This window comes from Manduca sexta, chromosome 21 (assembly GCF_014839805.1).
Source record: "Manduca sexta isolate Smith_Timp_Sample1 chromosome 21, JHU_Msex_v1.0, whole genome shotgun sequence".
NCBI lineage: Eukaryota > Metazoa > Arthropoda > Insecta > Lepidoptera > Sphingidae > Manduca > Manduca sexta.
In genome coordinates, this window is record NC_051135.1 from 6,758,626 (window position 1) to 6,902,804 (window position 144,179).

General features: G+C 33.7%; 4 protein-coding genes across 4 annotated transcripts; all 4 read left to right on the forward strand.

Annotated features, from left to right (window-relative positions):
• The first annotated feature begins 11,216 nt into the window (after window positions 1–11,216).
• LOC115444297 lies at window positions 11,217–30,538 on the forward strand. The gene is made up of 9 exons (XM_037441010.1): window positions 11,217–11,733; window positions 18,163–18,275; window positions 19,084–19,177; window positions 21,631–22,975; window positions 24,235–24,341; window positions 26,771–26,896; window positions 26,972–27,046; window positions 28,234–28,381; window positions 28,787–30,538. The coding sequence occupies exons 6-9, from the start codon at window positions 26,834–26,836 to the stop codon at window positions 28,966–28,968; spliced, it is 468 nt and encodes a 155-aa protein (XP_037296907.1). The 5' UTR covers window positions 11,217–11,733; window positions 18,163–18,275; window positions 19,084–19,177; window positions 21,631–22,975; window positions 24,235–24,341; window positions 26,771–26,833; the 3' UTR covers window positions 28,969–30,538.
• A 14,806-nt stretch (window positions 30,539–45,344) lies between these two features.
• LOC115444296 (plasma serine protease inhibitor) lies at window positions 45,345–48,175 on the forward strand. The gene is made up of 2 exons (XM_030170022.2): window positions 45,345–46,490; window positions 47,865–48,175. Exons 1-2 carry the CDS (start codon window positions 45,430–45,432, stop codon window positions 48,109–48,111), a joined length of 1,308 nt encoding a protein of 435 aa, XP_030025882.2. The 5' UTR covers window positions 45,345–45,429; the 3' UTR covers window positions 48,112–48,175.
• A 1,248-nt stretch (window positions 48,176–49,423) lies between these two features.
• On the forward strand, window positions 49,424–51,427 carry LOC115444295 (plasminogen activator inhibitor 2, macrophage). Its single transcript, XM_030170021.2, has 2 exons — window positions 49,424–50,493; window positions 51,082–51,427. The coding sequence occupies exons 1-2, from the start codon at window positions 49,487–49,489 to the stop codon at window positions 51,335–51,337; spliced, it is 1,263 nt and encodes a 420-aa protein (XP_030025881.2). The 5' UTR covers window positions 49,424–49,486; the 3' UTR covers window positions 51,338–51,427.
• Window positions 51,428–124,117: 72,690 nt separating this feature from the next.
• LOC115444300 (protein toll) lies at window positions 124,118–141,685 on the forward strand. The gene is made up of 6 exons (XM_037441181.1): window positions 124,118–124,314; window positions 138,202–138,444; window positions 138,641–139,682; window positions 139,769–140,084; window positions 140,276–140,416; window positions 140,493–141,685. The coding sequence occupies exons 2-6, from the start codon at window positions 138,306–138,308 to the stop codon at window positions 141,255–141,257; spliced, it is 2,403 nt and encodes an 800-aa protein (XP_037297078.1). The 5' UTR covers window positions 124,118–124,314; window positions 138,202–138,305; the 3' UTR covers window positions 141,258–141,685.
• Window positions 141,686–144,179: the final 2,494 nt, after the last annotated feature.

The following is a 144,179-nucleotide window of genomic DNA, read 5'->3' on the forward strand; positions in this document are numbered from 1 at the left end:
GCAATCGACGTTATGTTTGGATTTTTCATTTACAATATTTTTTTTATTTGCCAGCTCGCGCAGGCTTATAAAGATCCATATTGTTGTTTTTTCAAATTTAACCTCATCATGCCCAGGGATATAAATAAATTAATTTATTAATATAATTTTATTTTTATAATTAAAAAATTTAAATACGTTTTGCCAAATTGTACTATTTATCTAATCTTTGTAAATATTAAATGTCGTTTGTAATCAATTTATATTTTTTATCGTTTTTAATCTGTTGATTATGAAAAGTGAACAGATTGCTATCCACGTATTTAAGTAATAATACTCTATTTTTTGTTAAATAATTGAATGAATAAATTAACACATTCTTGATGAGTGGGAGTTGGCATTACTGCCTATACATAATAACTTTGGTATTAAATGGAATTGGTAGGGTATAATTCAAAATTACTAAAGTTGTATTCACAAACAGTAATCTTCTATCTATATCTTCTTCTTCTTCTTCTATATCTATTCTATACTTATAATAAATCTGTAGAGAGGTCAATTCTGTACATGAAATATATTTCCAAAATAACTATCAGGGGGTGATTAGGGATCGATACTGATGCCAAAAATGCAATTAGTAAAATTTTTGTCTGTCTGTCTGTATAACCGTTATAGAAACAAAAACTACTCGACGGATTTTAACGAAACTTGGTACAATTATTTGTCATACTCCTGTGCTGGTTATAGTATACTTTTCATCACGCTACAATTAGGAGGAGAATAGGAGCAGAGCAGTGAAGGGAAATGTTGGGAAAACGGGAGAAGTTACTTCATTTTTTAAGCTTCCGCAGCGTGTGCAACCTTAATGGTTAAAGCTACACAGAAATCATGTATGACGGAAATGTTCGCCTTAAAATTATATAAAAAATATCCCACGACAGCATATGTCTATCTTTTATGGTTGACTCACAATAACACGTGTAGCTCCCGATAGCATAGCAGTTCGAAGCTTTCTCATTATATTTGTCTACTCTTACGTTTATAACACTCTCAGTCAGCCCCGGATCTAGGGGGGGGGGGGGTCAAGCCAGGGCCCGTGCCCCGGGCGGCGAAAGCCCTTTGTTCGTGGCGTGCTATAGGTTATATATCATCACGCTATACCCAATAGGAGCGGAGCAGTAATGGCTAATTTCAGGAACTACCGGTTCGAACTGAAAAAATATTTTTGTGTTGGATAGTCCTTTGTTTGTGGAGTGCTGTATATCATCACGCTATACCCAATAGGAGCGGTTCAGTAATGGCTAATCTCAGAAAGTATCGGTTCGAACTGAAAAAATATTTTTATGTTGGATAGCCCTTTGTTCCTGGAGTGCTATAGGCTATATATCATCACGATATGACCAATAAGAGCAGAGCAGTAACAGTTTCAACATGTTGCAAAAACGGGGAAAATATATTATTTTTGAGAACTTCTGTTGCGTGCGCTGCGTAAACGGTTAAAGTAATGCAACAATGATGTATGACGGGATTGTTCCTCTTAAAAAGTTATACAAAAATTTATTATAACACAAAGTCCCCCGCTGAATTTGTCTGCCTGAACGTGTTAAACTCAAAAACTACCCAACGTATTAGGATAAAATTTGGTATGGAGACAGTTTGAGACCCTGGGAAGAACACAGGCTTCCGGGAAAATATATAGCGTGACTTTTATAACGGAAAACTTTAGCCTGAAAAACTTTATAACGCGGGCGGAGCCGCGGGCGAAAGCTAGACCAGTATATAACACACATAAATTATATAAATTATTTCCCGCGGAGCGCGAAATGATGATGATGATGACAAAAGTAAAAATATAGGTGGTTAGGGGCGGCATTATCCAGATTTTGCCCCGCCTTGAAAAAATTCAAGATCCGGGGCTGCTCTCAGTCATCCCTAATTAAAAAAGTTAACATTATTTAATATTCCATAAAAAAGAATCACAGAAATCGGTATAGAAACACCAAAGTGAAATACGCTAATAATAAGCCATCACGCGTGAATACTGAATCATGCTATATGCTTCCTTCGATTTCACCAGGATCCCATCATCAGACCCTGACCGGACAATCAGACCACCTGCATACCACCATACATTAAAAAAACATCCCGACAAATTTAGCACCTTCTCCATTTTTGAAGTCCGAAATCCACGCGGGCGAAGCTGCGGGCGGAAGCTAGTTCATAATATGAGGTTTCTATTAACATAATCCATTTTAGGTTTCTTACGTCAAAAGGAACCCTTTTGGATCACTTTTGTCCGTCTGTCTCGCAATTTTTTTTTTTCAGTACCAGCTTCGTTCGCGTTCTTCTGCTTTTAAGTTGAAATTTATATTAAATACTTGGGACTATGGTTTTTTAACCGATTTCAAAAAAAGGAGGAGGGTCTCAATTCGACTATTTTTCAGTTGCGAAAAAATGTAACATATTAGTTAACGCGATCAAATAAATTGACCACTTATGAAGTGTTATATTTTGCGATTTCACAATGGAATCAAAACCTATAGGGTACTTTCTGTTCCACTAGAATCATGAAATTGGGTAAAAAGCAGAGATTTACAACACAAACACATACTTGAAAAACAATATATTATATATACTTGCATAAAAAAGCGAATTTACTATTATCAACTTATTTGGAAGTTAATGCCATAATTTTTCTTTTATAATTTAAATAAATGTTATATAATTTTTTATTTTAAAGAAATATCTTGAATTATTTGTCAGCTATAGTTACCACTGTGGCACAGGCCTAAATTCGTGGTAATTTTCTTTGCGAATGAAACTGGCAAATGTCGTTTATAATAAAAATTTCCAAAAATTACAAATGACGAATTTTAATGATTCATGCTATAATCATATGACAAGTAAAAAAAATATATTTATAACTATCATATAAATTAATCGATAAGATTTCTGTTGATATTATTTGGGGATCTTATAACATTTTGTGAATGTTATTTATTTTTATCAAGTATGGATTTCTAGTTTTACGGTATAGGTAAATCCATAAAATGTATTTAATTAAATCTAAAAGTGATCATTAGATGTTGAAATAAAATCCGTAAAACAGTTCTATTTCAATGTCGAACATTCGCATAAACATAAGAAATCATTATATTAGATGTTTATTTGATATACGTAACTCCAAGTTATAACCTCTCTTTTTATATAAGTGACCCCTTTGCACGACTTTTGACTGACTGAGACGTTTATCCTTCGACAGTCGACTCAATTCTGCCAGCCTCTGTAACCATATAGTTAGCCTCACCTAGCCGAATTTCTAGCAGAAATTCGGCTAGGTGAGGCTAACTATATGGTTGGCCACGGTGGCCAATTACAACGGAGATCAGCCAAGTACGCAGGAGATATAGCGCACAAGTGTGCAATACACAGATGCACTCTCTGTCCCTTCACGCTCATAGTTCGGTGAGACGGATATACACAGACTGTTCCTGGAACCCGACAGTTACGAGTGTCACTATGTTAAATTTACACTTGTACGGTGGTCGCTGTTCGGTCAGATGTAAATATACTACCAACAGTTTTGATGCCAAGTGACCCATCTGCTCATTGCGCTTATACTATAAAAATATTTTTGTTATCTATGAATGTAGCTTCAGTATTTGGTAAAGCCCTAATCTTGCTTCCTTGACCGAACTTATGCGAATTGAACGTCTAACTATACTTTAGAATATGTTGCCATATGCTATCAATATCTTGCCCTTATACTATAGTATTAGGAAACTGCTTCGATTTTAATTAAAATAAAAAGAAATATCTTTAACTACCGAAATACTTTCACGAATCAACCGACCGGTACGACTATCAACAATCAACTGAACTGGGCTGTTTTTTTTTTTTTTTATCCCTGACATACGTTTGTTAGCCTGGCAGGGCCGGCTTATACAAACACACCGATCTTGCGGGTGAGTGCTTTAGACACTACGAGCCCTTATTAACTGGGCTGTGAAACGCTCAGCGTTTTTATAGCAAAAAGTGTTACAAATACCCTTATTAAAATTTCCACGCTAACAATAGGATAATTATAAATAGTATAATTAAATAACATGCCTTATTTTCTATTAAACAAATAAACAACTTCAAGTATCCTGAGTAACAAATAAACATTAACCGGAAATTAGTAATTATACTCTGTGTATTTATTTAGACGTTCTGCGCTCGTGTCTCCGTAGTTTGAAACTTGGAATTGCATCAAGTTTTGCAGACTGGCAAAGTACCTTCAGCAAATATCGGTTGGAACTTTAAGCAGTATATTCGTAGTACCATTCAAAGACAAATACCTACCTACTGCGAACAGATGGTAGTTTGAGTTTAGAGGTATTAGCATTAGAGATGTGGCGTTAAATACCTTGGGGGATATTATGGAGTTCCACTTGGTTCGGTCACAATTGACATGCGATAAATGCTGCCGTGGTTAGTAAGCGAGGCTGTGTACCGTGTAAAGAGTTATTAGTTTACTAAAGCTGTGTTGCTTTCAGTGTTTGCTATATATCATATGCAAGAGTCCATCTGATTAGAACAAAATTATTTAAAAGCAATGTCTAGGTACTGTTATAGGGGCGATAACATCGATATAATATGTACTGCGTACTAGATTTGGTGTTCCAAACATTCACTGTGTTCAACTGATTTGAACTGATATCCATTCAAACTGACTTTAGTATGGTGCTAGTGGTTGTGTAATGAGTGGCGCTCATGATATAAAAACTCGAGTCTAAGTGTAAACCTTAATCTGAATAAAAATATTAGTCAAATAAGTAAAATTATTTGTTGTTCAAGTGAATAAATAGGTTATAACAGTGACGTTTTGGTTGCCATTTTGGTTCAGATTTTGAACAAATAGTTTATATGGACGTTCGTGTCTATAGAATATACGTCAATGGGGCGATAACAAATTTAACATTCTTAGGAACGTCATTTATTTATTATCAATGTTAAGCAGTGCTATGTGATACAAATTTCTGGTAGGATTTATAATAACCGCATTTAAATATCAAGGGTTGATTGTTCCTCTCATCATTCCATTGTATAAAAACGCTGGATTTACTATCCCATGTGTTATTCAATAGGCTTCATATTCACATGCAGAATATGCGATTACACTACGCGGGGTGACGTGATGTCGCATAGGTTTAAAGGCTGATTGGGAAACATGTTTGTTAGGCACTAAAAAGGGCTGTATTTATTTTTAAAAATATTTAGATGTCCTGAATCAAGAAATATATTATATTTGTTCGATTGGATATCAATAATATTGCGTCTCAACAATATTTTTTGGTAGAGGTAAAGATATTTCACAAGAAGAAGCCGTTATACACGAATACTTTTTCCTTCGATGAATTATCTCGATTGAAACCGTTGGTCAAGTTTCATATCGAAATATATTTCATTTAAAAACTCATCCGCGATTTTTGAACTTTCCCTTCATGAAGTCCGGACTGAAATTTTCAAGAGAGAGTGCAATCAAGAACTGTTCGATAGTTGCAAGTTCCAACTTGAATGTGAATCCAACTTGTGACCCGTGGAGAGCTTTTCCCCATTTCAAGACTTTGATGAAATTTTGAAACTTTTCACCGCCTGATTTTTATGTATTTACGAGCATTTTAATATTACAAAACGGCGACACCTTATTTTATGTCAATTAAAATTTCTAGTTTTCAAGTTGTATACTTATATTCTTGGAGGGAATGTTTGGTTAAGGTTTTTGTAGATGGAATCAGGATAATTACAATATAATGATTTCTTATGTTTACGCGAATGTTAGACATTAAAATTAAATATTTTTTCGGATTTTATCGTGGTTATTATAATTTAATTTTTTTCCAACATTTCGAAGACTTTTCAGCTTTCGTGGTCACGGGGCGGAATGAGGTGTTGGTCATCCGCGTACATCATGAGATAATATTTATTAGATCAAAAAATAATGTTGAATATTTGAGGTCTTAAGTAATGACAGGGAATAGATATACTTCTTAATCCTTATCAAGCAAACAAGTGGCCGAATTATTGAATTCTTTAGTTTACATGGGCGAATATAGTTACTTACCCAAAAAAATAATAAAATACAAAAATAATCTTTCTATATTTATTTTAAACTAGACTTTTTTACTCGATTGCAAAAAGCGTTTAAAAATGCGAACTTCACATAAAAAATTTTGGTTAACAAACAGGCATAGCCGTCGATCCAATCTCCGATGTGTACGCCAGTGTTTTTTATCCAATAAAGGCGCGTTTTCATTGGTGTAGCCGAACGGACAAATGGTCTGAATAATATTTGCTCGCACAGCCTAGTAATACTGTATACCCTGTAACCCGCCAACGGAGCAAATTGCTTCCGATAGAAAATAAGAGCCGTGACAGTCGGCTTAGTGTCTGTCGACAAAGTTTTTTCAACGACAAAATGCAAATAACCGTACAAAAAGTATGAAGCGAGGCTAGATACTCGGTCAGTCACAAGTCGATGGTTTAAAAGATGTTTTTTTTACAATGACTGCTTGTTCCCCAAACCTCCTGTACTAACATTTGTTATTTGATTTATACAAGTTTGGACAGAATTTGCCTTTTAGATTTTTGTTGTTCTCGTTGATGGTTATGCAATTCAACGTTGGTAGTGTTTATACAACTAACAACAGCGCAAAACATTCACAGGTAATATGTGCAAACAATTATCGTCTTAATCGATTTTTTCCCCCTAAACCAGATTTCCCACAATTTGTATTCAGACGTACTAGTCTATAAGACTTGAAAATGCACTTAACAAAACAAAAACTGCCATCGCTGGCAAGGTAAAGGAAATCGTCGCCGGAAAGAGGACGCTCAGGTGCAACTGACTTAACACAATTGAGTTCGTTATTCCGACGGCATTGTTCGGGCAATAGAGACTTTGGAGTCGATCTGCAATCACACTGATTTATAGACTTGAGAAGGCGACTTATGTAGGTGACCGTTTCTTGTAATCTTGTGAAAATCAGCTGCGTTGTATTTTAGTATTATCTTCTTTTCTCGGTGAAGTCGTAAACATTTGATTTCTGACTTCATTAATTTCTTCATCAGTAAGTGGACCGCACTTCTTATGAAAAGCCTAATAGAGACTATTCTTTTTAGTGCTTTATATTCACCTATACTAAGTAAAGATTGGCTAATTCAATCAAATTATAAAATTTAAATCTACCTTCATGTCCACTGAAAATAAAATAATAATACGTGACCTTCCCGAAGTTATCGCTAAAAATTATAACTTAGGATTTCCATGTAAATTCAGTGCAAAAAAATTGTATCGTTGTCGTATATTCCCACGTATACATTATATATCGAAGACTTGTATAATGAAAAATCCATGGTGGAGCATTAAATTATTTCCAGCGCCATCACACACTTTGTTCTTATTTTCAATTTCATGTAAAGCGATTCTATAAATTTTAAAATCGCTGCCCAGACAGGAAGTCAGATCGAAATCGCGGCGGTTGGGAGGAAATTGCTCATTCTCACGCGAACCGCCTCACTCCGGGGAATCCGCTCTAATGGAAAAAGTTAAAAAAATATACAAAACTTTTTTATTACAAAGCTTCATCCAACTTACACCAGATACGCGGATGGCTTAGTATGAAAGAATTGTGCAGGGCTTCTGTATAACGCTTGCTGTAAATATGCCTTTTAAGGTTACTTATTCGGAATAGGCAATTTTGTGTTATAAGTCTTGACTTAAAACTTGGTGTAATTACATGGATATATAGAGAAGTTTCACTTGCACTAAATTTACCTTATATTAATAGCATTCTTCGTGAATAAAATATATATTGATAGATAGACAGGGTTGTCAATTTAAATACGCCCTAATTATGTAATCTAAAGGTAGACTGGTAGAAAATACTTTAAGCATTAACTTCTTCTTATTCAACACTTTATATACACGTACATGTAATAAAATAACAGAACATCGAGTGTTTGTACATTACGGAAGAAAAGTAAGTGGTGATTAAGAAGAGTAATAGAACACAAATCTGTGATTTTTATTATTCTTCTCCGTCCGTCTTTCTGTTTTTCTATTTCTTGCACAAACTTTTAACTATTGAAGATATTTCCATGCAGTTTTCGCATATAAAGGGAAAATAATTAAAATTAGAAACAGATTTTTTTTGTTGTTTCTTTAAAATCGAACAAAACGTGTGCGAAGTGGACACCACTAGAAACTATCGTTAGTATAATATAATGTTTTAGAAAAATTTAACCATAATGTGAAAATATGTATTTTCTACAATGATTATTGATAAGACAAGGTCTTTTCGTATCTTTACAGATAGCAATTTATCTTAGTTAGCAAGTATAAACTGGTTATTATTCTCAATTCCGCGAATATTTTTCTCAACAGTATTTTATGTTCAAAATGGCTAAAAACCGATTCGGTCCCATTACGAAGCCATAACAAATAATGAGCCGAAGATAAAGTGAAATATAAAGAGTATATAATAATTAATAACTAATAATAATTCATTATTACTGCTATAAGGTTCAAACACAAAAATTAAAGAATTAGAGAATATACGTAATAATATGAAAACAAAGTCTTTATGAAATGCGGTATCTACAAAGATTTAACTTATGTTAAAGATACCGTTGCTAACATCTTACAAGGTTGAACTAGGTACGGCACAATTAGTCATAGATATACCTATATTTTTTATACATATAATAGTATTCGAGTTATAGGTATATGGGTGTGTTTGACCTAAAGATTACTTTAAAATAAAGTTAAGGCTTAATATAATATATTGGTAAATTAAGATAAAAATTGAAGATGTCTTGAGTCTGTAGTGTTTTTAGAACTAAAAGTAGAAACCTCTTTGCCGATTTGGACGAAATTTGACCCACTAATATACCCTATTCTAGATTACCATGAAGCACTTTAGCTATATTATACTTTTTATTTCGAAATATACAGCAAGAGTGTTATTAGTGAAAAAGGGTTTCTCAGATAAAGCTGAGCAAAACTTAGTTAGCGTTAAATCTATATAATATTAACTTTGAAGGTATTCAAACGAGATCTCCACGAAATTCAATGCAGAATGATTTAAATTAAAACAGACTCAGAGGATGCAATAAAAAAGAAACGCGTTAATTAAATTTCTCAAAGTTTCGTATAATTCTGCTTTCTTTGTATAATATTATTATCATTCGCTCTTTTATAGTTTCCTGAAGTTCATTTAATGATACTCGAGGATTGCTTACTTGCTATATTTTTGTTTTTATGTTCGTTTTCCTTTTAATCCCAACATTTGGGAAGCCTGTGTAATCTCGGAAGCCCGATATTAAAAATGCGAGAGCTAGATTCCCGACGGCAATATTTTGTTTGGAAGTTTTGGATCTGAGCGTTGAATCACCAAAAAGACGGATAAAAATGATTGCCTCGAATTGAAGGGGGATAAACTGGGAACTTAAGAATAAGATGGCATGTAAATGCTGGATAGTGGTAAAATCTTGGGTGAACAAGTTATAGGGATTAATGATGTACAGCAACCATGAACGTTGCTAAGGTGTTACTAAGAGGTAAATCAATATGGTAGAAAAATGGTGAAGATAAGAGAATAGCATGAATTAAACACCTGGCTGGATGCCGATTATCGAACACAATAATATGGTGAGAAACTCGGAATAGTGACTCGTTTGGAAGTCAACTGAAGCACACCCGTATCATGTTAACATGATTCTGGCGACATACCAGTTATAGACATGTTGCTATATACGGCAAAAAAAAGAAAAAAAAAACATTTTTTGTTATTTATAATGATAACTGATAATAATTAATCTAAATTACACTAATACATAGTCAGACTCCAAATAGAAGTGTATACAACTTATAAAAATTGGGTGGCACGTACAAGTTTATTTACAAGAATTAAAAATTAAAAACGAAATAACAACAATTGTTATTTACTATTATTTAGATGCAGCTTTTTATGTAGGCGGGCATGGCACAGTGACCTCGCTGCACCTGATGGTAAGTGGACTTGGGTTTAATAGAATGTTGACTGACGAGAGATGATTACCCCTCATCAGTTGACACAATTATGCCGGCCTGTTGGAACCGAGTATACACAAGCTGATCCCGGAACGCGACACACTTACGTGGGCAACTATAGCGGGCTTTAACACCTAGTGTACGGTGGTCGCTATCCGGGACGTAAAATATAACCTACCACCAGCGAAAATACAATTAAGACACCATTAAACAATGCTCTTGTACGTGCTAAGCCTGCAAAATTTTATACGTACGAACTACAAGGCATGTGGCGAATTCGTTTTAATCAAGTTATCAATACGTATAAAGATAATATAAGATAATATGCGATTACTGTATTAATAATTCCTAAAATCGGTATATTAATTTCGAGGCTTCGTCACTAAAATATATTACGTAATGGTTTTTTTGTTGTTACGGTTAGGTATATTATTAAAAATAATCTTTTTCTAAAATCTAATGTAACTAAAAACAGAATACAGATATGGCCAAATTAATGGTTTACTTCTTCTTTTAATATCATGGATACGATTGTTAACTGATCAATTTCAAGCACTGATTTCAAGCCACCCATTTCTTTTCAAAGTTACGTAGGCAAGAATTGTTTATATCGCTTATGATCAAAGAAAGTCAACAAACATCTTCTGTCTACTAACTCGTATAAAAATGACGTAAAAGAAAGTCCTTACTCTTTTTAAATTATATCAAATTTGAGGTCGATCCCTGGTTATTAAGAGCAGATTATTATTTTATCACACCTAGTTGTTCTCCAGTGCTCGAAATTTGAAGGTCGAATTTTACATAATATTATTTGTTACACACTATAGTACATTTTATTGTACTGAATGGTTATACGAACTTCAAATATGCAAAATTTCACACTCCTCTATGCGCGCAATGTAGGTACTTAAAAAGAGGTACAAGGTTTTTCCTTTGCGTATTAATATATTATAGTTATTGTTATTACATAATAAATGCGCGTTCGTCCAAATAGTATAATATCAAAATAAATACTACTAGACCATTGTTTATAGGCCAGCCCTTACTCACGCTTCGAGTACTTTGTATTAACACGCGACGCGAAACTCAAACAAGAATACTTTCAAATCCAATGCTAATATAACCTCAATTCTTGCAGACACGTCGCTAGTAACATTTTAGTGTATTTTAGTCGGTATACACGCGTTACCGCGTAATTTGTTGAGAATTCTACGATCTGTTTTTTAGAGAGTTTACGAGGCTAATTTGTCGTCTTCTCTCATAATTATACCATAGGGATTGCTACGGTTATACTACCAATTTAAAAAGCCTTCAAAATAATGAGTTTTAACAGTGAAAACAACTTATTTAATTTAAACACGTAATAGTAAATAGTAGTGTCACGTGTGTTTCGCGGTCACGAGAAAACAAGTCAATTGACGTAAAGAAACCGAGTGGGCTCTAATTAAAAACATTGCAAAATAATTTTCGATGTGAGTGCCAGTGACCTTATTACGTAAATAAACGTGCCAACTGCACGACTGATCGATGGGACGTACACAAAATTATCGATATACAAGATAAGTTGATAAAGTTAAATAGATACGTGATAGTTTAATACGTGGGTATCGTTGTTCGACAGTCAGTGGTGTTTCGATTGTTGTCTTAGTTTTACGGAGGAAAGATAATAGCAAAATGTGGTAAATATTTATTTTTAATTAATAGGCTTTGGTGTTAATTATTTATAAGTTTGTCGGTTAGTTTTTGGATTTGGAATTGTTTTTTTGTTTTATTTTTAGTTTTATTTTACTACAGCAAATTAGCGCAACCATGTAACTAATCTAAGAACGAAATCATGAATCAATTATTGGTAGAATGTTCATAGTTGTATTCATGTCATTCAATATATTTAATATTTTTAATTTTAGTATGAAAACCTAATATATATGTACAACAAATAATAACTGTAAACCACTTATTGAGTTTAAATCACGTATAAAACTTGTTTATAATAAGCGTGTAAACATGATTCCAAACAAAAAAGGCAATTATTTATAAAACAGTGGATTGATGTCTACTCGCAAAAATAAGTGATCTTATTCATCACAATATAAAATATATTCTTTTATAATATAAAAGAGATTGTAAACATGTTTCCGTGTTTGTTGATTTAAAAGAAAATAAAAATACTTCACACCTTTATTCATGAAGGTGCAACCAGGGCACGCGCTTTTCATCTGTGCATTTGTGTGTTACGTCCCATGATGTCATAGGAGGCCTATCGTCATATCGGGAATAAATTGCTGACTCCGGGCTGATATGGAACAAAAAAAAACTCATTACTTTGCTCGGACTGGGATTGAAACCCGTGACTTCGGAACCTTGTCGTACTGCGCACGCAATATAGCTGAGCCACCAAATCTATCATTGAATTGATTGAAATTATATAAATAAAAGTTGGCACATTGATAGACTAAATCCTGAATTAACCATTAACATATTATAGGATACTTTTATCACTGTATACAGGACATTTATTCAGGGAAAGAAATTTTTTAAACCAATAATTATGTAAATAATAAGTTTGCATTAAAATTCACCATAATATTATCATAATATCCTTAATTTATTGATAAAAAGGCTACTAATTATAATTTGTTTATAAGTAGTCTTTAGATTAAATTCGGTACAAATTTCGTACATGATAAAACTTCGATAATCTATATTTTTTGGTATTGAACGAAAATAATCTTATCTAGAATGAGTCAGGATACCGCGAAAATATTCCTTATATCAAGGCGCGGTGCAGCAGCGACCAAGATTTTTAGGGCTAAATATTAACATAGCCCTTTTACCTAGTCTTCATTCTATTTTTGTTTTATGTTTATCTATCAGACTAAAATCTTTACTAGACGGAGCAATTTTCTTGTCTCGCACGTGCGTTTCTTAATAGGGCATAAGTTACCCCATCTGAACAAAACGACGAGGCAATTATTGCCTTAATTGAAAGGCGTGACTCGCCTCAAGAACTTGCAGTAAGAAAATTGGTCTATCTAATTGAGACTTTAGCAATAGGACAATAAACTGTAAATAGGACACCTGATATTTAGGAATACCACTGCAAAACCTTCCCAAAGTCAAAGGAATAAGGATGTCGGCATCATAGGATCGGTTTAGGGAAAGTGAACGTTTTGGCCTTTAGGATTCTCATTAACCATACGAAAATCAACTGAAAGCTGCCACTTTATGGTTTTCTATAAGATAGCGGTACTAACTCAGCCGAAGTGGACCCATTCATGCTGTATATATGTAATATGTAGAGTGTAAAACTATAAACCCTCCAACTAAAGTATATTTTCTTATTTGAGTAAAAAATCATGACTGTAGAGTTAATAACTTAGACTAAATTACGAATTTTAATGGTAAAGTTGATTTTCACTAAAAAAAATTACGTAAATCCAAAGTATCCCGTCCATTGTGTTACACCCTTTACCACTCTAAAGTTATCTGTACATAGAAATAGCTATATTTAATCATGTTTTATAATGAATAGTTATAGGTAGCGGCCTAAAATATTCACATAATATCTATTATTATAGTGCATATCTTTACATATTATAATATAGGAAAAAATGTGTTGGGGTACGCGAGTTCGATACGAACTTGGCTGTTTTGTTTTGTATGCAGAACACCGCAGTGGCACCGCGTCGTCTGCATCGCGCCGCACGTGGGTTCAATCTAAATTCTTCTTTATACCTCCATACATAAAATATATAATAGTTTTTGTTTACGTTTAGTTCAGGTATATACCGATATCTTAAGATACCCTTACTTATAAACGATGTACATATATCTATGATAGACAATGATACGACTCTCTTCCTCTGACGTTATATATTATTTACAGTATGTAAGACAAAACACTGAATAACTATTACAAAATACTTACAGAACATAAAAACCAACAGTAGTTATTTTAACTTATGCATACGTGACAATGAACAAGAAAGATACAGACTCTCCATTTGCATCTAAAATAAAAAAAAAACAGCCTAATCATTTACATAATTTTCCAGTTTCTATGAAGTTATAACCTATCTTAAGATAATATTTCATTAGCTGATAAACATCGCTGTAGCAATGCATTAAAATCATAGTAATTCTTAGACCAACCTCGTAGTTATTACCTAATGTTTTCCCGGCAAGATAAAAGCCGATAACCTTGTAAAGAGAACAATGACTGAGTTATCAACTATTGGCATTGTTTAGTGCGCGGTTTTATCCACGTGGTAGTGTTTGAAGGATTAAAATAGCCTGTAGTACTCAGCAATAAAGTAGCTTTCTATAAGTAAAAGAATTATATAAATGCAGTATTTTCATAGTTTAGAACGTTATCTCAAGAATATATTCAGGTTTAAGCTGGGTGGCACAATAGTATCTATTGAGGAATAAAAATTTGTCATTAGTTAACATTATATCGACCCCACTCTAACCAACAGGGAATCAAATTTGTCACGCCATTTAATATAGGCTCAACCTCTACAGATTTATAAATAATAATATTATACAATATGAATGCTTTTCCATTTTTTCGTGAATAACAACAGTTCGTACTTCATTGTAATAATGTTATCCAGGAAATCATTTTTTATTTATAATCTTTAGTTCCTAGTTACACAAGGCATAACATATCTAAAATACGATAAGACAATCAAAGATTTGATTTAACAAGCAGTCAATACGATAACTTTACGGAGAAATACAGGCTTATGTATTATCTCTCATTTGGTAAAGATAAAAATATATGATACATATTATTATATTGTGTTATAACTACATAATTATATATGTAAGGATACAAGAATTTACTTACAAATATTACACCTATTCATCAAGAAGAAGCCTTTCCCAACCTTATTTACAGCTCCGTTAAGAACATAATTATCTGGAGCCAGGACTGCATGCGTGCCCCATCATCAAAATTGACAAAGTCGTAGTTGATAGATAAGACTCCTTTTACTTTTTGAATCGTTAACGATAATGTTCTGTATGATAATGACATATTCTAATTCTAGACTTATTGCTACGGTATGTAATTACCATTCATTTTTTCTGTTTTCTTTAAGCATTAAATATTGTAGGTAGGCATCTGGGCTTGGTTCCAGGTAGCCGAACGATCAAACTAAAGCAGTCTTTACTATAATTGGCAAAGTGTATTTTATGTACAAAATAAATATGACATAAATATTTATTGAGCCTGAATATGAAAATGAAAACCCTCGCCATATTGTAGTAAAATATGTAAAATACTTGTCAACAAAAGTGACGCCCCAAAGCAGAGTTTGCTTATCAGGCTACATATTATTTAATCAAATATAAAACGATGCAGTGCTTGCTACCACTCCATCGTGAAAAAAATGAGTGCGTTATGTTTAATGCACTCATTTTTTTTTCTCTACCACTTGTATCATCAAGTCTGTCTTTAGCCTATGAAGTTTTAACATTTACTTCTTTGATCAAATAAATATTTCTACTTAAAAATACAATATTTTAGTAAAGATTTACATTACCTAAAAAGTTCCATATTGGTATTCGACAATGATTTCAACAAGATACTTCAATTTATTTCTAAGAAAAACGCCTTTACATTCTATTAGACAGATAGACAGACGTTGGATGATAAGGGTACCTTTTTATCCTGAGATATGAGACCTAAAAAATCCAATATTGATGGCAAGTGTAGTAGTGGCGAAAGATACATGTAACCGCCTTCCAGCCGGCTTTCCTTTCGTAATTTATTATAAATCTAATTATCATTAGAACGATTTGTAGACAGTATTTATGCACATTATTAGAACCTATAAATTGCGTCGAGTTACCTTTCGCAAAATATCCTTTACCACTGAATTGTAGAGATAGTAACGCACTAGGGGATTGAATTCTTATCAAATTATAATCAATAACAAGTTTTCTTTTAAATACGAAAAGGATGGAAACACTTTTTGAGAATAGTTTATTCGAGTGATAACTGACAGGGTACACACACTACTAATTTGAAGTTAAAGGTAACCTTTTTGAGCTTGCGACCTTCGTCTCGGAGCCTGTCCCATTCTTGCTAGTCTATCCCCGTTTACATATGATAGTGAGCTATATATTATACCTAGTCTTGCCATAAATATTGTAATAAAGAAAAAAGAAAATTGTTAACTGCAAATAACATTTATTACTTTTACAGTGTGTCAGTTTAATACATAAATATAAAACAATTAAAAATATAAAAGCTTATTCGAAGTGGTCTCCATTGGCTGCAATACAGTCCTTTAAACGATGAGGCCAGTTATCAATAGAAGCACGCACTCTTTCCATGGGAAAATTCTTCACTGCCAATCGTATAGATTGTTTTAGGGACTCCAAATTATCATGGCGTTTAGAGCAAGCTGTACTCTCTAAAACTGACCACAAATCATAATCCAGCGGATTAAGATCGGGACTAGACGACGGCCAGTCTTCAGCTCTGATGAAGTCCGAAACGTTCGATTCCAACCAAGACTGCGTGGACCGAGCTTTATGACCCGGCGCCGAGTCTTGCTGGAAGGACCATACTTGGTTATTGAACATGGTGATGTTAAGGGGCTTAACTACCTTCTCAAGAATGGTATCTTGATACACTTGTGCCGATGTTTTGATACCTTTTTCACAAAAATATGGCTCAGTCACTCCTTCATAGCTAACACCCCACCAAACCATCACTGAAGTCGGATAATGTCCACGTTGCACTCTGTCGACTAATTGGGAAGCTTCCTTAGAGCTTTGAGCATAAATACGGTCATTTTGTTTGTTAAAATGTTGCTCAATTGTAAAAATTTTCTCATCCGTAAACAAAATTTTTCTGTGACCTCCCTTTGCGTACCGCTTCAGTAGTTGTTTCGATTTTACCACCCTATTCTTCTTTAAATTATCAGTTAAGAAATGGCCAGTGCGTCTCTTATAGGCTGCAAGTCCTAAGTCATCTTTTAAAATACGCGACATGGTTCTAGGTGCTATCTTCATTTCCCGAGATAAAATCTTTTGCTTTCGGACAGGATTTCTTCGAATTCTTTCCCTTACTGCTTTGACCACCTTTTTCGTACGAACACTACGTGGACGGCCAGATCTTTTTCTGTCACAAACAGAGGAGGTCTCATTGTACCTATTAATAGCCCGGTACACAAACATTTTACTAATACCAAGTGTATGGAGAGTTTTAAAAATTGCATTTGGCTCCATACCTACTTTGTGTAATGCTATCACAGCGATTCGGTTCTCTTTATCACCCCACACCATTTTAATATCGCAAAATATTTTACAATGTATTGGCGCCAAAATGAGAAAACACAATGAACAATCGTATAAAAATGACAGATTCGAAATTCAAATGTAATATTTTTTTATAATTAAGTGTAACAGTATTTATGGCCAGACTAAGTATATAACACAATATAGTAATAGAGTATGTGATGGAATTTGTGCCCGATATGGCGATAGGCTCGCCCCCTGTCACATCATGGGACGGAACATACTTGGCGAAAAGTGGGTGCCCTAGTTCCGCCTCTGCATACCCTTTCGGGGATAAATGCGTAATGTTATGTATGTATGTAGTAATAGAGTAGTAAGATTGTATTTATTAGACTACAGTGAAGGAATCTGGGCTATTGTATATCACAATTTTTTATTATTTTTAAATAAAAGTTTAATTTTATACGAGCACTGCAAAGTGACTCTTCTGTACTTGACGGTAAGTGGAGTGAGGTCCTATAGAATGTCGACTGACGAGAAATGATTACCTGTCGACAGTCGACACAATTATGCCGGCCTGTTGGAACCAGATATACACAGGCTGATCTCGGAATGCGACACATTGACGTGGGCTACTATGGCGAGTTTTAACACATTGTGTATGATGATTGCTATCGAGGCAGATATAAAATATATTCTATCACTAGCAAATAAGTACTAAGATGTGTAAATTCATTTCTTTCCTAACATTACACAATTGCCTTGGTGACAGATTGCTGAGTCGATGCTGCTGTGTACTATATAATAGGGCTGGTACTATTACTTATTATTAATGAGATATTTATTAATTCCAGTTGCGGGTGTATATGCAGTCTCCTGTGCAAAGTTATCAGTGCGATAATAACGCTACTCTTCGTTGTCGCTATCATATTGTTGATATTGTGGGCAGTTGGAGTTGTATTTGTATGTAAGTATTTTTTATACTTTACAATATTAATAGTTAAATTATGAGCTATTAGAAGTAAACGAATCGCTGAAGATGTGTGAATAATGCCACAAACCTAAACAATGTCCTGGATGAGTTTATTGATTTTTATAATGAAAAAGTATACAATGGAAATTCGATTCCGAGGAACATCATTAATATTGGCAAGGCCGTGACTAACATCTATAATATTACAAGCGCAATATATTCAAAAATATAATCTGATTGCTAGTAGTATAACCCTGCTAATTAATATATACCGTTTAAATTATGCTAAGAAGGTTCTAAACGACATAACCTCGGTGGAAAGGTCATGTTGCCCACTGAAACTGTTTTGATCATTTTCTAAGAGACTGAACAAAGCTTACGTATGCTTTGAGGTTCAACTATACAGTTATTGAAGCCAAATTTAGCCAGACCAAGATCATTTTGAAGTTAGACGTAAAATAAAGCTTTTCTATAAAGGAATTATGTTATGTACAACGATAATATTTGGAATCGTAAAAATACTGAAACAACTTATTGTCAATCTAATGTATAATAACAATAAAATATAAACTATTATTTTTGTTATTACTAATGAATCTTCAATCCATTAGAATGAACACGGTGCGCCGTATTTCTTGGTTTATCCCAAAGACTTTAAACAGTTATCTTAGAACACTTTAGTTTGTCCTATATTCATTATTATCTTATACGTAGCCTACGAAGCAACCACGGAGAATACCAATCAGTTATATTGTTACATAATTGTATTAAAAAACTAAACTATCGATGTTTTCTATTACAGCCGACAGTGATAAGTCCCGTGAAGAAGTGACACGCTTGTTCGGCGGCGGTGCCTATCGTCCTGTATGATACTTCAACTTCTCAGAATAATGTAGGTGAGCATCGATATATATGTACTACTAGCTGACCCGACAGACGTTGTCCCGTCTTAACAATCGCTGAAATTTACTTTTCTTAAATTTCTAACGTTTCGCTCAACTTCCTTAATTTTTTCTTTCATAAGAACCTTCTCCTGACGATAACAAACACAACAAAAAATAGTGAAATCGGTCCAGCCGTTCACGCGCGATGGCGTGACCAAGGGAATAGGGATTAATCTATACTATTATATAAAGCTGAAGAGTTTGTTTGTTTGTTTGTTTTTTTGTTTGTTTGTTTGTTTGTTTGTTTGTTTGTTTGAACGCGCTAATCTCAGGAACTACCGGTCCAAACTGAAAAATTCTTTTTGCGTTGGATAGCCCTTTGTTCGTGGAGTGCTATAGGCTATATATCATCACGCTATACCCAATAGGAGCGGAGCAGTAATGTCTAATCTCAGGAACTACCGGTCCGAACTGAAAAATTCTTTTTGCGTTGGATAGCCCTTTGTTCGTGGAGTGCTATAGGCTATATATCATCACGCTATACCCAATAGGAGCGGAGCAGTAATGTCTAATCTCAGGAACTACCGGTCCGAACTGAAAAAATCTTTTTGCGTTGGATAGCCTTTTGTTCGTGGAGTGCTATAGGCTATATATCATCACGCTATACCCAATAGGAGCAGAGCAGTAATGGCTAATCTCAGGAAGTACCGGTCCAAACTGAAAAAATATTTTTGCGTTGGACAGCCTTTTGTTTGTGGAGTGCTCTAAGTTATATATCATCACGCTATACTCAATAGGAGCGGAGCAGTAATGGCTAATCTCAGGAACTACCGATTCGAACTGAAAAAATTTTTTTGTGTTGGATGGCCCTTTATTTGTGGGGTGCAGCCTATAGGCTGTATATCATCACGCTATGACCAATAGGAGCGGAGCAGTAATGAAACATGATGCAAAAACGGGGACAATTTATTAGTTTTGAGAGCTTCTGTTGCGTGCGCTGCGTAAACGGTTAAAGTTATGCAACAATAATGTATGACGGGATTGTTCCTCTTAAAAAGTTCTACAAAAATATATCACAAAACAAAGTCCCCCGCTGCATCGGTCTGCCCGAACGTGTTAAACTCAAAAACTACCCAACGTATTAGGATAAAATTTGGTATGGAGACAGTTTGAGACCCTGGGAAGAACATAGGCTCCCGGGAAAATATATAGCGTGACTTTTATAACGGAAAACTTTAGCCCGAAAAACTTTATAACGCGGGCGGAGCCGCGGGCAAAAGCTATTTTTATATATATAGATATAGATTTTGCGTCCCGAACATTCACTGTGTTCAACTGAATTGACCTACAATCCATTCAAACTTTCTAGTGGTCAGTATTGACAGCTTGTGGTTGTGTACGGAGCGGCGCTCATGATGTAAGACTTCGAGTCTAAAAATTGTATGTGAATAAAAAATAATAGTCAAATAAGTAAAATTATGTATTCAAGTGAATAAATAAGTTATATAAATGACTTTCTGATTGCCATTTTAGTTCAGATTTTGAATAAATAGTTTATATGGACGTTCGTGTCTATAGAATATACGTCAATGTAAGTGAGTTACTAATCTTTGATGCTAATCTCTAGCTGAAGGAAAATTATCCTTTGCTATAATGTTCGTAACCAATTCATTAGAATAAAAGATACCAATTGGTAACCTGTCATCGGACAGTCAGCCACAAAATTAGCTGAACCTAAAATTTCAAATGGCCTTCAAACTGTTTTCTCCGTATCAAGAAACATTTTTACTTCACTAAAATTTACTTCAGACGGTTCACTGTATTTTAGATAACGAAAAATTAATTGGATTGAAGTTAATGTGTAGCAAAGTTATAAAGTTTTTATATTGTTCAGCTACTTTTGTATCTGATAGTACATAAGGCGTCAAATCACAAGGATTCGTAATTCCGGGATCAGTTTCCATATGTTCGGTTTCGATTTGTTTCGACTCGTGTGGGAAAATTATCCATCGAATCTAGACGCTACTACCCTTACCAATAGAGGCGATGGAATAACTTAATCGTGTCCGTATACAAAACACCTAGTACAATCATATGACAAATACGTTATACTAGCTTTTGCCCTGGCCTCCGCCCGCGTGGAAAATGTTTTTCCGAGAGAAAACTTCTTACTTACACCCACATTGTCTCATCTCTGCATTACCCAAAGGTTGACTGTTAGAAAATGCCTCAGGCATAAAGTCCACCTGTATACATTTACTGTATATAAAGTTTAAATAAATAAATAAAAGTTCCGCTATATATTTTCCCGGGATATAAAGGTAGCCTATGTGCTGTCCAGTGTCCACATAATTATTTTATTCTATGCCAAATTTAATCCAGAATAACAGACACCTAAACTGACGCATTTATAATATTGTATATACGAAAATCATATCTCTTATCAGGAATTGTTTATCTTTCAGATCGATAACAACGTGCGGAATCTACTATTTTATGGAGGGGTGCTTATTTATATAATTATTTTATGATTATCACTAGTATTGCTATTTTATAATGAATAACATCTGCAGGTATTATTTTTACTTTGCTTGTATATATAAGTAAGAAAAGACTATTTTATATTTAAAAACTATTGTTATTTCAAGAAGATGGTTATTGTAATTGTATACAAATTAAGTATTTCTCTTCTGTTAAAATAATAATACGTAGAAAAAATATTATTTAAGGTATATACATTGTTGAATTCCGAACCCACAATCTCTAAAGATCTTATTGTATATTTACGAAAATATATTCATGAGATGCTATTGTAAGCAAGTAACCCACACAGGCTTTCGATTGTTCGAAGAATACGCTGATGTTGAGTTCTATTGCTGTTCTCTTCTTCGTCCATTAACTTCTTCGGACACCTTCACATTCCTCGTCTTTCAATATACTATGATAGTTTCTTTTAGATTCTTCTACTTTGGAGATTGGGTTCCTGGTATGTCATCTACCATCAACCAAATCATATAGTAATAACACAAAGTTATACGGATGAAATATTTCATTCTTCTATGTATACGTTAACAGCGCTGGACTATTGTGATTAGTTCGATGTGCCCTAAGAGGCTTAACAGACGGCATATATTATATACGCCGATGACGCGATTCAATTGCGTGTAAAACACACAGTAAATATCGAGAACTGTCTACAAAAGTACGTAATAATAGCACGCACACCTATCAAAATTCTTTACCCTCCTTCAGGGGCCTTATTCTCTATCCCGCACGTTATTTTAACAGTGCATAACAAGCACGTAACACAACGCGTCATGTTTAGGACTATAGAAATTCGACTTACAGAATACCATTCCACGCACATTTCTCGAAGATAACATGACACGGCCGCGTTACGCGTTTACACTATCATATAGAATAAGGGCCCAGCAGGGTAAGACGCGCGTTGTCAGCGCGTCTAAAATACGCCGTCTGTATAAACCCTAAAGAGAAAAGAAACTTGTGATTCTGTAATAAAAATTTAAAACAAATGTCTTTGGTGTGTTGTTTTCTTTTTGTCTTTGTCAGTGTGACTTTGTCATAACGTAGAAATAAGTAGCTAAGAAGTGAATTATCCATTTTCTGATGTAATTCCATAATCCTCTAGTTTAATGGTGTGTGACCCAATAAAAAGTTGGCAAGAATCTACCCCACTGTAATCAATGCCGGCTTAGAGGCTTAAGCTGTATTTCTTTCAATGTGCCAACTTTTGATAGTATTTCCTAATCGTAAGTTTACGAAACTCAATTGGAGTGTAATTAAAATGTGGTAAGTGTTGATTACGGTCAGAATGCGAACAGCTTTATATGACGAGGCAATCATATATGATTATGAGTAAGTTGAAACTTGTAAGTAACTCCGAACGTAGTGTTTACTTAGTTCAGGTGTACTTATTTGTACAGTAATCGTCATGCTGTAACTAAAACGTCAACGATAACTTCATTCCAGTTACTCATAATTCGTAGAAAATTTTCTCTGTAGCATGAATCAGTCGACTGAAGCAATCTCACAGTGTTTAAAAGAAAACCTATACCTATATTGCTGTCACCTTTCACACAATCATAATATCGAGCCTTACATATTATACGTTCTTCCCAATTCCTAAAAATCTTCAAATTCTGGCAACGCGCCTAACATTCCTCTGGTGGCGGAAATATTGATGGGCAGTTGCAATTACTACTTATAATCAGGTGATCCACTTTATTGTTTGCATACCATCTGAATCCAAAATCCAAAAATAATTATTCTAACTGTTGAAACAATATAATAATATTAGACTTGTATTATATATTGTCCTACTGCTCCGCGCGGGCATTCTCTACTACTGAGAGGGATAAGGCCTTAGTCCACCACGCTGGCCTAGTCCGGATTGGTAGACTTCACACACCCTCGAAATCCCTATAGAGAACTTCTCAGGTATGCAGGTTTCCTCACAATGTTTTCCTTCACCGTTAAAGCAAGCGATAATTCGCAAAGAAAAAACAGCAACAACATACATCTAGTAGTTATTACATTAAGTCGAAGTAGTATCGTTTGATTTCCAAGTGGTATAAAGTAAGCAAGAGAATGCAGTCTTATTATTACAAGTTTTTGGCTGTTTGCCACTGTTCAACCAATGCGGGCGATAAAGTTTGCATTAGTCTTTTATTTTCCAGATTATTAAATCGTCAATAACTGATAAAAATCCTTTTTTGGCAGTTTTATATTATGTATAAAACAAAAAAGCGGAATTAATATTAAAAAGACAGTCGTATTGGCTAGTTTTCTCATTATTAGCCCGGAATCCGGAAAATTGATATTATGAAGTGTCATTCCCATACAGAACGTTAACTATGGTAGAAAGACATCTTGGCTATGATCCATTTTCATCCTTTTATTAGCGCCTTATTATATATATATTTATGCATAACTAGGTTGCTATATCTACTTCAAAATAAATTCCACGTACAAATACTAAACAAAAGCTATTCATATTCTGAAATAATTTAATTAAGCTGATTTATTTAGTACAATATTTTACATTACAGTTGCGTGGTGGGCCTTGTTTGGCAACTAATTACACTAATATTCAGCTTAGCCGTGGCAATCCTGTTAGTTTACGGCGTAATATATTTAATTAGAACAATGGCGTAAGGTAAGTAAAATCATTTTTATACTTAACTAGCGACCCACAGTTTTGGAGAGCAAAGCGTAGGTAATAATATAATAATAATAATATCAGCCCTGCATAATATACAGCCCCATTGCTGGGCCCGGGCCTCCTCTGCTACTGAGAGGGATTAGGCCTTAGTTCACCACGCTAGCCTAGTGCGGAATGGTAGACTTCAAATACCTTCAAAATTCCTATACATAATTTCTCAGATATATGCAGGTTTCCTCACGACGTTATCCTTCGCCATTAAAGCAACCGATAATTCACAAAGAACACACATATTTTTTTTAGAAAAGTCACAGGTTTGTGCCCTCGGTTTCTCAACCTGCGAACATTCGTCTCGGCAGTCCGTTCCACACCCAACTAGCCCATTGTCGCTTGAGTAGGATTTAGGATACTATATTTTATTAATATGCACGAGTTAACCATATTCTTTAAAAAAAATAGGATTGTAACTGATTTAGTGATTATTACAGAGTTCGATCAACCAAATTGTTATTTAAAGCTTTATAGTTGAAAAAAAAATACAATATGTTATTTATCAAAATGGGAGTAAATTTATTTTTATTTTGTGTGATTTTTTCAACATAATCGTTGCTGGATGAATAGGAATTCATCCTTCTATTTTTGATGTTTTTTGTGTAATTGAAATCAAATATTTTTTTTTTATTAACCATGTAAATAATACTACTTATGGAAAAAAATGTAATTTATAGCTTATTGATTACCTATAAAACTTCGAAACGCGACAGCCAAAACAAAAACCATTGCTTTGATATTGTTTGACAAGAGTTCTGCTATTGAAGCACTCAACATCGTCGCCTTGATTAAAATTAATGGTTGAGCAGTGAAGTGACAGTGACAAAGGCCCGACCTTGGGCGAAGACCGTTAATTGCCAAATTCGTATTTGTATATACCACTGAGTTTGTTTAGTGCTAACTGAGTATGAATTTCAATGCTAGGGTAATTAACTAAGATGATTAGTCTTATAACTCGCCAACTTAGTAGGAATAATGGTGTTTTTTTCATTGGAGTTGGGATATTATTTTGATATTAATAAGTTATTGCACACTCGTTTCGTGTATGTGAAAGTCGTGGTACAAAATTCCGGGTTTGTTAGTAAAATCAATTACTTCCAATTATACAAATATCTTCAGAATATTGTGAAATAAGATAGGTTGCCAGAATAAGCGGGATGGAATTGGTTTTGATTTGGTGAATTCAAAACAAAAATATACATCTGGCAAAAGATTGTAAATAATGTACGTATTTAAGATGAAATTATGAGTTATACAAAGAGTTTTGTTTAATAGCTAAATAACATTGACGCATACTCATCGATATACTATATAAATATTCGTTACTAAAAGTATATAAAATAGATCGAATGTTTTCAAAGTTACAATCATACCACAATCAAAATAGAGTCCTAAATGAAAAATCATTTTAATCGAGCAATATCAATTACGGCTATCCGACGCATTGAACCACAATTGATATGGAAAATTCATGTTCCGATCGTATCTCCGCTTTATAGTTAATTTTCAATACACTAAAATCACTGTCAGTATTACACATCACTTAGGCGAAGTAACAATGCTCCTAAACGATTTTAAACATGTGAAGTCATCCAACCGAAGAATAAATAACATCAATCAGAATCAAAGTTTATTCACAGTGATATTACCTAAAAGAAGAAAAACAATCAATTCTAAATACTCTTCAGCAAACGCGTCCAAGCCATTAATATTCTGCGCGTCTTTATTTAGTGTAAAAATTATAAGATACATCCACAATGGCATTGTGAAGGTGAAATGTCCTGAGAAAGCGTATTGCTTGGCATTTATATCTGGTTTGGCAGCGCTCATGGCGTTTGTCACGCCTGCAAGTTGGCAAGACACTCAACCAGATGTACCGCTTAACATTTTGACAAAAACCTTTGGGCTTCATCACATTATAGAAGTTTTTGTTTCTTTATTTATGGCGTCTTTTGGCAACAGCGGATCGTATGTGAAACTGTTCAAGAAACTCGATAGCATTGATAACCACTTTGATATATCGAAGATATTGTACAAAAGACGAGTTGCTATGGCTATTGTACTAACAGTATTGCCCTTCGTTCAAACGTCATTTACCTTTTGGTTGCGACAATTTCGAATACAAAATATGTCGGCTCATATATCGTTCTATCTAATAGCGTTACAAGGATCAATCATTTGTTTTTTCATCTTTGAAATTTACACCAAATGTTTGGTTCTCAATATGTTGCTTAGAAGAAAAATGAAAACAATAGATCACAGCAAAGAGCTTGTGTTAAAGGACTCCCGCTTTGACTGTCTTTGTAAAGTTAGTATTTTGAACGTTGAATTTTTTAATATAACCAGATTTGTATTTAAATTTTAAATTTCAGAAGTTAAGCGCAGAGCCGGCAATTATAGCCAGTATTGATAACGAACACAGTTGGTTTGAATTAATGCAAATATATGACAAAATATGCGACTGTGTCGATCTGTTCAACAATATTTACCCGGGACAGGTAATGTATTTAATTAATTTACAGCGAACGAGACATTTCACACCGTGCTGCGGTTTTATATTGTTTGTATTTCAGGTGTTCATAATGTTCAATTCGTGGTTGTTGTGCACATTGTTGATTATATGCCGGTCGCTATCACCCACTGTAAAGGTAATTGGAATTCCGAAATTAATATCATTATATTAACAAATGATTTCATAAATATAGCTGTATATATATAAACAGATACTACACGATTTATTTTTATATGATTGAGATTCTTTCAAATCGTTTTTTCCAAATCGAAACCTTACATTTGATTGATTTGTTTCTGTTAATTAAATGAAATTGTGAACAATCAGATTAAGTCCCTGTAGGACATCGTTTCGTCTTTGTTATGTATAGGTATTTAGTTATAGCAATAATAATGGAATGACAACTACGAAATAAAAGACATTATAGCTAAGCTGGCAATAAAATGTTTCGAAATAATTATGATTACGTTACGACGTAATAAAATGTTTTATGAGAAGAAACATCACCGTAAAATACTTCTAGTTTCTACAAATGACGCGAATGACAAAGATTAGGGTGCTGAGAAGAGTAAGGTTGTTATCGGTTTCTGACAAATAATTGTTCTTTTTGAAGATAATCCAAACATAATATAATTCGGATATATTATTAAAAGGTAGTGTTAATCACCTCATGGTTAATGTTTACATATCCTCACAAATTAGAAAAATCTTTGAGGTATTTTTTATTGTTGTCGAACAACTGCCAGTTTTCTGTAAATTATATTCTGACTTTGTAGAGAGAGATATAAATGTGATTACGCCTTCCTAAAATAATAGTTGTTCTAATATACTATGATTCAGGTAAATCGAAGAAACAATTTGAGCATTGTGGGTAATTTATTACATTGCAAGTACTAGCTAAATCGTTTATGATGACTTTTTATGCGGGCACGGGAGGCCCACTGCACCTGATGCTTAGTAGAGTGCAGTCCAAGAGTCAACTGTCCAGAGATATTTATCTCTTGCCAGTGGACACAATAGGGGACCGGCCTATGCTTGATTTTGTACATTATTCTATATTTAATGTTTAATAATACGAAAAATAATATTCTATGTTATAATTTATATTATGTAAATATTTGATAATAGTAAAGAACAAAAAAGAGTCCGGTACCCTATTATCCCGGCCTGTTTGATCAGGACATAACACATGCTGATTGAGAAACGTGATACATACATCTGCTACTATGACGGTTTTACACGTTATGTTCGCTGGTCGCTATCCAAGAGTAAATAATGTTACCACCGCTACCACCATTTGATAATATAAAAATTACATTTCAGTACTCTGATATTATTTTAAGCGATATATTCGTATATACTAACTTAAACATACGTCCGTTGATGTTGGCGAAAATGAGTGAACTTTTTATGGAACAAAGAAAGAGAACTCTTAAAATACTCCTGAATATTATAACATACAACGATTTAGGTAACAAAAATGAACATTTATTAATATATTTTTTAGTAATTTGTTCATTAAAGTCTTAAATTATATTATTTAAGTGCTAAATTAGATGAAATATACGAAATCTAAACGCTATTGAATCGATCGAAGAAAGCATATTATACTTGTGACCAAAGTCCGTATTTTGATTCCATATTTTTATTGAATTTATACATGATATGTTTTTATTATAACCTGGTTATATATATAAACTTGCTATAGGGGCGTCACCTTGACTTATCCATTTTAAAGTTAACATGGTCAAAAGAAACATTTATATTTTTCCCCAACATGGCGAGGTTTTATATCTTTCTGATGAGGCTGTAAATGGTAACACAATTAAACCCACAGTTCATTAAACGCAGTTTAATCATATTTGTACGTTTTCAGAATATGTAGAATATACACAGCAGCTGGAGACCATGTTAGACCTGGTAGAGACTAGGAAATGGGAAATATCGGCCAACGTGTTCACAGTGGATGTATCAACCGTCCTCAACTTCGCGGGACGCATAATCTCTTACACAGTACTTATGATACAATATTTTTATATACATGTGTTTGTAAAATAAATCGTAATACATGAATGTTATTAATGCTACAATGCAGTATATACTCAACTATTAAATAGGTATAAATATTTCATTTTTATCTGTATACACGAAATAATTGTTAAAGGTGAGAAATATTTCAATATACTTTATTTTTGGATTTTGAACGCAGCTACATATCATCTGCAATACGCAATATGTATTTCCCGTTTATAACAAAATATCCAACAAAAGTGAAATCCAAAAATTGTTTGAAACTGTATTTTGCTGGGGGCTTCGCCCACGTGGAATAGTTTTTCCGGGTTTAAAAAAGAGCTTATGTCCCTCCCAGATCTCAAAATATATCCATACTAAATTTCATTGAAATCCGTTAGGTAGTTTTTGAGTTTATAGCATGAAAACAGATAAACGCAGCAGGGGACTTTGTTTTATATGTAAAAATTAATATGTATAATAAAAACTAAACAATACGTTTAAATGACGTTTGTGCATAAAACAACAGTAATCTCAGCATACGACAATTTCATTCGCATTTAAATTTATGTACAAGTGAGAGTGTTCCAGCATATTTCCTCTGGGAGTCATGAAACTCGGGACAAAAATATGAAGTTCTCTCCCTAGTTGGGCACGGTGTACATTGTCCATACCAGATTACAATTGTGTTATTGTTTGTGTTCCAGCTTTAAATATTTCATCTTCTGAACAAGATTTTTCATACGTAATCGTGGTAGGTATACAATATACAGGGTGGATTTAAACAAGCCAGTAAGGGCAGCTACCTTAACTGCCGTAGTTACAAAACAACTTTCTTAGGACACTGTCTATTTTTAAAGAGATTAATATCTGCGTTAATAGATTTCGAAAATATCTAATCAGCAAAAAAATCTTCAATTTATACAAAAACTTTTATTGATGTCAATCCCTGTTGATTAAAATACTTTATGACCATTAGAGTTTTGAGTACTTTTTAGGTCAGAAATTGAAAAAAACAGAGAAAATTTACGCCTTCGGGAAGAAAAGGTGTGCAGTATTTTTATTATTAAGTTGACTTTGTATTACTGACTTGTTATTTGCTAGTAATTCCATCAATGTCATGCACAGGATAATAATGCAACTTATGGTACGTTTATTGTAAATAAAAAAATGTGTTTTTGCTTTTTGCAAAAAAATATGTCCGAAACATAGTTTGTGAATTTCATGTTTCATTTATAAATGTGATTGTTGTTTGAATATCAGTAAAAGGGATTGGGAATTCAATACGAACATGACAAAATGTGCTTTCAATTATAAAATAACTTCGTAATTGAATATCATTTATGCTAATTGAATAACAAGCGTTATCGTGTTCCGGCATTGCATATTATTTATCGAATTAGATTTAATGAAAGGTTATTCTAATTTAAATTACAATTCAGTGTTTATTTTCTTTTTGTGGTATAAGCATGAAGTTGACATTTCGACGCCTTCCGCTTGTCACTCTGACATATTTATCTATATATATAAAAATCAATTGCTGTTCGTTAGTCTCCCTAAAACTCGAGAACGGCTGAACCGATTTGGCTAATTTTGGTTTTGAATTAATTGTGGAAGTCCAGGGATGGATTAAACGGTGACGAACATAAATAATAAATAACGGAAAATACTAAAAACGACAATATAAGTTTTCAATACAAAATGTTCCTAGCCATGAAACATTCGATGTCTTTTGTCTTTTTAGAAATAAAGAATTGGCCTGGCTGTCACATATATATAGGTGCGTTCAGAAATTTGTCTGTTTCATAGTTGTACTATGAGGTCCGATTTCTTTGGTTTATTTTGTTCAAATACAAAACATTTCAGAAATAAATAAAGTGTAAAAGTGTCAGTGGGTTCTTAAAAATAGAAAATAAATAAATAAATTTCAAGACTATTATTAAAATCTATCATCAATTTGTCAGTGCGTGAGAACTTTATTTAATGTTATTGTCGCAAAATGCCACGGAGAAGATGACTTAGATCGTCGAAGTTTATCAAATGTGCGACGAGCTTCTTCACGTGCAAGCCGTACTGTTGACTAACGGGAGACAGATAATGATAACATACGTATTGGTATGGTAAAATTGCGTTCCACGATGAATAATAATAATAAATGTATGTAGGTGATACGAAGTTCACCGGGTCATCTAGTATATAATAAAATTGTAAAAGACTGATGTCTGTACATTATAGATATGAAAGAGAAACTTATATTTGGGGTCTTTACTAGGGCAACAGTAGTCAAAACTTTTTTCAGAATTTGTCTGTCTGTGTGTTTATACATGTATCACGCAAAAACTACTGCATGTCATTGAATGTAGTTTTCACCGATGTATTGCTAAAGGTCTAACTTTAAATATAGGCTTCATTTTATTCCGGGAAAATATAAAAAGGGACTTTGATCCCGAAAAAATATTTCACACAGGCGGAGCCGCGAGCAAACCCTAGTCAGATATAATTTAAGGACTTTTTAACACAAACAAGTAATAATACTTACATGTTTATTAAAATATATAAATGTAATTGCATATCTGTTATTAAGTTGGTTGTTAAGATAAATATGTTTTACATCATGTGTATTACACCCAGTACAAATACTTGAAATCCTTCATAAAATATATTTTGATATGCGGACATAAAGGAATAACATATAAATCACGAATCTTTTACAACGCAAATGGTAAAACTTAACAACATTAAGTAAGTACATAGAGACTGTTGCTTAGCGGCGAAATAGACAACGATATTAAGTACATGCAGACTATTGTTTAACGGCAGAGATAGACAAAGTTATACTGGGTATACCTTTCCAACAGACCATCCATGATTCAGAAATAGAAATTATACGTATCTACAATAGTGTGGTTGTATCCTTAATACCTTTCTCATAAAGCTAAGCTAAGGATTTTTGTACCGTACGTGTGGTCGAAATCCCCGTAGTTTAAGATCTGGGTAGTTCCCTTACGTCGGCTGTTTTGTACGGACGTGACAAATTCGCTAACGGCTTATCTGAGATATCACGTACGCTAAGGCCACGGTTTTAAAGATAGAAATAATTACAAATATATTTTTTAGATTGGGGTTTTTGTTTGATATTTTGGTACTGGCATCTTAATGGTAATCTATTAATATGTTTCAGTAATTTAAGAAGTATACATATTTATTTTCTGCCAATAATTAAATTAAACCTTGTTGAGTGTAGATTTCTTTATGGAATATTAATTATAACTATGAATACTGCAGCATGTGGTTTGTAGAAATACATGAACAGATACACAGTCGTACGTACACTGTACAGGTATTCAATAAAAATATATAAAAAGTAACAAAGCGAAATGAAGTTCAGTTGTTCTTTTTATAACTTGAAAACCTAACTACTGAATATTCGAATAATTCATTACCAAACGTTTCGTATCTCGCATTGTATCCGAAAAACTTCGACGGCGCACGATTTAATTGTTCTTCAAAATTAAATTCATGAATTTAAAGTTTAAATTGAGCCCGTTTAAGCCCAGAGCGAAGTTGGTCCAAGTAATGTACATGTGTACACCGAGTCAGTTATAACTCGTGTACTGTGGAACAAATAAACTTGGGAGCCAACAAGTTCGTTTCAAGAAACACTCGTAATTTTGCTCTATCTCCACTTTGATCTTGTTTCGTTCGGTAAATTTAATTTCGCTTATTTTTAAAATAAACTGCTCGTTACTCTGTTACTGAAATAGCGCGTTGTAAGATTTGTTGCGAATTCGTTTATATGTTTTATCTGTTATATTTTCTTCTTATATTAAAATCATTTTCAAAAGTGATAAGCAAGCAAACTAGAACATTTCAATGGCCTGTACATTAACAAAACACAATATTGAATTTTCTATTAATTACACGATAAATAAGGAACTGCGCGATTTACAGTGAAAACAAAAGCGGAAAATATACAAAGCGAAAAAATCACATAAAACAGCTGAGCCACGTCTGGAATTATTTCAATAACGCTGACGAATGGCTTTTTACCTGAATTGATTACAGATAAAGAGATATAATCGCGCCGCGGGGAATAGAGACAAATGTCGTATTGGTTGCAGATTTACAGCGCGGCGCGCGCCATCTGGCGTACGAATTTATGAGTTTAATCAGCGCGTCGGTGCCGGTTTGGTTCGCAGAACTTGGTGCTTGCACCGCAACTCTGCACGTATCTACAACTGCACTCGCGAACTGCGAGCAAATTGATTTCTATCTATGTTTTAGTTAATAGTTATGTGAAAGGTTGTAGAGTTTGTTTAGGAAATGTTTCACAAGTTTTCAGTAACATTTATTTTACAGCTAATATAGATAGTACTCATATTATTACCATTTATTTGCAAACATACATTAGGCTATTATATTTGGTTGCGTTATGTATTTATGTAACGAGTAAGCATTTACTCAGAACTTAGTGGGGTAGGAATTTTGATTGATAGGAACTATCGCAGCATATTTGCCTTCTTTTCGAAATTAATCTGATGAAGATACATTATACCATGCGGATGATAGGTATTTAATTGCATTGAGATACTGTGTGGAGGATTCCCTAAATAATCCCTTAAACTTTCCCATGCTCATGGTACAGATCACTTAACATGAGCTGTTACTTTGCTGGCTTATGCAAAAAATACATCAAATCTTTTTAACACTATACATATATAATTAGATTTAAGCTCTTATCAGAGAATTTATTGTACCGCCAAGTATAGAAGTATAGCATGTATAACTGAATTTACTAAATGTGTTGTTAAATGGTAAGTACTGATTAAAGGTATTGCTCACACCCGAATAAAAGACCTTTCTCGAAATAAAAGTCCCACACTATACGAAATAAAATAATAGCCTTATATGATTATGAGTAGCCTATACCTAATATGATTGGAATATGATCTCTATGTATACCAAATTTTCATTTCAAGCATTTACTTCTAACAAACATCCGAATGTTTTCGTAAATTTTCGCATTAGTAATATTAGTAAGATATGAAGTTTACGCAACGATTATTACAACTTTGTTTATCGCATAACGTAGCCAGGGTGGCTTGGTTCAAGGGGTGATGGCATGCGACATCCTGCGCTACTTTTTGTCCTGTTTGCTTATGAATTATCGTCTGATCGGGGCCTCCAAGCGAACAGATGTGGGCGAAAGTTTCTACAATATGCCCCGTTGTTTTTGTTTACCGATACGTTCGATAGTAACTCAAATGAATATGCGAACTAGTAACAGTACGCTGAATTTTTATCACTAGTGTAAAACGAGACAAAAGGCAAATAAATTTCCGTGTTCGTGAATTTGGTAACAGAAAGGCTGGCATATATGTTTAAACTTATAGAAATCGATCGATGACTAAAATAATATAAATATTGCAGTATCCTGATGTATTCTAATAAGGAAGCAAGAAGATAGAAGTAAAATTCATTTTATCTATTGAATTATGAATGGCCTAATGCGGAGTCATAAGATGTAATTAAGATATTTATGCTACTGAAAGAAAAGACGTGCTAGAACGTCGCTCGATGGTAGCATGCCTGCTATAAGCAGTATAATACTAATATACGTCATCAAATCGGTTATTCTAGAAGTGCGCGTAATCACAACTACACATTAATTGATTAAGATTATTTCGGTAACGCTACCGCAAGTGCACTTAGCTCGCATATCCTACATCAATAACATTAATTGCGAATCTAGAGTTCGACGTATGACAACTTGATATTACTTATTTAATTTGATTTACCGTGATATGTGGAAGTGTATCAACAAATGTATAATAAAAGTCACTTTTACAAAATAACACACAGCTGACATGATTTTAATGAATATTGTCAAGGGACATTTTATCTAAAACTGTTATATTATTTTATGTCAAAGACAGAAATTTATTTGTTTTCTATGTATACTAAGTTTTGATCTCGACTCCGCCCGCAAAAAATTCGCACTTTGCCCGCCACGTGAAAAAGTTATTCCACGATAAATTTCCGTTTTATATTTTCCTGGGATAAAAATATATTAGTGAAAGAATTTTCAAAATCAGTTTAGAACTTCTAGAGATTGGACCTTACAAACTTTTTCTCTTTGTAATATTAGTAATTGACACCCTATTATACTTAGGTCTTATTCCCAGAACAATCATGTTTTGAGTGTCTCAGTGGCGTAGTTGTAATTGTACACGGTACGAGTACGCCTACCGCGCTGAGGTCCTGGGTTCGAATGCCGGGTCGGGCCAAAATAATTGTGACTGGGTTTATCCATCTTAAAAAAATACTCAGGTTAGACTCGGAGTAGTTGGCGGAGTCTGATTTTTCTACAGTCATGTCGTATTGCCGTCTCACCGGACTATGAGAAAAGGAACAGAGAGTGCACCTGTGTATTGCGCCACACATGTACACCATATATCTCCCACATACTTGGCTGATCTCCGTTGAGTTGGCCGCTGTGGCCGAAATTGATTAGGAAGGAATCAATCATCTCTTGAAATGGTCAGTTAAAAGACAGGAATAGAAATAAAGATACTCAATTCGCTATCTAAAATTGATGTAAACCGTTTTTTATTTTTTTTTTTAAATCTTTAAGGAGCTTGGTCGATATTTCGCGACTATGTCGCTCCGTACGTCCACTTCTACCCGTGCCTACTAAATTTTGATGAAATCAAAATATTTTTTTAATAAAGCCTTAGCCTCTTCCGATACAGGAACCGACAAAAAGCTATTTATGTTTTAAAACCGTTATATTAAAATCTATAAACCATTTTCATATAAACAAATATTCCGCGGGGGTTAACTCCTGTTCATATTTAATGGAATGGCCGATAAACACAAAGGATGTTAGGCACAAATATTGCTTAAGTTATCGCCTAAAAGATCTATGGAGGTAGCTCAGGACGGGTATTGCTCTCTTGACAGTTATTGCCTTTTTATGCGTGAATACCGGCAGAAATTCTATTTACTGGAAACATTGTTGACACTTACGTAAAATATTACTTACTGTATGGAAATAGAAAAACATTGAGATATTTTTATTACAGGTGATGTTGGGTTTTATTAAAAATAAATATACCCGGCGTCATATTTTACGAGTGCTTTGTAATGTAATTTATTTGTTTGGAGTATTAGAAACTATTTGACCTGCATCATATAATTTGTTTTTTTTTTATTTATATATAGTTATATTTTTATACGCCACGACAAAGTGAGCCTACTGACCTGATTGTAAGTGGAGTGGCGTTCAATAGAATGTCGACTGACCACAGATGATTACCCCTCGACAACGACACAATTATGCCGGCCTGGGGCCTTATTCTCTATCCCGCACGTTATTTTAACAGTGCGTAACAAGCACGTAATACAACGCATCATGTTTAAGACTATAGAAATTTGGCTTACAAAATACCATTCCACGCACATTTCTCGAAAATAACATGACACGGCCGCGTTACGCGTTTACACTATCATACAGAATAAGGGCCCTGTTGGAACCAGGTATACTCGTACATAGGCTGATCCCGGAACGCGACACAATTATGTAGGCCACTATGGTGGGTTTTAACACCTTGTGTGCGATGGTAGCTATCCGGGCGTATACAAAACATATCCTACTACTAGTTACCTATATATTCATTCAGGTAGATTTAGATCTATATGAATTAGTATTATTAGCTATTACATTCACATTATACCTTTTGTTTTATATAATTTTTTTACTTTTGTCAATGTCGTCACGTATTCTTTTATCTCTCTATACTTAAGTACTAAAATACAACACGTTACTAACACATATGGCTTCTACGACCAATATTGTCATAGTTTATAACAATGCCACACTTTAATAAACTTGGTTCATAAACGTCAACATAAAGTTTAGATCCCTTAGTCGGTTCGTAGTGATCACGTGTTTAAATTGATGACGTCATCTGATTAGTTTCCCGTAGCTATATCTGCTGATTACTGCATCCTGGCTTGGTAAATCTGTTACCTCTACCGATAATCTACTGATCTGATATCTCTACCGTCTCAGCACTAACAGAAACAATTGTGAAAGAGACACGGAAAAAAGTACAAAAGATAAGAGTGATGATTTCTTATGTTTACGCGAATATTAGACATTAAAATTAAACTATTTTTCAGATTTTATCGCGGTTTTAATTATTTAAACTGAGGTGGTGAGTGTTAACCTCTGTCCCCCCGTGACCATGAAGCCTGCAAAGTCTCCAAAACGTCGGGAGAAAAGTAAAATAATGAAAGCCGCGATAAAATCCGAAAAATAGTTTAATTTTAAGATAAGAGATGAATTGAATTAGTTGTCTATTTCCAGGTATAAAATTTGACAACTTCTTATTCCAAGTCTTAATAGAACGCATTTTGGTACAATAAATTGTATCAAAGTTAGGCAAATCTATTTTACGGTTTATGTATATGGTTGTAAAAACATACCAACATATAGAACTTTTACATGTAGGTATACCGATAATAATTAACTGATATTCAATAGTTCATTTGAAATATCTCAGAACGAGTTCTTGTTACGCCATTGTGAGCAACAACGTTCTATAATTTAGCCGTCTGTCTGTTTCGAACGGAATAAGCTAACTAAGCTAAAGCTAACTACTAATTTAGCAGAATGGCGGAGCTATTATTAGTGATTCCAGACACAACAAAGTTTGTACTTTAATTTTATGTTACTGAACGTTTTTAGTTAATTAGTCATTCGAGGAAAGTGTCAAAGACAGTGACTTTTGAATAACAAATTTGTTATATCTATACATTGACGTATATTCTGACGTATATAAATCTGAACTAAAATGGCAACCAAAACGTCAATGTTATAACTTATTTATTCACATGAACAACAAATATTTTTACTTGTTCCTCTAATATTTTTTATTCAAATCCAGGTTTACACTTAGACTCGAGTTTTTATATCATGCACGCCACTCCGTACACAATCACAAGCTATCAATATTGTCCATAATAAAGTCAGTTTGAATGGATATCAGTTCAAATCAGTTGAACACAGTGAATGTCCAGAACGCCAAATCTAGTACGTAGTACATATTATATACATGTATCTATATGAACATAATATAATAAAATTGTAACAGGCCATAATAGATATGGAAGAAAAACTAATATTGGAGATCTTTGTTCTAGTACATTAGCATGTCACAAGGACCTCTCTATGAAGTGTTTTTATAGTCATTTATAAACTCTAGTTCTACCAACATTACTATAATATAATTGACGTCTACCTTAAAACAATACCCACAATTTCGAGACGAATTTTAATTACGATGAAGTGTTGGAAACAGACGTCTCTCGTCGTGGTTCATCGCCGAATTCAATTTTCTTTTCATCTTTTATTTTCACTGTTTTATTCAAATGTACCTGACGGTGAACATTTTGAACTGAATAGAAAAATTTGCATTTAGACAAGAGACAAAATTATAAGTTTCGTGTAGAACATTTGATAATAATTTTGTATACGTGTTATTTTGGTTCACATTCGTTCCCAGGTAGAAATAATGGCTTAGGTTTTCTCGATATTCTATATTTCAATTTGACTAAAACTATACGTCCACTCAGGCCCAGTATGTAATACAACCAGTGGCCTAAAACGACGCAAAGACACTGCCTGGAGCAAAAAAAGTTCTTCGATTAACTTTTTGTTAGATAAGATGCTACTACTGAGAGGTCCTTTGACTTTGGGGGCTCCAGTGCACTTCACTAACTGGTCCTAGAGTAGATATTATGCTGTTGAGCGGTTTCCTAACTGGCTGGCGAGTATTTCGACTGACTAGGTGACAGTGGCGAAACGACCATAGAATCTGATTCCTATCGGCTTCCCTTTTAGGTTCATTTACGTTTGTCTTAGTTTTTGTTTTCTGTTAAATTGGCCGCGATATAACTAAGGCCACGTTTATTGGATCAGGTTATCTTTTGAAAAATTCCCCTTTGCCACTGCTAGGTGATCAGTATGTCTCAGTTTCTCCTATTAACTATACAAAGTAACAACAGTTTCAGTATGATCAATCAGAGTCCTAATTTTAGATTTAATCGCCAGTACCCATATAAAGTTCACCAAAGTCGACAGCAGTAAAAGTAGAATCTAAGGCAATAGTGAACCACACGACAATGCATAAACTAAATTAGGGTCGACAGTGACGGACGAACGACTGCAATAAAGAGGAATCAGTATGGATGGAGCAACGTTGGAACCACGCATGCATTACATGAAGTATTATCTCATGGATACTAAACTAAAGGCTATGTAAACGGTAATAAAGTTTAGTGGTTTGTGAGGGTTACTTTATAATACAGTTCTTATGTTAGTTGTTATTTCCTGTAGAGGAATGGTTAAGGAAAGATCAATTAGGGTAAAAAGGAACATGAATGAATGCTTTCTTTTAATAAATATTTAGGTAAGTCCGATAAAAAATTAAAGTCTTTAAATGTACTTATATAAAGCATATAATTTTATTTTTTAAATATTTATTCATAACGTTACTGAATTTATTACAGATAATTATTACAAGATAGTTATTACAATTTTGTAAAATGTTTAATATAATTTTGCATAAACGTTTCTCGTATAACCAAAGAGGCCGCCGCAGATCATTCCTGGCGCAAAGGTGCCCATAAAACTGGCAACATTATCACGCTGTATAGCAAGAGATATGTGTTCCATCAGACATGATTCAGCACGGAAATCTTCACTGGTTGTTCTTAGAATTTCTTATTAAAGAGATTTTCTTCTTAGAACTTCACACTTATCTAGACTGGTCATAACTACAGTGTTCTTTATTCGCATACGTAACTAAAAATAGTTTTTACATATTTTGAATCTTAAATACACTATACCTACGTCAAAGACTATATCTAAATAATTTGCCGCCATATTTCAGTAGTAAATATATTTGATGTTATCTTCACAGGGACTTAAGCCGCGATGCTTTTGTATGATTTTAAGTGCAATAAGTAGACGCTTTATTGTTATGTCGGAGTTGTTTCTAACCTGAGTCATAGTAACATGGTAATGGTGAATGAATAAATATATAAGATCACACTTATATAAAAGGTATGGCAGAGACGTAATAAGTGGATAATTTCACAAAGATTATATCCTTCCCATGATTGCAGTGAAATAATGGTTTACACTACACAAGTATAAAATATCCCTGTTGTTCTTTCAATAATTTTATTCAGCCAAGCGATTCAAATTTAAAATAAAAACATTTCAAACATAGCGCGTGTAAATTTTCGGTAGCTTATATACATACTAACTTTTAGTATAGCTATATTAAAACTTAGAGGTATTTTTCGATTGTTACGTATTGTTATAGATTTAAAAATTTGCAATAGTTTATTATTTTTTTTTTATCAAAAGCAACCTACCTAACCAAATTGTATCTCAGATGTACTATTAAAAGAAACTTAATGACAAATGAAAAGACTAAAAATGCTGGCAATCTTTGCGTACGTAATGAAACAGCATTCAGTGACTTGACTGCGAACATAAAGAATTGTTCTATACAGTCTGCCTGACTTGCCTATAGCAGATGTAAAACAAAGGGAAAGCATATGTGAATATGCTGTAATTTTTTCTTACTGAGAATAAGATATTTAGTTATAGTTTGAATATATGCGGAATCATGAATACTTCGAAAAACAGATTCAGATTGTATTAAGATTCTTGAAAACCCTAAGGAGTACATTGACTTTAAATCAATAGTACAACCTATACAGATATTAGTAATACGGTAACATATGCATAAAAACCAAAATAGTAAGTCAGAACTTCATTTGACGGATGATTAATAACCGTTAATAAAAACTTTCTTGGTTGTGATACACATATTAAACACAAACCGTATTAGTATGATTTAGTGATGTAAACTAAGTGTCGAATAAGGGGCAAATTAAAATAGAAATATCTTCTGGTAGCCGGTATTCGTAGCATAAAGCCCCAGGTCGACAAATAGTCCAAAATTACACCGCAATTGTTAGAGATGAAAAAGTGTGCAGTACCAATTTCAACTCCCCATTTTGCATGCAGCCTTTAATTTTTCACAGTTTCCATTATTAAGGCAAGATGCTCGTTACGTCCATTTAGGTAGAAAAAGTGAAAAAGCAAAGGACGAAGAAAGCAGTTGTTTCAGCAGAAATGAAATTCATAAATCACTCAGTAGTTAGATTGCAGACGGCGCCGGTCTTTTTCATGCCCATTGCATAGTAATCCTGGGCTAAAGCTAAACTGATTTATATGTGGTGTATTGTATCCAATCGATTTTAAACAGTATGAATATTGTATTTTGCGTGATTATTACGTGTGATTGTAAGTTTAAATCCTATTTCCGCTTGCATATCTATTCATAAATATTAAAATACATCATTTTAATAATGAGTTTGTTTGTACGTTCAATGGTCATTATTTTATTTAATGGTTATATCCATTCAGATTATATTATGTTTGAATACGTAATATTTATATCTACTGACCTCAGTTCATTGTATTAATAATAACAGAATTATTCATTATATCAATCCTATTTAACCTCATTCATAAAACTGTCGTCTAGTCAGAAAATAAGATTTAATTCAATTTAGGAAAATTGGGAGCTGTCTGTTGGGAAACGATGTTCCTCGTTATAGGCGCAGATTAAGATTGACGTGTGTTATATCTAAGTTTTGCAGATGTTTCGGATTATTGGGTGTTCAAATATGACGTGTAAAGGACAGAGAGCTGTCCCACACTGTATTGGATCGTTCAATTGTTGAAAAAGTATTTTATTAATAATTTTAGTATGAATGATTCTTTTCGCGGTAACTTCTTTGTCATTGTGTTTGTGTCATTTTTTATTGTGTGCCTGATGTTTTTATTTTAGGATTTCGTGACCGTTTTCAACGCAATTTTATAAGAAGAACTATGTAATCTTTTTTACGTTACAAAGATTATCTTTTGAACCGTGTAGAAAGTGGGCTGAAATTTTCGTATACATTTTATTTGTTATTCTAACGCATTAACAATAATTTAAGAATACAATAAATCGTGAGGTTTGGATTTTATTGAATTCATTATTGAGCATCTACGATGACAACGAATCTATGTAAATAATCAAACACCTCCTGCCTGTCGATTCAAGTTAAAAATCTTATTAGCAAAGTATTATTACAAGCATGATTATCTATAATCCTTTTACACGTATAATTTCCTACTATACGTTTAACAATAATAGCCAAATTACACAAACCCCACAACAAGGTGAGACTCAAAGCGAACTCAAAGTACAAACACAAAGCGGTCCCGTTTGATATGTCATAATGCAGCCCATAATAAGGGACGTGCAAGCCGATGGTTACCCACAATGCCATGATTTATGGCTTGTCTGCTATTGTTGGCTAATGAGATTGCTCTGTCAGCAGATTCTACAACGCACTGTTCGACCTTATGTGATTTCCGCGTGTCACTAGCAAATTGATGAACTGCGTTTAATTGTTAATTACATTTAATTAATTGGTGCGTGTATTACTTATGTTCCGTGAGTAGTTTCCTTACTCTAATGGAGGCTAGAGGCGTAGATTTGGGTGTTCTGGCTTCAAACCTAGGATAAAAATTAGTTTTAGTAAAAATTACACGAAATGTTGAGCGTAAAACTATGACAAAAAAAGTGTGAGATCTTGTACCTGAATACTCGATAAGCGATAACGTTTCTTTTAAACAACTCCCAAAATAAGATTCGTTTTACGTCCGAAGCAAAACGATATCTAAATGACTACTTGCAAACTACAATGATTTTCAAAATGTATAAACATTTATCACAAGATAAGAAATATTTTTAACCATTAAATTCGTTCAAACAAGAACTGGCACATCGATAACATTAGATATTAAAGCGAAGTCTCCTTGGAGGCACATTGTTAAGGCTTTATCAAAGCACTCTGTAAGATATATGAGCGCTGGTCCCGCCCTCTGCCTGTGCAATGAACTTTAAATCCCCTTTACACCTGAGTCCGCCCACCAAATACAGTTGTTGTGGAATAAACGCGATAAAATCGTACTTTATACATGCAAGTCTGAACTTAGTTTGTTTCGGTGAAAATTATTGTTTCGCCGTGAGAATAAACTCGCTTTATTACAAGTCGGTTCTTTTGCAAACTTCCGATGAGTTGTTAGAGCTGGGTTTTAAAGATTCTCTCTCTTAAAGTTTTTCCATAACAGACAGTAAAAGTTTGCCCGATTGTGTTACCGGTTAAGAAACATTTGCAAAGACTCAGTAGAAGGATTTAATTTGCTTCGTAGTTTTAAATGAACTGTGCGTTTTACAAAGCTTTGAATTATAGTTTTTAATTTAATATTATTTATGGGTTTGTGGTGTGATGAGATAAGGTCGTGTTTGCTCCGTATTATTTTTTTAAAATAAAGACGTTACATATTCTAGTGATAAATTGGGACTATGTTTGTGAATATTTATTTTGTATAACAGAAGTCATTTTACTATGTTGAATTGACCATACATTGCAATAGTATAAGGGCTATTGGGAGAAGAAGACATAAATTATTGGGGTAGTATTTTAAACGAAAATACAAATCAGGGCAGCGTAATATGATGAAATAATATAGCGCAAACTATTCTCTAAGAAATAATTAAAAGTAAATCTAAATGCAAGTATTCTTAATACAGGTATTCTACAGTTCGATGGCTCCTAAGAAAACTATCGCATCTGGAGAAATACCAATATTCACTTTTTAGGGCTTCCTTATCAAAAAAACCGTTTACTACCCAACCCAAGTAATAAAGGAAAAAAAAACTTCACTAAGAATCATTTACTAACTTTTTTCAATAGGTTTAGTAGTAAACAGTACATAAATAAACGTAAAAAAATGAATATCGCTATATTTTAAGATACTATAATATACTCAGGAGCAATCGAGCTTTATCATTCTATTGACAAAGATGACCTAAGCTCTGACCACAACACTAAAGTAATGATCTCTGCTAACAAATATTTTCTTACAATGTTTTATTACAAGCGTCTATTTAATAGTCAATGAAAGGCCAAGACCATGTTGAAGACAAAGTATTAAATGTCCTGTAGACGTTTAGATTAACTAACAGGAGGAAATATATTAGCATTCTCGTCAGATAGTGTCGGGTAAGAGTTGCAGTCAAATGGCTGACGCTGGCAGTGAGCGTTTCCCTTACATTCAAAATGCCGGAAAAGTTTCCGCTGTACAAATCACTCTGTCACTTCTGTTTTATTTTAAATGCTATTCGCTAAAACAATTAACGTTTTACAGCTTGAAGTGAGTTAGGTGACGTAGCGATTTTCGTTATTAGGTAAATGCTTTTGGTGGGTTTTACAGCTTTGGGATAAAGGTTGGGGCATACTTATCACCTGGGTTGTAGCTGTTTACTTCGCCCTAAATAGAAGAAGATAAATTGAGACTTAAGTTGTATGATATACATTTTAGTTTACACTACGCATTTTAATTAATCGACATGTTGTTTTAAATTTCGTACAAAACATAGTCAGAGGTTCGTCTTCAACTCGCTATCAAAGGAGTCAAGTACCACTGATTCAACCCCTTATGGCTCTCAAACATATAGGCCATTGTATTTTTTTTATGACGAACCTCAATATTACGTTCAATAGTTATCGGTAGGAACATTCGCGGTAACATTTTAACGGCATTGAACTGTTGTATTGCATCAGCGTATTGCATTGTTATGTATCACTCATAGCGTAGTGATGAAAACTTTACATCGGTTGGTGTATACTTAACCTTAACCTTGAAGATACGTGTACGTTTACCCGTAAAATGCTATTACTAAAGGTATTTTAAATGGTAATAGTTCAATAAATTTTATGAGTATAAGTGTGAAGTATATACACATACTGTGATTCGTTAGTAATGCATGATTTAATATTAGAGTGAAACTAAGACAGTTGTTCATCTACTCCTGTCTTAGTTTCACGTTCTACTATTATGCTAGTAGTAGGGAAATCATGGTTAACTACAGGTTCACAATACACTGTTACAAAGGGAACGATTGGGGTCAGGTCAACGACATCGCATATCTAATCGCAGCCAAAACTGAGTTATACTCCAATATAAATCCGTAAGTATAACCTTTGAATTACATAATGGACATAAAAGGTTCACGAAATCCTGTTTATCGACATTACACCTAAATTTACAGCACTTTTTTAATCTTTTAGATTATATATCAACCTGTCGAGCGAAGCTGATATAATTGGGGCTAATGTACTAAAAATAAAAGAACCTCCAAACTTTAGATAGGTTTATACCGACACTTCATATTCTTTTACCCACCTTAAGTGTTATAATATTAACTTAACGTTTGTTAAAAAGTGGTCCCACCAGATTTACTCTTTGTTTTGCCTCGTCCTCAAAGGGTTAATATAAACCCAACCAACTCAGGTTTTAATCAAATGTATAATTTATCAATCCGGGCGCGGACGCTTAAAATGAAGTCTGTAGTGGTTTTTACGTTGATTGTGGTTCTCTGTGGAAGTGCAAAAGAATTAAAATCTAATAGTTATCAAAGCGAATATAATGGTATTGCTTTTAATCGTAACTACGGTTTGGTGTATCTCGGAACATGTGGGAACATCGATGTGGCCCTAGCGTATCGTCGCGCGTTCTATGAATTTACAACGAGTGTTTACAAACGTATCGCTATCCGCACTGCTGGTCATTTTGTGTTCTCTCCATTATCAATGTGGATATCCCTTGCCGCACTCGCTGAAGGCACGGATGGGGTTGCTCGGGCAGAGTTATTCAACTTACTTAGATTACCAGAGGAAAAATGCATCCGTCAACAATATTATGCGTTAGCATCGCGATGCGAACCTCCCGGCGAGGACGTCGCCCTTTCAAGAACCCGATTGTTTATATTCGATGAGGAATTGGTGCTTAATAAGCAATGGGAAAATTTCGTATGCAGCCACTGGCTTATTGGAATAATTAGAGGAACTTTAAGAAGAAATCCGATGAAAGCGTTGCATTTAATGAGAAGTATATTTGCGGTGCAACTGCATCATTTGAATTTAAACGGCAATTCTGTAATTCTGGACACATTAGATTACGATGGTTTGTGGACTAGCGCATTCCAGGATGCAACACCTGAACGAGTACCGTTCTATAATGATTATGGAGAGAAGGTTGGAATGGTTGAAATGATGAGAATGAAGAAACGTGTCAAATTGGCGTATCTTCCGGGGTACAACATAAAGGTCCTTGAACTACCCGTTGGCTACCACGGAAGATATCGTGTCATGTTCGGCTTGATGACTGGAAATAGCGGCGTTCCACAAGCGATAAAAATATTAAAAAGCAATCTTATATTTGAAGTTCTCCAGAATCTTCGTATCAGTAAAATCCCGTTAGATGTGGCTATTCCACGGTTTTCTCTGTCATATGAATATGACGTCAGGAGTATTTTAGAAGAAATTAATGTTACAAACGTGTGGACGGATCACTGGGCAACCAGGTATTAATGAATTGTTATTATGATATTTCATTTAGAAACTGTAGTTATTCTTTCTTATAATACGGAATTCCATTTAAATTTTAATTCGCTGTTTATAATTGAATACTGTTTTAATTTTAATAAAATATAGGGAGGTGTTTATTCGCCGTCTTGGTTTAGTAGTGTACAAACTATGTAAATTGAGATGTCTTGTGTGTTCCCTCCTAGATCAATATAATATTATGTAGGTTTTTAATATTATTCCCGCCATTAGATTCCACGATAACGAAAGTCAGGGAACAAGCTGGTTGCAAAAAAAATACGTAAAATCCCTTACATAGCATTAAAAAAAATGTCTTGCGCCATTCCCACTTTAAAGATGCACAAGGACGATAGGATTTCTGAAATATCATTTTATGTCTCCTACTTCGTTTGACAGAAGAAGCTAAATGACACCAGGTTTGACCGTGACATATTTGTCATCATTGTATGATGTCATTGCACACACTACCTTGTGGCGTATTTAAATTTAAACCTTAAATCCACGTGAATATGTTAAGTTTAAAGGATTTATAATTCTAACTCTTTCATTGAGCAGGTAAGTGACAGTGATCTGACATGGAATATTTTAGATCCACATTAGTTTAATTTAGGCTGCTGAATATTTTATGTTTCTGCAGGTATATTTTGGGTTTCTGTCGGACTTTTTAATATTTTATACTTCTACTTTCTAATCACATATTACCTTAATCTTAAAATCACTTGTGTATTCTTTGTGAATTTATCGTTCGCTTTAACGGTGAAGGAAAACATCGTGTGGAAACCTGCACATCCGAGAAGTTCTCTATAGGAATTTCGAAGGTGTGTGAAGTCTACCAATGCGCATTAGGCTAGCGTGGTGGACTAAGGCCTAATCCCTCTCAGTAGTAGAGGAGGCCCGTGCTCAGCAGTGGGCAAGTATATAATACAGGGCTGATAATATTATTATTATTATTATCTTAAGATTGAATAACTTTTATAATGGAAAGGTAAAGTGACACCACTGCATCTGATGATAAGTAGAGTAAGGTCCAATACAATGTCGACTGACGAGAGATTACTCCTTGACAATCGACACAATTATGCCGGCTTATTGGAGCTCGAAAATACATCATATCAAAGTTAATTAAGTCTTTTAGAGCCCATGAGTACGGAAAATTTATTACGTTAATGGTAAAATTTTTATATCTTTTTTTTTATTATTTAACAAATCTATATATATAAAAAATAACAAACTAAAATCTCAACGAAGAGGGTTAGGAGTTGCAGATTAACAACCAATACAATAATGACTAGATATGTAAACCAATGTATACTTATTTTATTATTTATTCATTGAAGTAATTTTTATTACAGAAACATATCAGAGCCGGCAGCGCTACCTACCGGCTTTGTTCAACGTGTGACGGTAACTTTCAATAGAACTGGGCTAGATCCATATGAACATGAAATTACACCGGCACAAGACACCGGTGAGACGGGTCTCCACGCTGAAATTGGAAAAGATTTCATAGCTGACAGAACGTTTATGTTCGCCGCTTTTGATACTGAGACATATACTTGTTTATTTACTGGTATATATTCCAGACCAGATGTAGTCTAGACTTACCAGGATTTATATAACAATATATTCAATCTTTATGAAATAAAATATTTTAGCATCACTATTTAATGAGATGTATTTTTACTGAATTCAAATAACTTAAATCGGTGCACATCCATCACTGTAAATGTCGAAGTCCGAGATCTGCAGATAAGCGTTCAATGCATATTTTAAGAAAGTTCGGAGCAGTTTATTTTACAAACATATTACAAAAAGAAAAGTCGACTTCCTAATATTAGCGCCACGCTTACTAAGCATTACTAAATTATGTTATCATTATTTAAAATTACAATACCCTTCATAAACCATTGTATTCGTGACGCTGAGATATAACATAAAGATTCTAAATAAGAATGCATATTGTACAGAATTGCCCATAACAACGGCAAATTATTTAGCGTCACAAAATTCTATCAGGCGCATGTCTTTGCAATTGTGTTATTGGTATATAGAGACGCATTTTATATAGTAACAAAGATTGTATAAATATTAAAAACATAGGTTTTTATTCCAACAAGTAACTGTGTATTAAAACAATAGTCACTTGTGGGTGTACGTACACAATACCAATATAGTCCGATAGAGACTATTAAACCTCTGAATGTTTGTAAAATAATAGAATAGTTATTTATTCTGGGAATAGCTATGACGGGATATGGGAAAAGGTCGTTTCTACATTATTTTTGTATAGAGAAAAAATAATAGTTACGTCTTTTTTATTGATTACGCATAATAGCCTAACTTACCTAATAAAAATCGCGGGAGGTTGTTAATTGCGGGCCGCTTTCAATAGGTTGCTCTGGAAATCTTTGGGGAAGATCCATGTTCAGCAGTGGACATTCTGTGGCTGATGATGATGATGACGCATAATAATATACACTTAACTCATTTTTGATAAAAAAAATATTTAGATATGTCTTTTTTCATTACGACAGCATTATTAATTAATAATTAAATAAGAACCTTGCTTAAATAATAAATTAAGAGAATAGTTCTATTCAAAACCAAAACCTTGCCAATTATTAATACGATAAATTAAGTACCAAGTGGTATTATTCGACTTACAAAATGCTTTTGAAACACTCCTTTAAACATACACAACCTTTAAGAATAAAAATAAAAAAAAAAATTAACACCAAAATAAAATCCAATATGAAACATATTGTATGGCAAAAATAAAACGCTATTATGGGTCACTATGCCCATGAACGTGACACGAACTCTAGACACACATTATGTGCTTAAAAAACAAAGTGTCCGAAACAAGTTTTATTCGATTATTTGCATACGCTTGCCATTACAGTATTAATATAAAGCCGACGAACGATAGTTTTGTTAAACGTATATTACATCAGACGTTGGTCGGCCGTTTAAAATGCGGTCTCTAGTGCTTGTTTTATCAATTGTGACATTATGTGCGAGTGAAAAAGTTTCAAATACCAGTGGTATAGCTTCTCACCCTAATTATGGTTTGGTGTATTTTGGAACTTGTGGTGAAGATATAGACATCACGCAAGAATTTCGCCGCAGTTTCTACGAGTTTACTGTTGATTTATACCAGCGCATAGCTGTCCCGACAGCGGGCCATTTTGTATTCTCCCCGCTGTCAATATGGATGTCTTTAGCTGCACTTGCAGAGGGCTCCGATGGCCTCGCCAGACAGGAGCTATTCAAACTGCTTAGATTACCAGAAGAGAGATGCATTCGACAACAATTCTATGCTCTGATCTCTAGACGAGAACTCTTGGGCGATGACGTAATACTATCAAGAACTCGCTTGTTCATATATGATGAGAAACTAGTTATTAATAAAAATTGGGATAATTATGTATGTAGTCATTGGTTAGTTGGAATAATTAAAGGAACATTGCGAAAAAATCCTAAAAAGGCCCTGCAGTCAATGCGAGATATCTTTTCAGCGAAACTACCAAACTTGGATTTGAATGGTAATTCTGTTATTTTGGACGCTCTTGACTACGACGGATTGTGGACAACAGCCTTTCTTGATTCAAAGCCTGAAATAGCACCATTCTATAATGACCTTGGTGAAAAAATAGGAACAGTGGAAATGATGCGATTAAACAAACGTGTTAGAATGTCGTATAATGCAGAATTGAAGATGAAAATCCTTGATTTGCCTGTAGGTCAGAATGGTCGGTATCGCTTCATGTTTGGTGTGAGTGCCAAAGACGGCACTGCAGGACGTAGTATTAAATTAGGAAGCAGCAAATATATATTTGATATTATTCAGAATCGGAGACTCAGTAAAATACCTATAGATGTGGCTATACCGAAGTTCACATTGTCGTCGGAAATTGATATTAGAAGTATTTTAGAAGAACTCAAATTAAAGTCTGTGTGGACTGATCCATGGGGAACTAAGTGAGTATTCTATTAGTAACTAGAAATTCGTATATAATTTAGATTCTAATTCCGTTTGTCTTTTTTTTATTGCTTTGATTGACGAGACTAATTGAGAGAGCTAGCCGTTCGCCTGATGGTAAGCGATACGACCGCCCATAAACAGTAGAAACACCATCAAACAACTTGAATTACAAAGTATTGTATGATATTCCACTGCGCTCGCCATCCAGAAACATGAGATGCTAAGTCTCATTATGTCCATTAGTTACACTGGCTACAATATCCTTCAAACCGGTACGCAACAGTGCCTACACAATGCTGCTTGGAAATAGACATTGCGGTGGTACCTAACCAAGCGGACTCTCACATATCTACCACCAGTATGAGAGACCTACCATCAGTGAATAATTGCATAATTGAATAATTACTAAATTATCTTTTGATAAAAATATGTAGCGGAGAGTTTTTGTTTAAATTTATACTTTTAAAAAGCAGAATGTTTGGCATCAAGTTATCTCATTTATTTGAGTTACAAAATTAACACCTAATAGCTTCTTAAATAAGTTTCTAAAGTCCGCATACAATGACATCATTTTTAATTCACAGAAATATTTCGGAGCCGGCGGCGTTACCTAGCGGCTTCGTACAACGTGTTACAATAGAATTGGATAGACCTGGCCTAAAGCCTTGTCCACATGAAGTCACTACACCAGTTAAAGGCACAGACAAGGAGACAGGGCTCGAACCAGAACTTGGAAAGGAGTTCATAGCTAATAAACCATTTTTATTTGCATTTTTCGATACAGAAACCTTCACAGTTTTGTTTGCAGGCGTGTATTCTAAGCCTGGTGGCAAAATATGATTTCATTGTTGAAGCTTCGTCATTTATAATTTTTAATCCAAATATAATACTACTATGTGTTGTCGCTGTCTGAATTTATTTTCAGTTCAATTATATTATTTTTGTTTCTATCCTTGAACTAAATATTAATTTCTTATATTTATGTAAATGTTAGAATTAAATTCGTAGTCACGGGGGAGGCCCGTCCGAGTCCCCCTCCCCCCTCCTGTGACCACGAAGGCACGTCTGAAACGTCGGGAGAAAACTAAAACATTAAAACCGCGATAAACTCCGAAAAAAAGTTTAATTTTAAGACAAAATATGTTTGTGGTATATACGTTTTTATCTCTTTCGAGTTTTGCTTTAGTAGAGCAGGCTTCTTGCACTTCTGCATAATGGATGTATTATAGATTGACAGGTAGATTAAAATTAATTATAGTAATATTTATATTTATTGTAGTATGGAATCAGGGTTTGTATGAGACTAGTATTAAGAGTATTTTTAAATTAATAAATACTCTTAGTGCTATACTATTAACATTAGGTTTATATTTCATAAATTTTGCCGTCGCAATTTTTCTCACGGCAATAAAATAGTAACGTTAAAGTGAAGTGTAGTAAAACTTGTCACAGATGGATATAGAAGATAAAAACATTGTCTGACTCTATATTTAATGTTTAAAAAACTTACCTAATCAGATGTTAAAATTGAAATAAGAAAAAAACATTCTATATCATCTAAGTGTCATTGACATAAAATTTTTGTAACATACGTATTTCCATAATACTTACTGGGATTGGAAGCGTTTATTATATCATTATATTATTATGCTTTTTTTTAATAATAATTATTTTTTAATAAGATTGAGGGTAGAGCTGCGGGTGTGCAATCAGCAAAGCTGACTCGACGTTTTTGTGATTATAAACTTAAAATTCACGGTAAACAAAATTTTATATAAACACGAATATGCCGATATAATGCCGTCACTCGACATTCTATCTGTACCCTACTCCATATACCATAATGTCCAGAGAGGTCACTTTGCTGTGCCCGCAAAAAAAATCAAACAAAATTAATACATATGAAGTGATTTATAAAATAAATATGCGTCGAAATGCATGACTAATTTAAATAAAGAAACATGCACGATTAATAACATTTAATTTGCATGGAAATGTTGGCTGGGTAAGAATATAAGTGATTTGTATTCGATTTACGCCAATGTCTATGGAAACATCCTATTATCCCAACATCGTCTGCGGATGAGTAAAGCGCTATAAATAAACACAGTTCAAGTTCTCACAATTCTTTCTAAACCTGTTTGGTGCATCACAACACGTTAGTGTGAGTCAGAGGGTCTCGTTCAAACACTTCCTACTGTAAAGGTCAAAATTTTATATTTAAAACACGATGTAAATATATTACCAATAAATTATCACGATCAGTGATGCATAGCATAATATTTATATACAATCTTAAATCTAACTAATATAAATGTAAGGTTTGTAAAATGTTATGTTAGGACGTTTTGATGCTTGGATGTTTTTTTATAAGTATTTATATGAATATTGCATAAACGGTAGACCATGCTCTAAATTAACATATAGGCTATTTTTATCCCGGTAATTTGTTCCCATGTGAAATAATGGAATATTTTGTTTGATTTTTAAATATATGACGCTGGCGTCGTACTATATTTGAAGGACTGTTGTAACGAGAAAGGCTGTTCACATGGATGAAGACATGAGCAACACCTAATAGATAAGAAATTTGTTCTATAAAAAGCAATATCTTTAACATTTTTATCAGTAATTTTGGCGATTGACGGAATATTTTTTTACCCAAATGAGGCTGTTATAATAAAATCAGTTTTTAATTCACACGAGAATTTGTTAAATAGAGCAATAGATATATAAAAAAACTTTGGATTAGCAAATTTTTACCATAAATTTGTTTCTAATGGTACAATTTACACGTGCTATGATATCTTTTCGTATCTTTCAAATGCAAATTATATACGCCTACATCACTAATGTTTAATAAATCGCTTTTGGAATATAATTTAAGCCTGACCTAGGACAGTTTATATTTTGTTACTGTCTTATTAAATACATTAGATCTGATAGTATTGTATAAATAGTTGGATAAAAAGAAAAGGTTTTCCACAAAGCCATCTCCATTGTAAACATGCCTTCTCCTCTCTGATGTAGAGCAAAAAAAAACTTGTATAAAAAATGAACTGAAAAAATCGTGTTAAGCACGAAAAGCTCGAACGGCTGCCGGGCAAAAGGAAGTTTCGAGAAAGTGCATTAACATTTCTTGAACAAGGCTTTTCAAAGACTGACGTTGAAGCCGCAAGTCAAATAGACGACGTAGCGAAATAAAGGCGATGGACCGCAATACAGAAATCTGGAGATTACGCAAAATTTAAGATAAAGACATTTGAAGATATAGCGAGTATGTTTTGATTGCTGAGCGATTTGGAGTGGTAGATACTTGTAATACAGATTATATTTCTGTATCTATACTTATATCTATTTATACTATTATATTAAGCTCAAGAGTTTGTTTAAACGCGCTGATCTTAGGAACTATTATTTTGTATTGAAAAAATCTTGTAGTGTTGGATAGCCTATTTATCGCGGCAGGCTATTATAGACTATAAACATCTATGACCATTAGGAGCGGAGCATCAATGAAAATTGTTGCAAAATCGGTAAAATTATTGCTTTTGAGAGCTTTCGTTGTGTACACTTAGTAAACGGTTAAAGTTACGCAATAAATATTATGTATAATGGAATTGTTCCTCTTAAAATATTCTAAAAATATATTATAAAACAAAGTTTCCAGCCGCATCAGTCAAATGTTTAAGTCAATAGATCAAATTATTAGATACATAGTTGAATTAATGATTATTGTAAATAAATTATAAGACTTAACATCTAAACATGGTAAGAGCGTATCAATGCTATTCATGATGTAGAGTTATAAAAACTTATTCAAGTTTCGAATTAATATTCTTAAATTGTTTACTATCTGTGCTCGCGACTTTTTAGACGTGAATAATTTTTTCCAATTTTAATAAAACGAAGCCTATATTCTGCTACCAATTATACTCTATCCATATGTGAAAACAACATGGAAAATCGTTTAGTAGTTTCGGAGATGTGCACTAACAAAGCATAGACAGACAGAAATAAAACAAAAAATCACAGATTTTTGTTCTATTTCTCTTAGTTACGTCCTAGTTTATTACTTTCCTTTCAGTATACAAACACATCGAGTTCTACTGTGTTATGTATAGGTATAGAAGATGCGTATTGTGTAGTCTTGGTGCTTAATATCAAATAAATTATAAAATAAGCATAATCATAAACAAGGCTCGCTTTCTACTATGTGACGCAAATAAACTACGAACCATTACTTACAAATTTTTTTTACACGAGCATGACAAAGTGATCCTTCTGCACTTGATGGTAAGTGGAGTTCTATAGAAAATCGAGTGACGAGAGATGATTACCCCTCGACAGTCGACACAATTATGCCGACACATCTCTACGTACCCCGTCGTAGTAAAGGCGTGAGCTTATGTTTCTGCCTCTTATTTGTAGGCAGGATATGTCAATGAATGAAGATATATAGACAATTTTACGAGTATGTCATGGTAATACAAACATGTTCAGACGGCCATAACATCACAATGTATAGGTAATAGAGATAAATAACAAGTTTTACTAGTTTCTATGTTTAACATGCTTTGTAACAGTTGTTTGAATGATTTGTTTAGTGGTTCTTTATTTGAAATCTTAACATACTAGTGAACAGCAGCTGATCATGAAATGTAACTTGCCGGAACTTACCATGGCGGAATCTTACCTTGTTTAAAGCGGTTCCTATTTAAACAGAGAAATATAATACACATTGTGTAAGTGTAATCTTCTACCATCATTTTTGCAGACTAAATCATAATCTATATCTATCTATACTTATAATAAATCTGTAAAGAGGTCAATTCTGTACATGAAATATATTTCCAAAATAACTATCAGGGGGTGATTAGGGATCGATACGGATGCCAAAAATGCAATTAGTAAAATTTTTGTCTGTCTGTCTGTCTGTATAACTGTTATAGAAACAAAAGCTACTCGACGGATTTTAACGAAACTTGGTACAATTATTTTTCATACTCCTGAGCTGGTTATAGTATACTTTTCATCACGCTACAATTAATAGGAGCAGAGCAGTGAAGGGAAATGTTGGGAAAACGGAAGAAGTTACTCCATTTTTAAGCTTCCGTCGCGTGTGCAACCTTAATGGTTAAAGCTACACAGAAATCATGTATGACGGAAATGTTCTCCTTAAAATTATATAAAAAATATCCCACGACAGCATATGTCTATCTTTTATGGTTGACTCACAATAACACGTGTAACTCCCGATAACTTAGCAGTTCGAAGCTTTCTCATTATATTTGTCTACTCTTACGTTTATAACACTCTTAGTCATCCCTAATTAAAAAAGTTAACATTATTAAATATTCCATAAAAAAGATTCATAGAAATCGGTATAGAAACACCAAAGTTATGCATGAAATACGCTAATAATAAGCCATCACGCGTGAATACTGAATCATGCTATAAGGATTATTTTTGTATATATATAAGGTCGCGAACGCATAGGCAGGCGGCTTGCTTGGCACCTAAAGGCTAGCGAATCACCTAGCGAGTAGCTTCGTAAAACGAACATTCTCGAACGTTCGCGACCGGCTCCATTTTTGAAGTCCGAAATCCACGCGGGCGAAGCTGCGGGCGGAAGCTAGTCTTTAATAAAAGCGTTTTTTTTAGTGCTTTGAATGACGAGGCGAGCTTGCCGTTCTCCTGGTGGTAAGCGATACGTCCGCCCATAAATAGTAGAAACACCATCCAACACCTTGAATTACAAAGAATTGTTTGGTATACCACTGCGCTCGCCATCCTGAGACATGAGATGTTAAGTCTTGTTATATCAAGTAGTTATAATGGCTACAAAGTTCTTCAAACCAGAACATGACAGTGACTTCACATTGTTGCTTGGCGGCAGAAGTAGACATTGCGGTGGTACCTACCCAGGCGGACTCTCACATATGACAGACCTACTACCAGTAAAATGCTTAAAGACAAATAAATATGGAAAATATTTCATGTATGAATCAGTTAGGTAAGAATAACTAAAGATACAGGAGATGCAGCGCGTAAGAATTTTGACATTGCGATGTAATTAAAAACATAAATTGTGTAGCGTCAGTCATCTAGCAAAACATCAGTTGAAATATATATTGTGAAAATTAGTAAGTTATAATCCTTTAAATGAATACTACAAGTATAGTGTTTTTCCGTAACAACAAAACATAACTGCAACTAGAACATGCTAAACGAATTTTTATAAAGGAAAGAAATCGTAAGAAACTATCGATCTGTGAACTCATACTGCTAAACAGTGTAATATTGGCATCGAAGCTTGGACCTGAACGTCACACGCAGTTGGCTCCTAAATCGTTCCGCGTCGCTGGTTGACAACATTGAATTATTGAGTGGGAAAATTGATGTTCCAGTTATAGAGTGGACAGAGATGGTTGTGTGACGGCTAGCTTATTTCATTATGAAAGTTGGTTTGTATGTGTGAATGTAGGTGTGAACAGTAATTTAAACTTCATGAGTTTGCTGATCGTAGGATATATTTTTTATCTGCCCGGATAGTGACGTACTCAAGGTGTTAAAATACGCCTTAGAGGCACACGTAAAAGTGTCGCGTTCTGGGATCAGCCTGTGTAAATCCGGTTCCAACAGGCCGGCATAATTATGTCGACTGCCGAGAGGTAATCATCTTTCGTCAGTGAACATTCTGTTTGATCCCACTCTACTTACCATCAGGTGCAGTGCCCTTATAAAAACGAGTTTTTATTTCTAGATTTTTGTACTTACAGAAATGCCTATATTTCCAAATATATTGTGATAAACGTTTTTTATGACTTCAAAGTCCTTAAAAGGGGTATAGAGCTGCGCTTACATGATAGTAATATCAAAATGAACACAAATAAAACAGTTATTTTTACGAAAGATACATTCACGCATAGAATACAACAAAACCAGTTCCCGACAACATAGATTTGACATACAACAGCCTATTCATTCCCATCTCCCTAATTATTTAATAGATTCATACATACAATTACGTGCCGAGGTACTATAACCATATCTTCACGTGGAACGCCTCATAAATAATCCGAGAACACCCTTCGCAACATGTTATAGCTGATTAATCTTATGTACTTGTTAGGTTTGTAAGCCTATGTGAATATGTACAAGGTAATTTGTATCTCACGATTATACAAGATTTATTAATTATACAGAGCTTCATACGGATCTTCGTGATATACATATAAAATATGTTTTTGATGGGAAATTTAAGGATTTCTTAGGAATAGATTTTTCTAGCTTTTCTTGCGTTGCTATAATTTCCTGGAGCTAATTTGTGATGTTTAACAATTTCGTTTACTGTGATTATTGTGAAATTCAATTATAGAAAATGAGAAGCTGTTTTTTCAATGGTATAAGCCAAACATAATACTGCAATTGCATAATAAGAAATAAACCTTAAAACAAAAAGAAGATAATGAAAATTTCAAAGCCGAGTATCTCGATGATTGATGGATATCTTCGCTTCCGAAACAATACGGCGATATTTGCCGAATTTTAAAAGGCAACAGCATTGCTCTTACGCTCCAAACAACCAGAGGCGATATTAAAATCTTCATAGGAGCGTGAATCTCATGCTGGGATCGGCGCATTCTGTTTTGAATATTTGCTGGAATAAAAATAGATGTATTATGTGGTCCGTAAGCTAATCTTCTATATTCTGCTGTTTCGTAATCCTGCGCCTGATGGTAAGTGGAGTGGGGTCCAATAGAATGTAGATTGACGAGAGATGATTATCCCTCAATAATCGACACAAATATGTCTATTGGAACTGGATATACACAGGTTGGTCCTGGAACGCGACACACTTACGTGAGCCATTATGGCGGGTTTTAACACCTTGTGTACGGTGGTCGCTATCCGGGCGGATATAAAGTATATCCTACCACCAGCAAAACTACTACACTTTTTCAAGCAGGCTAAAGAGAAAACATGATGTAGTTTATTTATGACCGGTCTTCTGCTTTACTTCAACTGCTTTTAGAGGCATGATCTTATCATCATTAGCCACGTGAAATCCACTACTGAACAAAGGCCTTCCCTAAAGATTTCCAGTCGGACCCCTCAAAATCATACCGTACATGAAAGAAAATAATAATTATGGTAGAAGAATTCTATTGGCGCATTTGGTTTGTTTCTAAATGTCGTAATCTTTGTAACACTGGTTCAATTTGTTCACTCGTAGGAATATATTATTATCTCGGAGTAGTACAGTACATACTTATCATCGTGCTAGGATGATTTTTACGAAGGAGGCGCCGCGAGTAGATGATATGAATTTTAATATTCATAACATTAATTTATTGGTAAGAAAAATAATTAAGAACAATACATAGTATTCTTTAACGTGCCACAAGACAATTAACGGGAGGTAAGCAAAATTCCTCGTAATTTCTTAATTGTTAAAGGAACAATAACAATGAAAATTTGAATCACTTACGACGCAAATGACAATTTTACGGTAATTATATGAGCGGATGTGACAATGAAGGAACCACTTTACAAGACGCTTTGTACTACGTGAAATGTGGAACAATGTACTACATATGTTTAATTGTATCATTATAGCAGTAGCTAATTTTAGTGAGGCAGTCGACAACTACAAAGATATTATTGAAGTACGCTCTGAGAGTATACTGATTCAAAAGCTACCTGACCGTTTTTCTATCATATAAAGATTTAAGTTTTTTTGTTAAGTTAGTAAATGAGTTCGAAATTGCGTATTTTTTTTTTTTGTTTTCAATTATTACAATTATAGTTGCTGCCTGTTTTTTTTTCGTTCAACATAAAATATTTTGTGCGATGTTACGATCCTTGCATAAATATTTGTTTAATGTCATTTACAAATTTAAATTTTCACAAATTCATTAAACAATTTAATAGTAGAAAATACCAAAAATGATAAATCAGTAATGAATAAATTATGAATTCTACATTCCATACTCATATCAAACGATCTACACAATGCGAATCCCAAACAATCCTCTCACATTCGCAGCACAGAATCAACACAAAGAGGAGCCCTTAAAGATAAATCAAACCGTCTTAATACATCCTTCAAATCGTGACATGTGCTAGTTTAGATCATGATACCGTACGGGCCAAAAGGACCGGTCTCATAAACCCTCAAGTCAATTCGATTAAGCCACTAAATCAGCCAGTACTCGTATACATACAGGGTTAACCTTTGATTTCACGTATCCCTGCTTTCTATCTTGACCAATGGGAAATAGCCAAGAAAAGATGGCGGGCAAGGCCTGCTGGCTTCCTTATTTATTTTATTTCCTCCAGCGTTGCTCCGCCATTCAGACACGGTGGATGGCAAATAAATTGTAGTTGCGGGCTCTTTTATATCTGTGTTAAGGTATGATGGCCTTGTAAATCAATTTGCTGTAGCTATTGCTTACGGTAATAGAATAACACAATATACGGAACGTAAAAATAATGTAATTGCTATTTGGTCATTTATATTCTGGTCTTGTCAGTACGCGAGGTGAAGGTAACTCTTATTAAAATTCTGTAGGCGTTTGATTAAAACATACAGACCTAAAATAGCACAGATTTTGATATTGAAATTAGATCCTGACGGTGTTAGAGAGAAGGTTATTATTAAAATAACGACGTATTGCTATCAAAAGTTCTGTGTGCGTAAGGATTTTATCTTAGTCTAAGTAAGAAAAAGAGAATTTTGATATACGAAAGTAAAACTTTTCTATTTAAAGCATAGCATATGAACTAAATTACAGATAAACAAGTGAACATAAAATGTTATGTTAATTTTATCGTTTGGTAGATAATTGTCATAACCATCATGAATTTACTAAACATGAATGTCCATAATTTCATAAAAGTGTGTCGAGAACGTTCCACCGCTACTAACCTATATCTCTATAATTGTACATATTATATTATATAACATACACAAAACACCATATTTAAAGGACCAATTTCACGCTCAAATTTCACGGTTCATTATCCTGAGCGTTCGGCAGTGTCCAATTTGAGCATAATGTAATGCATTTAACTTTAACTTCAACGTTAATTCAATATACCGCTGCAGCCATCAGTGCAGACGTGGCCGATTTCGTTGTCACGTCAATCGCTGATCACTTCTCGTTTGCAAGCCGCGTGAAATTAAACTGAACCGACACGGCGAACACGTGAATTGTTGCATTAATTATGTGTCGTATCATTTTAAACACAGTTTCTGCGACCTGCGTTTCCGATGTAAGTTCGTAGTATTTATTGATGGTAAATTGGAAATGGTTACTGGGTGCTTAATTTTTATCATGAAATTTATTTCAATGTTAAACCACCTAAAAAGCTAAAAACCTCTTCAGTTCTGAATTCTGATTAAATATGGATGCCATTGGTTTACCAAAGCTTGACGACACAAAAACTTAACCGCAGAAAGGGTCGGAGAAACGAAGCTAACTTTTTTTATTATACTTTGTCGAGTGTCGACGTCGAGATCGCGGTCTGGCTGTACGTACTTCAGATGGAATAATATAGGTCGCTATCCTGAACAAGGAAACAGTGTCTCTGTACGGTATTCTAATTTTATATTTTATGCGAATCGTTTGTAGCAGAACATTCCGTTCATATTTTATGTTAAGGCTCGCAAAGGCGTTCGCATTCGGAAATCTGAAGCCCCAAAATTCATGTTTGAATATTTTAATACATGTTTTTTTGGCCGTTTATAGCATTTTATATTAGCTTATTAGGGAAGGTAGAACAGTAAAATAAAGTTTGAAAATTTAATGCTCAGTATTGCCAAAATAGTAACAAGCTCGTCTAGTCCTTAGTCCACCACGCTGGCCTAGTGCAGATTGGTAGACTTCACACACCCTCGAAATTCCTATAGAGAACTTCTCAGGTATGTAGGTTTCCTCACGATATTTTCCTTCATAGTTAAAGCAAGCGATAATTCACAAATACACACATAATTTTAGAAATGTCAGAGGTGTGTGACCTTGGGTTTGGAACATGCAGTCAGTTCCACAACCAACTAGACCATCGCCGCTTCAACTCGTAACTGACAACAATATTGTTAACATTGTTAACGCACTACCGGTCATACGTCACTGATCGAGAACAGCATTAATGATGCCAGATACCATGCTTTATGATCACTTATGTATTGTTATATACGATACAGTAAATTTACAAAATTGTCCTTTATAAGAGGTACCCATGATAATATTTTTTTACATTCAGAACTTTTTATTGCATAATACTTTAACGCACGATTTTGTGATCGTCTGATACATCAATTATTACCACTGTATAGATATTGTAGATTAAGTCAATCTCTTTTGTGACAAAGAACGCGATCGTAGTTAACACTAAAAATCCTCTATCCCACAATAACGCAGTTAAAAAAGATCAACCACCATACGTCAGATTACCAAACTCAAGACCAATTCCACTTGGCATAAGAATTCTTAAAGCTTATATCGGCAAACATTTTCAAATACAGCGATGCATCCTGAGATGTACAGCTGTTTGCACATTTACAGTGACATTTATATTGTGGGACGGCTCTTGGGATATGTCAGGACTCATCAGCGTGCGATAAGCCAATCACGCTGCCTTTGTCATCGACCTTAACGCGGTTTGGAGCTTCATCGCCACGTCTGTCTGGCTAATTCGTGCTTACAGTAGATTGGATTAGAGTTCTATCTAAACTGCAGGATTAGTGAACGGCAGACTGTGTATAAAGATGTGTGAATACTAATATGTAATCATATCTCGTATTTGTTTTTTTTTGTTTTTCTGTATGTTTTATTGTTTGTGCAATAAAGAATTATATTATTATTATTGTTTATGGTATAATTTTTACCGATCTCTGAATCAAGTTAAACAATAATATTTTGACCAAATGTCGAGGAATGTGAGTTTACTGTAATAGATTAAAATAGAATGTATTATAATAAAACCTTCACTCTACTAAGGGAAAATCAATCCATCAGACGAATATCATGCTTATCTTACAGCGATCGGCTCTCGAATTCATGTATAGTCAGCTATATAAGTAGAAAAATAAATTTTGAATTTGTTCAGCTACTTATATGGCTGACTACTCAGCTTGAAGTAAAAGTAATTAATTGCTAACTAACTGAACGTAGCTTAGTCATAAGAAAATAGTTTGTTATTTCCTATTAACATGGTGAATAGTTACTGCAACAACAAGAGTAAGTCTATTAACATCTTCCAAGTAAACACCCAGCCAATAACCTTCATTCAAGAACAATCTTCGAACATCTGACATAAAAAAGCAAAAATATTTAATTAAAAGTTATTCGTTCAACTTTGGCGGTAAAAATTTCGAAAGGTTCGCGTATATTTATTAAAATAGCATCGGTAAGGAACTTAGCATCTCCATTACTAAGTTTATTCTGTAAAAACTTTTCAATAATGTATATACTTATTGTTATCAGGGTATCGAATTGATCGTGGTCTCGCGGTTAGTTTCACGCTTCGCTATTTCACTAACAAAGCTATGTCGAGTACTTCCTCCACTATCTGGATGATCGCGACGGAATAATGGAAACGCTCCCGACAGGAATTATTCTTGACGTACTTCCATTTTTATTCTGTAATGGAATTTATGCAGATTGTATAGTGCAAATAAAAGAGGATCTTGTTGGGTCTGATTATATTTTTCTCTTTAATGCGAGCGAAATATATTTTGTTAGCTTATTTTTTGTTTGATCTTGGATGGTATTTTGAACTTACTTTTTGTGCTTTTAGCTTGTCTTGGATACATGTTTTAGGACAATAAAATCTTTGATTGTAGTTCTGTTTATTAAGAACAATTAAAAAGATCTAACATTATTGAGAACTTATTTTGATAAAATCATTAGTGTATTTATTAACCTCACCTAGTTTTTAACATTATTAATTGTTTTACTTAACGATCAAATAACAACTAACTAAATAGTAACCAAACGAAATATACAAATATTTAATAAACAAAACCCAAAAAATATCAGGTATGATATCGAAATGTATACCTGTCTGTCTAACCTAAAATGTTTACCTCCGGCTGTGAATTGTTAAATCGGGTCAGACGAGACTAAAACCTATACGCTGTACCTCCACTTTTATAGCAAGCGTTTTGTTTTACCACTTTTTTCCAGCGCACTCACCTTGGTATCAAACTATATGAACGCAATAGAGCTCCGACTAGGTTCGGCAGTAAAACTAAAAATCTCTCACATCTTGATACACTGTTTTGTGGCTTCCCATAAACTTGCAGACTGACGCTTTTAGCATCGATCATATAGAGCTCATCGGAGTAAATTTTCAAAGTTTTGAACTTCGAACGGAACGATCATAAAATAAAGATTGTGAACAAATGTCTTGATTGTAATTTTTTTCTTTGTTTTGTGTGAACTGCATTTAGTATTTTTTGCAAACTGTTTCTTCAAGATGAATTTGTGCATAAAGTTATACAGTTTCAAAAACCTCATTTCATACTCCTGAGCTGGTTATAGTATACTTTTCATCACGCTACAATTAATAGGAGCATAGCAGTGATAGAAAATGTTGGGAAAACGGGAGAAGTTACTCCATTTTTTAAGCCTCCGTCATTTCGTGTGCAACCTTAATGGTTAAAAGTTCCTTCGATTTCACCAGGATCCCATCATCAGACCCTGACCGGACAATCGGACCACCTGCATACCACCATAAATTAAAAAAACATCCCGACAAATTGAGCACCTTCTCCATTTTTGAAACCCGAAATCCACGCGGGCGAAGCTGCGGGCGGAAGCTAGTACTATTATATAAAGCTAAAGAGTTTGTTTGTTTGTTTGTTTGAACGCGCTAATCTCAGGAACTACCGGTCCAAAATGAAACATTCTTTTTGCGTTGGATAGCCTTTTGTTCGTGGAGTGCTACAGGCTATATATCATCACGCTATACCCAATAGGAGCAGAGCAGTAATGGCTAATCTCAGGAACTACCGGTTCGAACTAAAAAAATAATTTTGTATTGGATAGCCCTTTGTTCGTGAAGTGCTATAGGCTATATATCATCACGCTATGCCCAATAGGAGCGGAGCAGTAATCGCTAATCTCAGGAACTACCGGTTCGAACTGAAAAAATATTTTTGTGTTGGATAGCCCTTTGTTCCTGGAGTGCTATAGGTTATATATCGTCACGCTATGACCAATAGGAGCGGAGCAGTAATGAAACATGATGCAAAAACCTCAAATCAATTGGCCATATTTAGTAATTCTACAGCCCTCTTTAAGAATTTATAATCTGACCTAATTTAACGGCACCTTTGAGGACGAAATATTTTCGACTCGAATAAATTCCTAAAATGTTCTTAAAATTGAGTGACATAAATTAATTAAGGACTGCCTCCCATCTCGAGATAATGTAATTTTCGTAATAAGGAAGTCACTTTATGCATTACAAACTCGGCAATTTTTTTCTTAGAACGCGAATTTCCTTCTTGGATAATTTTATTTTTTTAATATTTCAATTTCATACAATAACGTACAATAATAAAATGTCGAGAAAGGAAAATTTAATTATATAATTTCTTTCCATTTTTGTTATTAGCTTTTAATTGATGAAGATGGTTATTAATCACTCACACGTTTTATCCCCGAATGGGTAGGCAGAGGCGCAAACAGTGCACTCATTTTCCGCTGTATGTATTCCGTCCCATGATGTGACAGGGGCCGAGCCTGTCCCCATACAGGGACAAATTCCAGACTCCAGGCTGATACTGAGTAGAAAAAAACAATATTACTTAGCCCGACCCGAGGATCGAACCTACGACCTCAGCACTGTAGTCGTACCGTAATACAACTACGCCACCGTGTACTCGAGTATTAATCATATAAGTGACATTAATGCAATTTCCTTGCGAATTTGGTTAAATCAGATATTAAGATCTATCTTCTATATATTGTGATAGCAATAACTACGATAGACAGGCGTTGCATATATTGCAATGTGTTTTAAGTTCGTTCTTTAAGTATTATTAAGTATTCGTAGAACTAATTAGAACATAATAATTATAGTCATAACTTCATATACCATATACTTACCCCTTTATTTGTACCACGTGAAACTAATTTAAATAAAACATGCTGTATACCAACAGGGCGCGCGACGTCGACGGAATAAAGGAAGTTTATCGCGACGCGATTTTTATTGGATTTTATGACGGTGTGTATTCGCGACACATTTTTCCAATTTACTGCGAGGATAGGAAGATGGATAAGCTGCGGAAGTTTGAAATAAGTAGTCATAATATGAAAAGTCTAGGAAACAAAAATATTTTTTTAAATATTGTATTACAAATTAAAAAATTAGGATTAAGGTAACATTAACTTTTTGGACGACTAACACCTCAGTCCACCTCGTTATTATGAAGGGTGCAGTCTTTTACACGTGAAAATTAAATAAATTTATCGCGAAATAATCCATTAAGTAGTTTTATTTCAAAGTATAGCTTCTTTTGACTACGAAAGCAGACGAGGTGACTGTCCATATGATGGTAAGTGGTTATCGTAGCTCATGGATGTCGGCAATACCAAAAGTATAACCAAGCCATTGCCTCCCGCCATATTTTTTTTACGGGCATAGCAAATCGACCCTTCTGCACCTGATGATAAGCAAGTTGGGGATTGAATAGAGTATCGATACAGAAAAGATAAATTATCCATCGCCAGTCCACACATTTATGTCGGCCTGTTAAAGGCTTTAAACGGAAAAGCAAAAGTTACTATGTATTGTAGCATATTTGTTTTCTTTACCGGTAAACTCTGTTAGATTTATGGTAAATAATTACTGCCGTCTGTAAATACAACAAGGGTCATAATTGTATGGTAAACTTTTTAAGGACAGATAAGATGAGTAGAATTTCTCCTTTATCAGTTTTCTATGTCGATCGGTACTCTCCACACGAAACGAAACAGTAAAGCTATTACTTTATGTCGGTTTATTGTCGGACAGAAACCACGGTCAAGCCGATCCTTTCAAGCTATAGACAAATTGTCGATATTGCGACTTTCCCATTTAGTAAAGTGTTTCATATTGTGAGAAGCTCAGAGTGTTTACAAAACGGTCTCAGGTAACATTGTACAGACGACATTTTTTTTTTATTCTGATCATAAAATATTGATGGTTGTTTTTGTTAATATGCAAAATTTTTATACAGAAAATAAGAAAGTGGTGCATATGAATATTTTGCCTTATTTCTAAGAATATCGCACTTGTTTATATTTATAAATAAGTAGTACTAGATTTGTAAGATAAACTTTATTTTTTATATTTGCCTACAACATAAGGTTGGCTCCTAATAATATGACGTTATAAAATAATATAAACGGAGTCTGTACAATATTTCAATTTAGACCCGTTATGTGATGTCACAAGCTACATTTTTGCCTGGCTTATGAACAACGTAGCATTATAATTTTTCAGATTGCTCCCAGTATGTAAAAGAAAGCCACATTTGTAGTAGTAATTTATGATGCTTATTTTCTCATTTGACATTAGATTACCAACTTTGTTGTTTGCTGGCATGCTAATATGAGTTTTACGTATTGATAAAATACTGAATAATTTAAACTACAGCTATCAGCATTACCTTAATTTCCTAATTCATGCACGTTCACTTATTTCAAACACAAAGAACAGTTCCCGTGGGTATGAACTATCCAATCAACCAATGCATTCAGTTTTTGTTTGTTCAGTATCTCATCTTGTATTGAGGTATCACGGCACGCTTTATACATACCTGAGGTTATACCGTTTGTCATCACTACAGGACAATGGATGAATTTCACATGCGGGCCTGTAAATAGTGTTGCACGCTCCGTGAGTCCGTTTGAGCATTGTGTACCAATTATATATTTATGTAAACGGAACGTAGGCCTAGACTAGCATTGCTTGGCCTATGGTGGTGTGTTTATTTGTGTGGTCTTCCTTGTGGTGTTATATACTTCAAAATATGATGTGCTAGTGTGTGTTTTCACGTTCATGTTTTCATGGTTCGTTGAGTTTGCATGAGGCTATTTTTCAGTGTTTTTTTTTCTGTCTCATTCGTTTAGAGTTGATCGTACGTATTGTATCACATAATGTTTAACTACCATCGTCAAGTGAATTTGATAAAAAGATTGAAATAAAAATATATAATGATAAGAACATAATAAATAATCATCTTCTTTCACACAAGGCGACAATTTACGAACGATGCCAGCGTAGCGAAAACGATGAGGAATTTTTGAGCATATATAGTAAATTACTCTGTGAAAAACAGGCACTAGCAATGCTTTATGGGTATCTATTATTGGAAATTTTATAGCAAAAGTGGGTCATATATTTATTAGTATTTAGTTTTAGGCAATTTCGTGCTTATATTATACAAATTTCAAATTCTGTAATTGGTACATTGATAAACATAACATGTTACTAAATTCCTTATTACATAAACAAATACGATGTGTCTGTGAATAAAAATTTCGACAGACGAGTTTTTTGCACTGAAAAATATAACTGCGAAAACTGGTAAAATACGCACATATAAATATTCAGCTATTAAAACAGTCTGAATACTCCATTCAGCATTGCCAGTTCAGGTAACCTGTCTAACTTTGACAACGTATAGAACAAATGAATAGTTTTGTTCCAAATTTATTGCACAGTTATTGTAGTGGTGATCAATTTCTTTGTGTTTCCTGTGTTAGGTTTTTGTACTATGCGGGATCTGACTTTTGATATCAATGACACTTGACGATTCGTGTTTTTGGAAGTTCCTTTTTGATGTCTGTTATTCAATTTATTACAGGTATTCATTAATGATATATAAATTTTCGTTCTATTTAAATACGTATTAATGTTTCTAAGTAATTATATTAGTCAACTATTAGTCATAGTGATTGTGAAAAAATCAAATTTTCTAATCAGGGTATATAAGATTTATTTGACATGTCTGATCAAAGTGGTCAGCACTCAGCACTTGGAAAGGTAACACTTAATCAGTAACATGGTTACAATAATGTGGTGTCAGCGCTGTTCTTTTAAAATATTAATTATCATATAAGCGTTTTGTACCTTCACTATAAGCTTATATTTGATTTTAAATGAATAACTAGAACTAAAAGAAAGGTACAAAACAACATTCAGTTCATTACAGTCAATACGATCAAAACGGATCTAGATTCAAATTCGCTAACCTGCTATAAAACGTCACACCAGTGGATTAACGACTCTTTGACACTCATTCGTGCATTTTTTCCGTACGATCTGTCTTTGTTTTTCTTCGGTCGAGTTGACGCGATGAGTATGCAAATACCGGTATCAATATTCATGGACGATGGCGTCATCGATAATTGAGTCTTACCTGACAGCGAAGCCTTCGATATTCACACTGACTCTGGGTGTGGATTTTTATACGGTTCACGATAATTATGGGTAAATATTTTTTGTATTTAATCTGAATATCGTTACTCATTGTTTTCATATTTTTTAGTATATAATTTTCTTTTCTACTTCCTATTATTATGTTTTAGATTTTAATTCAATATATTGTTAGTGGTAAATGCTGTGTTCACTTATTAGTAGCACACATATCACATGCTGTACTTTATTGCTTTTATAATATTGATTGATGTAATATGTAGTGCTGTTGGTGTATCTTATTACAAATAAATAAATAAATATTATCATGGATTAAAGCGGGCGTTCAAAGTAGCATTGCAGGTATTAGTTTTAAAATTTATTGACATTAGTAGATTTAAAATAGATTATAATTGGAATGTGATTGAAGAGTTAGAAGTTAAATTAATAGTAGTTACTGCAGAAACTAGATCTAATAGTACGTAAACACATTAAATTCCTTTAAGCAGAAAAAATATGCACCCAGACGTAGGTATCGTACAATACAAAATGTCAGCGCCCGCAACATTTTTAATGGCTTTCAAGAGGTGAGAGGCAAAGGGTTAGGGGTGAAACAAAAGGATCGGAGCCACAACGCGCCCTGATGGATGTTTGAGTTGAGTAGTGAAACGTAGACTGATGAACATCTATAGATACAGGGTGTTAAAAAAAATTAAAGATTTGGAAAACTAAGTTATGATGACGTTGGTAAGCGTACAACTCTAATTTTCGAAGTATTGTGTATTCTTTGCCCATTATTGCTCGATTTAATTGTTTAGAAATAGGAGAGACCTTAGTATAGCAGTGGTCAATATACTACAATACAGGGCTTATAAGTTTAGTCTAGGATAACACAAGTCGACAAAAAAATTTTTTTTTTTGTGTTTCTGTTCTAATGCTTGAATTCTGATTCCAAACATCGAAAAACACTCGGATATCCATTTTTAACCCTTAAAGTTTGCTTTTGTCTGATTTATGTTGATAAGTACGTTTTGAAGATTTTAAATGATTCTTATGAGGAATAGGCGGTAGCATTTTGATCATTTTAATTGCAAATTGTGAATTATGTCTGAACGGCAGTAGTGAGTGTTTACTAGTCTATTACTATTTAAAAAAAAAAGTATATTTGAATTGTAACAACCGACTTTTATGTGGTACTTGGTTAGAAAATGGCACCAAGAAAGTGTAAACAGAATGTTGATTAATTCTGTTTTATTTGCGGTGAATTTATTAAAGTAAGAAGTAAGAAATTTGCTTCGGCAACGATTTTGAAGCATTGCGAAGCCTATGACGCTTATTATAATCTTAAAATACGGAATCAAGATAAGAAATGGGTGCCTCACGGTGCTTGTGTTAATTTCAAATTGGAAAATATAATGTGAAAGTGAAACCAATAGTAGAGCCTAAATAAATATTGATGCTACCGTTACATATCAAATTAGGGCTAATGAAGCAATTTCTGTAAGCTCTAGATCATAATTCTGAAGCTATTGAATATTTAAAGAGATTATTTCCCAAATTATCTGAAGCTAAAGTTAAAACTGGTATTTTCGTTGGACCACAAATAAAATAAATAGTGAGCAGCGATGATTTCACAAAATTCCTTATTGCTCACGAAAAATAATCCTGGAAGCGTCTGAAAGCAGTAGTCAATTGTTTTTTTGGAAATCATAGAGTCGACAATTATGAAAAGTTCATTGAAACTATGCTTGAAAGTTTTAAATTGATGGGATGCAGAATGTCCCATAAACTCCATATGCTACATGCTCACCTGGACAAATTTAAAGATAATATGGGTGCCTATTCAGAGGAGCAGGGAGAACGTTTTTACCAAGATGTAATGGACTTTGAACGATATTACCAAGAGCAGTACAACGAGAGTATGATGGGAGATTACATTTGGGGATTAATACGCACACGAACATAAAAGATCCATTAAAAAAAAAACATTTTTGAACATGATTTTTTGTTATTTTCTATTTGTTTGCTATTATTAGTCATAATTCTTGTATAAAAAAGACTTTGATGTTCAATAAAAACTTTTTTTATCGTAATTTTAAATAAAATTACAGAGGAAGTATAAAAATTTGTATGTATTTTTTGAAACTTAGTAAAATTGCTCTAGTTTCTACAAAAGCAAACTTTGATCGGAACAGTTATTTTTTTATTTATTTGTAACATAGGAGAAACCAAAATTTCACATTCAGGAGCCAGACTCAAAAATCGTGTTGACCGGTGTAATGTTTGTTTTTTCCACAACTTAAAGGTATTTTGAATGTCATTTATAAGAGCTTTATAGAAGCGCATTAAATATACTTTCGCTAATTCATATTCATTAAAAAGTTACTTCGGAAGCGTAAGGAAAATGCGGGCGACCAGATTATGTAACTATGCACTTTGTAAGTTCAGAAAAGCTTTTACGCCAAGATAGGCGATGAGTTATTAACCCTTAGCACATTAACGATACTAACCAAAGTTCCCGGAATCGCTTCAACATTGAATTAATTAGCTATTCTCATATAACATCTGAGCAAAGAAGAAGGTGAAAAATTTGAAATATTAATCAGCCTGTATATTTAGTAAATGCAACGCTTGGGGTTATTTTTACATCTAGCAAGCATACGACATTAAAATTACGTTTTGATGCAAATAATAAACTTTTATTACAGTAATAATGATAGATAAAGCAGTCAAGTATGCATAAGCTCAATTCAGACACTAGCAACAGCAGCGGTCAGTAAGACTTAAAGCAAAAAGAAATTACATTTTTGACATCAAAATAACGTGTTATCGAATAAAGTTTCGCATCTTCCCCGGCCACATTCGCCGGCATGTGTATGGGACCGCAATTTTCATAAATCTTAACCAAGTCGACCTTTTGTCTTTGCCTCAATCTCTCCGGGTTTGAGAAAATTCATGTCCACCACAAATTGGGCGAAGCCGCAGGTAAAATAAGCTATCTGAAGGACTACCCTTGCATGTAAATAGGGGTTGAGAAACTACAAAACTATGCAAATCTTTTTATGATTTCTCGATATAAGTAACCTAGAAGTTTTCTGTGAAATGTAAAGATATTTTTGAAATATTTTGGAAGAAGGGAAGAATTTGGGCTTCCATCCTCAATTTAGCTGACGCCGCATAATGATATAGATAATAAATAGGTCAAATGTATAGCGCAAAGTCTCATTCATTATGCAGGATCCCGCTCAAATCGGCCATAAAGGAGTTCTTTGAATATCGTCGTTACCTAAAATTGTTATCTCCACCACGCCCTTGGCGCACGGTTTTTTAATTAAAACAGGCAATTTGGCTCTGACTTAACCCAAGTTTTACAATTATGTTTTTGTCGTTGCGGATAAGAATTTTATACGCGAAAGAAAATGAATTTTTACTAGCTTTTATGAAGATTAAAGTAAAGATTTTGGTGAATTATCACTTTTTTATTATTACTTCCAGTCTTCATATTATCGTTTGAGCAATTTGGCTTTAAGTAATACTTAAAATTGTAGATTTAAATAATAATTACGATTTTCAAAAAATAATACTTAATAACCACACACCGATAGCTGTGTGATTATTAACTATTACTATTACCCCGAAATACCACCTTGATTATAAACAAAATATTTTTTAACATTTCCTTTTCTCGTATTAGCTAAGTTTTCGAAAGAATTGACAAAAACAACCCGTATTGGAACAATGACCGCAGGATTTATTGACTGTTGCTTGCTACAGGCATGTTCTACTGCCCTCCCATTCGACACAGCCGGCAAATGGAAAAGTTGTCTCAAAGTAACCCGAGGCTATCGAAGCTCCACTGTGTTACAACAAATTTTATAACGGCAGCGCATCGGCAAACTTTCTGCGTTCTGTTCAGCAATAAATAATGCTCCGGAATATTGATACCGATCGATATGTAATATTTTAAAGTTCTTGTTTACTTTACTGAATGTACACACGAGGTAATAACAAAGTTGCCGGAGTGACAGCCACGGCAACGCTACTACTGACTACAGATTAAATATTATACAAGGGAATGAGCAGCCAAATAAAGGCTCCTCTGAATATTCATGACCGAAACTCGGTTGAAAGTTTTTGATAAGAAATTATGGTAATCATTTTAAATTGACCTAATCCATATTGCGGAGTCCCGGAATTTAGTCGGCAACAAAACTTGTTACCCCTGCTCTGATGCCTCGACTTCAAGTTGAACACAATTTTCTAATTAATTTATACCCTCTTGCAAAAGTTTTGAGGAATTGTAAATTTTATTATGTTGTAAGATTTGGTGAATTACTTTCATACGCAACGACGCAATTTCGTTGATAGGAGATATATTTCAATTACAAACTTTCTTGTGAACCGTAAAGTTTGGGCTCGATGTGGCGATAGATTTACTCCCTTGAGCAATGGTATTATAGGACAGATATACGTTCGACGAACAGTAAATGATTTTGTTGCATTTGTATTACCCATTTCGGCAGTACAGCTGAGAGCCAATGTTATAAAATTTATTCACACCATTGCTAACGAGTGACGATCAGTTTTTCAATATACCCGTAAGCCCGAATATTTGTGATAGATTATTTTGCAATGCAAATAGAACAGGTATTAATATGGTTAAAACGTGATAGTTTTTCGGATGCGACACCGATTTCACGTGGACAGTATGTAATAGTATGTAAATCCGGACGAGGGAAAACACAGGCACCCAGTAGCAACATGAAAACGCGATATTCATCCATTTTGACGTTTAATCCGTGAAATTGATATCGCAGTGCAGCGCTTGGCGCGCGCCGGCTAGCGTTGAAGGAAACCACGTCACGAGCTATGACATACCAATGTTTCAACCCCGATCCATTGTTTTATACGAACATCAACATTTCCCGCAAGCCTTTAGTTTGGTATTCGATTCGCGCCACGTTCTTTCTTCAAGATTTATTAGATTACGTTTTCGCTTCGCGTTACCGGAATGGTTTGAGAGTGAGGTTTAACGCAATTCCCCACACAAGGCTCAACAATGACTTATGTTATTCCGCACGGCACGCAACTATGTTTGTTCATGTCTATCAATATTTGATGGTAGTTTTCCGACGAAACTTCCAAGATAAATTGGGGTAGTTTCGAGGCTTTGTTATTGATTCAAATTTTCATGTAATACATTTTCGGATCTAGTTATCTTGAATAGGCGTTAGACTTAATACTTGGGATTTTTAGTCAATTCTGCTAGTGTCTGGCCAACCTATGAACACGAAAGAAAATGCATTCCAATAATTATTTATCTACCTTTTATATTTTTGTCTTCATACATTAACAGTATTGCAAAATACTTTTTTATTGTTTCGACAGGGTCGCCTCTTATCACATTATGGGACGGAATACGTACGGCGGAATGTGGGTTACAACTCTGCCTACTCCTATGGGGATAAAAGGCGCTTGTGTTTGATTTTTGAGAAGTTTTGAGACACCTGCTTTCTGGAAGATTCCAAACGAAATTCTGTTTCAGAGACAACTGCGCCTCTGCTACCCGTCTCGGAATAAAAGGCGTGTGTCTGTGTTTTAGATTTTTGAGAAGTGTTAAGACATCTCTCTTGAAGATTCCAAACGGAATTCTGTTTCGGAGACAACTAAATACTAACATTCTAGAACTTGGTGAAAGCCTATTAGTAGTCTACTCAAGACCATCCAAACAGCTTGTGCAAACGTCTTCCTGCACAATGCACATATACAAGGACATAGCTACGTATGTAGATTGCCCATTTCCGTTTGCCCTGACCTGACACAGGACGCGTATTAGCAATTCATAGATTAAGTAGGAACGCGTGTCTGTACCAATTATCGATTATTAATCATACACGACGCAAACACTGGCGGTATATTAGCTTTCTGATATCAAATTATGTGATACATTATGTGTGTTTGGATTATTACTGGCTTATTGGACATGACGTATTAAGTGTTCATTATTAGTAATAATATTAAGCAGTGTTTAAGAGATTTTTATGTCACTTTCTTCCTTATACTAAATAGGATTGGAAAAAATGCATGACTGATTAATATGTTTACCTTTTTATTGAATAAAAAAACGTAATTGTATACCAACTCTTCTCCATATTACATAACAATAGATTATATTATTATTCTTTTCTAAAAAGGAGTAAAATGTGTGTTATTAAGTCAGTAACGGTAGCCCCCACAACCCAAATTCTTTATTATCAAAGTACCTAGTGTAATTTAATTATAAACAAACATTTATCATAATTATTAAACACCCAACTAATTGTCTAAATAAGGAATCGTCAGAGGTAACGAACACGCAAACCGGAACGTCTCTTTCCACGAAATTAATTAAATAAGCATAATTTATTTTAATAAAAATGTCGTAACGACTCTCAAGAGGGGCTCTTCGCACAAACAAAACCATCTTTTCAGCGGTTAATTTTCGGAATGAATCACTTTCATTCACAGGTTGTTTTCCATCCCCTGTTTTTGTAGGAGCGTGCCCGAGCGTCGCGTAAGAAATGAATTATCGTTAGTATTTACCGGAAGATGACATTTCTCGAATCGGCCCATTAATTCCTAATGGAGCGACGACGGGCTACATTTCATCTGTTTGGCTGCACACCAGGCCTGCCGCAGAGCTATTTTCGTTAGCGTATCCGAAAATTTATAACTGCGTGTTAGTTCTAAATCGTTGGATAGCGGCAAAGTAAGTGGGATTTATAGTATGCCTCTTTGCGGTCTATTTGCTGGTGCGCGTAATGTTGGCTAGTTTGGCATATTTTTTCCGGCTGTTCTTTGCCAAGTCTGCGATTACGCGCCAGTGCGCGATTGCGAATTAACTGCTGTCGAGTTTTTAATCGGCAAAGTTACGTAGTCTGGCATTCTAACTGCTGAGTATTTCTATTATATTATATTGTAATGGGAAACAACATTTAAACGTTGACGTTTGCAAGCTTTGTAGCATCTCTAACATGGTGATTCAAAAGCCGTCAATAAGAATTGTTATTTGTAACCCGTTTTATATAAGGGCAATATGACCCCATTATATCTGAGAGGAATGGCATGCAAGTGGAGTATTATCGACAGGATAGTAATCTCCGCCAATCGTCACAATTATGCTGGCCTAATAACTTATCATAAATTTGAAATAACTTGAGGTCTAAATCCATCTAGAAAATACAATTCATTCTATAAAATCTATAGGACAAAAACACTCATTAATTCAATCATTGAAAATGAGTAAAGTCACAGAACATCAGTTAATTATACTTGAGCAACAAAGTAACATAAACAATAAAAGTAAGTCCAGTGCAAATTTTATAATATTCATGAATAAAATATGTATGGTTAAAAAGTAATCCTTGCTATTAAAAATACATTGCGCTTGGGACGAAGACGTGGCAAGTGACATTACAATCAAAACTTTGACACTACGTCTACTTGCGAACACTTAATTCCCGTGGGAAACAAGCGGAATTTGCATTGAAAAATGTAGCCGTGCTCCTCGCGAAATGTTCTAAAGTGTAGTTATTCAAAAAGCATGTCATTGTTTATGTTTTATTTTTCTGTTATTATGAGTCATTGTAGCGTGTCGAGGAAAATTATTATAGAAGTGTCCCCTAGGATTATATTATCTTTTGAAAAGAATCACCTCACCATCAAAATACATTCATCCATAATGATGTTGAGACCACACTTACGTCTAACACAATAATCGAGACGATTCGTAGGTTAGTCCATTGAAATGTTACATTTTTTAGGCTTTACCTTGCGTTTTTTAGAGGACGCAATTTTATTTTTTTTAAGTGTAGGGGGGGTCAGTCTAAAGCTAAAACCATGTTTGTGGGGTCGCCACCCTTGTCCCACGGCCGCCATCTTGAAAATAGGGGTTGAAATGGTTTTTACGATGTCTCTCTTAAAGTATTTTTCTGACAAAAAAAAATTATAAACATTTTTTGTTGCAAATTAAATTCTCTACAACTTTGGTCTGGTAACTTTTGTCGTAGAACTATAAATAAAAAAGTTATGAGCGAAAATGTTAAGAAATTCAATGTTAAGCAATGTCCATTGCAACGTCATCAGAACGTGTGTTTATAAGGTTCATAATACTTTTTTGTACTCTCATTAAACTTCAACACAATATTATCAGCTATTCTTACAATAAGAGAGGTTAGAAATAATAATAATAATAGCAGGCAGATGTTCTTTTGTTCCCTAATAGTCCCTTGGGTATTTGGGTATTAATGAGAGTACAAAAAAAGTATTATGAATCTTATAAACACACGTTCCAATGACGTTGCAATGGACATTGCTTAACATTGAATTTCTTAACATTTTCGCTCATAACTTTTTAATTTATAGTTCTACGACAAAAGTTACTAGACCAAAGTTGTAGAGAATTTAATTTGCAACAAAAAATGTTTATAATTTTTTCGTCAGATAAATAGTTTAAGAGATACATCGTAAAACCATTTCAACCCCTATTTTCAAGATGGTGGCTGGCGACCCCACAAACTTGGTTTTAGCTTTAGACTGACCCCCCCTACACTTCAAAAAATAAAATTGCGTCCTCTAAAAAACGCAACCCCAAATGTAACTTTTCAATGGACTAGGTGTAGATCTGTAGATTCAATTTATCGCGACAATTTGACAGCGACAGTAGGTTATGGCATTCGTCATTTAATCGATATATGAAATCAAACCCTAAAGTCAAAACCTTAAAATTTGATTTTGATAAACGCAGAACCTTTACCCCGTATTTATTGTATTAAAAGCGAAAATAAACATTACTGTGGCCCTAGCATGTATATGTTAGTCAAACTTGTGAAATTAATTCAAGAAATAAATTACTGAAAGTTCTTAAAAATTACATTAACATTATTAGATTGCAAATAACACACGACTTACAAATCACCTCAATAAGATTACCAACTAAAACTTGGCTCAGCTAAGACAATATCCAATTATTTGCAGCAAGATTAAAGGGGCAATCACGTGGTAATAAATACTACTGAATGCAAGGGTGTGAGACACAACAAATATCTTAGCATCAAACGTGGAGAGCCTTCGTGTCCACGCAATCTGTTTAGTCGACGGAACGTGAAATGCTGTTGATGGAAGCAATATGTTTCGAGACTTGATTCAACTGTTGTTAAGTCTTGGGATTGGCCAGTTTGATTTTGGAATTGTTTGTCAGTGGACCGAATTTCTTTTGTCGTTTATTTAGTTTATGAAGTGCTATTTGTTTTGGTCTACGGAGTGTTTGTATTTTATGTGAAATATTACACATATTATAAAGCAGTGATTATAAAGGTAAGTATTTGTACAACTTTAATAACTATGTTTTTGTATGGAATACTAATGAATCGAATTTTGGAGAACCGTTTTATAATTTTATTTACTTAAAAACTTATATTGAAGAATGTTAACGAGTGATTATTTGAATTTTATTTATTTTTGACTATATTTCGCCCCATATTTGCACATACAAAAAGCCTTTTTATAATAACTAGCTTTTTGCATATTCTAACATCAGAAGTCTCTTCGGGACCCATTCAGTTGTGCCAGAGATAAGAACCGACAAATATGAAGTACAATATATATATATTTTTTGATAATATGTGAAAATATTATCATGCATAACAGTTTTTATTTTGGAATCAAATTGAACTGTTAATTATAATTATTGTAGTTATTTGTATAGACTCTTTAATAAAACGGCTATAGGGACTTTAGCGTGGGTATACCTACTTTTTGTCCACCTATCTGATAATCATCATATTGATTTCTTATGTTTACGCGAATGTTAGACATTGAAATTATGTTTAATTAAATTAAATTTGTTAATTTTCCGGATTCTATCGCGGTTTTTTGTATTGAAAAAAAATACAAAAAACCGCGATAGAATACGCAAAATTAGTTTAATTTCAATACCATCATATTACGACTAACGAGCACACTAACAAATAATAACCATTTAAAACACTGTTCCAAATTAATTTTATGCAGAATTCACTTCAGACTCATACCTAACGCAGTCTTTGAGCCAATTCCCTGGGTCTCGTCTGTGTAGTTAGTAGTTAGCATGTCTGTAGGCCGCAGCGTCAACAATATTGCATATTCAATATACAGGAACGAGCTCTCTGTGTCACCGTCTAAAGCCGTTTCATTCGAACTACTACGGCTTTATGTAGTAAATGGAAAATGGATAGCCGGAATTTAATAAAATTTAATATCAATGACGGAAAGAGACGGAAGAGAAAAAGATATAACATCATGTTGTCTTTTCAGAAGTAGGCAGAGACTACATTTAGATAGCTGTGTAATAGTGGCGAACGTATTGATATATGATTATCGGGAATTAATCAAAGAAATTAGTAGATCTACTTATTATACCTATAATTAAACGTTTACGGGTATCTTTCTTGTTAATGTTTATTTCAAAACAAATTAACTTAAATTTTTTAATTAAATTACCCAAAAGATATGTCATAAACTAGATGAAGTTTTTGTATACATCTATATCAACGTGATCCAAAAATATTAATAAATATAAAAATGTTATATATACAATTGAATAATCACTAAAACAATGACGACTTACAATCAAAGTAACTAAGTATTTAAGTAATTGGATTCAAAATGAAATAGGTGAAAAATGTTTTGCTTTATTTTTTGTAAGGGTAAGTCGGGGACAGATGGACATATGGGCGAGATGGGCCACAAGCGTCGCGCGTGTTCTATGTTACGGGGAGGTGTATCAGAAAGGTGTAAGTCAACGCAGATGATGCTATAGGTACAGCTTGTATCGAATAAACTTGCAATTTCTGAATTTTTTACACAAACTTCATTAGGTTGTCACGAAAAACTAACACCTAGATGACACTGAACTTTCGATCTTTACTACGCGACGTAACAGAATTTTCTTAATAAAAACATTTTTAATGAAATTCGTTTAACGAAGCATAAAATTCTGGATAACGAGTTACTTTTATATTCGATATGCAATATAAATTTGTGAAATAAATTACTTTTAATTAAATATGCTAAGTTTTTTTTGTAGGAATTTGGAAAATAGTTTAAGGTAGTTTCCCGCTTCAAAAGTCCCTAAATCGCTAAAGCGATCCGTGGCGATCTTTATACGACGTCAGCGCCATCTACCTTAAAATTAGATAAAAATTAAATTATTTCCAATGGGTGCAAAATATCAGGCGAAAAATGTGTATATTATGTTAATCCAGGACAAGTTCTATCCGCGTTCCAAATTTCGCCGAAATCTATTCAGCGACTACAGCGTTTATTTCTAAATAACATCCAAACATTTTCACAAACTTTCGCATTTATAATATTAATAATTTATTGAGTTCAAATAGACCAAGCTAATATTTCACTGTTAAATTTTAAATATTCCATGGCTATTTCAAACATTTTCTGTAAGTGAGATAGCCACAATACAAATTTTATGAGACATTCATGACACTTGAAGTGGCGGCAGGCGAGGACCCCGCTGCGCAAAACCGACGCCGTTAGGACAAGAGGACTTGAGTGGCAGAAAAAGTGAAGACGGTATTTATTAGAGTGAAACAAAATGAAATAAATAAAATGGAGTTCTGAAATTATTTCGGTAAAGTTCATTATTAATTAATCACCTGCACACCTTGTAGGATTCACGCAGTATCGTATAGCATTCGTTTGGTAAGTTAACGTTTACGTATTTCTCGATAGTTAGTTGACAATAATATACGTCAAAAACAACAAAGTACTGCCGATTCCCATACATTTGATGTCTACCGTTACCATCGTTACGTGATATACTATTCCAAGTCTACACGCGCACAATGTTCATGTTGCCGTATTTTAGTTCCGAAAACGCTCACAGGGCGCTGGTCAAATTTCCAAACAAAATTTTACTAGGAAACCATTGCGTTAACGATACAAGAACGTGTAAATTCATTACACAGTACAGAATTTAATTTTCTTCACTTTTTTATATGAAGCAGCAAAGTAATTTCATTGCACCTTATTAAGTTGAGTGTCGTGCAGATATTTATTGATTCAATTCACAAATCATTATATGACAGTCGACACAATTAGTTCAGTTTAAAACTGGATATACACAGGCTGATTCCAGAATGCCACACTTCCGTGGGCGACTAAAATGTTTTACACCTTGTATAGCGAGCGGATACAAATACAGTGCCAACTTATTTTTATAAAAAAAAAGGTATAAACTCCTTTCTCTGAAAAGAATAGTAACACGTCACAAGAGTAGAGATTGAAGATACGGTACTTCAGACCGGTCATGAAGATAGAAGACAGCTGTAAATAAACAGAGACTATGCAATATTGTCTTCGAATGCAAAGTTAGATAAAATTCCTTAAGATAAATAAAATGCAGTTGCTTCTAAATTGACTAAGCATTTTCAGTATCAAGACTGTTTTTATCACCTATTGTCATGATATATTTAAGAGAGGCCTAAATGTGTCATCTATTGGAATCAATATAGGCGTTGAGAATATATTTTTGGCAATTAATGGTGCTATAAAATGTATAAATCACATAACAAATAAGATTAAAAACTAAGTATTGAAATTAAGACGTTAATAATAAACGAAAGATTTTGTAGATGACCAATAGGGAATTGATATCATTATCTGTATTGTTAATGTATGAAATTAATCAGATGCGCAGACCAACATCAATTCAAGACCTTGCATAATTTAAATGAGTAGCATGTCCGTGAATAAACAAAAGCTAATTAATATTCCATCACACTAGAGATTCAGTCAATATCTGTATGTATTTTTAAAGACCTCGAAGTGCATAGTACTATTGTTGTAGTTTCATGTTAGTTTCGCACACATACACAACATAGCATCGTATTAATTTTAAAGAATAAGAACTTAATGATGTTACAAATGCCTAATTAATATTCCATTATATATAAACTTGATATTGCGAACATTACATTTAATCATGAAGTGTTACCTGGTACGTAATGTTCTAGTTATCTTAAGACGGATATTACTTTCAGGGTTGAGTGGTTCAGTAGTGCAGTTGTAATGCGTACGCGGCATGAGTACGACGACCGTGCTGAGGTGCTGGTTCGAATCCTGTGTCGGGCCAAAAATAATTATCACTGGGTTTTTTCATCTCAAAATATTCAGTCGCAGCTCGGAGTCAGTAAGTTGGCAGTGTGTTCCCTCATGCCTTGGAAAGCACGTGAAGCCTTGCGCCTAATGTCTCTCCGGTAATGTCGGATTGCCGTCGCACCGGAATATGAGAGTGAGGGAACAAAGAGTGCACCTGAGAATTGCGCGCACACTTGTGCACCATAATATCTCCTGCGTACTTGGTTGATCTCCGTTGGGATTAGCCGTTGTCGTGGCCAAAACTCAGCTAGAAAGGATAAATACATTCAGGAAAGTTTTAGTTTCAGTACGTTCGCTATCTTTTTAAAAAGAAGCATAAGGTTCCCAGTTCCTACTAATAAAATAACTATAAGTTTTTATTCTCTCATTTCTGGAAATATCGTGCAAAATAAAAAAAAAATTTGCCACAAGAGCCATCCAAATTTTTCCTGTAAACAAAGTGTTAAGCCTCAGTATTCAAGTTGGCCGACAAATTATCTGGATTAATGTCATTCTAAAAGTTTGCACAAACATCTCTCGAGTCCCGAGGGCGAAGTTTTAAAATTTTTCTGCAAGGTGCAATGTATCTAAGAGCTTGCGTTATTAGAAACTTGGTTCCAAGTAGAATTATTTGCGTTCTCTAAAAATTCTCGCCGTGAATATTATGGTTTTAACTGAAAAGTTTGGCGCCGTTTCTTTATTTTGAATTATTCGTTCTTATTCGTTTCGTAAATGATAGGGAACTAATTCGTGTACTTTTTTTTGTATAATTTTGATTTACAAAGACAACTGGATTTAATAAATACGGTGTTTATTATCATTAACCCTCGCTAATTTTGATATGAGACGTTTTTTTAATTCTCAGGCTTCGATGTGTTGCTTTTATTTTTATCAAACAAAACAAACAATAAATTCATGTTATACAAGCAGCATTTTTATAAAATAAAACTCTAGAAACATTTTAAATTACAATCAGTCTCGATTCCTGCAGCGCCAGTAGTTCTTATACAGCAAAACGAGAGAGTAATTTAACTATTTCCAGTAAAACTGAGTATAAAGTAAAAATATTTGAAGAAAACGTCACATGAAATTTCTTTGTGAGGACGCATGCAACAAAGTAGATACAACGTCGCTCCAATATACAAGTGAAAAATGGCTAGTGAAATTGTAGAATCTAAAAGAGAACCAGTGGGTAAGTAAATAGCTTGATGTCGAGTTGTATTTTGCTAACATGAGATATTTGGAGACAAACAGTTACTTAACAAAGTCTATGAGGGTAGTTTCGAATTTTAATCAATTGTTAGGGTAAAAGTAAATAAAGTGATGTGAAAATTATTTCAAATTTAGAACGTGCCGATTTCTTTTTTATATTTTGTAATTTCAAATGAATTAGTGGCATTGTTAAATAAGGCAATAGTGCATCTTTTAATTCGAAATCGACTTTAGCATGACTTATACAACTGTATAACTAATAATATTAACCATTTATGAAAGTGAATGTTAAAGCATAAGTTCTACAAAATGGCCCGGCGAGATTAATTGCAAAATTTATTAAATTGTCAATGCATTTAATGATTTTGAAAAAGCCGGGACAGAGTTATTGAACCGACCTTTAATTACGCAAGTAACATTGTTGCTACGAAGCCAGTCAGGTGCGTAGTGTTTCTCGACAACGCTCTAGGATTTTCTCTTTACTTTGCCCCGCCTAGACATCATAAATGACACATAGAATTTGTATACAGTGGTTCAGTAACGAAGCATCAGCAAACCGTAGCTTTATGCCTGGCTTGAAAATAGTCAAATTGCAATGTACTAGCATTTCTGTGCTATATTATTTCTCTCTAGTATCGATTTTACACTCACCTAGGCTCAATATTGTGTTTGAAAACCACAAGATTCCATTGCTCTCAATCTGTGAAGTCAATTTTTATTGTCATAATTATTTTTTAAAGTAATTATAATAAATTTCTTAATCTTGAAATGGTCCCTTTTTAGTCAATCTATTATTCCGCTATTTTAAAGTTTTTATAAAGAAAGAATGCTAACGAAGCCCTATGGTCTATGACGAAGGATAAATAGGGTGCCTTTTTTCTATATTACGTTGTAAGGGTCAATTTTTATAGAATATATTTTGTTATTATGGTGAATGTCTTAACGAATAATAAAGACTTATATAAGAAACCTTCGGTGCATAGTAATGCAAGCCCAACTTAACTGATACATAATTTTTTTGGGCAATATTTAATATAATATGTACTAATCTATAAAGTTCAAGAGTTTGTTTGTTTGTTTGAACTCGTTAATCTCAGGTACTGTTAAACCGATTTTGATGTTTTTGCACTACAATTTTAATAGCTACATTACCCTTTAATGCTTTAAGTTTTTTTATCTCAGGAAAATGTTTATCCCTAAAAACTTTTTTACGCGGACGGAGACGCAGGCAAAAGCAAGTACTTGATAAAATTCTATGAATTTCACAATCGTCCATAAAGGGCCAGTGTTACGCGCGAATCAACGTTAATATGAAAAGTTAAACGACTGTTGTTTTAGTATTGTCAAAAAGTAAATTTGTCGAGCCCTTGTTTGGCACTTGTTTCTTATGTTTGAGCATTTTCCCGCCTTAGGGGGGAATTATCACGCGAAACTTCGCAAAATGACAATAATTTACTTCCATTATTTTTTACGGAACGACCCAACATGACATTTTAAAGACCACGAAAATTTATTTTCAGACAACACATAAATTAAATAAAAGTTTATTTTGTGCGTCCTTGTTTTACAAGCGTTTCGTTATATAATCGATACGAAATACAGGTCTTAGGTAGTGGCAAGAATGATTAAAAGTACAGCGATCTGTTAAGAGAATAGATGTTGTTTTTTTCATGTAATATATTATATGAAATAAAAAAAAAAAACCTGGACATGTGTGATTTGGATTCGGGCAGCGAGGGTACCGAGCAAAGTAGTTTTTTTTGTTATTAAAGTACTAGTTTACGGCTTTTTTCCTCCACATGTGCTGTAAGATATTGCTTGGCGTAATTTTGAGTTCAGGGACATTTTAAATTTCCTAGTAGACAGAGGCCGCAAAGCGGCATCTCGCAGAAACAGTCATCTTTCTTAGTGCAACCAGATGCCCTTGGCCTTTTCCTATTTGTCGAAGAAGGCCTCCGCGGTCTTTGGTTGGTTTGCCGGTGTAGGGTGTACATGGTGTTAGGTACTTGGTCCAATTTTGAATCGCATGATGCTATACTCCCGAGTGTCGACAACATAACTGTTCCACTCACAAAGTGTCGGTAGCGATAATGGAATTTTTTCCCCGAAAAAAATAAATAAAAAGGACATTGCTTCTTGCCAAATTTCATGATTCTAGATCCATGGGAAGTATCATATAGGTTTTGATTCCCTTATAAAATCGCAAAATATGCAACTTAAACGGTCAAAACGGTTAATTGAAAATTTAGAAACTTTATATTACGAAAATTGTCGGTGATTGAAATTTATGCCCAATGCAATAGGAACACCCCTATATTCTCAGATGTGACTGCTATAAGCATCTCTGTTTACGCTTTGGAACATCCGGTTTTACACAACTAATTTAGAAGGCACTCAATTTACGACCATTTATTTTGGAGCATAGATTATAGTGCGACTTTTGTATTTGGTCAGCTTAGACATTTGTGTAACGAGTAACATCTGCTCAATGTGATTTTTACGTTACTTATTAATAAAACAAACTTAACATTAAAATGAACTCAACTTTTTAACAAGAAATAATTAAAAAAAGAAAAACAAATCAGGTACATGGCAACATGAACATAGCATTAATTGATTTAAAGCAGGTTGCGATCTAATTTTCTGCTTAAATCGATACCGGGGCTCGACAACGTAAAATTGTATTATTTTGCGCTGCAAATTGGATTCTGTAGTCACAAACGACGTGACCGGAACGCGACGTTAACACCAGAAATATCAATAGGTACATTTATGGTATCCTGGTATTAAAATGTAATGGTAGTGTCAATTTTAACGGTCAATAAGGTTTCCGTATGTCTAAATAACATACACAATTATCACCTTTATCGTGAATTTTTAATATAATACGTTATTGATTAAGTGATATAATGTTTACAACCCAATATATACAACATTATATTTAGTATATTATAAAACCGAAATTAGTTTGTCGAGAATCAGTAGTACAATGCATTGCACCAATTTATAACATTATTTTGTATTCCAAAAATATTATAAAATTTCGTCAATACAAAAGGTAACCAGGGTTATCTTTTGTATTAATAAAAATTTTGCGCATGTCGGTCGCTCCCTGATATTTACTACTACAGTCGACCATTACAAGCACACCGTTCCCCACCCCGCGGCCCCGCACACGTCTCGCTCGTTCCATGCTGTGGCGCGGGCGGTGTGCTTGACCTATCAATTCCAAGTGCGTTCTCATTGTTATTATTATTTTTGTATTTTTATGTGATCTTTTACACTAATACTAATTTGGGTGTTTTGGCTTTATGATATATAAAAAATAATCTTGTATACAAACGAGTAATACGGCGGTGTATTAATAAAGGTTATCGCTATCCAGTGAAGTATAAAGTATATTCGATATACACATCACTCTATGGCAAATAAGTTAATGCTTGTTAATAATAATAAACGTATATTAGCTCTTAGTAATGCCTTCGAAGCATTATTCAGGGTGCTATAGAATATGAACCTCATAACAAAGACATGACATAATATTCACATCATGATTGCACATACATCTCGCCTTTATCTCCAAAAAGGTTAGCAGAGATGCTAACCTATAATTTTTTGCCATGTGTAATCGACCCATAATATGATAAAGGACGAGTTTTTTGTCATGTCAGTTACAAATTCCACACACCAATCTAGTACTAAGCAAAAACCAAATAATAACTTTACTCGATCAAACCTGCAACCTCAGAGCGGTGAGTGATAAAATAAAAAAAATACTTTCAAACAAATCGGAGTTCATAATCACAGTCGAATCAAGGACATTTAATTATAATAAAACAGTATAATCACCGGCCAGATAAGATTATCTAATAAGAAAGTTTGTTTGTTTTTCTAACAAATTTCGGTCATTAATCTGCCACCATGAAGCCGGTTCCTTGGATTTATTGCAAAGATAACTCAGTAACTTTGCTAATTCCCAACTGTTAATAAATTTTCAGTTTTCATTAAACCTTATAATTACAATGGCTAATTTTGTTTTATTTACGAGTTGTTACCGAACTTGATTTTAATGTTTATTGATGTGATTTATTTCGTATTAAGTGTATATAGGAATTTAAAATGATAAGGCTCATAACTCAGTTATTTAGGCATGGAGAGTAGAAGACAGAGATAAAACTATGCGCATTTTATGATTCCAACCCATACCGTGTATTTATATGTTTGGAATACGCTTATATTCAACAGTGGATATTCTAAAGATGGTGGTGTAGACCTATAATAGGTTTTTAAAGAAATTAATCCATATGTTTTGCATATTATAGCCCGTAACTCAGGCGCCGTAAAACTACTGAATGAATGCGCAAGGCTGTTTGCTCGGGGAAGGGCCCTAATATTATCGAGTTGGGAGCTCATCTCCCCTCCAATGTATAATTAAAGTTTGTTGTTCGCTTACGATTACAATACATATATTGTTACAATAAAAATATTGTGAGGGTATTTGTGAAACTCTTTTGCTATACAGTTGCATATCACCGACGCATTTGGACAGTCGTAGCGATAGGTTGAATGGTAAATTATTGGCGAAAGTATTCCTGTAGCCAGTAATAGTTATTTTTATTTTTTTAATCAACTTGCTTCGGTTTCTAACAATATATAATATACTATATATTTATTTATTTATTTACACTTCATATACATACATGTATATCGGCGGACTTAATGCCAAAGGCATTCTCTCCCGGTCAACCTAAGGGTGGTGCGGAGATAAATAAGGTAGGTGCATCATGGATATTAATTAATAATACATATATATAAAAGAACTATATACTCATACATATTTATATATGTATGAGTTGCTAGAGATTTAAATATGTGACCCCTATGGGGTTAGGATCGTCATCTATCATACAAGGGGACGGAAATAAAGTCAGTTAAACTTGTATGTTTGGTTAACCCTTCAAGATACCCGGGAGCTGTTTCGTATTCGCCGAAGTAGGCCTCCGCTGTATTTTGTTGGTATGCCAGTGTAAGGTGTTAGGGACACGCCCAATGCTCGCTCAGATGATGCTATAATCACGAGTGTCAATACTGGACCGTAAGACCGTCGAAACCAATATAACTGTTCCACTCTTTCACTCTACACCTTCCCCCTCTGCAGTAGTAGCGACAGTGCGTTTTTTCACCACGATAAAAATAAGAACTAAAAGGATTATTTGGTAATAAGGATATATATAATTTAGTATCTTATTGCAATTTCAGCTTACCTATCAAAGTTTCAAAGCAGTATTTTCTCAGTCCTATTTATATACGAAATAACATTGAAGTTAGAATAACCACTGATTAAATTAATGATTGGTTAAATATGTATTAAACAATAACATAATGAAACACTTCTATCCAAATTGGTTCATTTGACGATCCGCGATATTCCACTAATGTTAATAACTTCATAGAATGCCAAATAGGCACAATCCATATAATGCTCCATTATTTGAAACAACGTCCATTAATTATGCTTTAAATTTGCTAATAAATCTGATAGGTGTATTTGATTCGTGAAATGAATGCGAATATTGATTTTAAGTTTATAGATGTGACTTGTAGTCATACCCCCTTATTTATAAATGTTTTTTATCTAAGGACGGAGCATTGCTGTGATAACAAGTCTGTTTTTCAGTGCTGACGGTATGGCAGCCTTCGCAGTGCGTAGACATAAGGCCGTCGTTATTGGCTAATATTGAGATACAACTTGAATCTAGTTGGCTGTCAGATAAACAAAGCTGAACAAACAGAAAGCTGTCAGATAAACAAAGCTGAGAAACAGACTAGTTATCACAGCTATACTCCGTCCTTAGAAAAATAACGTCTATGAATAAGGGAGTTAGACGATAAAAGGCAATATTTAATATCTCATTTTTGTATATAACTGGATGCTGAGGCTAGTCATTCGCTCACTCAATTACTAAGACTATCTATAAAACAGTAGTGCGATACACAAAGATCTGAGGCAGCGGAACTACCCTTGCTTCCCGAGTCATTTTCTGGCAATATCTATAGATACATTGGCTACATTATCGTTTAAATCAGAATATTCTACTACCATATTGCCTATATAATAATAATATCGGCCCTGTATTATATACTGTCCCACTGCTGGGCACGGGCCTCCTCTACTACCGAGAGGGATTAGGCCTTAGTCCACCACGCTGGCCTAGTGCAGATTGGTAGACTTCACACACCCTCGAAAATTCCTATAGAGAATTTCTCGGGTATGCAGGTTTCCTCACGATGTTTTCCTTCACCATTAAAGCAAGCGATAATTCACAAAGAATACACACATGATTTTAGAAAAGTCAGAGGTGTGTGCCCTTGGGATTTGAACCTGCGGACATTCGTCTCGGCAGTCCGTTCCACAACCAACTAGGCTATCGCCGCTTTTCTTTATATATTGCCTGCCTGTAATAAAATTCAAAGCAAATTGCGATAGTCGCTCGCTAAAAACACGTGTATATGAGATTCACTGCCAATTCTGCCATTTATCTACATTATATAATTTGTTTCTTAGAATAATAATGTTAAACTAAGTTAAGTTATTCTGCTTTTATTTACACAAATGATCACATAAACGTGCACTCAACCACGAAGAGTTAATATAAACCAATAAAATCAGTTTTTGAACATATTCCCTGGCTCTGTAAGCTGGTCACGTAAAGGCAAGGACGTAACGTGGGCCGCTTTCTTAAAAGAAACATAAGCTATTTTTCATCTCGGTAGTAAGTCATGAAACTACATATAAAACCGGGCTAGATACTCCCGTACAAATGTACTTGGTAAAGTTTGATGAGATTCTTGTACTGAGTTTTGTTGAATGAAGATAAATATGAAGCATGTCTTTCATGTAGGCTGGACTGTAAGTGGTTTTCTTTTATAAATAGACTAGTTGACCCGACAGACGTTGTCCCGTCTTAACTATGAATTTGCAGCGCGCAATCTGTTAATCGCTGACAGTTATTTCAAACAATTGCGTACATGACATTAAATAACAGCAAGACGAAATACTTTGGATACCTGGTATATATAAACGATGACATTTCTTTAAAATTAACGACCCGTCTTCCTTTGCTTATCTTGTGATAATAAAAAATATACACTTTTACTAATACCACCATCACATTTATCAGAAACTAACAAATCAACTTGTTAAAACGATTTATTTTTAGGTTACTCAATTTTCAAGTACTAATGTGTTCGCTGTTTGCTGTACGTATTATCGTGTTATTGACTATTGGTAAATAATCAAAATCTGTTCAAATGTTTGCATATTCGCCAATGGCAATGATGTAATTCCCGCGATTTAATGTCAAGGAAACTTTGTACCCATAAAAATAATATTTTATAATAAGCATTTTGACAGTATTCTAAAAAGAGAAAGAAAATAAAATACATTACCTATCTTAAGTTGACATTATTTTTTATTGATTTTAATTTTAAATTTTAATTCCCGATCGCCTGATGGTAAACGATATGACCGCCCGTAAACAGTAGAAACGCCATCCAGCAGCTTGAATTACAACGTATTGTTTGGTATTCCACTGCGTTCGCCATCCTGAAACATGAGATGTTAAGTCTCATTATGTCCAGTAGTTACACGGCTACAATGTCCTTCAAACCGCAAAACACAACAGTGTCTACACACTGCTGCTTGGCGGCAGAAATAGACGTTGCGGTGGTACCTACTTAATTAATACTACTAGGCGCTAATAACTAATGAGGAATCCGAAACCAAATCAAGATTAGAATATCCCTAATGGAAACAAGTGTAAACGGTGTCGTAATAAATCGAAAGCCCCAATAACAAAGTTAGTATGCGCAAACTCCTTCCGAAATTGAACTTTAAAAGCGTCCCACTATGATCGGAGTGATTAAAATAAGTTACTAACAAAGCAATTAAGAAAACGACCGTAGGAAACTCAAGTTGAGCAAGGATCTAATTACAAAGATGCTCGCCAAGACGTTCACAGTTCTACTAAAATTATTACTGCAATTTTTCACTCGCAAAGTTTCGAGAGTACAACTTTGAGAGGAACATGAAACCGGGGAACTTTATTGAAGAAGATTTATATCCAAATAAACAGAATTATAAACAGGAGAACCACATCGTAGTAACTTTTCATTATTTTAAGCGTAACCGTTCGTTCCTTGCAAACGCATTAACTTTTTTACGTTAATTTTATCGTAGACTTGCTGTAAAGTTGCACCGGGTGTAATTCCCTTTTATTTTCTCTTCTAGGGTGCAATTCTTCCACAAATAAGGGAACAAACAGCGCTTTCCTCAGACTGTATTGAGTGTGTACCTACATTTAAATGGAAAATTTGTTTCGTTTATGTAAAAACAAAACTATGTACCTTATTTCATTAATAGTCTAGCATAAATGCTAAGACTTTAAATTTTGGCGTAGGTCTTTAATAATAATTTTCATTCTTATATTCGTCGATAAAAGATCTTAAGCTATGACAAAGTTGATAACTAATTTGAAATAAAAAATAAAGTCAGCCAATTTTTTTTATGATAACTTAGAATGAGCGTCACTATGCAAATTTTTGATTTATTATAATTCAGTGAGGTTATATACTGGAAAAATTTATTCACTAAAGAAACCAACAAAACGTGTTTCATTATTTATAAACAAAATCTATAGAATAATACGTAAAAAAAAAATAATGTACGGCATTTAAACAATTTTTGAAAATTGGAAAAGTAACAGTTCATATAGAGAAGTGCAGATAAAGATTAATTTTTTAATGTGTGTTAAAAATATATTAAATTCGACGATGAACTCAACCACTGGGCAAACAACAATTCCCATTTAAACTCTATAAAGTAAATAAAACTAAGTAATTTGATGTAACAAAGTTGAAAATTCATAATCAACTAACCACAAAACTTTTCCATAAATTAACTCTTTATCGAATCATTTATCTAGTCATTTGTAACAATCTGGTAAACACAAACAAAATACATTTTTATTATTTCCCAACACATCCATTGTTTACCATAATGTCAGCCAATATCGTGCATTTATAAAATGTTTTATTAAGTGATGAAAATATTATTCAAATTTACAGAGCACTCGAGTTCCGCACATCAAACGTTCAATATTGTGAAATTAAATTAGGCACTATGCCATGTGCGGGTTTCAGCTAATTATTAATAAAGCGTTAATTAATCTGGGTATTTGAAACATGAAAATAGGATTATGTTGGAAATTAAGTAGGGAAATGATGAAATATAAGATGCTTGGTATCTCAAGAGGTTCCTCCGAGTTTGTTTTGTTTATACTTAACTGGCTTTTGACCGCGGCTTCGCCTGCGAGACAAATTTTATAATAAAAGTTCCGCTATGCATTTTCCTGGGATGGAAAAACTTCATGTCCTTCCCAGGGTTTCAAACTTTCTCCATACCAAATTTCATCGAAATCTGTCGGATATTTTTTTAGTTTATCACACAGAAGCAGTGGAGGAGTTTTTTTATAATATATTTTTCGAACTTTTTAAGAGGAATAATTCCGTCATATATGATTGTTGCGTAACTTTAACCATTTACGTTATTGGTCATAGCCTCATGTAATATATAGCCTATAGCCTCCCTCGATGAATGGGCTATTCAACGCTAAAAGAATTTTTTAATTCGAACCTATAAATCCTGAGATTAGCGCGATCAAGCAAACAAATTCTTCAGCTTTTTTGTATTAGTATAGATTTAGATATACAACATTATTCTTAGTATATTAGGTAGTCGAGAATCAGTAGCACAATCCATTGCACAATTTTTTTACATATTTTATCTCAAAAACATATTAAAATTTCGTCAAGCTTTGTATTAATAAAAATTCGGTGCATGTTTAACAAGCATATCCTTCCCCGCCCGCGGCCCCGCACACGTCCCGGTCGTTCCTTGAGGCGGCGCGCGCGGTGTGCTTTATCTATCAATTCCGCGTGAGTTTTTATTGTAATTATTATTTTGTATTTGTATAAGATCTTTTACACCAAAATCTAATTTGGGTATTTCGGCATTTTCGTATACAAAAATTAATCTTGTATATAAAATAGAATTCGTTGTTGTGTGTCCATATGTAAAAACTACATGAAAAGCCGTTCAGTAGTTTTGAAGATTTTCCATCACCAAGAGGAAAACACATAGACAAGAATTTTAAAAAGCTCTTATTTATATTTAATTACTACTCTTAATGACCTCCTTTCTTTCACATTTGCATTTCACGTTGCATTCTTAAACAATAAGCACCTAATTAAAACTGCACGATTTCTTCATCAGCTTGATAGAGTCAACAAATGTTATACAATAATGGTATTGTTACGTCACCACTCAGAGCATTACAATAGACAACAATGCAAAATTGTTGGGGAATTTCTGATTAGATAGCTGTGCTGGTTTCACAGTAAGTAGTTCAGGTCACAGACAATCTAAATTCCGCATCAATGATATTGCGAAGTCTGTTATTACTTACCTAACTTACAAAGTTATAAATATTGGTTTATTTATCTTAACGTGGGGTGGCATCTATGCGACGGATCACATCCCATTAGTCGTTCAAGAAAATAAATAACAGGAGCCTTATTCTCTATCCCGCACGTTATTTTAACAGTGCGTAACAAGCACGTAACACAACGCATCATGTTTGGGACTATAGAAATTTAGCTTACAGAATACCATTCCACGCACATTTCCCGAAGATAACATGACACGGCCGCGTTACGCGTTTACACTACCATACAGAATAAGGGCCCTGACAAGCGCAGCGTCGGACGTCCACCCATGAGGTGGACAGATGACCTCATAAAGGTCGCACGAGGTCGAGGATGCGGGCCGCTTCCAATTCTTTGATCTGGAAATCTTTGGGGAGGCCCATGTTCAGTAAACATCCTGCGGCTTATGATGATGGTGATGAAAAATAAATAAGCAAACTTTGTGATACTGAAATCAAACTACTTAGCAGATTTTCAGTATAAATTTGTTGTTTGCTTCCAGCGTTTCCAACACTGCGTCCTTCATGGTCACACGAACTTATTACAACAACTTAAATTAGTTTTCTTTCAATGTCGAATACTGGAGTAAACAAAAGAGATCATTATAAAAACACTTTTAATTGCAAAACAAGCGCATCATATAGTTTATTGTTATAATCACCATTATCTATTTTTTAGCAGATATACAACAATCAGAGGGAGCTGGTCCAATTCACTTCTAAATATTGACTATAGAAGATTTCTTACATTTCCTAATCGACAGCATTTTAAAGGCATCTTACAATTTATAATAAATATCTATGAATACGTGAGGAAAATTTAGTACCACTTTTTAAACACAATGCTTGCACGAAGGAGTGTGAGATTTGAAATAATTAAAGTTCATATCGAAGAGTACAGAAAAATAAAATGTATGTATAATGTGTTTTACAAATATATAAAATACGACGGTCGAATTTCGACCACGAAAATGTAATTGTACTAATCTTTTCAGTATTCTTTTTTATGCATAATCTGTATTATTTTTACTCATAAAGTTACTTTGAGCTATTGGTGGGCGATCAAGTGATATAATATAATATAATGTCGGGTATCTACTATATTAAAATTCTTGCTGGTAGGCCTAAATTACCTAGTAGAAGTAAAGAGTAACAATATCAGACGTTTATTTATTTATTTTATTTATTATTTGATTAGAACGATTATAAAACCATTTACACTAATCAATACAGTTATTTGCCTTAAAAAAATAAAAAATTATCAATTATTACATACATGCAAACAATGTAATATAATAACAATACAAAACAATACTAACTACAAAATACAGTAATTTTCACAATAAGCTAAAATGTAAGATCTAATAATATTCAAATTATCAGCAAAAAGATCAAGGCATAAGCACACGAGGGACCGGAGATACCGCACGGGAAACAGTACGGCATGATGTTTTAACAAACATATTGTGTCTCCTACACCGAATGTAGTTATTTAAGGCATATAACCGAACCAACCCACTGTGAAGCTCAGGAAATCAATTGCTCCGCGAATTACTCCATAAAATACTTTTTAATATTACCTTACGTCTACAAAGATTTGAAATAAACATATAAATCTAGCGTTGAACTGGAATTGATCTAAATAAAACATGAACGTTATTAATAACGCTAAAAATCTGCAAGCAATTATTTGACGAAGCATCAAATTGGTATTGGATCGTCAAAAAACAAACAAACAGTATGAAAGGTTAGATCAATATAATATTTAATTACAAAACATCCCGCGGGACGTGAACTTTTATTTTACTTCGGTTAGCTGCAAAACTTTGTAACAATTTCACAATATATGGTTTCTCAAAATTTCATTGGAGCACGGTCAATATTTTGATGCCTGGAGCGTAATTAATCAACAGAGATTTTAATTAATTATATACGGTTTTTCACGTACGCTATTTTGATAGACATAGGCAATATTTTATAGTCAAAAACACCGACGAAATTTTCACATAAAAACATCATAATAAATTATCATTTTTTCTTTTTTCACTACATTAATAGTCTAAGTCGTAGGAAATATGGAATGGACTAGCTTTATACAATACCTATTCTTGTCAACGTTACTGTATATAGTTCTCCAAGTACTCGGTTTTTTTAATTGTTTTGAATGACGAGAAAAGTTTGCCGTTCGCCTGATGGTTACCAATACCACCGCCCATGGCTTGAAATGAAAATTTTTGTATGGTATTCCATTGCGCACCATTTTAAGACATGAGATGTTAAGTCTAGTTATGTCCAGTAGCTACAATGGCTACAATTTTACTCAAAGCGGAACATAACAGTGACTGCTCACTACTGCTTGGAGGAAGAAATAGACATTGCGGTGGTACCTACCTAGGTGGATTCTCACATATCAGACTACTACTACAGTAGTATCGTATTATACGGACACGGGTCTATAAATCGTCGTTTGAAAGGATATCTAAGCGACAATCAGTAAATATTTGAGTAGAGTGCTTTAAAGTTTTGATTTTAATATGAAAGTTCATAACAATTCAACTTTTTATTATATTATAAAGATATAGTCTAATGTTTTTAAATTGTCCTACCAAACCTACAAAACCTAAATCAAATGACGCAGAAAAAAATAGCGATAATGCATTTTCGGTATATTTGTCGATTAGATATTTTACGCCTTTCAAGCGTCGAAATTGACATTACGAAGTCTGCTTTACCTTACGTTACACTGTTATTCGCTTACTCATCAGTGTCCAACGTAATGAGTTGGTTAAACAGCGCGAGTTACCTAGTTGACAGATAACGAGCTATCACCAACTCATATGTCAGACTGATTCTCTTGCACAGTCACTAATCGTATAGTAGAGCGCTGCGTTGCCCTCTGCGGGTTATTTGATGAATTGTCATCGTTATGCTATCAAAATCGAGCATGATGAACTTAAAGAGACTGCTTCGGTAGCGTAGTTGTGATGCACTTACACTGTCTACCCCTTCATAGATAAAGGTGTGATGTGTTTTTTGTTCTTGATCTAAAAAAACATTTAAGTGACGTGCGACCATTCCAATGTGTAAGTTAAATAAAGATATTATCTTAGCCGCTTTAAGCGGCGCGTGAAAAGAAAAAAAAATTATAACTTTCGTAAGCAGTAACTCGTATAATTCGATTATTCGAGCGAGTAACTGTTGACACTGACGTAGCCAGCTCGCATTATATCTTGCACTATCTCACCAAGTCTTGTATGTCATCACTTAGTTAATATCTTACTTACATACATACATACATAACATCACGCATTTATCCCCGAAGGGGTATGCAGAGGCGCAACTAGGGCACCCACTTTTCGCCAAGTATGTTCCGTCCCATGATGTGATAGGGGGCGAGCCTATCGCCATATCGGGCACAAATTCCAGACTCCGGGCTGATACTGAGTAGAAAAACCCAAATATCACTTTGCCCGACCCGGGATTCGAACCCAGGACCTCAGAGCGCTATTGTACTGGACATGTAATACAACTACGCCACCGAGGCAGTCTTACTTATGATATGGTAATATCTTACTTATGATACATTTTTATATATAATAGAAAACGTATTTAGGTTTTTATATAAATGAGACTTTAAACCATACGGAGCATTTACCGCAAACGGAAAATGAAAGGGAAGAAATGAAGCTAAATTGTTAAACAAACGTTGGCTGTTCGCTAAAAATGCGCATGTTGCATACTAAAAATAATGTTTATATAAAAAAATTTGGCCTCGTAAATACGAGAGTTTGTAGTTCATTAAAGCTAAAACAAAGAACAAAGGAGCGAAGTAATTGAAGACGCACCGACTAACGAGAACGTCCAAAAAGTGCATTGGAATCCGCAAGTAGGGTGCAAACGAAGACTTTCGCCTTGTTGTTCAGAAATGATTCTTATTACCGTGCTTTAAAGCGTAATTTAGCGTCAAATATTATGATAAACTTGTTTACGTGTACAAAGACGAAAAAGTTTCACAACGCTTCGTTAAGCTAGACGCTTGGGATTACATACCTGAAACACTCATTCACAATGTGTGGCGAACAATATGTGCCGCGATGGCTCGAACGTAGTTCCTTTAGAGAGTACTACACCGGCTCCTTTGTGAATATGATACTCAAAGCGTACTTGTTATAGTTCTTTTTAGCTCTTTTCAACCCGGCGAGGATCGTAACGCCGATGGGTTCCGTCGATCAAATCCATTCAAACACTGAGGTGCGTTTGCGACCTCCCATATGCTGTTATTATTAGACCCTTTTTTCATTAGTGTATCTTTCCTTTATCAAGATGGTTTTGTTATCAACACATTTTCTTACTAAACGACAAAAGAAAAACAAAAATTATTTTACGATGTTATAAATACATTCGACAAACTGCGTGGGTTTCTTACACGGGCTTAATAAAAAAAAATCTCATATATCTTTGAAAGGTTAAACCGAAACCACCAACCAGACGCAGAAATTAGCGTCACGACTCCAAATTAATTTTGACCACAGTCAAATTAGGAGATGAATAGGAGCAAGGACTCAAGTATTTTAGATTACTACGGACTATCCTATCATGACGTCATTACATTTTATCTCAGTACAGCTAATTAATAAAAACTAACAAAAATTACACTAGAACTTGCATGTATACCGTAGGTGCGTTTCAATTAATTATGCTAATGACTCAACTTTTATACTCAGCGCTCAATAAGCCTTTTCTTACATGCAGACTCCATACTCCTATTGCGCCGAGGCTCAACAAAACAATATGTCTACAATAGATGCATACAGTGAATAGCAAGGATTTAGAACTTGCAGTTCTGTACAGCCATCGTTAAAGTACTACCACAACAAAGAGCTGAGCCTACTGTATCTTTACAAAAGAAGTACCTTCTAGATAGCCTCTTTCACAGATAGCGAAATATGTGAATACTCATACTATTGTATTCATAAACAATGTTTACTCTAATTCATTGTTTCAATATAGCCTTTATTTGTTTCCACATTTCATACTGCTGAATTCACTGAGTTATTCATGAAGCGATTCAGTTCTTAAAAGTTCAACAACCTTAATCTGTGTTGCAGTTAGTTCATTGAATAAAGAGTTTTATACCTTTATAAGTCTTTATGATGGTAAATTACTTTCAAATAATTTATATTTTTAAATGTTCTTTTACTATCCATATTATAAAATTTAGTGTAAAGAAGATTAGCTTGTTTTTAAAAAAACTAATTTGAAGTTAATTTCACGGCTGAGTGCAATTTACGTTAGCATTGCTAAATTTCTTTGATAAAATCTACCAAAAAATATATTTTACTTGCAACTTTATTTTTTGCAACGATAAAACATTTGCTCTTAAGTTACGACAGGAGATAAATCAAAACTATAACAAATGTCTTTATTTAGTTACATTTTACAATAACATTATATTTCAAATGAATTACGAAAAAATACAATATGTTTTCCACTTTAACGTCCTAAAGGTTAAATCTTTCTGTCCATTTTAAGAAAGTTTGAGTTATTTAAAATAGTAGAATTTCATAAATAGAATCTATATTTGCTGGTGGTAAGATATATTTTATATCCACCCGAATAGCGACCACCGAATACAAGGTGTTAAAACCTGCTATAGTGGTCCACGTAAGAGTCTCGCGTTCCGGGATCAGCCTGTGTATTTCCGGCTCTAACAGGCCGACATAATTGTGTCGCCCGTCACGGGGTAATCATCTCTCGCCAGTCGACTCTCTATTGGATCCCACTCCACTTACCATCAGGTGCAGTGGGGACACTGCCGTACCCGTTAACAAAACCTGACTAGATAATGTAATTGCACTTTGATTAACTAAAATCTGTGTAGGGCACCAAGTAAGAAAACAAGTTAGAGTATTAATGGTTTTTTGTAATTTTTTTTATTTTTAAATTAGTAAAAGTATTTGTGCTAGTATACCTGGTATTAAAAACAAAAATCTTCACCCTACATCTATCCTGATAGGGTAAATAACTGAAATTTACGATCTCGTAAACAAATTTATGGAGATAAATCTGTGTAAACTTTGCTTTTGATATGCGAAAACATTCCGAATATCCTTTGCGTATTGCGCAGCATTGATCTCCTAAAGGCAAATAAACTTTCATTGCCTCAGAGCAAGTATAACTACCATTAGCATTATTCGCTTAAAATCTAGAATATTCCATTCAAACTGTGACGTGCAATTGCTGGTATTTCGAGGTGAATATTCAAAACAGGAATTGCAATCTAATTTGCATGAAAAATGGTATTTCATGAGGTTGATAGAGTCATTTATGAAAGAGCTTATGGCAAATGAGTATTACCATTACAGTGTTCGAATTTAAATATTTCTAACCGACTTCAAAAAACGGAGGAGATTCTCAGTTTGACTGTGTTTTTTAAGAATGTTATAAAATAAACAACGACGCATATATCTTCTTCGGAATGAAACTCCCATTGTATAGGTACCTTTCCAGTTATCATTAAAATTTCCGCATTTGCTGTATTTATTTCTACAAATAACAAATATCGAGACTTCGAACTAGAGTCAGACTAATTTAATTACTGTAATAGATTTGTAAAGAATGCGCGATACAAATTCTAAACTTGGTGCGCATCCTAACTCAGTTGTAATAATCAATGTTATGTAAGTATTATGATTTGTAAATAAATATAGAAATATCTAAATATTTAAACATCTTAACAAACATTCATATTTTAATATAGATAAGATTATTTATATGTCATAATTTAACATAATACATATTTAAATACAGAAGATGAGGTAAACGTTTAAACAAATCAATCATACATTGAATAACATAAATAGTATATAGACATTCTTTTTTCGCTAAAATATATAGATGTACTTCTATCAAATACAACTGTCTCTGTAGGTGTAACCCTCGCTACTCGAAGGAGCATTCGAACCATTAAACATGAAGTACTCTTAACAACTCAAAAACAATGGAGGTAAGTGGTGTAAAAACTGAAAAGGCACTTTGTACCCTCTGTCTGGGATTAATAACTATAAGATAAAAGCAACGTATCTACATCAATATATTTTAACATAGTCAAGTAACAGGACACTTAATGGTAGCTGGTAAGTAAAATGCACTCTAAAAATGCTGACAGAATAGACATATCAGAACTGGTGGTAGGTCTCTCATATGTAAGAGTCCACCTGGGTAGGTACCACCACAATGGTCTATAGCTACCGCCCAACAACAGTGTACAGACACTGTTGTGTTCCAGTTTGAGGGACATTGCAGCTAGCGTAACTGGACATAATAAGACTTAATATCTCATGTCTCAGGTTGGCGAGCGCAATGGAATACCGAACAATATTTTATAATTCAAGGTGTTGGATGGCTTCCACTGTTTATGAGCGGTCGTATCGCTTACCATCAGGCGAATGGCAAGCTTTTCTCGACTATAAGCAATAAAAAAAAATCGAGTCCTGCGACATCTACCAGGTATACTGCTCTGAATTACTAATATATGGTAGGTACATAAGCATACTAATTTCGCCATTTTAGCTGGCGTTAATAATTGAAAATCGTCAGATATGATCACATTGATCAAAGAGCATATCTAAACATACAATCAAAATTATTTGATAGCTTTTATGACCAATAAATTGAAATGGCGCTATACAGAAGTATGTTTGTGCGTGTCTAAAAGTTTAAGGAATGGTTGTCGAATATAAGGTTAAGGGTGGTGAGTGATAGAGTAACATATTATTATAGGAAGAAATACGGTTTCACAAGGATGAGTTTCGTCACGCGATCGGAGCTAAGTTAGAAAGAATGGTTTGATTTATCAAATTGCGTAAATATCATAAAATTACCATCACCGTTTTCTATGAAATTGAGGATTTTATATCTTATTAACATACAAGAGAGTAGATGTTGTACTTAATATAAAATAAGCCTTATAATTATAAAAATAAGGTTCGATATTATATCTATTTAATTTGAATTTATCAAACTCCTTAAATTATCACTAAACTTAACAAATTTTACAAAGCTTTAATGAGCTCTACGAGGATATTGTACTTAATGCCAGTGATGTATTTAAAAAAGGAACGAGGTCACAAAATCAAAACTCTACGTATCAATTACTCGATTTTAAAAAGGAACACGTTTACAAACAAAAAACGTATCAATGACTCGATTGGCATCGAATAGATCAAGTTGAAGGTTTGATGACAAGCAGCCGACTCGAGTGGCGGAAACTTTATCAATGTTAGAGTATTCAACTTTCATTCTCATTGTCCTCACTGGATTAATGCATGAACTTCACAAAGGGTTATCTTAGTTTGGGACCGCGTTTCTATTAATTACCGAAGTTTCCGCCGATCGATATTAATTAATTAGAAACTTATCCCTGTACCGTATTTGTTGGCTTGATGTGTTTTTTTTTGTTAGAATTTAATTTTGTCCAACGTCCTAATTGCTTTCTGTAATTTGCATGAGGAATGAAAGCTATGCGAATTTGCTGATTTAGGAATTATCAGGTTAGGAATTTTGCTCATAAATGTATGAAAATACATGTATTTACTCGATATTGTCTTTTATGCAATATAACCTATATTTATACGGAGCATTCTGTAATAATATTTGAAAGCAGTAATTCCACGCTGTCTATATTGGACTACATTAATGGACGGCTCGACCAAGGCAGCAACTGTATTACAGAAAACCCTCGTGAAGTTATGGCTTGCTGATGCTTTTCCTTTGATGGGTAAGGTTTTCAGCAATTGAAATAACTCCGGCCATTTCCTTAAATTCTCCTCTATTGCCAACAATGCATTAATGATATTATGTAAGTGTTTGGTTATTTAATAAACTTTATTTAAGAAAAGTGACGTACTAATAAATCAACTATACTTACTCTTTTTATGGAAAAATACTTTAGTATACAATAAAACAAAAACTTAGCGGTTATAAATCAAAACGGAATAAAAATAATTAGTTCCGGCCCTCTATATTTTATTCGGAAACATTAATTAATAATTTTCGTTTTCCTCAAAAAGCCGGACGTCCCCAATTAAGCCGTCAGGTAGATATAAGATAAACTGAATTAATGTGTTTCACACCTAAGTAACATTCATTGCATGTCCTTCCACTATTAATTACATTCCACTATCGATCATTCGGAATAATTCGAAATTCAAAACTCGAGTGTCCCTAATACGTATCATTACTGGCTAAATACATACGTGATAATTAACCGTGTTTAAAGACTGTATTGTTACCAGCCGTGAGACCGTAAGCCCGGCACGCGAGTCGCGCCAATTTCAAAGCACGAAAACTGAACGAAACTTTCCAATTAAGCCATTACTTGAGCGCAGGGTGACGTGGTTTTGAGTAAATACCACCGATTTGCTTTGAAGTAATGATCGACTTTGACGGTGGGGCGTGAAGCGACACAATTATTACGTTTTACCTGCTCGTGTTTGAGTTTCAGCGAATGTTTTATGGACGTTTTGGGCTGGATTCTCATGAATAATAAACTAATTTACCTCCCTAGTGGGGCATTTATAATTATATAGTTGTTCGAAATAAGTATAATTAACCTTGATAACAGCTATAAAGTAACTACTAGGCTGTATATTACATACTCGTGAACTTTAAAATACAAACTTGTTAAGTGTCATCTTTGGATTTCAATTTAATATGTCAAGAATCCTCAAGCTAGACCTCTTATTCTCATAATAACAAGATCTACACCCAATTTTATAAATTTATAAAAATGAATCGAAATTCGAACTTCAGCGATCGAATTAAATTCTTTTTTTAAATTATTAGAACGCAGTAACTAAGCTATTAAATACAGTATGCCTCAATCGCGCAACACAGTGACAAATTAAATTCCGTGTCCTAAGTATTTTATATTTAAATTCTTATTTGCATATGCATGCAACGACGATAAACTAGGCTACACCTGCATAGCAGTAATATAATAATGTTCATAAAGTGCCCGTGTCCATAATGTAATGGCTTGCACCTATCAGGTCCAGTGTAAAAATGGGGCAATATACGGTATATAAATTTGGGCAATATAAATTTACTTTTGAGGAAATTAAATTTTCCCTGTCTATGTTTGCATCGCCGTTGCTAATATATACAGTATATTTGTTGCTTTCTGTATAGTGGCTGGTGGTTTCCAATTGGCCATTAACTGAATTACTGTATTTTTATCGAACTGAGCAGCGGACAACGATCTGGTTTACTCAGTCACTTTGTCATATCAAGATTAAAAAGTATTTTATCACAGGTCGATGATTCGTTTTTTCTTATTAAATGTGCTGCTTTAGCCTACAGCACTGATAGGTCAAATCAATGGGAACTGAAGTGGAAGATCGACGTCATAGTTTCGGTTTTATTGTCTTAAATATATGGTTACACGAATTTCTAAAAGTGCCCTTCTCGATTGGCATTCCGACCGCCTGGGTCCAGTCGTATGAAGAAAATATGAAGTCGTATGTAAGTATATGTCGTATGTATTTGAAAAAACTGACTGCAACCCACTATCTAAATTAACCTACAAACGAAATGAAACAAGCGTGTTATTTGATACGTCACAGATACTTCATTTCAACGTCAAGTTAACATCCGTCGTAAGTTTAATAAAGAGCGCGTCACGCCTCGGTCTGTTGGTTGGACTACGGGCAATAACATCAACTCGATTACACCAAACGACTATCCTAGCACGTTCGATAACCACCTCTATTTCCATGATACACAGTCTGTTCTGACGGTAAATGTAAATTGGCAACAATGTACCTGTGTTATGAGTTGGACAGTTTGACGTGAAACGTAACTTTAAGTGGGTAACTAGAATGAATTGATATGGGTATCCAATATTTGTTTGTATAACCTAAAGTTTGTTTCCTGTGCATATATTGGTATTGGATTGTTTGTCTTATACTGTATACCGAAATTGATGGGTTTAAAGTATTTTACATCAATAATTTATTAATTTGCCGCCATATTTAAAGGGTTGAGTTTAAAATAAGTATATACAGGGTCATTTTGATACTGCCTTACTAAATAAAACCAAATTTATCTTCTTGATAATAACAGTTAACAATAAGTTACTCGAATCGTAGATTTAAAATAAAAAAGTGTTAGCTTGCAAACAAAATAAAAAATATTAATAAAAAGTCATTTTAATTTTACACGCCCTAATGCCACTACTATTATTCTAAAAGAATTCGTCGCAGCAGCAACATCACACTTTCAGTCAGAAATACACTCACACAGACGCGATTCACACTAAACTACAAAATTTAAAAAAATCTGCGAAGTAAAACCGAGGTTTTTGATGCTAACATTCATAGATAATTTTTGACAAAATGTTAGCAGAGGTGAAGACGACCATGTGGTTTCATTTATTAACGCAATGACAAATGACCCTTTATATTTTTTAGAATAATCTGCTGGCGAGCGTCGTTCTCTAGTCTATTTCATTAACAACAAGAATAAATCAGTTAGACTGAGGTGGTACCATTTTGCATCTGGCAGTTTAACTGTTGTATTTTGGGTGCTGAAATTGCCAACAAATTCTCATTCACTGTGATTCCCATTTTTTTTAAAACAGCAGCACATTTGACCGTTTTCATATTCATGTAAATGATATCGTGGCTTTACAGTAAAATAATTCGCCCCTCTTAAAGATGTACCGATTAGGAATCGCCGGAGACCTGAATATTTCGCCACTGAACAAAGTTACTATCTATTCTAAGAAACTGATGACATAACTCAAGACAATATTCTTGGCGACGTTCATCCAATAGAAGAAAATTTTACATAAGATAATAACGAACACAATTCGCAAGAAAAATTAAACATAACAAAAATCCAATTTAGAGTCGCAACGAGTCGATAACAAAGACGTTTCGAAAGTGAAATATGAGAGAAAAAAAATACTTCCCCCACAAAACCACTCGCGGTGAGGCTTTAAAAATCATCCTTTTGTTTACGACGCAATGAATTTCGAATTTTAGACACCTGCCTGAAAAGGTGCCGCTTTTGTTCGTGTGAATAATTCCGCAGCAAAGCCGGTGCTTTTATCGAAGTAATTCGCTCAAAATGAAACAGGTTAGGTGAAATTGATAAATGTGCAGCGTACGAATGTATTATTGCTATTTGGACAATTTACTGTATTTTATTGAGTTTCTTTGGAATTCATACTGATTTCGTAATAATTGTAATTCCCCTGAAATCCATCGACAAATGTGTTGTTTAAAATATTAATAGTAACGTCACAATGGCATTATTGTTTCCAGTTTTAGTCGTTCACTCGATAATCGAATACATAAATCACAATAAAACTCACAGCAGGACGGAGCCATTGGTTTTAATTTATTACCGACGCTCCCGTGGTACGTCGCAAAACTCCCGGAATATGGCTAGATAGATCAAATTAATCCGTTCCGCTAATATTTTTCTTCTAATCGTTGTACTTTTGTACGCATTGGTTTAGTTGGATTTTATTTATTTACACATAATTATGATTACGAAGTTTATATATGTGAATAACTAGTTACTATTTTTTGATTATTAGTTCTATTTCGTAATACGTAACTAAGTATATTCTATAAATTCTACGCTATGGTACTTTTGTTATTGTGACGAGGCCGAGCACGTTGACTCTCATGAACTTCCGCCTTGCAATCTGCAAAAGAAGATCTGACATTTATTTTTAAAAGAATACTATTCTACATTAATTGTTTAATATAACTGTCAAATAAAATTTATTTAAAACTTGTGAAACAGGCTCTTAGTATCGTTAGTATTTATTGGCTGGGGCATGTAGACCGTAATAATTCATTCCATTTTTCACCTAAGCTTCTTTTTGTAAACACAGTCACGGTCTCTTTACTTACGGCCCACGATTACATTTCTGGTTTTATTTTTAAAAAATATTTCCCCAATTTTAGGACAATACTTGAATCATGATTTTCTTTCAGACTTCCAGATTCATTAATTGTCCACTCCGCTAGTGAATAGAGAGCTATTGTCTTAATAATACGGACTAACTAGCACGCTTTGTCCTAAATTACAATCAAGAAAATGACTTGGATGGATTATTATTTCTGAATTTGTTTGTTCTTTGTTTAGCTTAATACTATTAGGAGAATTTTCATTTATATCAAAAATGAATAGAGAATATTGTGTATATATATAACTGATATGTTTTGTAAATACCTGCGCTAGCACTTTATTTCACATCTATATTGCGGTTATATTATCAAATTCCTGTGAGGAATTTCGGATAGCATCTACCTAGACTAGACTACCGAAAATATTTAAGGTCTTTGCCGCACATACAAATACGTACATTGAAATGTAGATCTTATTACTATTTAAGTAGCTTACAAAACATCGCAGTAACGTTATCCCATAATTTCCTAACTTGCACAAACAGGAATTCCAGTTGGTAGACGAATGTTTATTCCACATTTCGTCCGGGAAATTAACAGAATTACACATCACACGTGAGCATGTACGCGCATCTTTAGTTCTCAGATTCATTATAAATTTAAAGTTTAAATTGCTACCCCGAGCTACAACTCATCAACATTAAAAAGTTTCTGAGAAAACACTTCTGTTTACGGCGGGTGCACACGATTTTAACTACACGCTGCGGTGTAGGCTTACAAGGTTTGTATGTAAGTTTGACGAAGTAATAAAACATTGTATGAGGTAATCAAGACGATTTTACCTCGTGCGTCCGACATTAGAGCGCAGTAATATGGTAATGAAAGGAAAGATTGTTTATTATGGAATCGATTTTTATTTTGTATTGGAATGGCGGGACAATTTAGCTATTTGCTTTATGGTAAAGATCACGGTATACGGATCACGGTACGGTATCAAAGGCACGGTAAAGTAACTCGACTGCAGCTGATGGTAAGTAGAGTGGGGTCCAATAGCATGTCGAGGTGAGATGATTACTCCTCGACAGTCGACACAATTATGCCGGCCTATTGGAGCCGGATATACATAGGCTGATCCCAGAACGCAGGAAATTTACATGGGTCATTGATTTTGCAAATGGATATATCTACCGAATTTTGAATTACAGAACTCTACGTGGCACTGCACTCAGCACTAGGCTCGTCGTATATTTTAGTTGTTAAGTTTCGTTAAGTTTCATGATGTCCTTTAATGACGTCATCGTTAGTTTTAAATTTTTATGCTAAATAAAATAAAGGTTTTGGATTAATAGATGTTGCGCTCGGCACTGCTCTTATTGAAGTCCATTCCCGAGATATTTAAGGGCACTCTTTTTATTCTTCCCGGATACAAGTTGCCTACATGTTTATACAGATTTATTCATATACCAAATGTTATCGAAATCCGTTCAAAGGTTTCTTCATTTACTTTTAACAACCATGGCAACATCTTCACAAACATTTGCATAGTACCAATATTTGTATAAAGTAAAATATGAAATAAATATGAACAATAGCAACAAACGCGCTAGTGTGCACAAAGCTTATGGTGTCCTTATGTCTTTTGTTTCTTGTTTAGGTCAAATTAAAACACAAAGCTTTGTCCTCTTAAGTGCGTGTTTAATTATTTAGTTTCAAAAGTAAAGTATGATTTTAGAAAGATACTTTTTAGTAATTAAGACTTTCTTAATGTTCATTAAAACTTGAGGTAATTATATTTCTTGGAATTTACTTAACGAAATAATTATTCTACAAACAAAAACAAATAAAATACATATAAAACTTTGAGCTACTATTTTATATCAGACCTATATTATATATTATCCCACTGCTGGGCACGAGAGTCCTCTACTATTGAGAGGGACTAGGCTTTAGTCCACCACGCTGGTCTAGTGCGGATTGGTAGACTTCACACACCCTCAAAATTCTTATTGACAATTTATCAGGTATGCAGGTTTCCTCAATATTTTCCTTCACCGTTAAAGCAGGCCATAATTCACAAGGAATACACACATGATTTTTAGAAAAGTCAGAGGTGTGTACCCCTAAGGTTTGAACCTGAGAATATTCGTCTTGGCAATCCATTCCACAACCAACTAGATTATATTAATGTAGAAAATAAATTGGCCCTCGTCTTTAAATTACAATAGACTTAGTTCTTTGCATTCTCCTAATATATTTTATAAAAGAAACAAATTACCAGGTTCATGACTTTTGAAGCCTAAGTAATGCAAAATGTCGTTCTTGGAATTCATTTTCAAAGCTGAAAGGACGTTGCAAATCGCTGCGGTGAACTTTTTTAGTTTTAATAACTCATTGAAGGTTCATTGCTTTGTTTTGTAAATGCTCATGAAGTATGGAACACATCACTATGTACTACGTATAGCATTTATTATTAGCATTTAACATCATAGCATTACACGTGACATTCAATGTCTAATGAAACCTAGTTATTTGGTTTCAAATAAAATTATTAAGAGGCTTATCAATAAAAGAATAAGGGGGTAACATCATCAATATTTTACGTAATTAATTTTCACATCATTAGTCGAACGTAATGTATGTAAAACTGTTCATAATTTAACAACGGCGCAAAGATATTCTTGGCTAATAGTCCTATGATTAACTTAATTTTCAATTATAAAGTCACATACAGCCCTTTAATTGTTTGAAACTTTTAGCCCTTTTGAATTTTAAATTACAAGAAGTTCTACGGTCGTTCCAAATGAACTTGTATTAGTATTTAAAGAAGGTACTAATATATTTATATCCTAATTGACCAGTAATTAAAATTTTCTATCAGTTGAACATTCTTTTGGATTCTTGGACTTGTAGTGTTTTGAATCAATTACTATTTTATTGTTAGATTTCCAAGTTAAAATATAAATATGTTGTTATTTTATAATTGTAATAAATCAAACGGAGATTTGCTATTCGAAATTATAACTTTAAATTTCAAAATAAACCTTATTTATTACACATTAATATTTAAGGTGTAAACAATAATTCTAATCTAGAATAATACACAACTCTGATATTCCCAAAATTAGTACTTCCAAAATCATTATTAATTCAATTACATTATTGAAATTTCATATAATTTAATTCCTAGACGCATTGCCATATTCCCATTAAAATTCATCGCCATATTGCTTCTAGTCATCGCCCACTAAGGCATCTTGGTTATGGCGCTCCACTAGTTCATAACGTCCACATTTAACTTAATAGCTCTATTACTTTAATGAGCGAACAAATGCATGCGAATCAAATAACTTCATAAACTCAATCGTTGGGTTATTGCGGCTTTCTTGATTTAATTATTCAAGCGTGAAATATAAGCCTCGTCTGAGAGTTTATGTATTATTGGGTTTAGAAATTATGTTTGTTTTTGGGTTGAGTTAACAATGTATGAAGGTATTAAGTATATAGCTGAGCCAATTAGAAATTACTAGTCGTAAATGATGACTGGTGATATTAAATGACAGGGGAAATTCTTTATATGATAGATTCCTGAAAGTAGATATTATTCTCTATAATAATATTACGGTGCACCGTATAAGCCTATAGTAATATTTTCTTTATTCTATCTCGGTTTATGTTTTACTACAAAATTCATTTATATACCTTATCTTCTCGCATCCATCCCACCGGTCCAAGACGAACAGGGCATCTTATAAATTGGTCCACCTTAACTAGGAAACTAGTTCTTAAGGCGTTGCTTTAAGCAAATAGTTCTAATGTTCATTATACTGATAGCCTTAAAGGCTATAGTTGCATGACGGTAATAAAATTACATAGCATATTTAAAACGAACGGAGATGGTCGTGATGGGTGGAACAGCTTTCAGTGCTCGACGTCTCGCCTTTATGTCTTTTCAACACTTCGCTAAAAGCAAGGTAACTGCAGCATTTCCTAAATTGTCGGAATACGGACTAAGAGCGGTGTGAATGACTTTTAACATAATTAAAGAAGAATTTAACAGATTTTGATTATTTTTTTTATAAGTGCACGTCGAAATGTCCCATTGCACCTGATGGTAAGTGGAGTGGAATAGAATTTCGATTGAGGAAATATATTTACCTCTGGGCCGTCGACATAACTATACCTGCCTGTTGGGACTCGATATACATAGACTGATCCCGGAATGCAACAAACTTACGTGGGCCACTATGCCGGTTTTTAACACTTCGTGTATGGTGGTCGGTATCTAGGCGGATATAAAATATATCCCACCACCAGTAAGAATAACTGTACTTCAGTTATAGCAATTATATTAATGCGTTTTATTAATCACGTTTGCTTTTGTCATTATATTGAATTAAGTAAAAATCGAGAGACTAATTTGGTAAATCACAGATTAAAATCTTTCAACTCAAAATCCTATTATGGTTTCGTTTGAATTCCAACCTCATACTTTTTACGGTCCGGTGCTTATTACAAAAATAGAAATAACATCCTATAAAATATATTGTAAAATATATACTGACAAATAAATTTTATTTGGAATCCTTTAAATTACCTTCCAAGTTTCCAACGAACCTAACCACGATACAAATGATACCCATCTTCGCATATCGTATATTGGGCCACACCCACATCAATTCACTTTACTGAGACCTTTCTCCTTAGTCAGGTGAGCCTCTGGGACATTTTCGTCGCCTGAGAGCGGCCATAGATCAAAGTGCAAAAGTATCCACCAAGCATTACTCTTGGCTGTCGGTGTTCAACTGGGGATTCGTTTCACAATGCAGCAGGGTTCGCAAACCACTCAATTTCTTTGATACCTTCGCCCTTTCTAGACATTTTCGATATAGATGTTTAGGTATATAGTTTTTGTGAAATATATTTACATTACCAGATATTTATTGGCTTTTGAATGTACAAGTATTTTAATAAGTATGAAGCTTATTAAAAAAATAACTCAAACCGATTCGCTGTGGACAAAGTAATGAAAAGTGTTAATGAAAAATTATAGCAGTATCATGTGTTATGTAAAAATAAATACTGCTTGCAAACGTGCTTACGAAACCAATTAGACGTAAACCGAATAAATCTAGCGCAACAAGGTAAATAATGCAAATTACAACAATGGTACAGGATTCATAAAAAGTTTGTACGAGGTGAACTTTTCCTTTGCATATTCATAGCAGAAACTCACTCGGAAGTTTTTGGTGAGAAATTATGATAATAATTTTATACTAACTCCATCCGTCTTGGGTCTTTTATAAATTAGGAGATGTATATAAGTCGGGTTTCATGCGGTCGGACGCGCGCCTCTAGACTGTACTTAATAAATTAATTTAAATATCCTTGAATAAAATGTCCGCATCTTAATTTAGAGCTGGTTAGTCCTTTACTTTGGTTACAAGTTTTATTTTTCTTACAGCGAGTGGATACTGAAATTTTATTTGTTGCCTTTATAATAATGTTTCGCAAATGTTTATCACGTGTCCTTGCCTATAAGTATGCCTAAGTTTTTTATCAAAATGGATAGATTCAATTCAGTTTTCTAGTCTAAATACTAGATCCCTTGAAACGTACAAAAATCACACATTTATCGCAGAAGTGCTACCACAGCAAAGACTTTTCGTCTTGTTGGCCCCGTCTCATGATATAACATAAAATAATACGAGGATTCATAACTCTGCCGTATTATATACCTACATATCCCGAAACAGCTTCAGGTACAATAGATTTATTAATCCATTATGAAGGCTTACCAGCTACTTGGCTGCCTTTAAAAACCATAGCAAGAGGTTTCAAAGAGCTATTAAGGCAAATTGCTCTTCATTCATTCGATCATACTTCCAAACGGTTCTATTACGTACTAGATCACAACAGATTCTCCATTGAAGCCTGTTACTATCAGCTTCGTGCCAGCCTAACAATAAACTAAAGAGGGATTAATTTACGTGGTATAGCTTCATACATTATTTAACTACGCGAAGTCCCATACCGTCCAATTTCAAAGCAAAGGCTTGGATTCAAATTTGCCTAAACCTCGCAGGAACAGTGCCGCAGTTCGGAGTCACTATTTGGCCTGTGGCGTTAATAAATTGCAACTTAAAGTTTTAAATGTGTCCTCTTTCGTGCCGTCGTGTAATTAACAATTGTTTAGTTAATGTTATCAAGTTTTGGGCGAATTTCGACGGTGCTGTAAACTTAAAACTGATTAATATTGACTTAAATATAAATTACTGTTTTAAATTACTCAAAAACGAAACGGACCAATTTTGTAAAAGTGGTATAAAATAGCTATCAAAATTACTATACCAATTGATGCGAGAAAATAATTAAAATAAAATCATGTTTTACAAAACCCAGCTCTAAATCAAAACAAAATTATTTAACACTGGGCGGCAAACAATAAATCCGTCCCTGAGTCTGGAAGGGCATTCACACGCCGAGCTAAACAAAAGACGGCATATAGGGAGATTTATGAACAATTCACGACGCAATGATATGGGGTATCTATTCAAATCCAGTGAATTCAAGGGGCAGGTACTCCAGGGAAGATGATGTACCGCATTCGCACAATAGCCGCTTTTAGTTGGCTTATAGTTCGCTGTGGTTTGTTTGGGGGTATAAAAGCGGCCAGTCTTATAAATGTTGCTAACAATTATTATGGAATGAGGTTGATTTAAATATTCATTTTTGTTAAATAACCGTTCTTTCTTTTCTTTTGTTGCTCTTTGTAATAATTTAGATTTTAATTTATATTCCTTTTTTATTTCACAAATTAGAACTTAGTAATTTTGAACTTGTTTGATGAGGCCTAAAAGTAATGCGCATAAATAAGTATATAATAATATCAGCCCTGTATTATATACTTGCCCACTGCTGAGCACGGGCCTCCTCCACTACCGAGAGGGAGAGAATAAGTATATAAATAAATTTATTCATTGATTTGTCCATTAATGTCGCTTCTATATTGGTATAATACCTTTAAAAAAACTATATTACTTCCAATTGCAATATACAATGTTTCGAACGCTAATACTAAATAATCTATTGCTTTCAAGAATCGTCTGTAGACCTTGTCCTCAATAAAATATTGTTCTACTTATTCCGCACACTTCTACGCGGTCTATATTTTTATATGCCAAACAAAAGTATGAAGCCTGAATTTACTCGGCAAATTAGACTTTTTCCAAGTTAGAACAATTTTCGTTCTACCTCCTGAAACTTCAAAGGCTTTGAGTAATGTACAGACAATTTGTATTGCCGAATACATCTATTAATAACACCCACTGTAATGTTTATTACGAGACGCACGCAATATTGTGATTCCACTAAAAGCGTCTCAAAGTAGAGTCAATATGCTAAGTGTGTTTTAATGAAAGACCAATAATATTCGAATTTTAGTTGAGTAAGTCTAGAATGAATGGCAAGATGGTTACGGTCAATATATCCACGTAAGCATAAGAAATCATTATACGATTAAATATGTTTAATGAAGAGATTGTTCAACGTTTCCAAAAATCCAGCAATGTATTAAAACAAAAGATATCGGTGAAAAAGATATTTATTTTTTTTAATTTGAAATATTAAGTATTAAGTAAGCGAATCTTGACATCGCAATTCAATTATTAATAGTTTTATTCAACACCATCTATTGGCATATTTATGAGAATATTTATGTATAATTTACATTAATACGTGATTAGACAGACATACTACAACAGAAGTTACTTGTGAAGTAGATGTTAAGTAACTAGGCAGTGTTATTAATTTATGTCTATAACAAGTTATTAAGCGGCGATAGCCTAGTTGGGTATGGAACGGACTGCCGAGATAAATGTCCGCAAGAACCAAAGGACTTTAACTTTTATTTAATGCTATATGTGTATTCTTTATAAATTATCACTTACTATAAAGGTAAAGGAAAACATTGTGAGGAAACCTGCATAGGTATGAAACTACGTATAGCTGTTCCTGCTTTTACTTATAACAAACATTTATTTTATTTGCATTCTTTTTCATTTTCATTCTCATTTATAATATTAGTATATTAAAAAGTAAGATAGGATTAATATAATATATTGGATTGTCATAGATTTCCAAATGTTTCATTGGAAAATAAACTTTTAGTAGTAGGTAATACAAATACAACATAATATTAAATTCATGAATATGTAAATTCTGATTAATAAATATAGCTCCATTACGAAGATTAAAATGGACATGCATTACATCGCTACATTTAATAACGTGACTCATACGCAGGAATCGAAAATAGCAAATAATTCAAATTAAATAGGGTTCAATATCGAATACATCTCAAAAGCTACACTTCCGATAGGTGGTATTGTATTAAACAAACGAATGTAAATAACAGTGACGAAGTGTCTATATAACTCAATACTTGGCTTTCCTTTCGTAGTTTATGTAAAATCTAATTATCATTAGAATGGTTTTCAGACCGCATTTATGCATAATAGAACCAATAAGTTGTGTCGGGCTCCCGTTAGGAAAATTTCATCCTTCGTCACTAGTAAATAAGGATGAAGAATGTAACGACATCGTCTCAGTCTCAGGTGTCCTTTTTTATTATAAAATGGAAAATGTAATGAATGCTTCACCGTATCTCACACCTATTTCAGACCTATATTTTTGCCAAAGGGTGTGTGTGTCACCTTATCTTTAATATTAACAAGTAGAGAGGGCGCTTTAGTTCCATTTCGGGTACTTTCGGGCTTTTTGTGGTAAGAGCGTATTCACATATCGTGTGAAAAACGGCTTGTTTGTTTTATATGTACTTTGGCAATATGTTAAAGCAGTAAAAAAATATAAGCTCGGGGAGACTTGCGCTAGTTATATCACTGACAAACCCTTTGAGAAAAACACGTGAGATCTTTTATTACCATTACCATAGATACGTATGATTCAAAGAGTTTCATAAACCAAGAGTATAATTGGAAGCAGTAGGTATTTAAGCTTTATTTCAATAGATGGGATATTGAAAATGGCGACCGAAATCGCGGGCACAACTAATATAAGAATATAATATTTTACTTGTGGTAGTTCCCTCATAATGTGTGATAGTCCGCCTGGGTAGGTACTACTGCAATGTCGATTTCTGCCGCCAAGCAACGGTGTGTAGTCACTGTTGTGTTCCAGTTTGAAAGACATTGTAGCCAACGTAACTACTGGAGATAACGAGACTTAATATTAGATGTGTTGTGCGTGTGTCATTCAAAGCAAAAGAAAAAAACCTTACATATCATAAAACGTCCCAACCCCCGTGACTGCCTGAACGCGATAAATTCAAAAACTATGTTCAGAATGTCTATGAATAATTATACCGGCCTGTTGGAATCGGATGTACACAGGCTGATCCCGGAACGCGACACACTTACGTGGCCACTATGGTGGGTTTTAACGTCTTGTGTACAGTGCTCGCTATCCAGGCGGATATAAAATATATCCTACCACCAGCAAATATTTATTCTATTTATATTTATCAAAGACCGAATTAAAGATATTAAGCGAATACCGAATTCGGGCGGATTTGAACACACCCCCGCACTATTTACGAATTACAAAGAGCTATAACTAAAACTAAGCACACGTCGGCAGACTGTGAGGTTAAAAGCGGTATATCTTCAGTAATATTACGTTCTGTTGGTTAAAACCAAGTCTACTAATTAACAGTATATTATCTTGTTTTATATTAATAAGTCTGGGTAATAAAATCCTTGCGTCATGAATATCTTTTTGTATTTATTCCTTAGATTCTAGTAATAAAAATTGGGTCGCAATAATGGATTATTTAAAGTTAGCTCATTTCTAATTATAATTATGATGAGTATTTATTTTTTATTATTAACTAGCTTACCCGACAGGCGTTGTCCTGTGTTAACATTGTATTCGAATTGGTATAATTTATAAAAAAATATATATTCAAAATCATAGTGTTCTGCTCTATGATACACGCATTTTGTCAATCGCTGACAGTTATTTCCAACAACTGACAGTTGTGTAAAATTAATATATAAATTATGGAGGGTAGAGGTAAGGAGCACCGTCTCAGTGTATCAAAAAGTGTCCATCAAAACAGGGCAAATAAGGGTGGCGCTGCGATCGCATAGGATAAAATTTTAATGAAGAATTTCATGTTAATTATGTAAATAATTGCGTAAACAGAATAATTATTTATATTTACATTTGCAACAAGTGTCAAATCGTTTTGTGCAAAATTTGAAAAAAATACTTTATGTAAAGAGTATAAATATTTAAACTTATTGAATATACATTGGTAGAAAGGTTTATTGACTACTTGACTCATGAAAAGATTTAATTTGTTAATTTGGCTTACTTCACTCACTATTAAAGCAACCACATTCGTATCGTAGTTTTTCGTACGCCAGAGCTATTGTGGTAGGTACTTGAAACTCTATTTTCAGCAAATGCTGAACACTTTTTCAAGTTCCCCTCCATATCAGACGGTGCTCCTTACCTCTACCCTCCATAATAAATGTTCCGCTCAACTGTCTTAAATTTTTCTTTCATAAGAACCACCTTTTGACAATAATTAACACAACAAAAAATAATTAACGAAATTGTTCCATCCGTTCACGCGTGATGTGATGACTAAGGGAAATAGAGATTCATTTATAAAGAGATATTTGGCTATTTCATACGGCGACATTAAAGTGATTCCACTGTACTTGATAGTAAGCGAAGTAATGTCCAAGGAGAGTGTCGACTGATGAAAGATTATCAATCGCCAATTAATTATCTCAACTTGTTTAAAATATTTATTTTCCTTTGATCTAAATGCTAAAGCTAAGAAACAGGTGGTCTTAGATTTGAATAAGGGAAAACCCTTCCGAAATTTAAATGTTTTTAGTCATAAATACACAGTTTATTACCGTTTTTGCCCGATAATATTATGAATGCGAAAGTTTGTGAGGATAAATGTATGTTTGTTCCTCTTTCACGAAAAAACTACTGAACGGATTTAGATGAAGCTTTACAGTAATATTGGTTATACATCAGAATAACATATAGGCTATAATTTACAATGACCTTGTGTAATTTGGTCATAATATAACGATAAATTTCAAGTATGTCGGAATAAAAATGATCCCGGAAAACTCCTTCACACGGGCGAAGCCGCGAGCAAACGCTAGTATCATTATATATTTAGGCCTGCGAGTTACTATAAAATTATTCTTAGAGCTCCAATATATATGTACATATATAACCGTTGTTTTTCTACTAATTGACTCGTAGCATTACAAAGTTAGCAAAAGACAGAACAAGGATTTTTTTTCATTACGCTAAAATAGTTTGTTCCACTTAGTTTCCTCAGACTTTGGTCATCAATTTTCTTCGTAGAAAAATTTTATGCTTGCCCCGCTCTTTACTAACAAAAGCTTAACAAGCGTCTATAAGTAGTGATTAGCTTCAATTGAGATTGAGTGCTTTCGTGAAACCAAGGGCGTATAAAATTGATAATTTTATTTTGCTAAGTGGTAAACAAAAAACACACTAACTACCTAAGGACTAAGGAGTACTATAATATTATAGTATATTAGTATAGATGGATTCAATAATATAGATTTTTGGTATTAATAAATTATTAACTTAACATAACCTACTTTACTCTCGGAAAAATATAAAATAGGACATTTTTTCCGATATAAAAGCGGATGGAGCCGCGAGCAAAACCTAGTCGGTTGTTTATTATTTATTTAGGACCGTCGACGGAGATTATTTGTATGTTAATATGGTTACATTTTCACTGTATCTCTAATAAGAGATGGACACAATATAAGTGTTATACAATAATGTAACGAAGAGAAAATAAAATTATAAATAAACGTGAGAAAGGTTAAAAATTCAAAATTTACAATTCGATATTTGAAAAAGTACCGAACTACATTATAGTTACAAAACACACAATGTGAAAAAGTGTAACGCAATAATTAACAACATTATAATCATTACATGAAATGATTTTATTTAATAATAATAATAAAAAAATATTTCCGTTTAAAATCGATACCAAATTAGAATTTTCCTTCGTCATTGAATCACGAGCGCCCTTTCTGCTAAATACATTAGGGGTCCCTTTGAACTGGTTATTTGTCTAGTCACTCTCCCAACGAATTTAAATAGCACATACAATTTATTTATACCCGAAATATTCAGTCTAAATTACTAATTAGTGAAAATTAAATTGAATTTCAGACGTTTTAGTGCTTCTGTAATTTAATTTTATCTGACAGTTTTCTTGCTCTTCTCAGAAAATATTTGCTTTACGTAAATTGACTTCGTTATACGTCACAGTATTTATTCAAGTGGAGATATTAAAGTTATTTTTGGATGAAGGTATACTTGGAACGGGTCTTGTGATATTTTAAATAAATACTTACCAAGATATCTTGTGATAGTATTTGTATGTACGTAAGAATTAGAACACTATAACATATGTTGCATTCTGAGATCAGCCTGTGTAGTGTGTATATCAAGTTTTGAACAGGCCAACTTATGTACCGTCGATCTATACTCTTTTTTATTACTACTCCACTTATCAGGTTGGGTCACTTTACTGGCTGAAAAAAAATATAATAATACTTAGATATTTTAGATACATTATAATAAATTAAAAATAAATCAGATGTCAACTGAACCTTGTCATATTATTACAACACTATCCATGGTAAAAATACAGTTGTGGTTAACGAGATTGAAAACTTACAACTCACTTGTAACCGGTTTTCAAAGTTATTGGACTAATTAACTGCTCCCAAAATGAGCCTCGTGGAATCTATTTAAGGGGTAACACTTCATGTAAGCATCCATGTAGACTTAATTAGGAATTTCAGGAAGTGGACTTTTTCTATCTGAAATATACAGACCTAATTTTGAACCTATCAAAGTTTTATCAATAAGTAAGTTGTTTGGAAAATACTTTGAGGCAATTGTATCGTTTCTTACTTTGTGTAATCGCGAAATGCATTTTTACGCTGTTAGAGACATTTTCATAACCCATTAGCATTCTTAGAAAAATAAATATTTTTTACAAATGAAGTCCTTAATACGTAAGAAATAAGCCCTATTATCCTCATGAATGCACTTTATCTGTTTTATAATAAACTAGGTAGGTAGTATAATTTAAAGATTATAAGATTTGTACATAATTATTTTGCTTTATACTTTACCTTTTCGTCTTTACCTCGTAATATGAATACCGGTTAAGTTATTTACATTAATTAGTTCACGATCCAATAAAGTCAGTATTCGAGTTACTAATTTATAAAGCAATAAATTTTCAAATAAATCCGATTAGATCATATCGATACATTCAGATAAATTTAAAATATATTCGCTACAAGCCATTATCGGTGTTTTGTATTAGATGCGATAGGGTGCAATATTTTACAGCAATAAATCACAATATTCGAATACCAGCTCACAATCGAATCCTCAATCGAAACAAGATAAACCGAGCCGTCGTGAATATCCACATAAAACCGCAAAACATTCGAAAATGATTTATAGTAGCCCACGATCTGTTAGGGAGGATTCGCGGGAGCAAAAACAGATTATCGAAATCCCGGCCATTCCCAACAATCGGTATTGCACGTAGATGTACGAATGTATAATATAGAATAGTATCCGTAAACCTTTGCTTAGTGCAGGTTCCAAGAACTGTCTGTTGTTTGGAGTAACATTTGTTTTCGTCAACGGACATTTCTCGCAACAACGTTGTTTAACTTCAACTTTATTCAAGTATTATATAGTTATTTATCGCAAATATCTTGTTTAAAATTTTATTCACGTTTCATTCTATTAATATCCATTTTATAATACAAATTAAATTTACAATTACACATTAGACAATCAAGATACAAATGATACAAAATTTAATCTCAGATTATATACAAATAGCTTTTGCCTGCTTATAAAAAAAAATCTCCGGTAAAAATGTATATGGCACTTGGGAGTAATGCAGCTTCCTATTAGTGTAATTTTTTCAGTATTGGTTTCGTAGTTCCTGAGACAACCGCGCTAAAACAAACTCTTCAGTGTTACATGTTATTATAGTTAAATATTACCTATTAGGGTATTAGTAATATTGTATAACATGAACTTATTGTAAAAACTGTTGTTTTTGGCAGATAACAATAAAGTTAGTTAATATTCCCCTGAAATAAAAAGTAGACGACATTAACTGTTTCTATCATGAATATTAAATAAAAACATTCCACCAATACTAATCAAAGGTCCTAAAATCGAAACAAATTCGTAGCTGAATAACATAAACAAACGCTCGCGTCATAAAAGAATCGACTCGTACAAAAAAACGACCGGCCAAATCTGACGGGACACAAAATATAACGACGTATTTAGTCTTTGTTTTATCGTTTTGTGATCGTTGTGTTGCCGATGTGCGAATTTGATAACATTTAATGAGAATTCTTGGGACAAGTTCTGACTCAAGATTGCAGGGATTTTGGGCTCTGAATTGTAAAATGTCCTCTGATGATTCGCTTCTTTGTGTAGATTTCAGATATTTGAAGAATGGAAGCATTATATTGCGCTTCTAATATTGAATTTTTGAAGCGCATTTGAATAATTAATCTAGGTTATTAATAGTGGTTATTATTATTATAATTTTTATTTTATGCTGTCATGGTGACAATGGCCCAAGAAAATGTCGACTGACGGGAGATGATTACTCCTCGACACAATTATGTCGGCCTGTTGGAACCGGATATATATAGGCTGATATCGGAACGCGACACACTTACATAGCCTATTATGGTGGATTTTAGTATCTTGTGTACGGTGGTCGCTTTCCGGTTGGATATAAAATATTTCCGATCACCAACAAGAAATATTAGTAAGCTAAGTCACATTTTGCTGTAGAATATTCTAACTCTACTTTTTGTTGATCAGTTCTATAAAGTAGTGGTAGTCCAGTGGTCGATATTCGACCGCCTAATTTATTATATTTTAACAAATATATTACAATAATTTTTTTTTTCCATACTCCCCTATATGAACTTTAATCAAGCCAAATCTTACACTTCTGCGAGGGTGTAATGCGCTTTAAATAGATTATAACGCTTTTTCTTTACATTTTAATATAAATGTTTTACATTACAATAATACTTGACATTCAGTAAGACTAAATATATTAGAAACAAATAATATTAATCTTTTCTCAAATTGATCACTAATTTTAACTATAAAAAAGTATATATGTTTCAAACCCATGTTTAATGTGTAAGTTTTTTTATTAGTTTAACGTATTTCTAATGCATATTATATAAAAATCAGCTTTCTGCACTTCGTTTTTATATAAACTTTAATTGTGATAAATTTCATACTCCATGGTGTAACATTTTGTCTATAGTTATGTAAACGATTTAATTTGGGTAATAATTAAATACTCTCATGTACCTTGACTCATCATAAGTACATCTTTGTTCGCCTGTGTGATAAATAAGGTACTTTTTAAAATTCGATTTTATATAAGTTATGAAAAGTAAGCCGGCGGGAATCAGGTTATGTGAATCCTTTGCCACTAGTATTTAAATAGGACCAAAATAACAAAGTCAATCGATGTTATTAGTTATACAGGAAGAAGTCACGGATTGCTATCTAGCAATTAGTGCCCACAAAACCACAACAAAATGTAATTGGTCGGATAAATAGTCTATTTTCAACCCTAATGCGTAATAGGGAACGTCAATATTCATTTATAACGTAGACGTAATGGGTAAACTCCTACACGAGAGAGAACTATACGATTTCGCGTACTTAATCAATCGGAGAATCAGCAAAGTTTCTATCACATTTCCTTGTTTACGCTCTTAAGGAATTCTTAGTTTTTAGAAGTTACAGTCAGCTCCTTGGTACATGGATTATGAAGTAAGGGATCCTGGATTCGGTTTTTGGGAACAACTTATATAGTCAGACCCAACACGATTTGCCAAAATGAATTTCATAGAAGAGGTTGACAACCATAAAACTGGGCTAAATCTTGAAACTTGCTCGAAAACTGTATTGTGACCCACATTGCATTGGAATAAAGGTTTAATAATCAGTGATTTTTCATAAAAGTTTTAGTCAATTCAAATTTCGAACAAATTAACATTTTGAAATAGGAACATACGAAACATACAAACCAGGGCCCTTATTCTGTATGATAGTGTAAACGCGTAACGCGGTTGTGTCATGTTATCTTCGAGAAATGTGCGTGGAATGGTATTCTGTAAGCCAAATTTCTATAGTACTAAACATGATGGGTTGTGTTACGTGCTTGTTACGCACTGTCAAAATAACGTGCGGGATAGAGAATAAGGCCCCAGGAACTACATAAACGAAACATGCCACATCAACTGAAACATAATGAGTGCGAGCAAACACTGCGGCAGATTATTGCTGGAAGCGTAGACAAACGGCATAAAGGGTGATATGGGTATGAGTGGCCACGTTGTTTTATTTTGTACGTCTCGTCAAATTGTGGACGGGTTAGCCGGCGCCACTTTTAGTACAGGTGAGTTATGAGATTGGCTGACAAAATAATAAAACAAAGTATGAAGGTATTTTGAAACAGTTTTGAATATAACTTGTTTCCAGCAATTGTGATTACTTAAAAAGACTCGTATGAAGTTTAATGCGGAGTTAAATTAAAATAAAATAAAGCCTGGTATCACGAGGAACAGGATAGTTTTCCAGAACTTCCATATATTATTCCTTACAAAAGAATATTATTATGTTCTTAAGACATTGTAGTTACCGATGGTAGAGATAATCCTAATGTAATTTATATTTACAAATGTATTGTAATTATAAATTACATGGAATTATTCAATATATTATTGTAAGGGTAAGACTTGGATTATAAAATATAAAAGTAGCACAGACTTTTTACCATAAGTACTACTTAAATCGGTTTTGGTCGCAGTCATAAAAGTAACATGAAAATAAAACGAAATTCGTAATTTCACTATGGATAATAAACGAATGATAAAATCTTAATATTTCGGTTCAAAACTACGGAATTAATTGAAATACTTTACAAAACTCCTTGTTTAATTTAATCAAGAACTATAGCAGTTACTAAGAATTTATTAACGTGTATAATCTCGCGATTAAAACTACAGCTATAAAAAGTAAGCCAGTTTATGTCCAGCCTTAAATGACTTTGTATGGCGTTCGGCTGTTTCCGTCTCTTGCCGGAGGAGTTCGTCTGTCTTTATTTGCAGTCGCTTCTCGCAACCGTAGCTACCGGCGGCGTAGCGCGGCAGTTGCGTCGTAGCTCTCGTAGAGCTGGGTTCTACGCGCCGTGATTTACCGTAGTCGTTAACCTACAGCATCTGAACTGTTAACAATTAATTATAGGTATACTTATATATAATTTATATAATAATTGTAGTAAATTGGTGTTTAATTAGTTAAGGTAATTTAGTTGGTGTTTGGATCATCTGCATCGCAACAGGTAAGTAAAATTTAATAAGACGGTTGTTTTGATAAGACATTAAAGGCTCACGAAGATAATAACGGGTGGATTATTTTTTAATATTAATAATTAATATTTTTCATAAATGTTTTATTATTATTTATTTTATTTGTTGCCATCTTAACAGTTATATTTAGTGTAGTTGAGAAAATTCTAAATTTGTAAATCGGCTCTCAGAAAAATACTATTAATGGCAAAGTGTTAGTTAAAGTCGAATTAGTGCTAAAAGCATTGAAGTTAGGTTTCTTGTTCTCGTTTTTACGTCAATTATTGATTCAATACAGGAGGAGAAACCCAGAGTAACGTCACTTGGCAAGATTAATCGTGTTTCGTTGTTTCAATCGTACACCACGTCCTTTGGTTTTCGAAAAATCATTTTAATAGTGTTGGTTTTAGGGAAAAAATTTTGAGCACGAAGGCAGAAGATGTTTAGTAGCTGATATATTACGTATATACAATTTCCGTAAGTTTTTTTGTTACTATACCTGAAATAGAGCTCATTAGCTCGAACTAAATGAGCTTTTTTGTTATACTTAGGCTCATCAAGCAATCGTAGCAAGAAATCTTTTCTCGCATTCTTTCGCCATTGTGCATTTTGTATTCAGCATTTTGCACTGAAATTTGAAAAGCTCTCAATACGGAAAGAATTTAGTCCTTATGTTGTTCCTTTTGTTTGTTTAAAAGCTTATGTTGTGTGGCGATGCCTTTCAACTCAAAATATGCGTTACATTATTTTGTACGAATTTAGATTACGAATTTACGACTCATTCAATTTCATATGCCAATATAAAAACTGTTTTAAAAAGTAAATTGAACTGTTTATTGACCCCTAATATTTATGTTTTAAAACTATATAATGGTCTCATACTTATGCACAAAGATCTATTTATCCAGGCAAGACAATAAACTATCATACTTGAAAGATCTCTTAATCCTGGCAACACACATTGAAACAGATCCTGGTCGCAGAATTGTCTGTTTGTCGCCTTTCACCCATTTCTCTGGAGACAGAACACATGAGCACTTCATTTAATTAACACAGCCTTTGCAAACATTGGCTCTACGTGCGTCAATTCTCATTATACAATGAATTTTTTCATGTTTTCTGGTTTGCATGTGCTAACAAGGTTTCCGACGGTTTTCTATTGTAAAATATACGCCTGCATTGTTTTAATGAATACTTGTGTTGTTATTGTCGTCACTAATGACTTGGTGTAGTTTTTCCATGTATTTGTGAACAGAAATGTGATACATAGACTTTAAGCTAATTATGTTATGATTTAAAATGTGACGAAATATTTTATTTAGAAAGGTTGCTATTAACACTTTGTGATTTTTCTTAAATGTTTCATTCATCATTAAGAACTTAGGATCGTATTTATCTTTTTTTTCTGTGAATGACGAGACGAGCTTGCCGTTCATCTGATGGTAAGCGATACGACCGCCCATAAACAGTAGAAACAACATTCAATACCTTGAATTACAAAGTATTGTTTGGTATTCCACTGCGCTTGCCATCCTGAGAGATGTTAAGTCTTATTATGTCTATTAGTTACACTGGCTACAATGTTTTCCTTTATTTTCTTTCTTCAGACATTACTTCATGAAAGGATTATAGTTGTGTAATAACAGTAGGTTCTTCATTAATTAAAACGCTTTAGTTCGAAGAAGCTTTACTTAGATCTCGGTCTACGAAAATACGTAGTGGTAGAAACCGACTACAATGAAGGCACATCTGAAATAACTTTGCTTCTTGATTCGGTTTGTGGGGGAATTATTTCCGAAGTGGTTTCTCCAAAAGTTCTCATCGCTGCAATTTTAGATTCTTAACTACGTGATGAGCGTGGAAATTGGTTATTTATTGACGGTTCAGTATTGGTCACTATTTTGCGTTTGGTATTATATCTACTAAAATATTATTAGAAGTTGTGTATCGATTTATTGAAACTTTATTGTTCTTGGTCATTCATAAATTTAAAATTGGTATTTTATTATTATAACTACAATTCTATGTTAATAATTTAAAAATCGTTTAGTTGATGTTTTGTATTTTCAATCTCGTTATTTAAAAAAAATGTATTATATAATAAAATTGAATAAGATTTTTATGTTAAAATAAGCAAGGATAATTATAAAAAAATTAAAATTAACATTAAATTTTATTTCAAGACAAAACTTTGAAGAGTTTTCAACAACTAAAACGCCTTATTTCATGTAGTGGGGTAACAATAACAGAAGGGCAAACGTGTCATGAGTTAGTAATCCCTTGATGGATTGCTGCCGTCGGGACATACATTTCAGTACGATTAATATTTCATCGAATTTTAGAAGGCAGCTTGATAGTTTTGCTGGTAGTAGGATATATTTTACATCCGCCCAGATAGCGACCACTGTATACAAGCTAAAACCCGCCATAGTGGCCAATATAAGTGTTTCGCGCTCCGGGATCTATGTGTTATAACAGACCGGAATAATTATTCCTCATTCATTGTTATTGATAGACCTTAAAACGATTTCAATCACATTTTTTTTCTTTTGACTGCGTTGTATAAAATATACATTATAACTTTGCGTGACATGGATCCATACGCTTGGCTGATAATAGCTGTACAGCATATTAAAGGTTATAAACAACAACACACTAGCTTTTGAGTGACCCAAATATAATTTGCTAAATGGACATGTAGTTTGACATTTATATAACATATTTTACTAGACTGAATAGCAAGAAGGTCGTTAACCTTATGGTAAGCCCTTTTGTCCCTAAGCATATGAATATCTCCCCTTTTTTCCGCTTTAATTTAGGGTCAGCTTGACGTCCTTTTTGAAGTATTTTATAAAAAATATTAGTTTGAAAAAAAATACTTTATCGTTTACGGATAAAGAGCAAAGTAGTTTGTCGATCCCTAAACTGCCTAGTGAAGTTTTCAATGCGATTTTGTGAAATTCGTGAATTAATATTCTTTAAATGTGTTGATTTAATTAGGAGTATAATATATATCAACATTAAAATAATATAATATTTAAGTATCACAGATATAATTGTTGCTTTGATCTTGCAATTTCAATATACTCAATCAGGATCAAATGTATCAATGTTTCATTTTACTCATAATTATTCTCGTTTGCAGATGTTCAGAATAGAGAATTATTAAATTATAATTTTATATAATATGTATTCCATTTGTTTATTCAAAATATAAAAATTAAATTAAGCACGGATATAAATAAAAAAAATGTAGTAATACATATTAATAGAATATTACGATAATTTTTCTTTTTTTTTTAAACTCAAAATTTGCCATAACGAATGCCTTAAAAATAATAAACAATACTTACATGTTGCAAAGTCAGTTGAAAACTGCTTCCATGTAATAAAGAAACTATTAGGGTTAAAACATTGTAATTCGGGAGAAATATAAATTAATGTATATTGTTATAAAAAGAAAATGCACCCTATTTAATATCACGGATTGTTTACTAGTATTTCTATCTGTTCCAATATCGAAAGTTATTTTCATCGGCGTTTAATCACTTTTAGTATCAACTGACCTGATTGACCGCTCGAATGATTAACTAAAATAAAACAAAGTTCTTAGACTAAAATTTAAACCATTCTACTGCAGAAACCACTTTACCCACCAAAGAAGACTCCCACAGAACCTTTATTACTAGAAATGCCATTAAAGCCCGCATTCTACTTAACAATACGAATAAAAGTACGCCATAACCTTCATCCAATTATCTTTAGAGCCAGAAAAATTACATTAGATTACATCAGAGACGGATCGCAGTACTGTTCCATCCTTATCTCATTAGGGGACATAACACAAAATACGACGGCGTTAAAATGATATAAATAAGAGTAATACAAAAAAATTAAGAATTATTACGATCGTTTACTGTAAGTGTTAATGGATTTTTTATGTCGACAGTACTTTAGTGTTTTTATGTATGATTGCGTCGTTTGTGTAATGCTTTGTTCTTTACTGATCTTTTATTATAATTTTGAGCATTGATTCCCAAAGTGGTACAGGTGGACCTCCAAGGGTCCACGGGAGACTTGACGGTGGTCTACATTAACGTGACCAAAATGGGAGTCACCAATTCATAAGTGAGGGTCTACGAAAATGTATCTGGTTTGATAGTAAAGTACTTATATGTAGGCTTGAATTCACTTATCAATGTAGGCAGATAATATTAATAGATTTCGTAAAACGCACGGTGACCCGACATAACCCTCCGAACGCCACGTGATGGTTGGGCGGTAGTTGTGCACATTTTACTGTTGGCAGGTCTCTTATATGTGAGAGTCGGCCTGGGTAGGTACCAACGCAATGTCTATTTCTGCCGCCAAGCAGCATTATGTAGTCACTGTTGTGTTCCGGTTTGAAGGACATTGTAGGGAATGTAACTACTTGACATAATAAGACTTCATGTCATGTCACAGGATGGCGAGAACAGTAGAATACCAAACAATACTTTGTAATTCTAGGTGCTGGATGGTGTTTTTACTGTTTATGGGTTTCGTTTCACTTACCATCAGACGAACGGCAAGCTTGTCACGTCATTCAAAGCAATAAAAAATAATTCTCTGCAAAACCTAAATAAAAAATCACCGGAACCACCAAATTTAGGGGTCTATGAGACAAAAAAGTTTGGGAACCTCTGATTTAGAGCTTAGAACTACTCGTAAATATTATTTAAAATCATAACGTAATAGTTCCCAAGGGCTCAATTTACAGATTAGCTATACTTGTGTGTGTTTTTATAGCATGTCTCATATGGGATTTTTGACTTGTCAATGTCTCCCCTCTGACACGCGAAGGGAAAACCCAATGTCGTAATGGGTCCGCACCTGTGCCTTCTCCATAAGGTCGTGGGTAGATAGAGTTATATTGTTTTTGTCTCCCTATGAAAACTGGATATCATGTGTTGGAGATTTTGTCATTATTACGTTCACGTGACTTTAGATAGGGTTCTTTTACTGTAATATGTACTTTATGGTGATATGATTAAGGGATTTTGTAGAGTCCATCTTTACTCTGAAGAACAATTGATGATTCTTTTGGTATTCAGACGACAGCGAGCACGTGCCCTTTTGTAATTCTCGCTTTAGATTGTACAAAAAGATTGGAATGTATTTTGTGAAAAAAAATCTTATTGTAGTCGGTTTTAGGTAGGTTAGGTATCACACATTGATTCTTTTATAAAAATAAAAGAATATTTTATGATATCACAAAAACGTATTTCCTTTATGTCTCTTTACTGTTACTATAAATTCAAGTTATTGGTAAATGTCTAAAGTTCCATACACTTAGGGCCTGTTTCACATTTGAGTAAATTCTAGTCGTCACATAATTGTAAAGCTGAAAACACACGAAACTCACACTCTAATATATGCTTTCAAATAAATGGTAGTAAAATAAGTACTATTTACAATACAATTATTGTATAAACTATAACTGTTAAATAAAATTCACATTAATCTGTGACATAGTCTCTTAGAATAATTGTCGAGTGTGGATAATAATACGTCACAACCCAAACTATCACACTTTAAATAATTGCAGTGTTATTTGAGTAATCATAGTGTAAAGTATGAAAGTACGTATTAGAAGGAATTACACTTGCGTTAAATATCCTTCGACACATATTTGAATAGACGTTTTAGTTACACACCCTAGTATTATAGAATACTAGTTTATGTTTGCGACTTCGTTCGTGTGAAATAGTTTTTTCGGGATATTCTGGGAAAAATCCAATAAATACACAGCTTATATCCTTTCTAGTTTCTTAAAATATCTCAATTTTAAATTTTATTAAAACTGTTAGAGAGTTTTTGAGTTTATTGCATAGAAACAGACAGAACGGTGGGGACTTTATTTCATAATATGTGAGGGATATGTAGTACATATGGACAAATTATTTCAGTGCAATTATTTTTCTAAATTTCTAGAGGGAGTTATATATATTTTTTTCATATGTATGTCATGAATAGGAAGGGTTATTTGTAACATGTTAGTGGAATTATAAAATTTAACAATAATTTTGTACACATTAAACTCTAAATTAATTAACAGTTTAGTTTTACTATTCATGTGATTCGTGTGTGTACCGAAAATCTATATTCCATCTAAACCCTATCTCCTTTTGCTTTACTCCAAGGTTACAGTCAAATAATGCAATGGCACTGCTGTTTATCATGGACAGTAGTACAAACTATGAATACAAAAAACATGAGACGAGATTCCGTGTCGTTTCATTGCGATTGGTCGAGAGATAAACATGTGACTCACGCGTTGGTCTTTCGACCAATCACAGACATCATAATAAAACGACACACACCTTCGTGTCGTGTTTGATATGCCACATTCATTAGACCAGCCCTCATTTATAATAATTTTATTATCAGTTACAAAACAGTAAGAAATATATTAACATCTAAAAGCAGAACACTTAACACAGCCTATTTTCATAACGATAAAAGGATTTAGACCCTACAGAAAATTTTACAACCACATTTAACATTTTTATTCTAAAATTCCAAACATAAAAACCTTAACAAACGGTGTGTAAAATATACTTTGAGACGTTTATATTCCACTTTCATTTTTATTTTACGTTCATTTTTCGCAGAAAAAGGTGGATATAATTCCAACACCTCATTATGGCAAAGAAACTGACCCACCGTCATAAATAACACCAATTTTCCGAGAGCTCTAATTGTGTCGGTTCTAAGCAGTAATGCAACACCTGGAATGTGAAGCCTTAAATCCGACTAGCTTACGACTACACAACACCTGATACCGGTTAATTCCCGGGCACCGAATAGTATCATATACGTTGTTGTGAATTTGAAGCTTATTACATTGGATGACAGTTGATTGTTGTTTGTCGTGAATAAGGTTGAATTAACTGGCCGTAGTATCATATCTCGATATCTTTATCGAAAAGGTTACGTTTTGTTTATATGGATTAATTTATGTGGTATTTTTTATTGTTGAATAAAGATAAATTTAAACGTTGGATAATGTTTTTGGAAACGTATTTTATAATAATTTCTTATGTTTACGCGAATGTTAGACATTGAAATTAAACTAATTTTCGGATTCTATCGCGGTGTTAGTATATGGTCACGGGGGGGACCATGAAGGCTGCAAAGTCTTCGAAACTTCGGGAGAAAATAAAATACTAACACCGCGATAGAATCCGAAAATTAGTTTAATTTCAACGTATTTTATATATATAGTATATTTAAAGGTGTCCTCGTAAACATGTATTGTTTCTTTTGATATCCGCCGAGTAGCGTTGTTGTCTTCCGTGTGTCAAAATATGTATTGAACAGTTCGTTTAGAGTAACAAGTAATAAATGTATATTCAAGAAATCTTACTAAATTTTATTCAAATGTAGTCATAACCCAACAATTATATATAATACCTAAGGCTTGTAACCATTTCATTCTTTATTTAGAAGCATATTATATATTTTAAAATACTATCATCGTTGTATTCTTGATAATATGGGATGCGCTCATTGTTTTAACAGCTATATTCGCAACCTAAAACTATTTTATTAATATCTTTAAGTTAACATATATATTACATTATTTATTTTTTTATTTCCTAATAGCCAAAAATAAGCACATGTTACGTAAACCCGTATAACTTTAGCACTACGTCATTTTGGTAAGTTAGTTTAATAAAAAAGTTTGGTGTAATGCAGTTGGCCATTTATCTTGAACGCCAGTAGCATGTGCGACCCGCCTCCGATCTCTGTGGCCATATTGGAAATGTATATGAATATATTTTATCTGTCGCGAAGTGTAATGACGTTCGGCCATTTTGGAGTTATTGAGTTTGGGATATCAAAAATATTTTTAATGGATAGTCTCGGTTTGTTGGTAACAATAATTGTAATATACGGTACAGTAACACGTTACAAGTATATTCAATGATTCTATTTTAAAATTTTAACATATTTATTTATTAATGTAATGCTATTTGCTAGAAGTGTGTAACGTATCAAAACACTTTCTTCGAAGTTATTTGAAGATAATAAGGTCAGGGGTCCTTATTCCCTCTATAGGAGCGAATCCGTCTTTTTGCAATTACGGGCGTTCTACTCTCAGAACAGTTTCGATACTCGTATAGGTAAAAGTGTCAAGAAATCCCTTATTTACCTACATGGCCACCAAAACTGTCCTTCGATTAGAGCGCCCGTGATTGAAAAAGATGTATATATGCCCCTGTAGACGGTATAGGGCCCCCTGACCTAACTAATATAAATGTGACCTATTTATTGATTAATGTAATATCGCGTACAAAAATTGCGTCAAGATTAAGTTATAATAAAAAAAAAAATGTATTTAACTATACATTTTATTAACATGACTAGTCAACTAAAGAAGAATCCAGTTTTAATTAAAATCCTCAGATAATTATTACGTTTCTCGTGTACATTTACCATATATTAGTGTTAGGCTATGTTGACTGTCCAACTTAAATAAACGAAACACGACGTCTAACTTATTTATGGTAAATTGAGTTTACGCTTCTACACTCTATGTCCGTCAGAGTCAAAGAAACTCACAAATTAAATGTCCAAGGGTAAATTCGATTTCACCTTTTATCAGATGTTTACTTCGATACGAGGAAAATTTTATTGCAAAAAACAATTTCGTTTTTGTTCAGGCGCCATTTGTCTTTTAATCTTGTGCCACCTTTCCCACGGGGTTCGTTACAATATTTTGCCTTTTCTTTATGTTTTAATCTGATTACATCGGTTGGTAATAATAAGGGATATTAACAATATACTTAGCAGTGGCGAAGGGTGAAATTTTTGTAAGGAAACCCGATACAACATATAGGTACTAATAGCCATTATTGCGGATTGCAAATCGTTCTAATGATGATTAAATTTTACATAAATTACGAAAGGGAAGCCACCGAGAGTCGGTTTGTGGACCTTACGCTACTGGTATTTAGGCATAAACTCATTCTTAGTTTAGTAATAGTAAATACATCAACCATCATCGATGTATTGACTCTAAGGGACTATTTCACAATTTCTGAGTAAATGGTACTCGTCACATAAACCTATAAAACAACCTACAAAAGTCACATTCTACTCTATGGTCTTAAATAAATACTAATAAAATGAATACTATTTACATTAGCTGTTAAATACAATGTGTCAAATAAAATTACCTAAAAATAGTGAAACAGGCCCTAAGTCGACACATAACTGTTGACAAATTGGAACTATTATTAAATCAAGTCGGAAAGCCTGTAAGCCTGAATTGGTATCTTGAATATTTAAACAGTATGCCGTGCAGTTCTACACGAAAATTACCCTTAATAGCTTATTTGTAAAGGCCAAATTACTAGCAAAGTATATTTAGCATTTGTTTCATGACTTGAAATAAAAGTTATAAAACGTGTTATAACACAATAAAGTACAAAAGCGTGTAAGGCTACTTTATATGTCACAAACGAATAGATCCATAGAGGCGAAACTGGGAGCAAAAGATGATATACATATACAGGGTCATTTTGACATTTCGTTACTTAATGATACCAAATAGTTATCTACTAAGAATTAACACTTTACAATAAGTTACTTGATCCGTAGATGTAAAATAAAAAAGTAACTTTAGAACAAAATAAACATATGTAAAAAGTAATTTTAATTTTACCCTAATTCCACTACTACTACTCTAAGGACCCGGCCACAGCTCAGAGCAGCGCGTGCAGCAGCATTGGCAACCGAAAATAAATATTTTGTTTTCATCACGCATTCGTAGGGAATTTATAATGAATATTGAACAATTTATTAACAAAATACTTGATAGACCTGCCAGCCACGCCCACGCCATATTCACGTTAAACTACAAAATCATCAAAAAATGAGAAAAATAAAACCAGGATTTTTGGTAAAACATTCGTCATTTGATGATTTTTGGCACAATGCCAGCAAAGGTGAAGACGAGTATCTAGTTTAATTTAGTAACACAATGTCAAAATAAGCCTGTATATCGATGATGGTATAAATATACATGTATACAGTATAACCGAATATGCGTTTGGACGTCACTTGGGCCTCTCATCGAAAATCAGCGCTGCAGTACTACTAACGTGGTATGGCAGCATCTAGCTGAATAGGAGCTGCCGTTGCCGATAATTGTTTTTTTTTATTGTAATCTTTAGAAACTAAAATACTTATTTGTATATAAATGTTTTTATTGTTTTTTATTTAGTGATTCAATGCCAGCAATAAATATTTATTTCGTTTCTTTGTAAATACAAATACTGCAAATACCAATATATCAAAATTGTATTACTAAAAAAAATATTATTTCAAATAAAGAATATTGTAATTCTTTACATATACTCTCACAAAAACGTTTGCATTTTAAATATTGTTTGACGCATTATTTGTATTATCTATACACATTAGGGGACTGTCAGGGAAGCTGTCGCGATTCAGGAAAATATGACCCTCATAACTGGAAGTACTAAATTATATTGCCGAGTGCTTTTATGGAAGTCCGAAGGGAGTACTCTGATGACCATAGGATTATTTTATTGTAATTTTAGTACCAACATATATTTCGATGCAGTTTTGGTTGTTATTCATAAAGAAACAAGAGTGTAAAAAAAATATATACGTGGATTGATCTCTAAGATCATGCAATCGAATATTGTGTATTTTTCGAATTTAAAAATACCTGAGATTTCTTTAGAGATGGCGTATGATTGCGTGTATTACGTATTAATTATTGAAATACGATTTTACATAAGGATAACTACCGTAAATAAAATAATGGTACAAACAAGGATGGTCGTAAACTAACATCTGAATCAGATAGAATCCTTATTTTATTGGCTATAAAATAAACGGGTCTTAAATTCAGCACTGGATTGTAAATCCTAGCGGACTATGTATAGCGTTAAATCTATATTCAAATAATATTCATTCTTTACAAAATATAATAACTGTAAATTATTACATTAATACATTACAGTCTGTAATGTTTATTATGTTTACGCGAATATTAGAAATCGAAATAAAACTAGTTTTTGGATTTTATAGCGGTTTTCTGTATAATTGTAAAATGTAGGCTGATATTGTAACTTTGACTTTTCGTTCTACTCATTTCGCCCCGTGAACATAAAGGCTGCAGTCTTCGAAGCGTCGACAGAAAATAATGGTCATTAAATTAAAAAAAAGTTTTATTTCGAAATATAATATCTATTATAAAATAATAACTCTGCAACTCTGTCCTTACACCTCGCGTGCGCTGTCTTTACCTGTATTTCCTCCATAAGTAAACAACCCAATTATATTAATATACTACGTGTTGGATCTATATTCCCATGCATACCTAGTAGTAGTAATTTCCCTAGTCAGATTTTTTTACAGTGATTGTTACCCACACTAGACACAGCCTGTTTTGTCGCGAAATACTGCTAGGTTTAAAAGTTGTCTGGAAGGAATTGTTTCTTGCGATAAAGTTCCGCCCACGAGGTGGACAGATGACCTAATAAAAGTCGCAAGGTCGGCTGCATTCGGGCTGCTTCCGATCGACCTATTGATCTGGAAATCTTTGTGGGAGGTCCATGTTCAACAGTGAACAACCTGAGACCGATGATGATAAAGTAGCCCATTGTACACCAAAATTTAGAAATGTTTCATTTTATTAATAAAATAACACCCTATACAAATAATAACTACCAAGACATGCTTCAAACGTTTACGCTTGTTTGAAATAAATTGTCTAACAATAAAATCTTCCATTGTATACTTATTGAGAGAATAGTTGTTTTTATTTGTTTGTCTAAAGAGTTTGCAATACGTATTGTAAGTGACATCAGTTTTATTTTTTATTCAGACACGCATAATTGAACCCACTGCCTGAGATTGTAAGCGGAGTGGGATCTAGTTAGTGTATTGACTGACGAGAGATGATTATTTCGCCGGTCTGTTTAAACTGGATATTGTTAAGCTGATATCGGAATGCCACTACTACAGCGGGATTAATATAATTTTTACAGAGGTCGCTATCCAAGCAGATGACAATATATACCATACCACCACCAAAGAATATTGTTGTATGAAACCTATGGTTAAATTTATTTCGTCGAATGAACAGAATAGGATTAGTTAAAACATCATTATAGAACCCACAATCGGCCTAATTTTGTTATATTGTTCTATATAAAATTTGCCAATACTTTACTAAATATCATTACTTCACTCATCCGTCCGACAATCCTTATCTGACAATTAAAAAAGCACATAATATACCAAATACCTTAAACGCTGACTAGTAACAGACAGCGTTTTCAAATAAATTCCGAGCGCGCAGTCATTGACAATCCAGCGAATTTCAGCAGCGTCGAGAGCGTTGAAAAAAGCAATAAAAACGACAAAATAAACAAAGGCATCCATTATCCTTTAAAAAAACACCCTTTCAAAACCGTGACAGGGTTGCAGGATTAACCTAATCCTATTGTGGAGATTGTAACAACAGGACTTTGGGTTGTCGGTCAGTGTAGTGGCCGCGGCGCGTTGTTTCGGTCGGAATTAACCCTTAATAAACTCAATGTGCCTTTAAATTATACTGTTGTCACGCAAAATCTTACTTGTTATAGGCATCCTTATACGGGATTTGCCTGTGAATGGGTAGGCAGATGTACAACGTGTGTGTATGGCAGTTGATATCAATAATAGTTGTGTTTTATGGAACCGATAAGTCAGATAGTTGTTGATTATACGACTTCAGAATAAGGGCTAAAGGACCGATTTCATAGCGACACATTATAATAAACAAAAGACATATAATATTATACATAATCATTATGTTTACAAATAAACATATAATGTCGTGTGGCTTATATACTAGCTTAAAAACTTTGTATTTATAACTAGAATAACATATCTCGGATAAAAGTTCCTTGTTCGGGATGAAAAGTAGCATTCAGGAGTAGTAATGGAGTTTCCTATATTTAAAAAAATTCAAATTTAGTTTAGTAGTTCCTAAGATAAGAGCATTCAAATAAACTCTCTAGCTTTATATATTAGTATAGATTATCATAACTTGGTATACAAAGCGGACAAAGTACGCAGTAAACTAGTTAACGAACCAAGTTAGGATTATTCTAAGTATCCAATGTAGTTTAATTGGTAATAGTTGTTTCACTTTAGTAATAATATAAAGTTATTGCAAGTTCTATGTTATTAATGAATTCACTAAAACTTAATTCTATGTTAAAGTATTCCGTAACATTACATATTAACTTATGTACGTATTTTTAGTCGCAAAGCTTGAAGTTTCCTTGACGTTAAATATATTTTATGCCTTGACATAAACTGCTATACATAGTGCTATTATATAACAAAATTGTCTAATATTAATACTTTTATACAAGTGATGATTACAATAATCACTATTTTCCATATTCTATCTATATTCCATACTACTATAAATAATTTGAATCAAACTGTGGCTATACCTAAACAATTAACCATTTCAAAACCAAATTTAAACAATGTTTAATTTGCGGCTAAAACATATAGCAGTGCTAGTAAATCAAATGTGTATCGTTATAATAATATTGGAATTGTAAAATTATTATAATCGATAATACCCGAATGCGGTGAGCCGAGATAACTGGCTATCGCACAGACAGTTCCATTATATTTGCCGACGCACCAATTTATCTGCCAGAGCTTTTTATTGACGCTGCTTGTAAACTATGAATGGCGGAATCAATTCCGAAACTCGAAACGTCAATGAATGCATTCAGTGTACATCAGATTGTTAAAATTTTTGTCATTTTATAAAATTATTTTGTTCGCAGGTATAATGATGAAAACGGTTAAAGGATTTACAAAAATACACTTGGACATAAAATAAATGGTGTGGATGAAATAAACGCTCTGGGTGAAAGGGGAGACCCTAGAGATGGCTCGAAAGTTAATGCGTGTCGTGAGCGCGGCGCTTGCATTACAAATTATTTGCGCTGCGCAGCTGATGTGTCCGAGTGACCCTAACTGCGTTTGCGGCGGCACGCTAGCCGTCGAACTCAATTGCAACATCGACGGTGAGTGCACTTTACGTTCACGCGATACAAATGCCCTTTACATTTAGCTAAAAGTCAGCCTCCGCTGGAATCACACGTCTGGAAACTTTTATTGTCCCGTCACGCTAGTAATTGATATCGATTTATACCTCGGCCAAACAATTTCGCGAGTTTAAAGATTGTTGTTTAGCTTTTAACTATTGTTTTGACTTTTCAGGTCACATTGTAAAGATAAATTTGCTACCAGGAATATACATCAACATTAAATGTGAGAATACGACGAGTCTCGACTACAATAAATTACCGAAATGTGCCAACAACCTGAGCTCGTTCAAATCAGTCAGTTTCAAAGACTGTCCTCTACCGAAATCGTCATTTAAGGATGTTTTAACCAACATGGGAGTATCAAAAACAATGGCACTAATATTTCAAAATGCAAGAAACCTATCAGGATATTTTGATAGGAAACATTTTTCAGGGCTACAAGATCTAACCAAGTTACTTTTATCTATCAACGGTGTAACTCATTTACCGAATAATCTTTTTATGGACATTAGTAAACTGACTTGGCTGAACATAAGATCTAATAGTATTAATCTATCTGAGGAGTTGTTCAAGCCCTTGGAGAGGTTGGAAACTTTGGAGATTAGTCACAATCACATGACCAATATATCTTCAAACTTATTTTCCCATTTATCTTTCCTGAGGAAACTTTCCCTGTGGCAAAGCAACGTCACCTGGTTTTCAAAGGACCTTTTTAGTGGCGTAGACGTCCTTGAGGAACTAGACTTGAGCTCCAATGGACTTAATGAACTTCCAGCGTCTATATTTAAGCCGCTCAACAAATTAAAGAAACTTACATTATTTTCCAACAAGTTTTCATCGCTACCAGAGAATTTGTTTAAAAATAATTACGAACTGGAGACGGTAGTATTTTTGAATAATGACGTGAAACTCAGAGATTTACCGAAGAATTTGTTTGGGAACCTTCCCAAATTGAAACAGATATACATTCAAAGAAGCGGTATTGAAAACGTACCATACGATGTATTCGCGAATTCATCTCAAGTTACAAACATATCGCTAGCTTACAATGATATAAAAAAGCTTCCAGAGCCCATTTTCAACGATCAGATAAATTTGTTGGAATTAGATTTGAGTTTCAACCGATTGAAGAAATTGGATCCCAAACTGTTTTCTTCTTTAGTACGGCTGGAAAGGCTGGATTTAAGCCACAATTCTTTGGATATTATAAGCGGGTCAGTACCTACTCTAATTCGTAGAAACCTTATTTAATTCAATTTCTATTACATAATATCTAATTCGATATTGGATTATATTTCAGAGAAACGTTCTCATCATTATTAAGTTTAATATACTTGAATATGGAACACAACAATCTGGAAACAATTTCCTCGTACTTATTCAGTAATAACAAACAAAGGATGTCAATATCATTCGCCTATAATAGACTTACCTTCGAGGAACGGAAACTAATAAACAATACTTGCGAAGTGAAGAGATTCTCGCCGTTCAAACATACTTACAATCTGCATTTGCTTAATTTAAGTCACAATAGTTTTAAATTTACTTCGAAGGATTGGTGGACTAACGGACATGAAAAACTGGATATCAGTGGCAACTGTATTACACATCTTTGGGTATGAATCGTTTTTGTACACTGCTTGATGTATTTAATAGTACTTTTTTCTAAACATATAAAGGAAAATGTTAGTTCATTTATGATATGTAATACTTATTTATATTATTCTTTATTTATGATTCAGGTCATTTGAATTATAGGTCTATTGTAATTAAATAGACATAGATTCTAATTAAGATGACATTTTAGGGCGATGAGATACGCGACGAAGATTATGAAATTTTAGTAAAGAAACCCCTTCATGAGGTGTGGATAAGCCAAAATCCAATGAACTGTGAATGTCGCAACCATTTATTTCTGGACTTCCTTCTGAGCCATCCTGTAACCAAGGTACTTTATAATTTTTGGTATTGTGCTTAATTCTTTTATATCTTAATACAATACTAAAACTGCCTTTCTATTTTAGATTCCTGATATAGATGAAATACATTGTCCAAGATGGGCCGGCGAAATTTGCTATGTGAAATTTATCATACTGATCTCATTGCTTACAACAGTGGGAACGTTGTATGGGCTTATCATAATTTTATTCTTGATGCACAGAAAAAGCATTAACGATGCATTGAAGAAGAAGTTCTTCGCCCTAACACATAGTTCTGATAGCAAACATGAGAACACTAATGTAATAATAAAATATTCTGACGTTGACGAAGAATTCGTTCTTAAAGAAGTATTGCCAGTTTTGAGAACTCACAAGAACCTAAAAATTCACACCAGCCCCACTAAGAATTCTGAGAACGCGGAAAGTTTCATTAATAATTTCACAACATGTGTTAAAGACATTTACAAATATAAGACTCTGGTTGTTTTTTCTCCAAATTACTTGATAACAACATACAGTCAAGTAGATATAAAAAAAATCCACACTGCCATGATGGAAGCGGATAATACAATCCATGTGTTCGTTGACAGCGGCCCTGAGAATTCTGTGTACGCTTTTCTAAAGGACCAGCGAGATATTCGGACATCCATTGTATGGAGCGAGCCTAACTTCTGGGACAAAGTTGTCGACAAATTAACAGAGCGTATTAAGGACGAAGAATGTGATACCGAACTTGGAAAAAAAGATCAAGTTTTCGTCGATAACGCAAAAGAATCGGATATTTCCTTTTCAAAGTTACCAGAACCGAACATTTATGATTTAAACGCACTAACTCATGGACAAGTTTAAGTTTCTCTTCATTTATACTAGTGAGGTAAAGACTGAAATCTCCGCTGCTGTCGATGTATCTTCATTCTTATATTGTTTGTCTATTAGCTCTTACTATATTATTCATTTAAGTAGTGTTTTCATATTATTTGTAAGTATTTTAACATTTTTATAACACGTATTCTATCATGTAAAAATTAGTATTAATTATTATTTTATAAACTGTACATAGTTTTAATTTAATACCAAAATTCTTGTAATGGTCAAACCGGAAACATCAACTTCAAAGAAGTCATCTTTATTGTACCCATGCAAGTGTAACGAACATGTTAGCAATCCGTTTCATTAAGTGTAAATATTTATCCGTATTGAAAAGGAAAAGTTTCATGGAAACTCCATGTTGTTAAGAGTTGTAAACTAAAGCTTATAATAAAATGTGTACTTGATTGTGTTGAGTTTTTTTCATAACCTTTATTATTTGAGAGATATAAACACACACACATCAGGAATTTATTCTCGAAGGGGAACGCAGAGGCGCAACCAGGGCATTCACTTCTCGCCAGGTGTGTTCCGTCCCATGATGTGACAGGGGGCGAGCCTATCGCCATATCAGGCACATAATCCAGACTCCGGGCTGACACTAAGCAGAAAAACACAGATATTAGATTTACATTCATACAAAATATAATCAAGTACTACTAAGATTTTTTAACGGCCCTCCTGATGGTTTTGGTTACTGTCGCTATGGACGTCAGCAACGCCAGGGGCACAGCAAAGTTACTGTCTACCAACATGTAAAGTAATGAAATAGATTTATTTCTTGACGTATTGCAAGTTGGCATATTTTAACTTATTAGTCTTTTTTCAAAAAAAGCAAAAAACTAAACCTACAACACAGGCTATAGCTAGCTTATATATGCGTTTTCATACTCGTAGGGTTCTACCCTAATATTGGGGAAATGGAATTAATCTCCATAAATTACAAGGGGTGTTACGATGTGACGAAATGTTGCTAGTTATATTATCCTGAATCCTTATAATATTAATTATAACTAGCGTTGAAATAATTTTGAGGTAAGCATTGTTCATAAGTGACCAATAAGGTCAAAAAGTTTATATTATTTTGCCCAAAAAGAAAGCTACTGATTCACGTTTTATAACTTTCTAGCTTTAGCGTTTGGTATTTTATAGTGGTTTGAACAATCATTTTTATGTAGGTTCGGTCATAAAAATAACAAGACTGCTCGCAACACCACCCCGTGAAAAACCAGAGTACAAGGTGTATTTACTTTTCCGTAATTAAATGTAACTTATATGTTATGGTGGACTGACCAGATAAAAGTACCAGTAAATAGCTCATCATCACTACATGAATGCACGAGTAAGGCTGCCATCAGAGAAGTCGCAGCGTGTTGTGAAACTTCCCATCAACACCTGAAGTGATGATCACGACCGCTCTAAGAGTGATACAGACAAAGAAGAAGAATACGTTACCCAAAACATTATCTATCTGTGTGTCAAGCATATATCTAAACATATAAAAAAATTACAAAGTTTAGAATTCATATTATTAATAAAAATAGCCAGCATTACTGTCCCGTGCTATTCTCCCCCCTTTTGAGTCGCAGTATTTAAATAGTATCCTATAACGATCGTTTAATACTGCTTAGTTGGTGAGCTGCCAAACAAACTTAGGACCCTCTTTCATTCTCGAAACCACAAAGAATCACATCAAAGAAACCAGAAATACAATCCTTTGTTGATAAAATTACATTATTTTCCCTAACAGCCTTATATTTCTTATATTATATTCCTTTATATTGCTTTATCCGCAACGCCACGGTTAAATCCTAGTAACGCTTTAATCAAAGCTGCTATGAACGAGACTGAAATAAAAAATCAATAATATTTTGATATTCCTTTGTACGAATACTTCAATATGGCATTGAAGAACTGAATAAACACAAAACATGTTAAATAAAAGTTGTGAGTGACATCGGAGGGGAGAATCAAAGCCGACTCACGGCAACGAACGGTACGCAAAAGGGAGCGAAGCGTGGCGTAGATTTAATAAGTCTATAGAATAAAATTTTATGTCAGTCTGATGCGAATGAATTCGTGTAATTTTTTATTAAAAATTGTATGGTGCCTTTGAGTACTGTGTAAGTAATTGGCAGGAATATTTTCCTGTAGCTTTTGGTGTTAAATAGAGTATTTTTAAAAGGCAGCATAAAGTTAATTGCAGGCATTCGACGCAAACATAAGGCTATTTATAAATTCAGAACGATTTAAAAGAGGTAAGTATTTAACAGTTTGCTTCCTTGTATTTCAAGTCTGAAATATGTTTAAATATGTTCATAAACTTACAAATAAGTATATTCTGGTAACCATCAATTTGAAGTTCTCAAAATGACCTGAGATATCGAAAGGATATAATCATGGTTTTTATCCCGAAAAAATGTTCATTGTATTATGCGGGTAGAATTCGAGCAAAGGCTAGTTTTTGATTTGAAAAGACAATATAAAATATGATTTATATTATATTAAGTATTCAAATTACGCCCTACAGTAATAAACAAAATTATTATAAAACACTAAAAACAATTCTATAAAGTTATAACAATATTTTTATGTACTTATTACACGAACACTTTATTCCAGTATTATTTAAAAATTATTTACCTTATAAAGCTTACAATATTACGCCTGAGTATTTTCAATAAATTTTATGTCATTATTCATAATGATTAGCATTTTCATCACGTTCCTTTGTTACGTTTACATAATTTATTTTGTTTACAAATTTAATAAAACCCACCTTTTTGCCCGGATTGATTGATCCGCCTTGATTTAAATTTATTAATCATAACTGTTTTAAATATTATCGAGAGAGTACATGGTTCTTTAAGCAATGAAGATTAAGCTCAAGGCAAAGCTGGGTTT

What these genes read in the sequence shown, in the direction of transcription:
- LOC115444297 (XM_037441010.1), top strand. Translation starts at nt 26,834, where the DNA reads ATGCAAATATATGACAAAATATGCGACTGTGTCGATCTGTTCAACAAT. An exon ending in ACAATATTTACCCGGGACAG is followed by an intron (nt 26,897 to 26,971) that starts GTAATGTATTTA and finishes TTTGTATTTCAG; the next exon opens with GTGTTCATAATGTTCAATTC. An exon ending in CGCTATCACCCACTGTAAAG is followed by an intron (nt 27,047 to 28,233) that starts GTAATTGGAATT and finishes ATTACATTTCAG; the next exon opens with TACTCTGATATTATTTTAAG.
- LOC115444296 (XM_030170022.2), top strand. Translation starts at nt 45,430, where the DNA reads ATGTATAATTTATCAATCCGGGCGCGGACGCTTAAAATGAAGTCTGTA. An exon ending in ACGGATCACTGGGCAACCAG is followed by an intron (nt 46,491 to 47,864) that starts GTATTAATGAAT and finishes TTTTTATTACAG; the next exon opens with AAACATATCAGAGCCGGCAG.
- LOC115444300 (XM_037441181.1), top strand. Translation starts at nt 138,306, where the DNA reads ATGGCTCGAAAGTTAATGCGTGTCGTGAGCGCGGCGCTTGCATTACAA. An exon ending in ACTCAATTGCAACATCGACG is followed by an intron (nt 138,445 to 138,640) that starts GTGAGTGCACTT and finishes TTGACTTTTCAG; the next exon opens with GTCACATTGTAAAGATAAAT. An exon ending in TGAGCCATCCTGTAACCAAG is followed by an intron (nt 140,417 to 140,492) that starts GTACTTTATAAT and finishes TTTCTATTTTAG; the next exon opens with ATTCCTGATATAGATGAAAT.
- LOC115444295 (XM_030170021.2), top strand. Translation starts at nt 49,487, where the DNA reads ATGCGGTCTCTAGTGCTTGTTTTATCAATTGTGACATTATGTGCGAGT. An exon ending in ACTGATCCATGGGGAACTAA is followed by an intron (nt 50,494 to 51,081) that starts GTGAGTATTCTA and finishes TTTAATTCACAG; the next exon opens with AAATATTTCGGAGCCGGCGG.